This window comes from Brachionichthys hirsutus, chromosome 2, assembly GCF_040956055.1.
Source record: "Brachionichthys hirsutus isolate HB-005 chromosome 2, CSIRO-AGI_Bhir_v1, whole genome shotgun sequence".
NCBI lineage: Eukaryota > Metazoa > Chordata > Actinopteri > Lophiiformes > Brachionichthyidae > Brachionichthys > Brachionichthys hirsutus.
In genome coordinates this window covers 6,339,353-6,482,611 of record NC_090898.1, presented here as the reverse complement: position 1 = coordinate 6,482,611, position 143,259 = coordinate 6,339,353, and the positions used below count along the sequence as shown (strand labels likewise).

Genomic DNA, 143,259 nt, shown 5'->3' with positions numbered 1-143,259 from the left:
TGCACTTAAATTTCTCTGTGGTGTAGTTACATCCAAAGACTGGTGATTATATCTGGATAGTATGAAACTGAATAAAGCTTGTCAGGCTCCAGTTGCTGTGTTATAATGGATGGTTCATTGCTGTGAAGGCCTGCCGATTGAAGGGTGATTCGTTTATTACTGGCTATATGAAGAACGCATATTTCCAAACCTACGCTCAAGAACATCCGACGTAAACAACAAAAATGAAACAAAAGCCACATAATGCCAAGACTACTATACTCGTGGTACATGTATAGCTGAATTATAGGTTAAAATAAAGCTCAGCAAATTAGAATTTGTTGAAATTCTTATTTTTTTGAATTAATAAATGGATACTTTTTTTGGTTTAAAAAAACAACAAAAACAAAATAAAATCATATTTTTTACAACAGAATTTATCATACAACAACCGAAAAAGGATTACGCTGAAGCCCCCAGACTTATTTTCGCCTATCCTATATCATCCTTTTCACCAGCTGTTGGAAAACACTGGTAACAAAATACTTTTCATGCTTTTTCATGTTAAATATCATTTAGTAAATTTAAAATTTCCAAAGCATAACAGGTGCTTGGCAAAGAGGTAATGTTTTTGCCAAAGTTAACAGGATTTATAGGACTTATGTCATGTTACTAACAGATAACGTGATTTGTGTAAAGGAGGCATCACTCAAGGAACGATCAGATTTTGATGGTGATCCGGATCTTCATTCATAACACTATTCCATCTGCATAAGATTTAGCACACATCAAAGTTCGATCTGGATCCAAGTAATGTTCCAGATGTGGTTGATTTGGAATGTTTAAGTTTGTAAGGGATATTTGTGGTAATGTCAGAACATTTTAAATCAGGATCAAATTATAAGTGTCAGGTTTTATTCATCTTAGGGAAATATGATTTTTCTTGAATAACTATCAATCTAATAATTATACGAATGTAATTCTAGAAGTAGATTTTCAGACTCGGACATGAGGAGGGTCACATGATGGGTAACTGAGCTGACTTGGTGGGCCTTTTAAATCTATGACTGTTGTCTAGTTCTCTTGTGAACTATCTGGAATGTGCATGGCCCAACCGAGATGCCTGCCTGGGCTTTTGTTTGTAATACCATATAAACCAGACAGTTTAAGCACAGTTAGTACAACAGACTGACGGTTTAAGTGTAGTGTGTATACTGAAGCATACAAACACTAGTACGAAGTTCAGCCCTATAGGATGACCCGAACAGATGGTGGAGTCTATTTACAGTCACTTTGGAGCTGAGGTTTTGTTGTTATTGTGTTTGCATCATGCTATTCAACCGTTTCCTGCACTCAGCACTTTGCTCTAACTATATACTGTATGTGACTGTTTTGTCAAACTCTTTTTACCTACCTGTTGGGGATCTGTTCATTATCTTATTCTTGTTTGGTTCCTGAAAATATAGAAAATAAAGAATATATTATCCTAATTCTTATAAGGTTATCTCTTATTTGATCATTCAGTTCTAAGTTTAATCTAACTCATTGTATTTTTTTTAATTCTAGAACATCTATGAGTTAATTGATTAAATATATTCCAATTAAAGGACTTTTTTTAGACATTCTAAACACCCAAGTAAAGTCTACGTGTGTGAAACGCTAAAGGCTGCACTGTTCCTGCTCAGGCCCTCATTCATTCCCTACCTGTTGGGAATCTGTCTTTGGGAGTTGGTGGCTCACACTCTCCTCTAAGACTCCCTCAGGCTCATCAGCCTGGTTACAAGTTAATTCAAAGTGCCATATTGCAACGTCAAGAGGATACGATGTGGCTAGCCTTTAGCACTCTTATGTCCAGGGTTGCATGGTTATGGGCAGCAAATCTAAGACCCCTTCAGACCCCTTCTAGCATTATTACATGATAAAAGGCTGCACGACGGTCTTCTTTCCTGGGCCCACCTGGAGTCTCGGGTCGCCACTGGCTATGACACCGTGGATAGTCAACACAACAACAAACCTACATCATTTTATTGAATTCTCGCACATCTCAGATGCAAAAAAAAAAAGAAATAATAAGTGAAGAACCTTGTTGTTGCTTTTTCTGTGAAGGTACTTTATAAATGTATCACTATCGGACTGGTGTGACGACTTTGTTGAAGGTTCGATCAGAGAATTTGAAGCAGCAGAGACAGAAGAAAGCTTGTCTGTTTCATATCAACGACGGTGAGCATAATTGATTAAATGTATTTAAGTATTTTCGATAGCTGATTCAGCCTCTCTGGGATGGTTGATATTGTACTTAGGATGGATATCGCCCGAGGCTATTCATTAGTGGTAAATAATTGAGAAGCTCGAATAGTACTAAGGTAAAATGGCTGTTATTATTTTATGGAGTTTTTGTTCTTAGGGCTCTTCAGTTTAAGAGTATTAAAAATGCACAAGCCTTTCCACAAATTACTCACTAGAAGGAAACACAATGGGCCCTAATGACTAACCATTCATCTCCTTTTGTTTGCACAGCCTGTAGAAATGTTTTGTGCTCCAGTATCAATTCTACTTCTGTTTTTGAAAGTTTGCAGCTGAGATGGTAAAGTGAGGATTTGAATGGGGGGGGGGGGGGGGGGGGGGGGGGGGGTAATAATGGTGCTAGCAACTGGCCAGTATGGAGGTGTATAAATAGTATTATATAATAATAACTTTATCAAATGTGATAAAAAATCACATAAAATGTGATTTTGTGGATGTCTCATATCAAAAGTTAATGAAGGAGTGTGAAATAGCATAAATCTGACTGCACAGAGGATGACCCCTTTGATTAAAGTAAAATGCTAGTACCATCATTAACTACACTTTTTATCTTTTTTTTACATTTTAACTACCGGTACTTAATTTTGAATCTAAAAATGAGCAATGCTCAATGAGCCGTTAGTGTGGCTGTTTATTAAGTACGGTAATGGGATATTGATTTTCCGCGTCACACGTAAGTCCTGCCAGAAACATGAGGAGGGGTTCTGCCCATCCATCCACCACCTTGACAGCTGAGTATTTCTTAGTGAATTTTTTTTCTTTTTTTCTGTTTCCATTGTTGAAATTTAGAGTTGGGTTCATTCTAGCGATTGGTTTAGCTTTAGCAGCTCTTTAAAACTGTTCAATAATTTATTTATGACATGCACATCTATCTTGTGCGGGAGAGGAACCTTTTGACATTCCAGGAACGTTCTCCTTAAAAAATATAATATTTTTGAATGTTTTTTTTTTTTTTACCAAATATGCAAAACATCTTTCTAACCATCTTCCTTCAATTACATACACCTGCGGTGAGGTGTGCTGGGTATTTCACATGTGCTATCAGACACCGGCAGGTCAGCTTACTCTCACTGTGGCTCATAACCCCTAAATCACCATGAGCCGTGTTTAATGTACGGAGACAGTGAGAACCCACCGGTTGTTCCCTGGTACTTCTCTCGTCTCCAGATCCTTGGCTCAGCTCCAACGTTCAGACTGTACTGTCTTGTCAGGGGGGGCTTGTGTATATGCTTGTCAGTTTGTGTAAGAGAGTAGGGAGGTGGGCAACGGGAGGAGGCGTGTTAGGCGGGGATGTCAGCTCATTAACCTCCATTCTTCCCCTGGCATGGCACTAACTAGAGTCGCTGTGGACGCCTCATGTCATTACTCCTCCCCTGTGCTGGGCACAAGGGGAAGAACAGAGCCATGGGAGAATGGGAAGGTTCACGGAAGAGGGAGGGCCCTTGACATGTTCCTTTACAAATGGCCTGCTTGTATCTAGTAAAAACTAAAGCCCCCCCATGTCATTTCCTTCCCCACCTTTATCTCCTCTGTCTCTTCCCTTTCTCTCCCTGCTGTCTCTCTCTAACCACAGGCCCGGTACAGTGTGGGTGAACGAGGCTTTAGGCTCCACACTGCACCCCCACCAGGCATCAATCCAACTAGGAAAAGACTGCCCACAGCCGTGGTGAGAAACAGTAGCCTATAGCCTACGTTTTCTGAAACCTTGCATGTCTGTGCTGAACAATTGATTGAGAAAAGTGCACCTCGAGGTGCTGTCCAGGGCCTGGTGGTGTTTAGCAGGAGCCCAAAACGAAATCATCTCCAGATTGACTGAAACTGTTCTTCAGTTTCATCACATCCCTCATCTTGGAGAGGCATGTAGTGCACATGGGTGTTATGCTTTTTCTTTAAGATACATCCAAATACAGTATGTTGGAAATTAGAAAAGTTTCATTATTTAGTATCGCCACCACACAATGCAGATTTTGCATGTACGTATTTGCATTGAGAAAACTAAAGGCGATCAATTGGAATTCGCAGCTGCAATCAAGATTGCATTTTATTTTATTATTTGCAGCAATGTAAGCATGAGATATTCATCACTGTCACTGTTACAGCCAGGTCACGTAATGTAGCAGCACATTTGCACAATAAAGTCAAATTCTTTTTTAAGTCAATCTTTAGCTGCTTTTATCTTAACTTAATGATGGATACATGAGTCACATGCTAATATTTTATTTTGATTAGAAGAGATAAATGTTTCCCAAAAAATATACACACTGAATACACATTTTTCTTCAAGCACTCTGATATTAGAATATATGTTATAAAGTTACATGCTCTTAATTTCTTACATGCAGTTTTTATGCAGTATTGCTCAATTGAACTGTCTAATGTTGGCAGTTTAGATAAATTCACTGTTAAATAAAACTGGCAAACATTAAACCAGGTTTCTGTTAATATGTTTGCCTTGACTGCTGCAGTGCTTTAAATAATTACGTGCTGATTGTAAGTGAAAACGCAGCAACCTATTTATCAGTAACAGTAATCTAACAAATACAACCCCCCCCCCCCACCACCACCTTCTCAAACTGTAAATTCTGTCTGCATGCTGAAACTGCATCCAGTATGCCTCCCCACAAAAAAGCTACAAATAGTTTGATATGTCTCTTTAATTATGTATTTTAATCGCTTTCAAAAGTCAGTCTTGTGGCTTTTTATTTATTTTTCTCCTTTCGTCTTTCATATTTAATTCTGTGCATCGGTGAGGCAGCAGTAGATTTCTGTATGATAACCGAATGTGTGCCAGAGGAAAGCAAACTTTATTTTCCTCCCCCTGTCGCACCTATCTGATGCGGCGATGAGCAGAGGCAAAGGGCTGGAGTGTTGTGACATTCACTCTGCCCTTTATCATCTTCATCACTCTTTACACCCCAGTCAGTTAAAGTGGCTTCTGCTTTGCATCCTCTCCTGCCGCCAGAGAAACCTCATTGACATACATTCATACAGAGGCCTGCACTGACTGTACAGACACATGCAGATACGCACACGCACCAATGCGGATTGGACAGTGTGAGTACGAGGAAGATGACCTCCGTCCTCTTGAGTAGTGACCACGCTGTGAATGCTCCTGTTGGGCTGGCTGCTAATTCTATTTGATATGCCTGCGGTTGATATTAACAAGGTGTTCCCCAGCATTGGTTAACAGCTGGTCGGATGAAGGCCACCACAAGCAGGATGGGAGAGGTCGTGTTGGTGACATTTTTTTTCTGCCACAATTTTGCTTGTGCACTCACACGTGTCACACGGCCATGTTTTATGGTTCATTTGTACTCTGACGTCGTCACAGGACAGACATTGTCCTGATAATACACCATACAAATATACATTTAGAAGTAACTTGCTTGTTTACACATCTAGCCTAGCATTAACATTTGATTTGAGTCGTGTTTCCGTTTGATTTCGTGTTTGTGAAGTTAAATATTAAATATTTTACTCTTGTTAGCTCTGTTGTGTTCCAATAACGACATGCGAGTCATTAAAATGATCTGTTAGCCACTGGATGCAATGCAATAAGCATTCAACTTAATGGTAAGAGTAAATAAAACTGTAAGGACAAGTGGCTGAAAGGTGTTAAAGTGCTCCTGAATCTCTGTGGGTTCGATGTTCCTGATGACATTTGTCTCTTAAAAGTAGAGATTTTAGCTCTCGCACAAGAACCTTTGATGTGAAATATTTACAGACACATTGGTAAACTTTATCCAACTGTGTCCTTGATACTTTGCCTTAGCCGATGAGGTTATGCGTTCGACGGCGTTGGTTTGTTTGGTTGTCTGGTCTGCTTGACTGTTAGCAACATAACTCAAAAGGTTACAGACGAATCTTAATGACATTTTCATGGAAATATTGGGAATGGTACCAGGAACAGACGAGATTACATTTTGGAGAATATCCAGAAGAGATCCTGGATTCTGGATCACTTTGTAATCTTTGTTAACATTGCAGTCATTGGAGCTTAAAAATGTGTTCCTCAATATCTGGGTTGATTATTGAACAGTGTTTATGGAATGGCACAGTCATGTAGGGTGGGGGCATCTATCTCACCACCGAATTTAATTTGGATCAGATCCAGAATGAGGTCAGGAAAAAATATTACATTTTAACCGCATTTACGGATTCAAAATATAAACATAAACCTTGATTCACTTTAACTTTTCATGGTTGGTGCATAAAGAACAATTTAGAACCTTTTGGTGATGATCCAGATCACTATGTGGATGGTGTAAATCTAATTATAAAGGGAATGAGCTGCAAGGCGGAGGTCTGCTCTCTCTGAGTGCTTTTCTAGTTTTTAATATAGTTTTTGTCGTGACAACAAATATGTCTTTACATTTGTATGTCTACTACATTTGATACAAAAATGATGATTACGGTCATTAGAAAAGTTGTCTTTATGATAATGTTACATTAAATACGTTAAACAAGAGGCAGTTTGCCTGAGAAGTCTTGAAGCCACTGAGTGAGACTGTTGTTCAAACAGTGACAGTTATCTCGCCGAACAATCATTGTTCAGATTTCTATCCTCTTTCGAACTCACTAACTCACAGTGAAACAGAGTTCACAGTGGAAAGAAAACTTTATTTAGCACCAACCCACCTGGCTTCCCTCCACAAACAGACAAACACGCACGCACACACGCACTCACACACTGCCCACGTTGGCTTTTTCCACATTCTCCCCTCACATCTCTGCTGTTGACTGTTGGTGCTGTCTTGTGGTTACTCCACTGCAACATAAAGTGGATGAATGAGAGCTTCAGACTACATTTTTTTTTATTTTTAAACATCACAAGCCATAGGTGGCGCCGGAAGCGGTTGGAACCTGTGTCATATCTTTGGATCTTTTGTGAATTTTTGTTCTTTATTTTTTCATCTCTGGTGGGAAGGGTGTGTGTGTTTGTTACCTCCACTATGGTAGTAATGTTGGTTTGTTTGTCGAGCCGAATGACTTACAATTTCATAAACTGATTTTGGTGAACCCTTTTAGAGAGGTCGTGTATATGGCCGGAGGAGCAAGCCATTAGACTTTGGTGATGATCGGGATCATTGCAGGGCCGCAATGTACTGTTCATGTTTTGCAGTCTGGGAGATGGGAGAAGAAGAGTCAGCCCACCAGTCTCTAATGGGGAGAGGACACCAGGCCTTTGTGGAGGTGAACTCCTTCACAGATGTGTTTAGAAAAATATGTGGGAGACCGAAGTGCAACCATTAATTGCATGAAGAAGGGCCTTGCTCTCTCATTGTCTAATTTGTATTGCTTCAGTGTGGAATGTTTTAGACTTGATCATAACAAAAGAAAACTGATGCTCACTGGATGCCAGACGCTCCCATCATCTCTGACAATAAAACAGCGAAGAAAAACTCAATGTTTTAAATACTTTTGAAACTGTCCTTGGACAATAACACTGCATCAATCCAGGTTTGCAATTCTTCTAAAATACTTTATAGGGTGCCCCAAGGCCAGCAGATTCCAAACAGCATTCCATCAAAAAGCCCTCTGAGAGACGCCACGTGTCTCGCTGATATCCGATCATGTCGTCTGTGAGCTCCCCTGACCTCAGCTCAGTGTCCAGATAAACACAAGTCTGCTGTTTTGCATATTAAAATAAGCTATGCAGCTGATAAAGGTGAGGTGGCATGAGCTGCACGCCATTGGTGGATTTCACCATGTTGTTGTCGCAACTGAGTGTGTGCACATGTGTGTGTTGTGTGTTGTGTGCGTGTAGGACCAAACTCTCACACCCAGGAAGAGGCCCTGCTTCCCTTATCTAACGACAACAGAGCATGTGTCGTCATGGCCACAGGCTGCACTTTTCATGGGCTTTGTGTGTGTGTCTGTGTATATATATGTGTGTGCGTGTGTGTGCGCGCCATGCTTATTGTTTGCTCTTGTTCATTGTTTGCTTAGGGTGTGGTGCAACACCCGAATTGTTACTATAGTCTGTCTGCCCAGTTTCTCTCTCCTCCTACCTCATGACTCTGAAATCTATCTAGCATAGCATTCTTTCCTTCTTCCTTGTGTGCTTGTCTGTCTGTACATTTGCATGCACACAAATCTCTCTCTGTCTATCTGTCTGTCTGCCTGTCTCTCCACCTCCTGTCTTATCTTCTCGCTTGGCTTTGAACCAGCAGTGACAAGTTGAGTACCGTCAAAATTCAGTTGCACATTATCTCAGGTTGAGGCTTGTTAGGTCTGCTCTGCAGCTTAATTGAACAGAGGATGAGGGAAGGAAAAATGCAAAAAAAAAGAGAAATAAAGAGAAGAGGGGGAGGCTGAGGAAGAAGGGTGCTCAAACAGGCATACATATTGCATGAGCCCCCCCCCCCCCCCCTCACCACCTCCCCGACCACCACACCCCTTCCTTCACAGAATGGCTGTGTACTGTTCTGGGCTTATTAATTCCGCTCTGTGAGAGAATTATTTTTAGAGACTTGGTGTACTGGAAAATGCTTTTAAAGTCACAAGTATTACAGTTTCTGCTTATAGATTCCCTTTTGTAAATTGAAAAGTTCTAAAAGTTAACGGCGCTTCAGTCTGATAGTATTTTTCTCTTTGCACTACTTTAATGTGAATTTGGTGAAAGACAGATTCTTATCCTTTTTTTCCCTTGCCTACATGTTATATCATATACCAGTAAAGATTAAATGCAATATAGGTAATATGCAATGAACTAACTAGAATACACTCACAAAAATATAATACTGCCTTTCAAAGTCCCCTTTGAGCGCGTGCATTATTCATTATTTGATTATTAATATTAATGCATGGATTTATAAGCTGCATTTCGATGTTGCAGCTGGTCAAGATAGATTTCAAACCGCTTTATATGTTGTTGTTTTTATATATCATATATCTTTAAGTTGAATATTTATCTGTAGCAAAGAAAACAGCAACCACAGCTGTTAAATGAATGTATTGGAGCAGGGAGTGTCTCTGAATTGTGATGGAAAATAAGACTGCTCAATTCTTCAGGAAATATATTTGAATTTTAGAGTTTTTTATGATGGATAAGAAATAACTAGCTCAGATCATTAAATAAATGTACGCCAGACACCACAAACAGAATAAATGTTTAAATTGGTTGTTTAGCTTTCGAAACGTTTTTTATTTTCATTAGAAGTTATTTTTCTTTCCGGTGATTGGGCAGCTATGCAGGCAGTCATGCAGTCCATCGCTGCCCCCACCCCCTTCACAAACAGATGTCGCCTAGAAGGCTTTATGAAGCTCTTATATGAATTGTCCATCAATCAAAAACAATCCTCATTGGAGCCAGCATGGTTTTTCATACCAACCTGCCCCAGACTGTCACCAATGCATTGCATTGCACCATCAGCACTGTGTAAATATTGCATGTCTCCCTTGGAATATGCTAGTGAGCATTACTTCCACCTTGTGGCTTCATTATTTTGGAAATGCTCAGCTTTGTTGATGATTGCGAGGCGTGACCTAGTTGTGGGACTCCCTCTGTTTGCCCGTCTCTGTCTGTCTTTGTTAACTTTCTCACTTTTCCTCTTCATTTACTCATTCTCTTTTTCATTCTGTCTCTGCCTCCCCACCTCATTTTCCTCTCACGCCGAATCCGTCTACCTGTTTCTTTGTCATTTATTCATTGTCTTTCTCCATTTGCTGCCTTTGCTTCGCCTTCATCCCGTTAGTCTGTCTCTCGCTCACCCTCAATCTCCCTCTCTTTAATGTATGCGTTCTTTATTTCTCAATTTGTCTCCCTTCAGCAACTTATTACGTTTCTCTTTGCTCTCCTCCTTCCAGCCTCTCCCTATTCCTCTTCTCCATGTATTTATTTGTCTCTCCCAGCACCACGTGTGCCACAGAGGGAAACGTCGCGAGCAGTGGTCCCTGCTGAACAATTACCATGCAAAGCAATCCAAATAGAGATGTTTGCCGAAAACAACATGTGTGTAATTACTGCTTAATGAGGCCCTTGTCTCAGGCAGAATGCCCAATTAGACTTCCGATGAGAAAGGGATGCCGGGGCCCACTGAAGAAAGAGAGGGAAGAGGAGGAAGGAGTTGGGAGGGAGATGGAGAAATAAAGGGAGGCTGTAACGTGGAGAGAGGTAGGGATGATGATAACATGGGAAAGAGAACAGAGGACAGCGACAGCAGCAAGGAGGGAAAAAAGATAAGTGAAAGAGACAGTGAAACATAAGGGGGGGGGGGGGGTAGAGTAAAAGGGGGAGGAAAGGAAAATGAAGGATAAGGGAACAACAGAGAAAGATGATTTCTGCTGTGAGTGTGGAGCAGTGGTAGCGCTGATAGCATCGAGCCAAAGATAAATTGGCATAAGTGGGAGAGCGAAGCAGTGCAAAGGAGAGCTATCGAGAAAAGAGCAGGGGGAAAGAACTTTACATTGCAATATACCGGCGGCCATGTTGGAGCACAAAATGGCTGACCTTTTCAAGCTCTGTTTGGCCTTTTTGATGATCATTGCATGTCAGATGCAGTGAGGGAAAATGAGCACAAGTTCAAATACTAGATTGTGTATGTTTGTTTTGTGTTGGAAACTGACTTTGGTTGGGAAGCAGAGTAAACCCTGAATATGTCACCAATATGTCCATTGGATTGCTGCTTATAGAAAGACACTCACAACCAATCACATCCACGCCTCACCTGTATTACGTGCATTTGGATTGGGGGGGGGGGGGGGGGGGGGTAGCGCTGTTGTCCTTCAGCAAGTCTTGGACTCAAATCCTCCCGAGGAATTTTCTGGTTGGAATATTTTAATGTTCTTTCCATGTCTGCATTCAATTTCCTCCAAGTCAGTCCCCCCCCCCCCTGTGCTGCCAAAGTAGACTTAAGTGAAATAGAAATTTCTCAGTTGGGAAGAAGAGACTTTTCCTGAAACTTTATCTTGGATGTGTCAAAAAGATCAACATCGTTTGGCCAGCTTAATGAGCTACAGTCTCTTAATGAGCTGCAGTTTGCTTAATGGAGCATCAAGCAAACTATTGTCTGCGTCTCCAGCATGTACTGGAGAGTTGATCAATTAATCAGCCTTTACTTTTGCTTGATTCTGTTTACCTGGCGGTATAGAATTGTCAGATGTACTGTGGGGGTATAAATTAGTCTTAAGTCGAGGTTTTTGTTGGTCTTGTTTTTTTGCATCTGTGTTAGAATGTAAACGCATCCGTTAGAATAAGTGCATCCTCAGAAGGGCTTCCGTGATATGCATCGTTAGCCAAGCATTGGCCTGAGGCGGCTGCTCGTTCCCTGGCCTTTCTCCTGCAGTACAGTAATTTCTCTTTCTCACCACTCACATGCTCATTTAGCTGCTTCGAATTTTCCCTGTCTGCTAGTGTAAATATCGGATTTCACCCCCCCCCCCCCCAAGGAATTCTGCCCATTTCTATTAGTCTACCTATTTGAGCATTGTTTTTGAGCCCATGCGTTTCATGATCCTCATGTCATGTTTATCATTCAAGCCCTCACTAGTTGTCTCCACAGTCGCAAAGCAGATCACCGCAAATGAAACGCACCAACCCCCATATCTTTACAGCTGATGCTGTCTAGCTTCATCACATTGTCTCCACCCAAGTCTTCTCCACGTTGATTTCAAAGAGGATGACCTCAATGAGCAAACAAAGAGGAGGCTTTATTTGACATGTTAGGTTGATGTGTGTGTGTGTGATATTATCCAGTCCAGTCAAGGTTTGCTCTTTTTGTTTTTTGCTCAAGTGGTGTAACAAAGCTTTGTGTCTTTTGAAGCCAAGGGCATTTCATAGTGCAACTCGTCCTACCATCCTCAGTCACCTTGACACAGCGAAGGTTCAGTTACTGAGCTGTTTGCAGGACAGAATCTCATTTTCTCTGCAGCTAAAAACAGAGTCGCTGTTGTTTTTTCTTCTTCTTCTCCTGTAGCTGTCTCAAAGCTGATCATGGTGAGACATGTTTCAGGGATTTGGGCTTCTGACATGCTGGACGTCACAGCGAGCGTGTTGCATGTTTCACTTAACAGGTGACCGCGTGTCGTTTCCCAGCACGAGGGAAGGGGGTCAAGAGTCATTTGTTGTTCTGTGACTTCTAGCCCCGTGTCAATCAGGGTTCGGTACCTGCAGCAAGGTATCTTTCAATGCCTGATTAACTCAGCCCTGAAGACCCAGACACCCAGGCACACACACACACACACACACACACACACACAGGCTCAAAGAGGCACAAAACCCTCATGCACTCGCTGATTCAGTCACACTCATGCTCTCTCTCTCTCACTCATACACACAGTAGAGCTCACAGGGAAAAGCCCATCTCTCGTCACTGTGATCATGTAGCCTAATTACCGGCCCGCTGATGAACAGTAATTACCCGCACTGCCATGTCACCACGAGGTTTAACCAAAGTGACAAAGTCATTAGTCTCTCAGTTCAGGCCACCCGTAAAGAGCTTTTCACTTTGCACCTCCTCCCTTTTTATTCACACCTTCTCTTGCACATTATGATTATCTCTCCTCTCTTTTTCCATCCACAGTTTGATGGTGACAACATGTACATGAACGACAATAACCAAGAGTTTCGTTCTCCAAACCAGGTAAGACAGCCCACGTTGTTTCAACCCCCCCCCCCCCCCCCGCACACACACACACACTAAATATCTGGTGTTTCTAATGTTAGCGTTGTAGTTGTCGGCATTTCACGAGAAGAGTTTACAGAGTTCTGTGTTTTAATGAGAGCCAGAAAATCTGAAATGTTCACCAGTAATGGCAGCCATCGGTGTGTCAGACACATCCTCGCGCCTCCGCGGTGAACTGATGTCAGTGTAACTGTAAATGCTTAGCTTTGATAAAAATGCTCTCATCTTTACGTCTCACACATTGTTTAAATTATATATTTTTTAATCTGTGAATGCAGGAGGACAAAACTGATTTTTTTTTATTTACCGTCTATTTAATTAGGGCATCTTCAGAAAGATGAAAAAAGAAAAACTCTATTATGTAATTTAAATACAGCACAGGAGAAACTGAGGTAAACGAATCAGCACAGCTTTAAAGTTAGACTTTACTGATCACGTCCTTATTGCAAACTACTTGAACGAACGACTGTGAGGCAAAGAATTCACATAATTCAGGGTTTGTTTTCACAACCTGCGAAACCCTATTATGGTTGTCCACATTCCATCATAGATTCCACCCCGCATGGAACAATAATCAGGATGGGGAAAAAAAAATCTTGCTAGCAGTGCGCTTCAAGAGATGACAATGATTTTTGCATTGGTTAGAAGGTTGGTAAGTCCAACCTTATTGTTCTACAGCAAGAATAAACCAGTGGCAGTAACATCTGGGGTCTTCTGTTTAGCAGTTGGTGTTTCAGTTCTATTTAATTGTGGAGTTATGGTCTGATCATTTTATGCCTCAGTATTTTTTTTTTCCAAAAAAAAGATAAGTCTTCATCAAGATCTCATTTGAAAATTGTTCAATGACGTGGTCATTGTATTATATAAGTGATTGCCAAAGGTAGCCTTTAAACCCTAATCGCATAATCGTTTTAAAAATGGCATCGATTACCTTAAGCCTCTCTTGATGAGTAAAAAAAAAACCCAACATATTTCCGTATAAGTATTCCTCAGACATTTGCTGTTTGACAGATGATTCCATCCAAAGTACATTAATGAACCATGTATCTTTATCATTAGAGATATTAAACTGTCAGTCCCCAAAAGTGTTAGTGTTATTGTAAAGTCAATGCATTAAGATTAGCAGTCCGCTCACAGATAAACCAGAGTGAGCATTGCACCAGTCTGGAGTGGTACGATCCCAGTTTCACTGTCGTTGTGAGGCTCTGGGAGATCGGAGCACATGGCCAGACATATGGCAGAATTTGGAGCTCCAGAGTTTGTTTGTTGATGGAGCAGCGAGGCCTTCATGTTCTGACTAAACACGAAGAGGTAGAGGCTCCTCATCAATTAGTGCCTTGCCAAACACTGTCACAGAGCCACAAGACAAGTCCAGAGGGCTGAGGATGCTGCCCCCCCCCCCTCCACACACACACACACGAATGAATGAATTAATCTCTCTTCTTCTTCGTCTTTGTCTTCTTCGTCTTCTCCTACCTTTCCAACTGAACAAAAAGTAACCATCAAAACTAAGTAATCACGATCCTAACATTAAAGGTTATTTTACAGAAAGGGCTTTGTCACTAAGAGTGCTACATGACAATCCATACAGCTTGGTCTTTGTGTTACATTTTACCTTCCTGCTTTTAAAATAAAACAAGAACAAATATGTTTGAAGAACCCAACAGACACTTAGTATTCCAGGAATTATATTATTTTTTTGGTTACAAACCTTGCTCTAAACTATTTTACCAGAACTGCCTTCTAAGTGACCATTTACATGAAAACTAATTAAATAGTCACCCTTAAATTTTGTCCTTAGTATCAAACAGGCCTTTGAAGAAGCAAAGAAAAAAACCTGACAAAAAGTCCTCACTTTTAAAAAATGTGCTTACAGTCACAGTGTAACCCTTAAATTGGTCCTCGCAAAGAGTAATAAACAAGAACATATGTATGTGCACACACACACACACTAAACCCGCACAGATGCATACACACACACCATCGTTCTATAGGCGGTCTTTCTTTTGATGTTGGCATTGAGTGACTTTAATGAGTGGTCCAGGGGAGCTTTAGCAGCTTATTATCTACTTATAACACACATCACAGACTGTGAGGTTCATTGTTCTTTCCCACTTTTCCCGATCTGCCCTAATTGTGTCACAATGCTTGGGTACATAGGTGTGTGCTAATGGGATAAATGTCCAACTTTGTACCTTCTCTGCTATGGCAGTCATGTGTCAATCATCCACACACACACACGCCAAGTTTGCAGTGTTGTGTCAACAAATACCTTCTTAGCGGATAATGGAATTTGGGCTTTTCAAAACATGTCAGTTTCAGTTGATGCTCTGTTAGTGCCTTCAAGGAGAAGCTTAAAGCGTGGAATAACTTGCTAGTTAAAGGGTTCACTGTTTAGCCAGAGACATTAGCAAATTACATTTAAGAACAGGGAGAATGTGCATTGTTGTTCTTTAGATGAAAGCCTCTGAGCATTTAAGACAAGTCCTAACTTCAGTTTATCAATGAGCTTGAGAAATGTACAACAAAAAAATCCCTTTTTCTTATTATACATATAAATATTAATCAAAAAAATTTGCTTGACTATTATCCAACCATTTGTCCAATGCCTATATTTAAACGTTCTTGAAAGCCAACAGCGGAGCAGAATATGCATTTTCTCTGAATAATCATACAAGATGATTTACTCTGTCTTATTGTTAGACGTGGAAGGGAATCATTTCTTCACTGACGCTTAATTGTATGTATTATTTGTACAGTATTTTGTCATGGAAACCTTGTTTTTAAAGTGAAATCAGACAAATGCAAGGTTCAACTAGGGAATCATCATTCACTATCTATTTGAAATGGACATTCATTTTTAATAACTATGCTTAATGTATGCCTACATTTTGGTGAAAGTATATATTAAATGTGTTTCCCATTTTCATTAACATTTAAACATTCTCCAGCTGTGTTTGTAAAAGAATAGAATAGGAAGAATCCTTTCTGCACTAATTCTTCTGTGAATTCTGCATGAACAATGCAGCAGTAACACTTTTATTATCTGGTTCTATGGAAAGAACGTGGATTCCACTGAACCTTTACCATGTTTATATTGCAGCATAAAGGCCCTGTATCCCTCAATGCAAGTTTTAACACTACCCTGAGATGCCCGCCCAAACCTATGCATGATGTGTGCCTGTGAAAAAGGTGCATGCAGCCAGAACAGAGACTCCTTTGTTTGCATGTCTCCGGGTCTTCTACGGCAGACGCACCAAGGTAGCAGTTCGACACAGCCAGGAGATTGCATTACACATAACATTTCTGAGCCTTTAAAAGGAGAAAACCACTAATCAGAAACAGCTTTAAAGGAGCCGTTTACTGTATGCTTGGACACAATCTGTCCATTCAAACAAGATGTTTTCAAGGCTTTGAATACTGTATGGTTTCTGTACGAGATGTGCATACAAGTTGCACATATGGAGCGCCCACACATTTGATTCTATTGTTGTTTTCCGTGTGGTTCATCAGATGAGGTAGTACTTATGCAAAAGTACAGCCGTGCTATTTTGTTAATTAGCATTTAATTATATCTTCTCATGCAAAAGCTGCTAAGATGGATAGTCTGTCCAATTAAATTAGCTATCTCAATTCTGCTGATTGACTGACAATTGTCTTGTGAGTCATGCAGCTTTTAATCACTCATACATCCTTGTTACAGTAATCTGAAACGTTACCCGCATGTTAGGTAGATCTGGTTTGTTTTTATGCAGTGTGGTTAGTGGATATATAGAATCAAACCTATTACACTCTAAAACGTCCACTGTTGGTTTTTCTCTGTTATCTAGTTAGCAATATAATTACTTTAGGATTTAGCGACCAAAGCCTCAACAACTATCGCTATTACTGCTAAACCTAAAAAGGTATATCAATGTTATTATCAGGCTGCCGTGCATGTTCATGTAAAATGATGCGAAATGCAAAAGATTTTTTTTCAGAAAAAACAAATGTTCTGCTTCCAACTGCACCCATTTGCACTTAAATTATTTTAAAGGACAGTTTGGAGGCATTACAGGCTTAAACTGATGCAGTCATGATGCAAACTCTTACAGTACCAGTCAGAGTCTGGACAAAGTTTTTCTTTGAGTTACAGTAATCCTAAAGTCTATCCAAAACTTTCACTGGTACTTTACCTCAGTGTTTATTTTTGTATTTGGCAGCCTTGTCCTCACCCTATAATCATTCTCTGCATCATAGAGATGCCTATCCATATGTGCATATGATAGATTAGGGGAAATTAGAGACCAAAAAACAGAGCTGGTTATGGAGGAAGCTTAAAAGAGAAAACAAGTTGGGGACAGGAAGCAGAAGGATATTTATTTTGCATCTCTTCCTCTCTTGTACTTGTTGCATTGTGCTCCTTTGCAGGAGAGGAAACTGGGGCCTCTGGTCTTCTGAGAGGCAGCGAGGTTCAGCTTGTTTTTGCCTCTGTGTGTGTTTTTTTCTTCTGTCCAGGTGTCTTGCTGAGCCGTGTGTCTCTATTGATTTGACTGGCTGCCAGAGAGCAGTGGTTAATGGAGATTAGAATAGAAATGATGGGGAGAACACTCTCTTAGTCTCTGTCTTGATGCTTGTTTTTCTGCATTTCTTTTTGGTGTATTTTTTATTTTCCTCACTCCCTAATGCTCATGCGAGTTATGTAAGATTTATTTTGTGGGTTCATTTTTGTTCATTTTTTTAAACATTTTAAAGTTTGATCCATTATGCATTATGCAGTGTATTCACTGCAGCTTTTGTTGTACAGACAGAAACCACAGGACTAACCTCGCTCCAGTCAAAACACAGGAGCAGAAGCGGTCGAGATGAAGATCCAAATTTTTATGACGCTTTTTCATTCATTTTCTAAAAACAGGGTCTCAGCTGACATTGAATGGGCCACATGAAAACAACCAATCACACTAACAGTCATGCCGACAGGCGATTTCATTCATTCATTCATTCATCTTCTTGAAGATGAGACTTTCGAAACAATCTTGTCTTCAGCCGCTTGTCCGACATACGGGTCACAGCTTATGGTGGAGCCCATCCCAACTGACTGTGAGTAGGAGGCGAGGGGCACCCTGGATGAGTCGCCAATCCCTTACAGGGCGACACATAGGCAATTTTGGAGTGAACATTTCACCTAATTTGCATGTTTTTGGTGGTTTGAGGAAGCTGGAAAACCAGGAGAGAACCCACAAAGACATGGGGAGAACATACTAGCTCCTCACAGAAAGGCCCGAAATGGAATCAAACCAAGGACTTACTTGCTGTGAGACAACAGCGCGACCAACTGCGCCACCGTGCTGCCCCAATTAGAGTCACAAATTCATCTAAATAGCATATTTTTAGTAGCAAGAGGTACTATTAAATACTACTGTATTGTTTGTACAGTAAATGTGAAATCAGTTAGAATGGCATAAACACTATCGCTGGTGCAGCATTTTGTATGACTGCCAGAAGTTTCTGGGTTCAAATCCAGGCGGGCTAGTGGTCAAATTATGGAGTAGAGTTTGGACTTGTTTGCTTGTTTACGTGTCAGTGTGGTTTCTGTCCTCTTCCCACAGGCCATAGGCAGACAGACAGAAGGTATTATTGGTGCGAATGGTTGTTTGTCTTTCTCTTGTTGACCCTGAGATGAGCGAGTGACCTGTCCGTGGTGAACCCTCAATCAATGTGAGCTGGGATAGGCTCCAAGCGCCCCGCGACCCTGCAAGGGATCAGTGGTTATAGAGAATAGATGGATGCTTTAGACGGCTATAGACGAGAGTCCTTTGGAGAGAGCTGCTTCCCAACCTGCGGCCAATTGTGCTAAGCAGCGCTAAACTGATTTTATATTTCTGTGCAAACATAAAAGCTGCGTCTTATATAATGATCAACAATGAAACAAAAGTCAGATTGCAAGCACATTGAGAATAACGGATGATGTTGATGGAGACATTTAGGGCACACTGCAGACAGAATGAGAAATACTGAGATAATAAAGATTAAACTAAAAATGAAACTGACTCAGCAACAACTCTAAAGTTTTAAGTGGAGCATTATCACCATCATCTTCCAAACCGCTTTGTCCGTTACCTGGTGGCGGGTCGTGCAGGAGCCTATCCCAGCAGTCAACGGCCGATCGGCGGGGTACACCCTGGACAAGCCGCCAGTTCATTGCGGGGCCACACAATGCAGCGCCACCGTGCTGCCTGAAATCTAAACGTCAAACGTAGAAGACATATTAAAGTTGTGCTGACCTACATAATTCCCATTAAAAAAGTTTAAAAAGTCATAAAAACAATACAAGAATCTGACATGAAATGTTTTGTCGGCCAGTAATAGAAATCCAGGTATCGTTCCGCTTGAGGTTGTAACACTTCATCCTTCTCTCTCTCTCGCTCTCTCTCTCTCTCTCTCTGAGGCACACACCTCAATACATCCTGGCACAGCACACGCAACGTGGGCGATGCTGATGTGAAAAGGCACAGTTACTTAACAGTGACTCATAGCGCACCATCATACCCCACCACAGCTATACTCTCCTTGCTCCGCAGCACTCCCCCCTCCCCACAAACACACCTTCCCTTAAACTTTGGCGAGCGTTTCTCTTTCTGTCCTCCAACCGTGCATCTTTTCTCTGCGAGAAAAATGAGGAGGACATTTGAGAGAAAAGATGAGAAACGAAAATTGAGGGTCTGAAAACGCCAACACACACACATCTCTCTCCCTCTTTGAGGCTGCACAGAGCCTCTGGCAAGGTCGCCAGAATGAAGTAGAGATATGTATTGTACAGTATTTAAATTTCAGCGGGGCCTACAATTTTAGCAGCATGAATTTGGGCTGAAAGCAGTTTTCGGCTCTGAACAACCGACATGGCATCTGTATCTGAAAACTGCACTGGAGGAACAAAAGTGGAGCATCAGCACAACATCCCCACCCATGGTAGCGGTACTGTAAGCTACTGATGCTAGCAGGGATGGGTAGCTCTTTATGTAGGTCAGTCCATGTCAGCCAATAAGTCCAATTACTGTCCGCCTGTAAAGGAGAACAAGCTATTACCTCTGCTTGGCTTTCATTGAGCAAAAATGGATTACATGGGTGGAGCTTCTTACCTAAAATAAGGATTTATAAAATAGAGACACAGACACAGTGAGGTCAGAGTAAATAGCAGAATGAAATGAAAAACCATCAGAGGCTAAGAATCCTTTGTTTATGCGAGGTATTCCTTATTTAGAAGAATAGGATTCGTCTTTTATGGTGTCTGAACATCAAACTGATTCACTGTCCCATTCTTTTATGGTACTCCTTTCTCAAATACATATTGTAGCCCATACCCCCCCAAGAAAGCGACTTATCAGAAGCGAGAGTACACTCGAAGATTCATACACTCTTTTAAGAGAACTTGAAACCTCGGCTATTTCAGTCCCAGCCTCCCTTTGCGTAGCCAATGCTGCTCAATGAGCAGAGGGATTTGGTGGAACTAAGTAGTTTGATATTTCTATTGGTTTTCTGCATGTATTTTCACTCTCTTCTCCTCTCTCTCTCGCTGTCTCTCAGTGATCTTTCTCATCATATGCAGACCAAGGTCATGGCTGATTGAAATATAATAGAAGTGTAGACATCTGGCCTAATACTGTGGGAAGTTAAATCTATTTTAATGGCCCCTGCTGCAGTGGATTCTCTCTGATGCACTCTTGTGCTCCACTGACAGTAAATCACAATGTTCTCTTATTACCCTGACTGGAATGAGGGCATAGAGAAAGAACAATGAGGGATCCACATCATTTGTTTTCACCCCCTCCCTTGTTTTTTCCTCTCCTCTTTGTTGCCTCCTCTCCTCCCCTATCCACTCTGTTTGCGAATCATAAAGCAAAGGGCTTAAAGAGAGTGACATCATGAAAATAAAAATAAAGGGGATTATGAGCGAGCTATTGTGCCATACGTGATTACTGGAGCTTCCATGGTCCCTCGGGGGGGGATGAGTGACTACGAGACGACATGTTTTATTTATTTATATGCTTCTCTGTAATGAATAAGAATAAGAAATGTGGCTAAAACAACAATATTGGCCCCTTGTCCAAAAAAAAAATATATATATATATATATACTTCTGGTCAAAAACTTAAAGATGTTTTCATTTCTTTGTCTTCCGGTGCAAATATTTTTTTCACACTTCCTCTTTTACCTGTAAACTGATGTAAAGGTGCATCGTGTGGACAATTTTCACACCTTTTTAAAAAGCTTCCTTTGCGTCTGTGTTGTCAGAGTTCAATTTACAATCCAACTCAGGTCCTCCTGCATCTGCAATAAAGCCAGGTCCTTTGTACTCACCTAAATGAGATCCATTCTGATGTGACATTTGAGAGAATTGCCAGTGCATGTGTGTGTGTATGTGTGTGTGTGGGGGGGGGGTCAGAGGAGAGGGTAGCTTGCTTATTTGCTATTGGCTGAAGCACACTACAGCCCACCTTTACTGGCGGCCAGTAAAAATGACCCTGAGCTGCTATCGGTTGTGGTGAAACGCCCGCCCCTCCTTGCACACCTCACTTATCCCAGTTCTGTCTTGCTGTCAGTCAGCCCAGTCTGACTCTCCTTCTATTGCCTTGATACAGCAACCAAATGGAGTTCCCTATCGCTTCAAAGTCAGGTCAGACAGCCTTTGTATACCCCACAATGCACAACACGCCACAGTGTTCAACATTGGCTGATCATACATCTGAAATGACTTTCGTCTGCACCGCAAGGTTGATCTTTGAAGGTGAATTTTGAAATTGACTGTAAGAAATGAAAGATTTACTGTTGCTACCCAGCATGCACTGCGCTGACATGAAGACCTTTATGTATGCACGGCCAGCTGTTGCTTGTCAACAAAGTCGTGCTGTTCTGTCATTTTGTTTTTTACAAGCTACCATATGGCTAGATGACGTTCCATAGGCAAATAGTTGTTATCTGCTGATAAGTTGCTCCTTAATCCTTGATTGTTTTATGCGTCAGGAAACACTTAAAGTCTAAAAGTCACTGAAGCTGCAACAAAGTCCATGGAGAGACAAGACAGCTCTTGTCTTTGGACAATTTGCCCCCCGATCAGCCATGACAGGCTCTCTGCTGTTCTGCTCGCTTTTAGAGAACATATGACTGTTCCCAGATGAGCTGTCGCCCACTGAACACCTCATAGGCTGTGAATGACTCCATCACTGGGATAATGACGTCATCTCATCTTCTCAGCAATTGTGTCAAGAACATTTTTATGTTAAAAATAATGAAGGTCACCTGCTTTTTTCAATATTAGCTAAATTTCAATGTAAGAAAACACATTTATTGTCACCTTCTACGCAGCATTAAAGTCTGTCATCCAGGATTGAATGCTTGTTTAAAAGTCCAAGGAAATAAACACGTTTCTCAGTGAAAGCAGTTTTTATTAATGCATATGTGTTTATTTTCTAAAGCGAGTCACACAGAGCATCAGGTTATTCACATTGGGATCTTGATTCAAAACTCTTCCCATGGGCTGAATCATCTCTCCGTCTGCTTTGTATATTGTTATAGTCAATGTGCCTCAGAGCAATATCTCACATCTATGGACTACTGTGTTAAAGCAGCATGGCGTTTTGATGCCAAAGAAAAAGAGGCTCAGTTGTTATCATGTGTAAATTACGAAAAGAAAAAAGGGAAATAAGTAAAGTACTCATGTGTAGATTCTTCAGTCTAAAGTATTTCCCTTGTCCAGCAACAGACTGACTTACATTTCACCCCTGCGAGAGGAGGGGTGGTGAAGGTTAGCAAAAGAAGGCTGAATCAACATTTGGCATTTCTTTCTGACCCCTTTTTCTTATGTCCTCACTTCCCCATGTCCTGACAGACAGTATATTTATGAATTATTTATATATGTTTGAAGATACTAAAATTGTGATGTCCTTGTCCTGTGTCTTATATCCAAGGGCATCATAAGAAGCTGTGCAAATAAAGGTGAAAGACCCGATCTGAAAGCGAGCTTTCCGCTATCTGACATCACAAGTTAGATCAGGAGATTCTCCTCTCGTCAGTTTGAAGGAAAACGCCAAAACTAACAACGTAGTAAATACGTGTGGCTTAAATGTTTGTACTTCTTTTGAGGTTGTTAGTTATCTTTCCAACATTTTTACCCGCTCAAGTTTGAAACTACCAGCGCATTTCACGATCAATCTATCTCCAGATTATTTTTTCCCCCACTGAAATGATTTATCTCTTATTTAACAATATCCCCATTGCAGCTCATTTCAGAGTAAAGCTCATTCCTCTTTGTTCAAAAGCAGGAAAATATTTATTTTATTGTCTCAGATGGCAAAGAAATGGCAGGAAATTTGTGACGCTTATTGCTTAAGAACGACAAAACAATTATTTGATTATTTAGATTTGGTCTTTTTTATGTCTTTTTTCAATGATTTGCTAATCAGTTGGTTGATTAATCATGTCAATCAAGGAACAGCGGCACTCCCTGCTGGACTCCAGGGGCGAACTATTCTTCATACTGTATGATATCGTCAAGAACTGATGCATGAACCTGTCAGATTTATTTTTCTTTTTGTGTCGAAGTAAGGCGACTGCATACCCCATGCCTGTTAACAACAAATGGCTGCAGTAATAAATGTTAGACAACAACAAGCAGATATTTGTAAACCCCTTTATTGTAGGAAAATAAATTGTCAATAATAATATTTTGGAGCAAGCACCAAAACGAGGAGATTGAGTGTCATGGGAAGAGAACATAACACATCAGCCCCTGATAGTAAGCATACTGCCTTTTATTATTATTATTCTTTTTTCCCTAATGATAGTGCACATTATGAGACTCTTATCCTATTTTCCAGCAGCAGTTCTGTTGCGGGGGGTGGGGGGGGGGGCTGTTCCTTGTTGTTTCTTGCTGTTTGTTTGCTCAAAGTATTTGTTTGTAAGATGAATTGCAGCTCTGGCGCAATGACAGCCTACACCAAGATGATATTGAATTGATTTCTGAAATGTTGCAGAACGGACTCGTTGATGTGTACCGCGAGACATGAATAATAAAAATTCTATTAAAAAGCTGTTGAATGGCTGACACTGGAATATTATTTGTGATGATTAATTTTCTTCAGTCATTATAAAGGAGAGTTGGCATCAGATTGCCTCTGACAAAATTGCTTTTCATTCCCTGGTGGAAACCCCTCCGTATGTTTTTTTGGGGAACACAGAGAACCATATTTCTCAGCGCAATATTACGTCAAGCTGGGCCCTGGAAAAGACAACCAGAGGCTGCGATCGTCTGCCACCTTATTAGCAGCATGAAGTCAGCGCTGTTTTACCGGATAAGAGTCGTCTGTACATAAATGAATGCATTTCATGAGGGGAGCCATAATGATCGGTCCAGTTTTTCTGTATCTCAAATGTCTGCTTGTCATTATGAAGTTATAAAATAGCCACAAAAATGAGAGACACTGCCCCCCCCCCCCCCCCCCACACACACACACACACCTAATGAATTTGACTAAGCGTATTTCAAAGCCGTGTAGGCTGACAGAATGCTGCTCCAAAGCTGTCAACACTTGTGAAGCAAATTACTTTGTACAGGAGCTTTTGTCTGACTCTAATTAATTTGCTGTGTGCATTTTTTTTAATTAAATCTTAACACTTTTGTAAGCACAACAATTTGCATTTCTTATTGTCTGTAATTTCATCAGAAACAAAACAGTCTTGACGAATGTGACAGTGTCTGCTGCAAAAACAACAACAAATCAACAGGTTCATTTTGAAGAAGAAGAAGAAGAAAAAAAAAGATAATAAATTGCTCGCTCTCCCAGATTGTTACTAAACCAAAGGTCCATCCATCAATTTCATTTCAATGGCTACTTATCCTTTGTATGGTTGCGGGACTCTGGAGCCAAAACCAATTGACCAAAATTCAAACTCATTCTAGTTTAAAGTCACCAGTTCCCTTATATTTCATATTTATAGACTGTGTCAGGAAGCTTACACAGACACGGGGAGAACAAACTCCAAACAGAAAGGTCCTCTTGGGTTGTCAGGTGGAGATGAAGAGCAGAGCTGTGACCTATCCCAGCGTTTCCTTTGATTTTATCGAAGAAAATATTTGCTTGAAACCCTGAAATTGCACGGAACAATTAAACACTGTTTGATTTTCAGATTTCAACTACAGCCTGTCTAAATATTCAATTCCTTTTGTGGCCTTTGCAGAACTACTCCAGTCAAGCCAGAGGCAACAGTGGTGGAGGAGCAGGTGATGATGACTATGAGATCCCCCCCATCACACCCCCCAACCATGCTGATCCTTCTTTGCTGCACCTCATGGAGCATGAGTCAGGCTACCCCTTCCACGCCCTGCCTCACAACGGCCTGCTCAACACCTACTCTTATCCGGAGCTGCCTGCCCTCATGATGTCCAACATGCTGGGCCAGGACACCCACCTCCTCTCTGGGCCGGTGCATTCAGTAAGCACGACTTTTGTTTCTGTCTCCTTTTAGCCCTTTGGGCTTGTGCAAGTCAAGCACTGTGGTAGGCTATTAGTCTTTGTGGTCAGAAGGCAGCGCTGCACAGTTTCTTTGAATGTTGGGTCTCATGCAGAGTTCAGTCTTCTCATAAATTGCATCCAAAATCTTGTGATGCTCTAAAAACTCATACAAACACCAGCGAATGAACAAAACGACATGTTCTTTTGTGTGCCACTCAATGGTCCCGCATCATTTTTTATTCTAGCAAAACATTCGTCTCTTTGAGCGATAATTAGGCCAGTTAGAGGCCAAGAGAGCTGGGAAAGTGAAGTCTGAGCAAGGCCAGGGCTTATACATGTAATATTTATAAATACAGCGAGCTGCTGCCTCTTAGACCTTTGCAGCAGGGCTCTTTCAAAATCTATCCAGCTGCACAACTCAAAGATTTTGCTTCCCTCAAAGTGTGCTCAGAAAGGGAGCAAGAAACTCAGCGCTGCACTTTTTTTCATTTGTTATGATTGGCAAAGCAAGAAAGGAACAGGGTTGGGTGGGGGTAGAATAGAAACTCTTGTCGGGTGGGGGGGCTATTTCTTGTTAAGGATGCTGAGGGCTCTTGCTCCCTTTAGTAAAGGGACTTTTTCTTGTGTTAAACACGCTTCAGACTGAACATGTAAACACCCCTGGTGAACACATTCAAACGCTTTAATCAAGGATCGAACCAGATGAATTATAGATGCCTTGCCTTGAATTATTCAGCGTGATATACTTTCATCTGACATAAATATTACTTTTTTTCTTTCTGCCCTCCATCATGAATATTTATGCTTTAATGTGAGCATCCATGGCATTTATCCTCCGTTAATCAGGTCTTATGTGATTTTCAGAATCAAACTGCATAAGTTGTAGGGTGCATTCAGATGGGTTGGTTTTAGTTGAAATTCACAAAATTTAGACTGAAACTAAGCTGGCCCTTTTGGCCCGTAGTAGAAACCAGAACGGGAGTGTCTGATTCTTACACTGCTTTTGTTTCACCTTTGCAATTATTTATTCTCAAATAGCCCTTCAGGGTAATGTTCCATTTTCTTATATCACAGCCCCTTTTCTCATAAATGAACCGTCATTGCGATAAATCACCGTGCAAGCAGAGACTTGCGCACACTGTGAAAGGTCCAAAGATTTATGTAACACATTCATGTTTCCCACTTCCACATTTTAGTGCTACTCTAGCAGAGCCTGGCTAATAATAGCCGCTATTAATATTTCTTGTTGCCTAGCAACCCCAGCAAGTAATCGCTTACTCTGGAAAAATAGATGACCGATAAGGAAGAAGGAGGAGGGGGGGTTGGAGAGGTTTGGGGTGGGGGGCGGGGGGATTCAATTCATTTATTATCTCCGGGGACAAGAGGAGCTTATTTCTGAAGCCATGGAATGGGAAAGTAGGATGTATATTGAGAAATATTTTAAAGCAATTGGAGATAATGTTATTTTCATTTTGGTTCCATTAGGGACGTTTCATTTGACGCTTCCCCAACAAAGTCCATCAACCTTAATTTTTTTTAGTGTTGTAGGCATAATATGGAAGATTGAATTTATGCCTGCTGAATGTTTAAGGAATAACAAGGAAGGATGGAAATAGGTGCCCTCCGTAAGGGTCGGAAAGGAATAGCCAAATCTTTGCGTTTGTTGTACTGTAATAACAAAAGCCTCATAGACAAAAAAAATTGGAGGAGATATCTTGAAAACGCTAATCGTTCAACCTTTCACCGTGGCTGAAGGAGCAAATATAAAAGTTTGACATTGTTACCTTAAGGGTAGACTGCGCTTAAATAAAAGCTTTCCATCAGTGCACATACAAACATCCTACAAGTACAAGCTCAGCTGGAGCAACAGATATGCTTCATCTCAAGGGATGTTGTTGCTGGTTTTTGTACAACATTTAGCCTGAGGCTAAAGCTCTGTAAACTTCTCCCTGCTTTGGGATTCTCTTTTTCTGCACACATTGATCCTACAGCAAACACAGTTAAATCATTACAGGATTGAGAGCAGAGAATTGATTGTCATCCCTCTGCATAGGCAAAATAAAAATATTCAACTAGAAGGCTGTAATTTCTGTTAATTTGGGATTGACTGTGAAATCTCAAGACGTTTGTTCTGTAGAACAGGATGTGTCTCTATTTTTTCTGTCTGGCAGTTGTTTTGCAGTTTAATTTGTAATTATTATGGTTCCTCTGGCAACAGAAAAAACCCATGATAGACCAGGTGTGAAATGCATGCATGGTGTCTGAGGATAAGTTCTCAGCTTTACCATTTGAGTGCGTTGAGTTGTGGCATGTGAGCAGTTCAGTTTGCCTGAACTGCCATTTTGAAATTGCACCATTGACAAATATTCCACCAGGCAAAGGCCTCAACGCTGGTGTAACAAAAAGACAAATCTTACACTCCAAAATTCTTTTAGGTTCTTCTAAATCCTCCCCACAGCACTGACCGACTCTGTCAGTGCCTTTAAATCAGATCATATTGCGCCAAGTCTGATGTCTGAATACTACAAACACACCTCTGATTGAATGCTCAAGGCTGAGGGAGAATCCCTGTCTCATCCTTTGCCGTCAGGGTTTCTGCCATCCAAGGTGGCGTCACCCAGAGGTCTCATGTTCAACAAGCCCACCAGGGCGTGTCTGGCGCTCGGGTGTTGGAGGCTATAAACAAGCCCTCGCCCCTCGAAAAAAAGAGAAGATGAACCTTCGCGGATGACTTTGCAGAACAACACCGAGACGGAGCCTTGAGGAACGCCAGCACATTTAAATATTGAAATCGAGCCCCGGCCTCTGTCTCATTACCGGTGTAATGAGGCAGGTTAGGGAGGAGGAAAGCCCCGACTGCCAAAAAAAATAAAAAGTCAGCTGCCAGTTTTACAATTGATATCACATATTCAGACTCCAGATGGAAACTTTGTTAGGTTTTGTTAAACATGTGATGCAGATGAGTGATTTTGGCAGAATAGGCCACCGGCAGCTGATTTTTAGCATCCGTTATTTTTGACAAATTGCTGGTGGTATCAAGGGGTAATTTGTCAGTCGTAGATGATGCTGAGGTAAGTTAGTCTTAAGGCTGCGTTGATTGATTTTTGCTTCAGTGATTGTTGTCGGGTTTTGGGGCTGGTATGTTTGGCCACTTGAGAGTAGAAGAGCTTCGCAACCAGCTGTGTGACGCATGCCTGAAGTTATTAGACCAATTTAAAGAGATGTGCGACAACCTATAAACGGATAAATCTTTGGAGCAATTTTTTTTTCAAGTGAAAACTGTCGAATATTTGTTGTTTTCCTTTGGTTAAGTAGCTCAATTAATTGATGCAAATTCTCTGCCTGTTTGCTCTTCATTCTATAATTGTTTCGATTTTTAAGGGTGGCTATTGTACAAATATTTACTGTCCTCCACCCATGAGAGTGGATAGCTTTGGAGCATCAAATTGATTGATATCAAAGTTATAATGAGGGCAGCTGTGGCTACAATAGTAGTTTACCACCACCAAATATGGAGTGAATGAAAAATGCACAATGTAAAGCGTCTTTGCGTACCTTGAAAAGCACAATATAAAATAAATGCAATATTATTCTAAACAATCAGAGGATTGGTACATGTGTGTAAATTGCTCAGCTCCAGTACAGTATTGGCGTATCTGTGACTTGTATTCCATGTGTGCCTTCATTTTCAGGATCAGTCTTTGTCTGAGTCACTGATCACTACAATGTTACGTGAGCTTGACTTCATTTGATTTCATTTAATTGCTGAAGGGACATTTATTTTGCATCACTTGGCATTTAGGGTAGATGGGAGGGTTCAGGACGTAAGTGTTTTCATGCAACATCATAATCAGTATATTGACAGCTGCGCTTATTGACAACAATGGGACAGTTGGATGGAAGTTAAGTTTAAGTTTAAGGTAAGCTTTTCATCATATTAAATAAATTCATGCTGCAAAACGTCCGAGACCTGCGATATACAGACAGAAATAGAAATGTACACGAAGATAAAGAGTGAATTTAGGGAAAGTCTAATCTTTTGTAAACAGTGAAATCTCAGGGACCTTTCTTACTGTCCTGGTCTCATAGACTGCCTATAATCACAAAGCTGGAGCTGCCTTAAAAATAAACTTAATCTTAAAAATATGGGGCTGAAAATTTCAATTTGACTTGCCTTCTCATGCTCGGTGCGGCTGGATTACTTTTTTTTCTTTTATTAAATTGAAACTGCAATCTTTTTTTTTTTCCCAGTGTAGGTTTCAGACATATCTCATATGACCTGCTTGCTCTGCTGCCTTTCACAGGGATAGATATGACATCTCAGTGACGTTCCCAGATAAATCACTGTTTGTAACAGTAGAAATACTTTCTGTTGTGACTTTTCATTTCAAAACAAGACAGATGCCCTTCTGCACTGCACTCCTCAGCAGGGGTGAACAAATGTGTCTTGTAGTTGTCAGGAGAAATGACAGGTAGATAATTGGGAGGGCACTCCCATTTCATTTAAAAGCAAAAACCAAATAGGCTTCCAAAGACATTGTGCTTTTGAAAAGTAAAGCTTTGTTTTGTGCAGGTTGCCACGCAGGGTTCAGAGTGACGGAATGAAGGGAAGTATTAACAGATTGAGCATTAAAAACAAACACTCATTCCTTGCAACTCATGAATATTCATGGAGTAATTCAAATAACCTTAGGCAGCCGTTCCGACTAATGAATGTTTCAGCTCGGTCACAGAGGTTTGAGCACTGAATTACAGCTGACTGTCTGCCGTCATTGTGTACAAGGGTAAACAATTAGGAATGGCAAAAGCAGATTTCAGTTGTGACCAAAAATACATCCAGAACACAGCGTCTTACATCGTCTCATTAGATACGGGCCTCTGACGCCCCTGATGGCGAATGTGATGGCGAGTAAAAGGACAGCACGGTGATCAATTAACAATTAACAGACAATGTTTCATGGTTTCTTTATAGGACTAATTTATTTCCTAATGATGGTGAATGAGATGTTTTTGTTTTTGTTTAATCCAACTGTTGCTTGGACAACAGATTCACTTTGAAGGGATTTCATCATTCTCTAGGAAATTTTGATCAATCGTTCACGATCACAAAATGATGCTTTTTTTTTTTTTAAATGAAGTTAATTGTTTGTGGCAGCCCGAGATTGACTATCCGACACAAGAGCTTCATTACATTCTAAATATAATTTGTGGGATTCCAGTTGCTGTTTTGACAAAAACAAGACATTTAAAGATGCAACTTTAGCAGTTTCTCATTTATCTCTCTTTACTGTATATGTTGTTGTTTTTCTTACTGATATACCAAAATACTAACTCACAGTTCAATTGAAATAAATAAATTATCTTAAGTTAATCAAATCTACATAATAACATGTAATTCTAAATTTACACCTGTTAAACTTGCTCATCCAGGAAGAGATGAACCAAATGGGGAAAGGCAGAGCACAACTCACCCCCAGATCCATGTTTGCATGTACCACACTGGCTTTAAAAAGCCCAGCGCTCTTACATCGTGCACATCGGAGATTCCCACTGTCCACTGCTTCCTTTGAGGGATCAGCTTGGTGACTTGTCCTCCTCGCCACTGCCGCAATGCTAATTAGGCCCGCCACAAAGCCGGCCTGTGGGGATAATGTCCCATTATTAGAGTCATTTGTTTCAATTAACCGCTCTGTGATTCTACAATAGCACAGCGCGGCTCATGGCAAAGACGCCATTACTCTCACCCAAGGAACCACTGAGGTTTGGGACAGTATTTGTAAGAGCTTTATGGATACCTGATCCCGCCAGAAGTGCATGATGCTGCCAGACTCCACATCCCGTCTGGTCACAGATGAGTTGTTTTGGCACTGAGGGAGAGAAAAAGTCCTTAATTCTACATCTTTTAACTTTTACTGTCGCAAGCATTGTTGTTTCTGGAATATTGTAATTTTTGTGCAAGGATTGAAAACTTATTGAAGCAGACATTATTGATTTAACACACTGCTCTTGTTCCTTTTTACATTCAAAGAGCATTGGAGAGGACTGAATTACTATTCTACTGCTGTATATTTATTATCCAGTTGTCATTTTAGACGGCAATACATTTTCTTTCTGAGATTTTTGCAAAAGTTCCTCTTTTTTTGAATACTAAAATTATTATATTTACATTTAAGAGTTGTCTTGTGTGCTTTGTTGTCCCATTGGCAGGCATAAAAGCAGAGTGCTTTGATAACAATTTCCCGTTTCTATCTTAAACCTGAAATGATTTGCCTACTGCCGTTATGACCACAAACAAGCAACCTTCGGTAATCGTTAGTTCTGCTGTTTGTGTGCACATGCATTCTGCCGGCTGCTGGCTGCAGGTGCATGAGGCAGTGCACGGGCTTTTGACAGTGATTTCTTGTCTGGTGTTAGAGGAATCACATCAATACATTTGTGCACAAGCTTGTGTGTCTGATCACTTTTTCCTGAACATTTGCATGTTGCATTTTCAGTGAGCTTCACTGTAAACAGCATCACTGCTTTGGACACTTAACAGCACTAGTACAAAGACTCTTATCAACTTCAAATGCTGCAAATATTTCAGAGCACTTTTAGGTCCTTTCAACTCTGCATAATGGAAACTTCGATTGTTACCAAGAGGTTGCTGCCCTGTGATGCCTCTGTTGCCAGGCTCTCTCATTGGCTTTCTCCCCCCCTGCTGTGCAGATGTTTACAAAGAGACATCACCAGCTCACATTAACAAGGTTCAAGTTGTCCCCTCAGGCTGTTGCTATGGAAATAACCCAGCTATGGTTGTTCATTCATGTTTGATTAATTGTTTTTTCCCCCCTACCTCCCTTTCTGTGCTATTGCCTCCACAAAGACCTCATCATGGGAGCATTTCATCTTGAAAGCAAACAATAAGAGTAGATGAATATGCCCAAATCAGTTTTATTCACTATTCCTGCTTTTGGGCATTTTGTGGATGTTCTTTGTTGATAAAAAAAAAAAAAAAAACAACCTTTAATAATGCATTAGTATATTAGTATTAATGTTGATAAAGCCTTGCTTCGGAAGCCTTTAAAAAATATATTTTTATATAATTTGCCAGGCGTACCTGGACGGAAGATAAGCACTTTTCTCCCCCCTCCTAAATTGCACTGTGCGCTGCTGAACTACAGCAACCCACTGGGGCCAATTAGGATGCCAGCAGAGCTAGGAAGTGCATAGCAGATGCTTTTGCCACTATTTATTAAAATCCAATCTGCAGGGGCCCCTCCAACAGCTCGTTAAACTACCGTTAATCTAATTAGCTCTCACTTGCCACTGTTTTAACCACATTACCAAATACATGGGCCTCGTCTTTGCAATTTAGGCTGATTAAGCAGGTCCAGTGATGTTAGGCAGCGCTTGCAGGGAGGAGGTCCTCAAAGCTGCCAGTCAATTTCCAGAGTCAAATAAATTAGAAGCTTAGCTGAGTAATGGCTTTGGGCTGAAGTTTGAATTTGGATGTTTGCAAATGAAATATTAATTGAAATCATATCCATCTTGCCAAATCAGGAAAGCAAGCCTGCCACGCCCTAAACACAAGTCATGAAAGCATCAGATCTTAAAGATGGTATTCATGGTATAAGAACTGTGTACAGATTCCATAATGGGCTGTTTGTGGCTCGGGTCCATGCGATCCCCACTCACATCCTTTCATGTCTCTTAGACATCGGTTAGGATTCTCAACTTTTCAGTCGTTATTGTTTTGGCTAGTCTGGATTTGATGAGTGCTGCTTTCTGGCCTGCTTCGACTCAGAGATCTGTGCGCGCTGCGCGGGCTCTGACATGCAGTCCGCTTCATTACTTACAGATGGGCAGTCTGACATGGACATGTGATTCCTTCCAGATGAGGAGGCCTCAGTATATATATTTTAAGCATATTTTCAGCCGTCACGCTTTCATGGTGAGCTCAATGATGAGAACACCCAATGAGCAAGCTAACACAGGGAAATAACCGGCATGTTAAGATGTGGAGAATTTATAGGCGCCTGGGGGTCAAAGTTGACAATCATATGTTGTAATTATCTCGCAGAATGTAAGTATCTATTATAACAGGCGCGATCTATTTTGGATTGTCTTCATGGCACCTGCAGACGATTTTATTTTATTTGACATAAGTTTAATTATTTTCCTCCTGCCTGCCAACATTTTGAGGCCACAATCTTGACAGTGTTTCTTGCAGGGGGGTCTTTGAAATGTTAGGTGTTAGTTAGACAGACGTCTAAATAACAACTTCAAGTATGTAATTCATTCCAAAATGTAAGCCCCACATCGCTCTCGTCCCTAATTACCAAAAACTCTTAAAACACACTCCAGCATCTCTCCTCTTCCACACCAAATGTATCTGAACCGGATAACAACTGGATCATTCCAGTTTGACAGCAGTTGTCTTTCAACCAACTCATGAAAGACATGAGTTCGGGTAATGCATTGTTGTATTTTTTGCTACTCTACGCAGCCCTCAGGAAGCCACTGCGAGTTACAGCATGTGGTGGAAATTGCAGAAAAATTGTATATGGCATCTTGAAATTCCATTATTCTCTCTGCTGCTTCTCTCACCATGACCATTTATCTATTTATAAACCCACAAAGGCTTAGAGTTGCTAACAGCTGCACTAAGCTGCACTTCTCTCAAGCATGCTGGTCTGGAGGGGTCCATGCTTGCACTCTCCAAGAGATGGATTCCACTGAAGCACTTTTTTTATGAATATCATTGGTATAGTGTCTTTATAACATATAAAAAGAATACATACTGGAACATTTTGCTTTTAACCACCTGTGCCGAGTTTTTCCTCGTGCTTAAGGTGCTCAATAGCATGTCAGCCATTGTTCTGTTTTTCTCTTCTGTAACTTTTCAGCGCTGAAACAGCAAAAGCTGTTGAATTAGCAACCAGCTGGTGAACATTCAGAAGCGTAAAAGACAGACGTTTTCCTGAATATTATTTGGAGAACAAACAGAGCTTCAATAACGATGAATATTCATCCTATGTCCTGAGCCGATCAAAAGCGACGGTGTCAGTGGAAGCGATCCAGTGTGCTTCGAAGCCTCATCCTGCTAGTACTAATGCTCTCCTCAATAAAAGCGGCTTTAAAGTGTGACAGTTTTCGTCCATAATAAATTGCATGTCATTTGATTCCTCCAAGCCTCTTAAAAAGAACTCAATAATGTCTGTTCCTCCAACAAAGCTACAATAATTGAGAAATTATCTTTAAAAAGCGTCTTTGTCTTTCTGTATGAACAGATGTATCAAATGGCTTTGCTTGCTACTGAAGTGTTCACTGACCCCTCCGAGCTGCAACTGGTTCTAAAGCCACCCATCCAAACCAGCCAATCACATCGCCCATCAGACGCATTCTGTCGATGCTGTTGTGAGTTCCATCAGATAGGCCCGTTTCACCAGGAGTGTCTGGAGCCGGATGGCATCCTCGTGCAGACACCTCTGGCCACATGCTGTGTTTCAAATCCTATCTGTGCGGCGTTTGTATGTCCTCCCCGTGTCCCCGTGGGTTTTCTCCAGGTCCTCTGGTAGAAGATGAAGATGAAGAAATTAATTGATTTGAGATGAAAATGTAAAAGCAAAATAAAATTACATTTAGCACTGGTTAAGGTTCCTGCTCCTTATTGGACTTTTTTTCAACCTAACTTCTGTTTTATGGGGGATGTTAAGACAATATCAGGTCATTCAGAATACTGTGAAGAGCAACATTAGTAAATGTTGAGCAGCTCTCCTATTAAAACTAATTACTCTGTTGTTGTTTTTCCCAAAGTCTTCTTATTATGACTCATTTTCATCCAGACATCATTTCCCTGCAAAAAAATACATATAAAAATATCCATCTAAAAATAGGTTCCTCGTGAATTCTCCGTTAATGGCTGTCTGCGATCTCCGTCCCACACCGAGAGCTGCAGCAGTGGGTGGCATTCCGATGTGATTTGGTTTTGTGTTTGCCGTCTGCGTCATGCTTTGGTGTAATGACCGTCACTGCGTATCACCTCTGAGCAGGCCCTGTTTGTTTTTATGGCCTTATGAAATGATGCGCCATGCAGCACTTGCTCCACTTTGCTGCTCAGTGTATATAACGATGATACATTTATTCAAGATGCTGTGATTGGACACTTTTATACTCTCCTATACTATTACCTGCTGTTATTGTCTAATGTTCACGTCTCTTACAATCAGCCGGGTCTGAGGCTGCACCTGTCCTTTTTGTTATCTGTGCTCTTCCCTCTCCATCCCTCCGCCCCCCCCCCTTCTCTTTTATCTGCTCTGTCTACATCAACTCTCTCTTTTCCTTTGAATCTCACTCCTCACTCTATTCTCACTCTCTCTCACTTCCTCCTTCCTTCTATCTTTCTGTCTGTCTCTGCTGTTTTGATAGTGACGCAGTTATCAGGCTGTCAATTCTAATCTTGTCTTGCCAGTGCAGAGCTGTCCATTCAGTATTACAGCTGCCCTCTTCTCCCTATCTCTTCCCCCACATCCACCATTAGCCCTTCCACCCCCACCCCCCCCTTCCTTCTCTCAGACAACAGAAACGCTGATGAGCCAATGCTCTCTCTGTACTTCAATCTTTTGCTTGCAAACTGCATATGATGGTCTCCCACGGCAACAGTCATGTTTTTTTAGACAGCATTTATCTTTGATTCACCATCTACATGTTGTTTATAATGTTTATATCGTTGAAGAAAAAACCTTTGCAAACATGTTGAGGATTGCATGTTGTGCAATTAGATTTGTAAATGCTGAACTCTTTGAATGCAAACAGAGATTCATGGCTGTATTTTGCTCTATGAGTTTTAAATAGATAGTCGATGGGGCGATATCCTGTTTTTTGTTACTGATGCTGTCTGATTGGCCGTATAGGTACCAGATAAGATAGGCATTGAATGAGCAGTGAATGCAGATAGATAGGTAGAACCATTGGAAACTCATCAGAGGGTCGGCGGGTTGTTTCCCAGCCTCTGTGATCTACGTACCGGTACATGAAGGAGTGTCTTTGGACAAGGTTCAATTTCCTCCCATTGTCTGTTCCATTAATGTGTGAGGGATGCGCACACATGTTTGTATGAAGGAGTGAGAGCTGGCTTGTGTTGCAAAGCACTTTCAGAGGTCAGTCTGATCGGGCAGGCGATATGTAATTACAGTTCATGAAACATTCTACAGGGAAAGCACAATGAAATCTTTCTTTAGCAACCTTTAGAAATTGAGAAATGTAAACTATTTATATGTGCTACTGACAACTAGTGCTATTTAGACTGCCGATCATTAAAAAAATTAAAAAAATACCTCAACATTTATGTGCATAGACAAAAATGTGTAGAGGCTTTTGTTGTTAAATAATTATGAAAGCATAACTGTTTGTTCAATGATTAGTATTTGTGCTGAAACTGAGGCATTGTATTGACACTAGTATAGTGGCTGCAGAGCTACAATATTTAGTTCTAATGTCAGATATAACATCTCAGTGGTTTGTACTGCCCTGTGCAATACTTCACGTGACACTCAGTGGCGCAATTGAAATAGTCATTACTACATTGCAATCGGAGCCTTTTCCTCAAGAAAAGCTAAAGATCTTTTCAAATTTTTAAATTCTGGTGATTTTGGGCTCAAGAAATCAACTTGTCTAAACTTAATGTAACACATTTTACATCAAATAAAATATACAAAATATTTCAAGCACAACTGCAGCGCTGTTGGACAAGAAAAAAATATACCATCAGACACTAAGAGAGCTACTTTACAGATTTACAATTTTGCAACAGCCAGTATGGGAGAAATCCATCGCAGCAGAGGCGCAGATAGAAATCTCCCCACAACAGTATCAGAAAATAGACCAGAGAGCAGTGAAGCCACAATATGTTGTCTTATGAATAAGGGATGTGACTCTCATCTTCTCAACTGACAGAAACATCAGCTATAATCATCACTGTTGTCTGCACCTGCATAAGAAGAGTCAGGAAAATAAGCCTGATATTGTGTTTAGGATATGTGGCGTGGACAGAAAAAAAAAAAAAAAAACCCAGATTAATGTGTTTTATTACATGAAATTGGAAAAGAAATTAACTCTTGTACCACTGTTTGTGTAATTTTATACACAAATAATTACTCAACAGCTAATATCAAGTCGGAGGTGTATTTTATTCCCTTCCTACAAATAAAGAGGATTTCTGCAAACAAACAAAATATCAATCTTTACACACGTGAAAAATGTGAAATTGGAAGAGACTTCTTGAAACGGTTTTGATTGATATCGGCACATAAACATGTCACACCAGAAAGGAACATGCTCCTTCCTCTCCTGGTCGATTACATCGTCGGTTGATTGACATCAGTCTGTCCTCTGTGAGAATATCTGAAAATATTCCTGGAGATTATTTAACTAGCATTTTTCCATTCCATTGGTCCACCCTGAGTTTATTCTACTTTCACTTCAAAGGCTTAATTGTATCAGATGTAATTTCAAATGCCTGTCTTCTGCTTCCTTGCAAGGGATGATTATTTTTTAATGAAATCATGCATACTGTCACACACAAAATAGAATTACCTGCAAGCAGTGAAATATAAAAGCCATACTTTTTACATTAGCATGAATGAATACATCCATTCATTTCTGCACACCACAGAAGCCATTTTAAAGTTTTCTGTAGCTGCCAAATGTGCTCCCGGACCTTGAATTTTGATTAGTTAATTTCATGCTGGTTGGAATACAGCGTGTTGTTTGGCTGCACATGCTTTGTTGAAACAATGTGATTTTCAAAGGCATTTATTTCCTGTTTCTCAAACGACAGTTAAAGGAGAAAAGAAGCTGTTTTTTTAATCCCATGATAAGCGTGCGTTAGATGGATGTGAGCGTGTTTAAATGTCCTCAAGTTGCTGTTTGATCCTCTCACAGGGACAGATATGTTTCAAGGATTGTTCTTCTGCATTTTAATGCTGCAACCCGGCATCAGTGCATCGTAAAAAAAAAGATTTGACGAAAGAAATATACAACCAGAATAGAAACTCGCCTAAACCGTAAATAGTGCACATAAATATCTTCCCTTTGACATAATACCAACGAGTATCATTATACTTTCAGTTTGTCGTTATATTTTCTATTATATGGATGAATATTGGATTGTTATTTCCTGCCTTTATAGTAACCAAGAAATCAGGTTAACTTATGCTTCACCGATACTAATGGCAACTTCAAGCCATCATTTCTTTCTTGCCATCCTCCCTCAGTTGCACCTCTTCTCTCTCTTTCCCCTTATCTCTCACTCCCCACTCCCTTTCCTCTCTCACCCTCTCCCCCTGCTTGATGTTCTCTGCTCAGAAAAAAAGGAGGCAATTTCCATATAGAATCACAACCAGGATCAGGTGACCTGGATTTGACTCCCCATCAAAGCCCCTGCACAGAAAATGAAAATGTATTCATGTGTATTCGATCGAGTGCATCACACAGATGTGAGCGGGTTTCTTTCCTCCTGAAAATTGCCAGCGAGATTGCAGTATGTTATTGTTGACAAACCAACAGGGTCCATGTTATGAGGAATATAGACGTAATCCTTTTTATGAGTCAGAAAATGGAACTGAATTCTTTGTAATCTACATGAAACAAATGACTTAATGAAAAACAAAAGATATCCACAAAGTCAGCACTTCTCTCCCCCTCACAGAATCTTTATTAAATGTTGTATCTTGCTATTTCATTTATGCTCTGTGGCTACTGTTCATTCTTTACGTGTTATTCTCTCTAGCCGCTTTACCCATAAATGCAGCACACATTGAAGCTCAAGCTTCTTCCCACAGTAGCTGCAGCAACACAATTATTTTTGATTGATTGATTTATGACCTGCATCCTCTCTTCTCTCCATCCCTTTTCCTGCCTCCAGCTAAGTAGTGAGAAACGGGCTTCAGCAGAGATGATGAAGCCCAAGCCCAAACCTCAAAAGAAGAAGAAGAAGAAGGACCCCAATGAGCCGCAGAAACCCGTGTCGGCCTACGCGCTCTTCTTCAGAGACACCCAGGCGGCCATCAAGGGCCAAAACCCCAATGCCACCTTTGGAGACGTATCCAAGATTGTGGCCTCCATGTGGGACAGTCTAGGAGAAGAACAGAAGCAGGTAAAAAAAATAATATTGAAGGTGAAGGGTTTTGGAAACACGCTGGCATCTCTGATATACGAAAAGGTTCAAGGACGCATGCATGCACATAAATCAAACCAAACACATACACAATGTGTTGCAGCCAGAAAAAGGCATGCATGCTGCAGCAGGCGAATCACCTTTCCTTGGTATTATGTGCTGTGTAATTACAAAAAAACATTGCTGTGAGATACACTCACCTTAATGAGCTACTTCTTCTCTTCCTAAAGATGATCCACCTGTATATCCCCAGTCCCCTGGCTCTCATATAAGTGCTTTTCTTTCTAAATTTAATTCAACACAGGGAAGGAGGACAGGGGAGTGCTCTGTGCAGCAGCAGCTCATAAAGCAGTCGGAGACTACAGAAGTGGGACATTTCACAGAAAGGAAATGGTCAAAAAGGGAAAAATATAAATGCACCGGGGGGAGATTTCAGGAGTCGAGGACCGATTTGTCATGCAGTGTGCAAATAGTGTCGCACCCGTGTGCTAGTGCACCCCAGCAAGAGCAAACAATCACACAGCCACACGCAAATGCAGCTGTCACAATGCAATGGCGTCTTCGGAGGTTTTCTTAGCTGAGCTGCATCCATCAAAAATACGTTGAAAAAGTGAAAATCATATTGCTGAACCGAAACTCTCACAAAAGTGGCACGCTTATAGGGACACTTCCTTCCCTCAAACCACCATGGCTGCCGCCTCCACACCACACATCGTCATTGGTCCTCTGAGAGGCAGGAGTTGAATCGTGAAGTTCTCATTTCCACTATCTTTATTTATATCCCTCAACCCCTATTTAAGATCCTGCCGACAATACAGAATTTGTGCCTGCCAACAGTGTCGTCTCATCCTTGGATTTAGCTGAAAGGCATCTGTCCAAGAAGAGGAGTGCATTGTTGTTCAATTTTATATCATGTCAAGCTCAATGGCAAGAGGTAGCAAAAGCTAACTGTTGTTAGTTTATTTCTCTATTGGCATATTAACACACTATTTTCAAAATTAATTTATCTTGGTGCATCAACTCATTGAAAACTGTCCACCTCCATTATGCCATACAGCAGGAAGGTACTGGGTTCTAATCCCATCTGTGCGGAGTTTGAATGTTCACACCCGTGTCTGCGTAGGTTCCCCCACCCCAAAGCGGAAAAGCAACTGGAGATGAGACGATCAAGAAAATGAAAAGATGGATCAAAAATTCTTGACTAACGAAATTTGTGTTTCCATATCAATTTCTCAGATAGTTAATGAATTAAAATAGATTTTTGCTAATTCCACGTTTGTCTAGCGTGGCAGCTGAGACTATTTTGACATTTAAGGAACTTGGCTTTGCTTGATGAAAAAGGTACATGGCATCATAGCCCTGGCTCTCAGAGTTGGGTGTTGATTAGATCATCTATTCTGGTATCAGCACCTTTGATTATAATGGAACTGGTATGAAATGATATCATGAGAAAAAAGCACACTGAAAAACCTTCCTCCTCCCTTATCTGTTTTGTATAAAATATGTGAATTCTCCTATAGCACTTATAGCTTTCTATAGACAACCTACATCCTACACAGACAGTAAGATACACACACACACACACACACACACACACACACACACATATATGCCCTCAGAAACCTTGATTTACATGCAAACACTCCAGGTTCATTCCAATGCATCAGCAGCATTTAGCTGCATGCCAACAGAAGTCTATACAGCACTGGAACAATATGAAAGGCAGCTTCAAACAAAAGTCATGCAAAGGTAGGATCGTGTCCGAATGTTTCAAACGACGACATGCAATGTGGTGTATCAGTAATGTCACTATGCTATGAGGGGAGAGAGAGAGAGAGAGAGAGAGAGAGGTTCCAGTTCATTTCGCTAGGTGGATTGAAATGGAAATGAAGTGTTGCTACGATAGAGGGAGACACATTGAGATGAGGGAGTTTTAGTGCCCTGATGAGGAAATAGAGATGTTCTGTCCCATTGACTCTGATAGAAAGAGAGACATTAAGCATATGTGTGTGTGTGTGCGTGGAGGCTATTGTGTGTATTTTAGGATGATGTGTTTAAAGACGTGTATATAGTGTGTGTTTGAGCATTCAGAGACAGACATCTGTGTCTTCACATTTATGAGCGTGTCAACCTCTCCTCTCACCCGAAGCCTCTTGTTTTGATTTTTTCTTTCTTTCTTCTTCACAGGCGTACAAGAGAAAAACAGAGGCAGCTAAGAAGGAGTACCTGAAAGCTTTGGCCACATATCGAGCCAGTCTGGTTTCCAAGGTAACGCTTATGACACACTGGCCATAGCTAAGACTTATGATGGATTGGATGGAAAGTCCCTGCTAATGGCTGGGCGGGACTTCCTCGGAATGAGTTGGTCGGTGGGAACATCTATAGCTAAGAGAGCAGGCCATATATGGAACAATACCTGATTTCCATAAGGCACACATGTTGGGGGTGGAGATTATATGTTATATGGTGATATGGTTGGGGGAGGGGTCGGGCAATCAAAGTAGCATAGGGCTATAACACCTAGTGGGGGTTGAGGGCAGAAATGGTTGCTTTCTTGTGGGGCTGTACATGATCTCAGGTTTAAGGTTGTGCTATATGTCAGTATCAATATAGAAAATACATGCTCTAAAGTCTAAACGTATCCTCTTGCATTAGAGCATTGGTTTTCTCCACGTCATCGTCTGCAACAGGAAGTAAACGAAATCAGCGTGAGCAATCATACGTTTTCCTGCCTTTCCCACCTCCTGACACCTTCCTGCATTTTCACGTCCCTTTGGTCCAATGAATGATGGCATCTTGCGGGTGCCAGTATAGTAGGGGGAGAATAAAGAAAGGCAAGGGGGGGCTGTGGGTTGCATTGTATAGTGACATCTTGTATTAACAAAACACAATGCGGTGTGGGGAAGATTCCTTTTGTCATTCCATTTGTTCTGCAGGCAAACAGTCTCATTTCTCCATCTGGGCTCCTGCAAGTGTGTGTGTGTGTGTGTGCGTGTGCGTGTGTGCCTGCGTGCGTGTATGTGTCCCTCTCCTTTTCCCATCTATCTGTCAAGGTGCCTATTGATCATTACCTCGGCCCCAACTCATTCATACAAATGGGCTCCATTACCAACTAATCAGCGCTGATGGGTGGAGATGAGTAATCTGACAGCTCATCAAAGGGGTCTGGAGTGGGGGGGGGGGGGTGTTTTTGTGGGTGCTGCACCTGCCCTGAGTGGTACTGTCTAAAGTGAGAAAATGTGACATTTGGGCAATTGTGGAGGATTTATGTTTGTCCTCCGCTGCATCCCGTTTCCTGCCTGTGTGTGTGTGGGGGGGGGGGGGGGGGTGATGATGGAAAAAGTAAATGGATTTTAATAAAATATATAAAGTTTTATTAACTGAAACCAACTTGCTGTGAGAAACATAACTGTCCTGATAAAACGATGTTGGGTGTTTAGAAGCAGCTGATCGATCGAGGCAGTGGAGAGAATCGACCAGCACTGATCAGGATTTATGGAAATCTGGAGAGGGCAAACTGTATTTGTCAACCCACGTGTTATTCTGAAATATTTGGTAATTACAATAACATGATACTATAACCTCAGCTATCCTAGAAGAAAAAGCATTTATTAATCATAGAGGCATGGAATATCTTGGAAAATACGGTGATTCAGTTTCTCACAGGAAAATGGTACCTATCTTAGCTAAGAATATAAATAGCAAACAACTAAAGAGACTAAGCAGTTGGTCAGTCAAAAAAAAAAAAAGGAAGTACAGACTGGCATCCTTGGAATTCAGACAAACCTTTTAACACAACATTCTAACCGGCAGTTTAATAAAATCCAGGTTGATAATATCTTCATTTTGTATTTAAGATTCAAGGTCTGCAGTTTTTTTTTTGTTTGTAAGATCAAAGGATGCTGCAATAAAATACAAGGAGGAGAGAAGCGAGAAGAATGACTGATGAGTTACTGTGTTTTGGGTTCCACAGACTTACAATGACCCTGAACCAAAAAGTGCCCAGCAGACCAGCCAGTCCTCCCACCTGCTGCCCCCGAAGCAGCCCCTGTACACGGTGCCCACCCAGCCCTCTTCACCCTACCTTGGTCCGCCGGGCTCCTTCCCCTTGTCGGACCTCCAGAGCTATGCCGGGCCTCCCCGCCACACCCTGGCCCAAGCCCAGATGTTGCCACCCAGCATGAGTGCCTCTCCCCCGTCTCCCTTTCAGATCAGCCCACCTCTGCACCCCCACGCCCAGCTCTCCCTGCATCAGAGCTCCCTGCTCAACCAGCCAATCCGTATGCAGCAGTCACAGCCAATCATCTCACACCAAATGGGGCTCCAGGCTTCTCTGCATTCCCCTCCTCTCAGCCAGCAGGTTTGTCTGTCCGTGCTTAAAGATCTGTCTCATACGAATATGATGATGCAAATATTAAGCAATCCTTTTCTGGCCATGAGTAGAATAGAATTTTCATCAATGTTTCTGTCAGTTGCTCAATTCATGCTCATTATATCACAGGCATCACTCGTACTTTTAACAAGTCAATGTTAATATAATAGTATCATAATAAAATACATATATTAGTACAAATTAACATAAATCAACAAGCGTCTCAAAGTATTTACCCTCTCCTCTCCTCCAATCTTCAGGGATTCTCCCATATCCAGGCTGATTACCAGAATAGCGTCAGGGGCTCACAGTCTCCCGGGGCTCCGAACCCAGTGCACGGCCAGAACCCTGAATGGGACAGCGAATACTGCAACAGGGACTGCGGACCCAACCACTGTGGGTGAGTCCGTCACACACCAGTTGCCAGCATTGTGGTGGTAAATGTGTCAAGGACATCACAAGAAGAGGAAATCATTTTCAATTAGCCTCCAAAATAAAAAAAATGCCTTTTTGCCTCTGTGCATCCAGTCCCTGGCGTCGAGAACATTAGGCAGTTCCCTGACAGGTACTCGTTTTCCAAATGAGCTGCGCTAAACTGCTTCACTTTTTACTCTCAGAGACTCAGAGATTATTAATCATAAACTGCAATTTCCCAGCTCAAGCGGAGCATCTCCTTGAAATTGAAATGAGTAATGCAGCAAGAGAAACAATGCTATTACCAAGCTGAGGAAAAGGGTGACATCCAATTAAGTTTCCCTGCGTTTCGCTTAGTACACATTGCCTTATTGAATCAAGCTATCGAGGCAGGTACAAGAGGAACGCTGTTTTGCCTCGTGCCTGAATCTTGGCACTGCTCTTGCGAGAGGCAGCGGAGCTTGAAGTCGGTATCTATCTCTTGTATTTAGAGCTGATTCATCTGTATGTGAAATGGGATCACTGCTGGGCCAAATGATTTGGATTTGATGCTCCTTGAAGGAGATTGAGTCTGTGCTGAAATTGCTTGTCCCTTAGGACCATGTCATTGTAGTTTGTCATATTGGATGCCGTTGTATTATTAGTCTGTCTGTAAAAATAACGCGGGGCACATTTCATTTTTTGTGTGCAAATCTGGACTTTCTGTATTGATCATTAGCTACTGTTTCTTAACAGGGCTTATGCTCATTCTGGATCTGTGAAGCTGTAATCAAGTCAAAACCATATTTTTATATTTTATCAGACCTCATGGACTTTTGTCGAACCTTGTTTGTCATCCGACTTCAGCAGGTATACAAATTTCTGTCGTCGAGCTCCTGATATACACAAGCAGCTACAGGAAGCTTGTCCTTGTTGACGTCTGGAGAATCTTTTCATGACATGCCGATTTATTGCCCAAGGCATTTGTCAACCTTTTTTTTTGATTTGCCCCACATCAGTTGCCCAATGCAACTTTGCATATGTATTGCATTTTGTGTAATCCACCCCACAAAGACTTCCCGTCCATAAAACGTGAACGCACCATGAGATTTCCTGAAGACGTATTGGCCAATGTGCAGACATGCATTGATGTTATTTCTCTCTCCCCAGCAGTGGTATGGGAGCTCGGGACAAGCCTCTCTACCTCACTTGAAGTTGAAAGACCTCCAAATGTCAGACTCCAGGGAGCTTTTCATCACAGTGTCATCGATGTATCAGCTTCCACACCGTTTGGTTTTTCTTTTTTTGTGATGGATTTTGAAAATCCCAAAGACTGCTACAGTAACGTCACCTATTTGCCAAGCACTTAGATCGGCCAGAACCCCGAGGCAATTGTCTTGTTGGGTTTTTTTTCCTTTACCAGGAAAAAAGTAATTTTTCCAATTTATTTGCAAGGGCAACGAGCTTTAAGCTCATGCCAACATACTGGAATGAAGAAAAATGTCTTCTCATTTTGAGAATCTTTTAAAGATGCTTTCTCTATTCCTCTCTCAATTACTCTGTGCTTGCAATGGACCCCCCCTCCCCAACCCACCCACTGCTCAAAGCAAGTAGAGAAGTAAAAGCAGGAAGGTAGAATATACAGAAGTCATTTCAGAAGCAGTGAGTGTGCTAGAGGTCTGACTGAAATAACCCAAACGAGTGAAAGTAAAGCAACATTTTACTAAAGATGGTCACAAACACAATAATACGTTTGTAAATCAGTTCTGCCCATGATGCAGGACTCCCTTGATTCCCTGCATTCTCACAGAGTGATTGTAAATACCACCAACATGGATCCCATGTGTATTTAGCTGCAGTCCCCTGCTTTTTTCTTTAAACATTCTTTTCATTTTTGGTTATGTGATTTTAAGCAGATTCAGAGAATACACGCTAAAAGTTGTGCTTGTCCACTGGTCATGGTTCTCTCCAAACAAGAGAAGAGACTGAAAAGCGCTTCATCTCCTGCGTCGGTGGCGGAGCCCTGCCGGAGAGTGTCACTTTCTTCTTCATATGGCCTCAGGACATTACGGAACTACAGAGGTCAAAGGGTGATACCTCTCCTTCTAGCTCCTCCTCCTCTTGGTCAGTACCCTACCCACTTGTAACCCCGCCCACTTGCCCTTAGTCCCAACACCACTTGTACAGGTGATTAAAAAAATAAGTTGCTAAATGTGAAATGTTACTAAAGAAAAAAAAATAACAGTGGCTTTAAAAGTTTTTGACTAGTTTTATTAGGTGTTTTAGAATTGTGTTGAACTCATCTTTATCATTTTCTGTGAAGAAAAAAAATTCTGATGCTATTTTTGTTTTTTGTTTTTTTTCACTGTAGCAGGATTGCATTTCAATGGAAAAGTCATTGGGGGGTAGATATTTTAATTTGTGTGTAAACCTGCCAAATGTACTTCTTTAATTTGTAAAGCCAGTGACGAGAGAACACATTTTGTTTTGTTGAATATCATGTTTTACAATATGGTTATTCTATTTAATTTGGTTGCAGGTTTCACATCTATTTATAAATGAAATGAAGTAACATTTTGGCTTATTTTTATCAGGGTGCATTATTATTATAATTATTATTATTGATTAAACATCATGATTATTAGAATATATAGAAACATTTTTCGGAGGTTGTTGTTGGTATAGCACTGGTGTACCAACCTTACATTCATTTTGTGTCACAAATACTTATTTTGCTTTATTTTGTCTGTAATAAAATGTTTAAAGTGGAGAAAGAGCTGTATATGTGTAATGCTTCTGACAGCCTTTTAACACATTTGTTGCTAATGTGACGAAGAGTAGCACCTGAGAAACGCATTGGCATTCCCTTGGACATGCCTGGCACTAATTAGGAGAATCCTGGATGTTGTGAATGTCAGTGTGGCACACGGCTCATTATGTGGCGTGTTTCGGCTACCCAGTTTACTTTTTGTTGGTTTGTTCAATCACCTATAGTTTATCAGTGTATCAGCAAAATATTTTTTGCTCAGTGGTCATGTTTTTCCAGCGAAGACTTCAAAATGTAGTTGAGGTAGCAGTAAATGATCTGTCAGAGAAATGCCTGAAAAAAAAACAGCATTTATTACTTTGCTTTGAATTTCACCGTTGGATTAAAGGTAGAATAAGACATGGAATCTATCCTCTCGCTCTCTGTCTCTCTCTCTGTCTCTCTGTCTCTCGATGTGATGATGCAGTGCCCCCTACAGGTCATTCAGAAAACGTCCCACATTGTTTTTAAGTCCTTTCGCAATAGACGTACGTCACAATTCAGTATCTTCATTTTAGACCATCGGATACAATGAAAGTCTCCAGCTTCCCTCACTATCATTACAACCACCGAGGTGCCGCTGAGCAAGGCTTCAAAGACTTGTGAGACTGTAAACAGAGCAGAATAATCAGTAGAATAATCTTTAAATCCCAGCAAATGTAGGAGAAATAAAACTGTCACACTTCACACACTGCTTTGAATGCAGATAATATTTTATATACTGTTTCTATTGAGACTGACCAAATAACACACTGGACTGGACCCTGGTGCGCGTCCAGCATTAATGTTCCTGTACCCCCCTCTGTTGGTCACATGCTGCTGGTTCAGGTTTCTCATTCCATCAATAACGATTAAATCCCAACATTTAAAAAATGCTAAATACATTTATTTAGAAAAGCCCAAACAACTAAATACATTAGTATTCATAATAATCACAGTAAATATAGTAGTAACAATAATACTAAGATCAAGCTGATCAGTCAGAGATTGCAGACCCTCGCCTCCAAGTGCCCGATCTCGCAATGTTAAAGAATCCTCCCATCATGCCATTCGTGTCCCTCCCTCTTAAAGTGACACTCCCATGTTACAGCACAGGCACAATACCAGATGTAAAAAAAATAATTCTAGAATCTGGATCCAGATCCGGATCAACGCCATTCTCGGGGAGGACCGAGCCATGGACAGAACCTTGCTTGTGTAAAAATTTCAAGTCAATTGGGTTACTAGTTTTTGAGTTATGCACGCGGACAGACAAACAAACAGACAAACAAACCCAATTGCAATACCCTCGCCTCCGCTTCGGCAAGGGTAAATATGCCGGTTTTTATCATCAGAGCAAATTAGAGAAGACAGTATCTGACAATAAGATTGCACTGGAGATGTGATCTCTGACAGGCATAGAATGTCAGTGCAAGATTTTACATTTACATCTGCAAAAAAAATGCTGCACACCAAGGATGAATGGTTTCAATTGTATCTGGTGCACTGATGCTGTGTGGAATTGCCTTTCACGTCCGTTTGCTTGTGTACTTAAGACATCTGTAGAATATTAGATTTGACTCCACTGGACCAGAGTTATACCGAATGAATGAAATGAAGAACCTGTTTGGATAGCTTCAAATCATGCCGGTTTCAAAATACTCTGTGTGCTATGTGATACAGGCTCCTTGCCTTTCCAATCTCGCATCACTAATATTGTCTCCAGCAGGACTGATGCTGGTTTCATTAGTTCGCATTCAGAGCCTTTCATATCCTCTTTGGACGGATATGAACTCTCCTGACAAGACAGGTAGCAGCAGCAGCCAGTCAAACAAGGAAGGACAGACCATCCCATGCATGTCTCTGAACAAACACACCCGATGGCTGAGACGATAACACCCCATGCACGACATTTTACTTGGGCGATATCATCATGAGGATAGAAGCGATCTGGTGTTTTGTCATTGTCTGGGGCTTTCTGTTATAGGTGTGATGATGAAACTCATAGATAATGATCATTCTTTTATTGGTGACTGCTTTAAATAACACAAAATACCAGGCAAAGTTTGAACAAAAATATTTTATTGTTACATGTTCCTGCCATGATGTATAACAGTTACAATAACTCATAAAGATCCTCTCAATTTTAAAGATCAAAAATAGACTCCCGGGTTTTTTGGGGGGGTTCTCGTGAGCATTTCCTTAAGCAATCATCAATCAATTATATTATCCAATCATACAGCAATGCTATTCCCTATGTAATACAGTATGTTATGCAAAAGATTAAATATATGATGGGCCATGTAGAAATCATTTATCCTCATGGTCACACTCGGTGATACAGGCCTTCTGTGTTTCTTTGATACCGTTAATTAATATTTAAAAAGTGTGCAAAAATATTTGATCTCAGGAATTAAAATCAAGACTCAAACTGATTAATAATTTTAACTTTCGGATTAACTTTCATATCTAGTTTTTAATCGAAGAATGAAATGTCAGCTATTTTTATTGATTGGCTGTTAATTAAAGCCGTAGATCTAATTCACACATGGTGTGGATCAGAACTTTAATAAAGAGTTTAGTGTGTTGCATCCAATTTTCATCGGTAATAAGTGCATCCTCTACAACGATATTCCGATAAATAAACATGTTGGAGGTAATTGTTTCTTCCACTGTGGAGAGTTCTCAATTCTTTGGCTCATTTTCCACCATCTGAAACAAGCAATCACCCACATTGCAGTTTCTCCCACCAAACCTTATATGTAAATTGAAGGAGTAGATACTGGAAACCCAGTGAGCAATAGTTCATATTTAAGGGGCCTCTTCTCTGTTTGGTGTAAAACAAAGTAAAATGCCTAACCAAACCACCGGACATCCTCCTTCCATTTTCATCCGAGTCGTTTCCTCTCGCATATCGTTTGGGTTGCCAAGGTGCTTGCATTTATTAGGAAGTCACAGATATTTAGTAAAATTATATATTTAAAGTTACACTTCCTAAATAATAATAACTATAATTATAAAATCAAAACTGGCCACTCTGGTCTAACAGTAGCTATAAACACAAAAGGAGGAAGATCATAACATCTGGCACAGTTTAAAGACACACGCAATACAGACCATTAATATTACAGTGACATTTACTGAACACATGAATGACATCTATACAGCTTTAGCTTCTGATAATATTTCCTAACAGACATATTCTACTACGCACTGACATGTGGAACATCGTCACATGGGTCGACTCTGGCGTCGTGTCATGTGACAACAACATGAGAAACAGAACTTGCACAGTGACGCATCTTAAGGAAACAATATAACATACACTGCTTGATTTCACTTCAGTTTGTGCTCTAGGAGAATGCTATTGGCTCATTTTACAAAGACAAAAAATAAATACAAATCATTTGTTATGTAACATAAATATTAGTAACATATGAGTATGATGTCATCAGTGTCCGCTCGCTAAAGAGTTCCCAACTGTGAGCTTAATTCATTTCTACACTCTTTATTCTGTTATTGTTTATTTGTGAGGTAATTTGCCTCCTAATTAGTAAATAAACTGTTCACAATAGTCTATAAAACTATGATAAATGAGATGATCTGGTAGAGTTAAAACATGTTTTATATCTACTCATTTCAGGCAAAGAAAAAATATTTGCAGTTTAAGATGAAACATAGAAGCATGTTCTGCTGTGGACAAACATCCATCCATTGTCTGTATTTGCTTTATCTTTTTGTCTTTTGGGTGTTTTCAGACTGTGGGAGGAAGTCAGAGCACCGGGGGGCACGTAAACACATGGAGAACATACAAACGCCACACTGAAAGGCCCCAGGTTGGAATTTTTGGGATTTGATTCGTCTTGGTTGAGGCGACAGTTCTACATGACTCCCTACTTAGCAAACATATTTAGAATACAACCTTCAAAATATTTTGAGGTCATAGCTGACCCTTAAAATCGGAACAATTTTGGAGCATTTGTAATATACGCCTGGGTTCATACATACATTCACTGTACTCTCATTTAACAGGTTGCCAATCCGTATTTGTAAATACCAACCTGCTCCACTTGCCTGCTTGTTTAAATCATTCTTTTTAAAAGGCCAAATGACAAGTGAATTCGTCTAAACCTATCAAGTCTGTCCAGGCCAGGTCTGTGCAGCATTATTCAGCCACAGGACGTTCCCCCTTGTCTTCAGGAACAGACAAGAAGATCTTCTGACAGAACGTGGTGAAGATTTCTGAGGACAAATGACACATTGCGTTAGCATAGCCATCATGATATATGAGATATTTTCCCTAAATGAACCCTTTATTATAATGTAGCATATTTGATGCACATGGCCTTTTAGGATTTTGAGACTCCTACTTCAGAAGTTTGATTTCCCCCCCCCCCCCCGAAAAAGCTGATAGATACAAGCCGACACATGCATCTGCATTTTCCATGAAAATATGTCTGATTTTGCAAAAATAAATTAGAGCACTTATATAAAATGTTTTTTTTGGATAACATTTGTCAGAAGGATCCATTAAGAACTTATTTTCCAAAAATTAGAGTGTTCTGACGATTACTTCATGGTGCAGGCTTTAAAGCAGGAGCGCTTGTCTCTAACCCCCCAGGTAGAACTGACTCTCTCTCTCTCTCTCTCTCTCTAATAGAATAATTAAGTAAAAGTAAATATTATTGTTGTGGTGATTGATAAGTGATTTAAAAGACATCGCTGATTCTTACTTTTAACAGGGCATGGTTTATATTGATCAGATACTCTGATTAATTTTCAAGACAATCTAAATGATGAATGGGCCGTATCTCCCTCTGGAGAAAATTATTCAAGTGATTTCTGTTCTCGGAAACTATAAAAGGAAGGCAAACAGTATTGACTTATGTAATTAAAAGGCCCGCCCAAAATTACTCGGCCCACCCAATACTGAAATCCTGACACCACACCTGCTACATCAATACACTCCAGCAGACATTCCCACGTGAATTTCATAACAATCTGTAATGTATGCTTCTCCCACCTCGCCTGAGAAAATAAAGAGGGTAGCTATAAAAAAAAAAAGTCTCCCACTCACCCAGCATCTTCTGGACCGCATGGGGTTTCTTCCACTTGTAGCCCAGTAGGTATGCAGGGATGCCTGTCAAAATAATGCTGGCACCTATCAGAGACTCGAATGGGGCTGCCCAGAATGACACAACGATCATGAAGACGCAGCCCAAAACAAAACCCGCAGGGATGACGATGGGTAACTGCAGAGGGAAAATACATGAGATGAAGCAGCGTATCGTCAGGAATGAGCAGAAAGAGAGAGATACCATGATTATACAATGCAACTTACAATAGGATTGTGATGTTAAAAATCACACCCCAAAAAAAGCAGCTGTAATTCAGTACAGTTTTAAGGGCTAATGAAGCAGCATGAACGTTTGCCCTGTCAGAAGGTCTGATTTTAGAGCTGAGAAATAGATATTTTCATTCATGAATGCTTTTCTTGTGAAAAGATCATTGTAGAAAATAAATTAGTGGAGAGCCCGCGGGAATCAAAGGAAAGATGAAAGCGTCTGGTCGGTCAAAGCAATGTTACCATGATGAAACGGAGACAAAGCGACAACTCTTCCTCATCCTGAAAAGCCAGTGTGGCTCCATTTCCAAGTAACAATATAACAATAAGAGCAGCGACACAATGGTGCTTTCTTTCAAAATAAATAAATAAATAACATAGAAAACACTGGACATTCTATGAAACTCAGAGACGTATTCACATTTTGTGCAGACCCTGGCGGAAGTCCCAGTAAAACAAAGCGCTTACATCACTTGTGTACCTTTTTAGTAAGAAATAGAGTCTTCAGGGATGGAACGAACAATTAATCCAACCTTTCAGATATTACTCCACCTTAATGGGCCTCCTGAGATCGGGCTTGGTAAAACGCAGCCAGAGCAAACCAGCAATGGCCAGACCAACACACAGCCAGGTGAAGAAGCTGAAGAGATTGATGACAGAGAAGATGTCCTGAGAGATGGCGTACATCATGGACAGGAGGCACTGAAGCAAAGGGAAAGGACAATGGGAAAATGTTGCACTCCTCTCAAAAAAACATTTGGGAGACATGCTTCAACTACATTGGTAAAAATGGAAGCTTTCGTCATAATAAACATTCACTCATACTGATGCCTGGTTGTAATTTTAACCTCAGCACTCGATACCAGCGGCTGCAACGGCTGCTGCTTTACTTGATGAAAATATGACAAAGAGTGAGGAGGGAGAGGAAAGGGTGTGGTAATCGTTCTAGTTTGATACTATAGTTAACATAAATTTAATACACCCAAGTAAATATAACTAGGCTCGCTCTCTCTCTCTCTCTCTCTCTCTCTGACACACACTCACACACACACACACCCCTAGGAATGAATACATGATTCAAGCACACAGGATGGTGGAATTATACTGTGGATGAAACCGACTTTTAAAGTTTGCCAATCAATACTAGAATAACAAATATACTCTCTGGCAGTTCCTTCATAGGAACTATGGTTTAAAAGTGACGGACGCTGTCCTGCGGCATCTGTTTGCTATTTTCACCAAAGACTGTCACAGATATTTCATATACGGTAAGTGTCTGGGAACTGCGTTAACTTGTGGAAAAAGAGCATAATATGTGACCTTTAAGGTTCATCTATGATTCTATGATTAAGTAAGTACTGACTGAGCTCCCTGCATTCTCCAAACTATCGATCAGATTACTGCTGCATGTCTTACTGTGAAGATGAGGGATGGAACCGGCGTGAAGAAGTCGGTGTGGACCAGTCCCAGAGCAGCGGGGAGCTGACCCTCTCGAGCTCCAGCATAGAACAAGCTGGAAGAGACAGAGCTCTCCAGTGAGTGTAAAGAAATACATCACCCAAAAGCTTGTGCCCAGATGCACAGCCACCTTAGAATAAATATCAGGCTCGAAAAGGGGAAAGGAAAAGGGGTTTGAGTCCTTGCTATAAAAGCATCTATCAAACAACCCCTGCATCCCAAAATGTCCCAACCACCACTTGTCTGATTTAAAAAGAAATGAAACCGGTGGTTTTTGTGGGGTTTTTAGCAGCAAATGCAATAAATCTGAAATGTTCTTCTCTGTTTGCAAACACACACCGCGCTGAGGTGAACAAGGATCCGTTGACGGCTCCGAAGCAAGATAGTCCCACGAAAACAGGAATTATCCAGGCCATCACGCCGAGATGATACTCCCCAAAACTCTGCCGAACAGCGAAGATAAAGTCAGCTCACATTGTGACAAAGAAACATGTCAACATGAAATGCACTCGTAAATCACAGCGTGCTCACCACAGCAACGGCTTCGGAGTCGACCATGACCTGTGGAGAGATGGTGGTGAAGTAGGCCAGGTTGGTCAGGATGTAAACCACCGTCACTATAGGCATGGAGATGATGATGGACAATGGCAGGTTTCTGTGATGAGAAGATATGATCATCCACGATAATCAAACATGGATCAATCTCGTCACCGCTGTCTGTGCAAGCCCCTCAAAAAATAAAATAAAATAAAACCCTACTGTATTTAAGTCACCTCTCTGGATTGATCATCTCCTCTGTTACATAATTCAGGTAATTCCTAGAAGAAGAAGAAGAAAAAAAAACAGTGCTAATTCAGAGACTGGAGAATTGGTGTGCTGCTAACAGTTAGCCGCTAAGCTTTGAATGATTCATTCCAAAAAAATGGATCACAGATGCCTCACCAGCCTCCAAAAGCAAAGAGGCCACTGTACAGAGCCAAGACTATGCTGTCCACTCCATATTTGCTGCCTTCAAACGACTTCTCCAGTCTCAGGTATGGGATGTCGCCTGCACATAAACAGGAAGAAGGGGAAACCAGTGAATATGGATGGGAAATATTCCACCACAGAACTGTGGCTCAGTGGCGTCTCATTCAGGTCACCCAACCCCCCCCTCCAAATGTGACCATTTTTTAATGGTTAATGTACAAAAAATAAAAAAAACATAAGAAGAATTATAATGCCACTCCTTTACCCGAAGCTCTCAGATGGTAATGGCTTTCTGTCAGGGCTGTCACGTGCACATCATTTTCTCATTTTGTCCTTTTTTTGCCTCACATTCTGAAAGCCCACAGTGTGACAGCCGGCCGGCTAGTTTCCATGGAAACAGTGTAGAGAGAGTGTAGAGCACAATGGTGGCAGCCGTGGAGGAGGAGCAGATGTAGCAGGGAGCAAGCGAGAGTCTTCCCGCGCTATTTTATTTTGAATGGTGGAGTTTGTTCCATTTCAAAGAGCGTCTGTGCCCGTCCGACACGCCGTCGAGTGTGACTCGCATCCACAGAGGTTTCTCCGTGCTTAAGGTTTATTAAAAAGACGATAAATTGCTGGCTGATAAATTACTCTTTCAGTGGACATTAATGTTTCTATATTTCTTTCATTGTTGCTCCTTTATAACTGGGTCAGTTTGACTGTTCTTTTTAGATGCATGCTGTGAAGATACGTAATGTATGAAGGCAATTATGCTCCGCGGGCTCAAATTTGTTCTGATTCGTTCTCATGGCTGACAGACAAGCCTTGTATTCAGGCAGCAACTGTGTGAGCTGAAAGGAGGGCAGTCTGCTTGGTTAAGCTCATTAGTGTCAGTCAATAGTTTGTTGATCATTAGAGACGCATGAAGTAAATCTCTGTTTTTGATGTGTCTCAAGTGCTGACAAATAAAGATGAGACAATAATAGCATTAGCTTGATTATTAATTTATGCTTCATTAATTCCATAAACTTAAACAATTTGGTTTGACACACTGTATAAAACGTCGTTCTCAGAAATACAAGGGAGGTGATTAAAGAGTTTAATATCAAAAATGCGCTGCTCATTTAGATTCACTTCAACATTATCAGTCTTGGAAACTGAATGTTTACAATTGACATATTCCTCCTTCGACACACAGACGTCAAACAAGAACTTCACTTGTGACCTTCCAAGTTTTTGTTTTTTTTCAACAATTATCTTAGAAAGGCACACAAAGTTTGTGAACTTTCAGTTGCGTTCCTGCAAAAAGACACTTTACCTGTGGAAATCTGGATGAAGCCAAAGATGATGATGATGATCAGGGCCAGCAGTTTGGAGGCTGTGAACAAGTCCTGGACTTTGGTGGCTGCTCTCACGCTGATGCAGTTGACAAATGTCAAAGAGGCTGCAGGGGGGACACAAGACAGAGCAGAACCAGGGGGAATGAGGACAGGACGTTTCCAAAGTTAGGTAACCAGAGTCGACCGTCCGGAACACACCGAGGCAGACGCAGGCGATGAGCTTTGCAGCGCTGTCGGGCACATTGCAGTGTGGGTAGAGCGGCTTCAGGAGGTAGGTGGCAAAAACCAGCGACACCACGTACTGCGACGATGGCCGGATGATGAGCATTTCCACCCACAGCTTCAGGAAGGCCACCAGCTCGCCGTACACCTCCAGGATGTACGTGTAGTCTCCGCCCGACTTTGTGATGGTCGTGCCCAGCTCCGCGTAGCACAGGGCGCCCATGGTGGAAATCACGCCGCACACAGACCACACGATCAGGGAGAGTCCCGCTGAGCCGGCCTCTTTCACCACGCCGGTCGGAGTGACAAAAATGCCAGAGCCGATGATGGTGCCGATGATCATTCCCACGCCGTTGAGGAGGGTGAGGCTGCGTTTGAGTACAATCTTCTCCCCGTTGGCGGGGGGGTCGTTGCCAGCGGGACCAGGGACCATTTTGGTAGTTGGAGACGAAGACTGCTTTACAATCAGACCCTCTTGCTCTTGGTTTGCTTCAGCTAAAGGGGGGAGAGAGCGAGAAAGAGAGAGAGAGAGAGAGAGAGCTTTACGTCTGAGGGATAACCATGCATCATCGTTAGTGCATGCACAAAAGAGAACGCCACCCATCTGACAGGTTTTAATAGGAGGCGTTAGGCAGCGGTTCATTTAACGGCATGCTTGTGTAATTCGACGAGACAGAGAATGAAGCGTGTGTGTGTGGCGTGCTCTGCTGGTTCCTGAGGAAGAGCGCCGCACCTGTTTAAACACGCTAAAAGGGTTTATGAGCCAAAATATTTCTTCACCATGCAAACCTGATTCTCTCTCTCTTTCTCTCACACACACACACACACACACACACATACGCACTGAAGCCATAGCCATTTGCATCAGAACACATGGGTGAACAATGCAGACCTGCGCCATGTGGTATCTACAGTAGTGTGAGCATGCACAGCACCTACCCTCCATCTTCTCCTGGCTCGCCGCCTTGGCAACGCTCTCACGACTGCTCCGGGATTTCAACTCAGGCTCAGCCATATTGTCTCCTACTTCTTTCTTTTTTTTCTGTCCTCTTCCTTCGTCCCTTTATGCCCTCTTCTTGCTTCAATCTTGATTTCCTCGCTAACGCCTCGCTCTCACACACTCACACGCGCTCTCTCTCACACACACACACACACACGTGCACACACTCACACGTTCACAACACCCAACACCTCAACTCTCTTTCTCTCTAAGCCTTCCTGATTTGTCCTTCCTCACACACGCTCACACGCACTCTACTGCAAATAGGTCCTCCGTCCCTCAGTCTGAAATTGATCTGACCCTGATCTCCTCCCTCCCTCTTTCTCCAGGATATAGGGGAGGAGCTGAATCTTTGTGATGCTGCCGGCCTCAGCCTACGCCCTCGCCGTAGGAACAATGTGATAGCTCAGAGGAGGGGAACTAGGTTACTAGGAGGCATCATGTGGCAGCGTAATCCTTGTTTGTGCAGCCTAATCTACTAGCAGACAGCATGCGTGCCTGCATAACCTGTCAGAGTGCATTAGAAGGGATGTGAGCCTGGTGCTGCACCCAGTGGTGTCATCATGGGGGGGGGGATGTCTTTGTTATCCATCTCTCACGCAGAAACGTGACATCATAGAGACATATTACTGAGCTATAGACATGACATACTGAAATGGAAATGACCTCGGTCCTCTGTCAGAATATTTGCTAGGATTCGGCAGTGCTATCTGGCCAGGGAGGCGTCGCGGTGAAATAGGAGCCCTACTCCAAAGTAGGTTGACATAAAATACAATCATGAAATAATTATACCGCCAGCTAAGGTTTGTTTTTATACAGCAAATAACGAACTTACTTGGTGATGTGAAATCAACGAGTTACTCCTGTTTGATGCGGTTCTTGTTAATTGGTTAAAAAGGATGGATGAATGAAAGTCAGAAATAAAATGTCCAAGAACCTCAGTTAATCTGAGATAAATCCGACCCAAGGAATGAGCCAAAGTCCAATTTGAAACAATGGAAATGAAAAGAAAAAAAAACCCACAAACGATAATCTTAACAGGCACCACCCTTCAGTCCTTAGTTTTGTGTAGGATGTGGGAAAATATTGAATAGCCGGTGGAAAGGGAAATAAAAGCCCGATTAGAATTCCACCTGCTTCGTTTTGGTGTTCAACCAGAATCCAAACAAACATTTTGCAGCGTTATAAACCACAGATGTACATACAGAATGTACTGACTCATATTGGTTAATATGATAACAGATAACAGATAAAATCAACAAGCAAAGGATGTGTGTACTGTGGTCCCAAGAGAGTCCTGGAACTCCGATCACAATGGCGTCTATTAGATGCGTAAAAACATGTGAATCTCATCGTTAGCCGGAGCAGCCAGTCACCGGCCACTCACGGACTCAGTGGAAAATAGCACAGAATGAGTTTTTACGTGTTTGTGTTATTTTCAATTTAGGTTGGATTTCTTTTGTGCGCAACGTAGATTTTCGCGCGAAGACCGTATCAGCTGTGCGTAATTACGCACGAGCGCACCTTAGAGGGAACGTTGATTACGAACCTGCAGAAATTAAAATAAATGCCTGAAAACTGTGTGATTAAAAATACAGCAAAAATGACTTGAAGGGAATTTAAACCATTAACTGCTAATTATTTGAAAACAATTTTAACTAGTAAAAAATAAGGAATGGCTTATTATGTTTAATAAATTAGCAAAAGCATAATTGACTACATCATATCTCAGGCGTTTGAGCCTGCTGTTGCGTGTCTCGTTTTCCACCACTAGGTGGGGACCTAGAGTCGTCTTATTGTGCGGGTAGAGCGGGGAAAAAGGGCATTCGGAGAATGAGCCCCGTTCTGTTCGTTGCGCACTTGCATTACTATCTGCGCTGACAAAGTCGAACCACGATCCACGAGCTCCGTTCGGGGAGCATCTTGGCTCGGGCGATGGAGCGTGGCTCGACGGTGGATTTACCCAGGGCACTCTCTGCCGCGTGTCCGGGGACTTTCCCCTGGGTATGGCGAGAAATCTGATTCTCAGTGTGTAACCCAGAGTGCAAGTTTTCCGAATACCCGGATGGAACTACGTTGCGCGACGCCTTTAAAAGAGTAATAAGACACGGGTACTTCTTATCATGGTGTAAAAACATATTTTAATTGGTATACCGGCGTGTACCAACTTCGCCGTAATACAATAATATTAACCACAGATGGTTTATCAAGAACATCGCCTTTTGTCTACTGTCAACTTTGGTTCCTGAATTTAAGAGTTTCTAAACCGAAAGTGCTCATGGGAAAATTTAAAGTCGCAGTCACCACACACTTGTGTGTAATTACGCACAGCTGATACAGTCTTCGCGCAATCCAACCTAAATTGAAAATAACATAAACACCTTCGCTTGTTGATTTTATCTGTTTTATTTGTTGATTTTATGTGTATTTTATAATGTTAAATAATAATATTTCTTTGAAAGGAATTTTTTATTTTTTTTGCAAATTGTTCTATTCCTTCTACTAATATTTAACATCTTGAGATTATAATAATAAACACGAGAAAGGCACTAATGCAGTGGTTAAAAAAAAGGAATCATTCCTTGTTTTATCTGTTTTATTTGTTGATTTTATGTGTATTTTATAATGTTAAATAATAATATTTCTTTGAAAGGAATTTTTTATTTTTTTTTGCAAATTGTTCTATTCCTTCTACTAATATTTAACATCTTGAGATTATAATAATAAACACGAGAAAGGCACTAATGCAGTGGTTAAAAAAAAGGAATCATTCCTTTCATCTGATAAACTCATGAGCTTTATTTCATGCCAGAAAACAAAAATATAATCCACATGACAACTTGTAAATTCATTGTAAAGAAAATAATAAAATAATAAACACCTGAAAGAACGAGTAAACATTAATTTATTCCACCTCAGAGTGTGCAAAGCTCAATATTCTGTACATTTACGCATGCCACACAATTATTCCTTCCATCCTTCACCTTTACAACTGTATCCATTCTTACACTACTTTATCACTCAATGCATCACACTAAACCGTTTCTGCTTCATTTATTTACTCAAAGTATAAACTTCCATTTGTGTGCGTTGCACTGTAGGTAGCTCCACTGCCAATGCAATAGGATGGCTTTTTATTTCATTTCTAGAGTAACAGTACACGAAAGCTGCAGAATCATTGGGTTGATTGATATGGTCTGATAATGTTTTTTGCAGCTATTGGCTTGTTAATTCTACATTTTCAACACATCTACAATAAATATCCACTCTGAACAATCAGGTCCGTGGTTTTTCTAAAGTGCAGGAGTTGCACAGGGATGGTACAAGTTTAGACCGTCATTCTTTAACTACGATCTGTCTAACGATTTTCTAACCCCATCAACAAAAATACATCATGGTAGCAAAGCTTTGAAGAAGACAACAAAGCACAAAACCACAGACGGAACGAGGGCAACGCCGGTTTCCCGGCAATACCGATGTCATCGGTGTTGCCTTTACTGAAGGACGAGGACAGATACATCAGTTGTGTTTCTATTTTTGTAGCTTCACTGACATTGTATCATTTTTACACAGTTTTGTACATGAGAAATAAGAAATCATGCAAATCTCATCTATTAAATCTAATTACAGAAATGTGCCAATACAATGCAATACAAAATAAACATTGGCACACAACCTGATCACACAATACAATATTGCATTGCCTCAAATCCTTCTCTCCAAGTTTGACTGATTTAGCACAGTCTTCTTTTAATAACCTTGGTGCTTTTCAAATGCATTTCTATTCATGCCATGTTGGGGGGGGGGGGATACATAAAACAATTCTACAATGAACTCTTCAACCCGCTTTGATTGTGCTGAACGGCAGCAGCAGCAGCTTCAGCATGTCAGTTGTTGTTCATAATCCACCAAGAAGCTGTTAAAAGAAAATAATCAGTTTCTCTGCTCCGGCTTGAACTACACAAATGTGAAACGGCAACAGGAAAATAAGCAGACTATGTTTTTCTATATATATACTCACAAAGAGCAGTAACTAACACTCTAGAGATGGTTTATCAGCTTTTCAAAGTACAGCAAGCTAATTACAGAAGCTTTAACATGAAATGATTCCTATAAACCCTTTGAAAGATATTGACTTCCACAATTTATAATCCCAGAAAGACTTTATGTAAGAGTTCATCAACTGATTATCATAATGACTTACACCTCATAAAAACATAGATGGAACCATAAACCAGATTGAAGTGAACAGCCTGAGTTTGCACACGGTAGTAATGATGTTACAATCTTTATAGTCTTTGGCTATAAATCTGTTTATTTGTCTTTATTTGTTTTCTCATTTTGACAGCTTTGCTTATTTTAATTCAGAAATGCGTAACCCTTTCATCACACACCAGAGAAAATGAGTGGATCATTTGTGAGGCATTTTCAATCACGTTTTTCCTTTTAATTTTTATATACTTGTATTACAACTGAGAATTCAATCATCAAATCATGATGCCGTCACCTAAATAAATCAAACTGGACTCATGCAAAATGAATGAGATAATAAAAGCTGAGGAGTCCGGTTTCTACCTGGGAGGAGCATGGTGGATACCATCTCTGGCTCCTCCAGTGACTCAACAATGCAGCGCTGGAAGGTCTTACTGATGGAGGACTGCAGGTAGCTGGGAGGAAAGAGGGATGCAATGGATCAGACTTGAATTTGCCTCCTGCAAATTTGAAGCTCTTCCTGATCCTACCTCATCCAGGAGAGACGGTCCTGCCAGAACTCATACATGATGAAGCAAGATCTGTTTTGCAGGTTCTGGACTGAAATGCTAAAAACAATATGAAGAGACAGCGACAGAAAGAGAGAGGGATCACAAAGGAGGGCAGTTACTTCTATATTGTGTTGGGGGGGGGGGGGGGGGGATGAAACAATTTAAAGAGTCTCCATGAAATCAGAGATACTGAGGCAAACAAAGGCAACGTACTGCACGTTGTTTAGTTCGCTGCAGGTGGCATCTGTGTAGATTTTAAGAGCTTGCTGGAAGTGCTCCACATCACGCTCCTTGACAGACATTTGTCTTTGGACCAGAAGTATGTTCTAGATAGACAGTAAGAAAGACAAAAACAACAAGCGTATGAGGTTCCTTTAGGAATATGAGACTTTTTCCGGCTGTTCAAAAACCCTCATGAATAAATAAATACAGTGCAATAATCTGACAATCCTTCATGCTACTGCTACTGCAGTATATTTGGCACACATTGAACCTACCGATTTATATGTCCCTGCCAATGTGTCTTCTTTAAGAGGTTCCAGATGTGGGCTCTGAGAATGGGTCATAAATATTTCATTTAGGGGTGTGCTTGGATCAGCACAAAATAGGATTTCATTAAGCATTGAGTAAGAAAGACATCACCATATGCCTCCTATGGCATCACAGCATCCCTGGAAATGTTTGCCGTACTACGTTCTTGTAGGCGCGGCCAAGATAAGAAAATGTCATTACCGGTGTTATTAACAGACTAGCGTAATATCTAACTCAGAGAAAGTACCTGTAATACTATGTTCTATGCAGTTCGATGCTGCCTTTTAAAATGACTTATTAAATATTAAATAGGTAACATGTAGGTTTTTAAATATAAAGCATTGTTTCAAAATTCCCATAACTTAATAACTGTTCAGCTTTTTGACAGCAATTCAATGGATAAAATACTTCATATTCCCAAAACCTAAAAAAAAACACACCTCCCCATGTACATGAAGAATATTTTAAGATGTTTTTGACTTCTGCTCAACTGTGATACATCTCTCTCACACAGAGCTTAAATTTAATTTACAGCCACAAAAATATAAAAATACTAATAAAAAGTCAAATAATAAAAAATGTAAAACATCTGTACTTGACTTTCTGTCCACATTTGAAGAACATAGAAAGTTTTACTGATATTGATATGAATATTGAATAGCATTTGGGAATTCCTCCAGATACGAAAGCAACCACCTGAATAAATTCCAACTCTTATAACCATGGAAATTAAAAAAAAATAAAACAAAATCTGAATACCAAAAGGCAACATCAACAGATGGACGGAACCCATTCCTATATTCCCTTCCACACTTCATTTATTGGGGGGGGGGGGGGGGGGGGTTAAATCAAGGTATAGACCAGTACTTTGGATAATCAATTTTAAGTTTGATGCACTCATGCCTGTCCACTAAATATCAAGGAGGCAGCAAAATACAAAAACAGATTTCATACGAACCTCACACTCCATTTTGTCGATGAGCTGCTCTGGTTGGTTGATCTGAGAGACCCAGTGGTTGTCTGGCTCCACGCTGACCCCTGAACACAACACATCCTGACACGGTTTGTTTTGAATGACCAACTGAACCGTCCTTCTGAGATCGGCCGTTGGGAATATGCCAGCGATGCCCCTGAAACATACCTGTGGTGAGCATGCCAGAGTAGGGGTCAGTCGGGGAGAGACACATGTTCTTCTGGATGCGCCTGCCGGAGCGCTTGGCCACCCTCTGCAGAGACAGATCCTCGGGCTTCTGCAGCGTCCTCCTTCCTGTGCAGCCCTGCTCATGGACAGCCTCCATAGCGCAGTCCAGTGATGACTGAAGGGACTGCAGCTGGGTGGAGGTCTCTCTCAGCAGGAAGCGTGTCACAAACTGACCCAGCACTGATGAGCCCTGATACTCCTGAATAAATGAGGAAGGATAAAACAATATGTTTGTAAAAGAGATAGCCCTGTTTTTTTTTTTGTTTTTTTTTGCAGATGACGTGATTGTTGATTTGCTGGTCCCTTACAACAAAGGTTTATGTCCTCACTCCTCTGCGCAGAAATAAGACCGTCTTATATCAGGTAACCGCAGACACATTCATGGTGTGAATGTGTTTTTCAATTAGCCTAAATGAATAAAGGCAAAGCAGTTTGGGTGATAATAGCCTGTTCACAAAGCTGGAAGGTGATATAGTGTTAATGTCTGCGAGCGTATTGATTCCTGCAGTGATGAACTGCATCATTTTAACCAGCTCTCTGTGTTGTAGCAAACTATAGCTCAGAAAGAAAGACGGATTATTTAAAAGAAAAACAAAGAAGCTTGTCGGAAAATTATTTATTCTGTGTGATCTGTTTTGGTGGCAAAAGGGACGGTGGACTACATAATTAATGAATGTTGACATTTTTCTCATTTTCTCATTTTTTTAAAAATCTCTGGGCAATACAGCAACTCCAGGGATGTGATTATGCCGCCGTTTATATGTTTGTCTGTCTGTCTGTCTGTCTGTCTGTCTGTTAGCAACATAACTCAAAACGTTGCAGACGGATCTTGATTACATTTTCAGCAGCTACACAGCAACAAAAACCTAAAAGGTTTAAAGTCATTTATCAAGTAATGATAAATGTATCGACGTAGAATTGTTTCCTTTTGTGGAAATTTAATAAATTTATGCCATGATGATCAACATTTCCAATAAAAACAACACCCATGCTGATGAGCAAACAACAATGGCTTCGTTTTCTGCCCCCCCCCCCCCCCCAGCTGATAGTGGGTCCCTGCACCTGACGACTGTTGACACAATCTGGTCGACGGACGTCTTGTCCTTATCCTTGCATCACAATATCACAATGGCCTGAACCTGTTGCCTGGCAACACCTACGGCTGGTAAAAGCTGTGTGGTAAAAGTAGCACTAATAGTAGTAGTAATGGTACTCAAATAAACAAATCTGCAGGACTAGTACTAACGGTAAGAGGAACTTTAAGTGAATACATTTTTTTTAGTGAAGCCTGTAATTAAGAGAATGAAATCCTTCGGCTTCACTCCACAGCTGCTGAGGGGTGGGATTGGTGCGTTACGAGTGAACGGATAGGATGAGCTCATGTTTGAGAGAGCGAGCACAGAGTATACGTAGCAGGTAGTCGAACTGGAAGATTTCATCTGTGCTTCTGCACCAAAGAGAGGAGAGTTCCCAACTGACAGCTGGGACACGACCAAAAGAAGCTGTCCGACGGCTTGAACGCATGCAGGACTCTTAAAGCTGTTGAGAGGGACAACAGCTGCTGTCTTTTCCCAATTAAAGCGTTGTAAAAGGTAACCCACCTCTTTTGTTTTATCCATGGCCTTCAAAATGGCCACATTCAGCTTCTCCAGAGCCGAGAGAACGTTGACATATTCTCCCAGGTGTGGGGTGAAGTATCCTGGTGGGCAAACAGACGAGACATTTTTGATGCTCTCTGTGTTTATTCAGCATGTGCTTGTAAGTGGTGCTTCTCTCAAGAGCATCATGAATCAATATGACGCTGATTAATCAGATCGTGAAGACACGGCATGTTCAAATGATGCCGTTACAGATCTAGAGCATTCTTCAGGCTCAATTAATGCATGAAGGTGATGTCATCAGCTGCATAAGGAATAAGTGATGAAGCAGAAGCTCATAATTACCTGACAGTTTGTCTATGTCCAAGTTGCTGTGGAGATATGGGAACAAGAGAAAACAGAAACGTCAGTGATATTAACATGTTTGGCTGTTTAATTGATGGACAGACACTTTGTCTTTTAAGCCACGCCAAGTCTGTGCACCCCCCCACGTTGGTCCATACACGCTGGTGCACTGGCCTCAGAGCTTATACGGATACTCATGTTCCCCATGGAAGATAAATTCTAAAGACTCTGGACCCTTATGTGTCGTCTAGCGACATCCTCAGGTCGCTAGATATTGATATCTAGCGATATTGATATCTAGCGATATTGATATCTAGCGATATTGTAAAACATTATCCACCAAAAAGTATATTCCAACTTTAGGAATTTTGGTGCAAATTAATAAATGTATTGCAGCTTTAAACATCATCATGTTAAACTGTTGTTATGACAACGTCACCCTTTTCCTCACCAGCATATTTTTGACACAGAGAGACACTAATTTTCCTACAAAAAAAACCCCAGGCATCCTCCATGTACACCACATGAAGTATACAGAGCAGAGCAATGTACTGTATTCAAATATTCATGCAGCACAATATCATGTCAAGTAAAGTAAGTGTTCTCGAGACATGGCTGTGCTTTGATCAATCATGCATGTAATTTAGAGACATGAGAGGCTAATCTTCCCTGTGATTGGTCGGTACTGGTTGCTTGGCATTGCATTATCTCATTACTGTTTTGGTCAGTGTTGTGCTCGCAAACATAGTACAAGTATTTCTGGCAATACTATAAAATAACAGGATCAGCCTTTTCATCAAGTGTTTCTATGCATGCAATGAATTTAAGAAATCTGACTTTAAGGAGGTGGCACCGGACAATATTTCCATATTTTACGAGCTCATTTGAGCTCATCATTGTGCAAAAAAACGGTGTCTCAAATCGCGGGAATTTTCAGGACAGGAGGAGGATGACAAAGGCGTTCTTACTCTGTTCGTTTTCTGTCGATGGAGTAATACAGCTCCTGCATCTGCTCGTCAGTAAGGACGCCATCTGTGAAGTACGACTGGAACTCCTCCAAGGACAGCTTCCCATCATCTGAAAGCACACAAACCAGTGAGAAATAAAACCTCCTCAGTCTGTCCGGCGCATACACCGAATTAATCCAAATGACGGGTTCGGAGCACGACATTCCAAATGATCCTAAAATGTGTTTTTAATACATTTTGAAACCTTTGTCAAGGAAAAACTACAATAAATATGAATCATTTTTTTTATTAATTTCCCCTTATCCATTTCAAAACCTTTGGCCAGTGATTATTTATGTATCTAAACTGATCATTTCAAAATGAAACTATACTTCTGCTGTTTTTTTTCTTGACAACTAAAATGTCTGACCATGCATCGAAGTGACAAACACACAATCCCACTAAAATTCATAGAGATGGGCAATTTCCAATCGCTAATTTATGGATCCATATCGTGTTTTGTGACTGTAATAACGGCACCGCCATCCAGTCCCACCTGAAACGTGAATGAACCAATGTCCTAGCAGTCATTAATGGCAGCTCAGAGGAGAAACACAAAGACACGAGTGTGTGCGCTAAAGGTAAGCAAAAGGCAGCAAAGAATGTGGACTAGTTTTAGCGGTTGGAGCAAAGTTTAATAAGGTGCTCTGTTCCATAATTAAAAAAAAAAAAAATACAATGAGGAGATAATACCTCCATCAGCTTTACTCGGTAAGCACTGAACCCTTTTGGGAATCAGCTCTGAGACAGGAAAGCAAGCTGGTATCATCTGTTGGTTGGTTAAGAATACTTTTACATGGCAGATGCTACTGCCTTATCACTAACCATTGCATGAGGATCACAACCTTCAGAAGCAGATCTGTAACTGCTGAACGGTGATGATGAATAATCCTTTTCTCAAACTTTTTAATGACATTTTCATTCCACGGGCTGGAGTAGAAAACACAACCTCCTCCATCACACCTGCTTACGTGCTGATTTACAACCAATTAAAGCGTTGAAATAGTGTAATGTACATATTTTCCCCATTTCTCTGAGTTGCAGTGGCAGAATTCTTCGGTTTCAGACTAGACTGTTTCAGTTTTCTTGACTTCTGTGACTATTTGAAATAGAGAGGTTTTTATTTTCCTCCTGGAAGCAAACCTGAAGTAGAGCAATGCTTTTACCTGCTTAAATTTTATTAAATGTATCAAAACCATAACCATAACATTACAATGAAACCACATTGGAATGGAATACAGTACATACAGCAACGGATCCAGAGACCTTGTATGGCATCTCTGCAGGGAAATTAAAATCTTGTTTATATTGGATGATAAATCAGTTGCTCACAACAGACGTGGGTTTGTTTACCAGCTTTAATTATCTTGCTTCAAACTGATTAAAAGTGCACCTGAAGAGCGTAACCTCTGCTTGATCGCGTTTCCTTCCAGGAAACACTTTCTCCAAGTCCTGAAGCTCAAAGTTATAAGAGCTGAGCTGCACCAATAATTCATGGAGTCCAATAGAACCTTTCAAGACTCACTGAAAATATATAACTACAGCTGCAGATCCAGATATTTTCCAGTCTTATTCAGTATCCATCAGTTTCTGCATGTGTATGTGGACCCGGTGTCAAACCTTTAACAGATTAATTCATGTTAATATAATAGCCACTGGATGAATTACTGCTTCTCACAGCCTGCTGAGAGCCTGACTCTCCTTTTGTGGATCACTGCACTCCTGTGAGTATTTAGCGATGGTCCTCCCTACTGCAGCACTGAAGTGAGGTAATTAATGTACAGGGCAGAAACCTCACAATGACTTTCATATGGAGACAAAGAGCAAGACTACATCATCTACTCTACATTTGAAACATTTTCTGAAATATAAAACAGGAAATAATCCTCAGAATCAGTAAAATTGTCCTGCAGGATGCCATTACGATGACACGTCATTATTCAGCCTCTCCTTGCAACGACAATTCAACAAGTCAGCTCACCTGAAACTAAACCCAATGGCTGTCTTCTGTAGTCGAATATCATTGATCACAAACAGGGCCAGACTGATGTGCTTTCTCTATTCACTTATATTCTTGCACTGATATAAAGCCTGTTTGCTATTCAAATATTGAATCCCTCATTATAATAGTGAAAAAGGAAAGAGCGTAGCGAGTCGATCGCCAGCCTTTATTGTGTGATGAATCCGCGGTGCCGAAGGAGCGTCATCCCACTCGGTGCTGATTGGTCGGATGTGATTTCCTGTCTGTTGCAAAACTCGGTGAGTTTGTGAAGATGAGAAGAGGAGCTGCAAATTGAGGCTAGCTGCGATGAACATGAGAGAGAGTGAGAGTTTTCTCCACTTGTTTAGACTTCCTGGAGGAGGGAAGGTGAGAAGTGCAACGAAAATGCAATATAAATCATTTCTGGTAGAAACAAGCAACATACCTATATGTTGCATTGTGAGACACTACTTTAAAAAGTAGCTACTCACCATGATGCATCACTAAATGAAACTCTCATCATCATCATCATCATCATCATAATCAGTGCAAGGCAGCCATTTCTCACAGCGGCACATTTTCAAGTTATGTAACATCCTCCTGAGTAAACAGGAGGAAGTTCCAATACGCCACATGCATTAATCACTTGCCCCTTTTGCAATTTAGATGTTATGCAACTGAGATGTGGGGCATGAATAAAAATAAAAAAAAAGAAAGCAGGAGAAACGTTTTTCTTGTTTGTCAGCACAGTTTTTCACAAACGGCTGAACGCCTCGTGTTTTCCCAAGACACTAGAGGAACGACTTCCTTTGAGGTAAACAGTGCATTTAAATGTAGCATTTGAACGCATTCATGAAATGATAAATGTACATGTACACAGGTAGACTTTATACAGTACATGAAATGATAAATGTACATGTACACAGGTAGACTTTATACAGTACATGGGATATCATATCACTGATATGAGCTTTGCATGTTTAAAAGGGTTCAACTGGTCAAAATCACCTCATAAAAAGCTAAATGACGCCGACAATCTGAACTCTCCAGAGTCCCCTCAGACCACCTACCTGAACAGACATGACAAAATATTACTTTTTTACAGCGCATTTGTGTTTTGCTGCAACCCCCACTGATATTTAATGGGTTTTAATCAGCTGTGTAACAAAATTGGCTGCTCATTTTTCTCACTCACCATTTTTGTCTGCCCGACGGAATATCTGCAAACAAGAGGAGACGATCGTATTTTAGGAACAGGCACAAATAACACAAGACAATGCAAATAAAGAAGAACACACTTCAGAAATATTAACAAGCTTTGAGCAACCAAGAGAGAGAACAATATTTATTTATATAATTTATTAGTATAATAATCTCAGACCGAATGGAACCCAATAAGATTTGTGCCCTTTTGGTGAGTGCATAAAGAGACTTAAAGCATCTTATGCCATGTTTATGTGCCCATGTGGAGCTTGGAAACAAGAGATATTCCAGGCATTAAGATCAGTTAAGCTGTGTTAAGATAGTTCTCCATTCATGCAAAACCTGCTAGCAGGAAGCAACATCCTTTATGCTCATTCATCGATGCTGTGAGCATCGGAGAGAGTTAAAGTGAATGGAGCACAAATCTATCTGTCACCAATGGAGCACATAGGACATAATCTGGTCACATTCTATTTTTAACAACCCCTCCACCCTCGAGTCAGGATATATCTCCTGAGTCTCATTATTGATTGCAAGAAAAGTAATTTGACACCTCCCTATTTGCAAAGCATGTACTTGACATTCCCTGCAAATCTATCGGCTGCATGGATTCACAGCAAGTCCAGGAACTCCCCTCGTTCCTGTATGGTATCTAATCATTTTTGCATCGTATCTGTTTCACGGTTAATTGAGGTGTGAAGTCTGCACTGTCCTTTTTTAAAAAACAATAAAGTTACACTGGCAAAAATCAAATATAAAGACCTTTACGTCTCCTTTATGCTGTTGAGTGGGCGGTTGGTGCAGTCAGCGGAGTCGCTGCCATCCCAGAGATAACAGCGATCACACACCGTTACACGGATGCTGCTCAGCTGTAAGATCTATCTCAGCCGGTCCCTGGGGGCCTGATCATATCCCACAATGAGTCCTCATGAGCACAATAAAACTAAAGCAGGGGGAGTAACTGGCACTCCCTGAACAGCTACAGCATCAATTGCTTTTTATGAAATGCTTCCTATCAGCCTTTAATGCAAATAGCTAATAAAAAAAGAACTGAAGACACTTCTCAGGGATATTTAGCTGTGCTTTTTAAATCAATAGTCCTTCAGCTTGTGTATTTATATCAATACGCTTCGTAGAGAGATAGAACAAAATGTAATAGAATCAAGGGTAAGTGAGCCGTCAGTTGCCATACGGCAAGAAAAGCACAAAATCTTCTCAGTGTTATCCTCCAAGTAAGGATGTGAATATTATCGTCGTGATTTAGTTTAGGACGTTCAGATGAAAGGTTCAGAGAAGGATCAGTGCGAGGAGGTTCCTTCACGGTATTGTATAGTCTTTATTTATGCAGCAGAATAAATGGCCATCCTACAGCTACGGTAATAGCTTGACCGAGGAAATGCCTGTTTGGAGTTTACGCAGTGGTTTGGCTGCAGAGAATGGATGCTAAACTTGATTTAAAGCAAATGCATCCATGCTGCAGTTGAACGCTCCCCTCCCCCCTGGCCAATAATCAGCTTCAAGGAAACAGGAGAATTTTATGAACAGCTTGTTTCAGGGAGCTTTATAAGGCTCGCAAATGATGCTGGGGGGGTCACAGAAGCTGCAAAGCCATCAGAAATAGATTTAATGAAAGACTACATGCATGCAGAGCAATAAGGAGCAATCACAATGCAGAGGAGACATTTCAGTCCTGTGTCATATGGAAGCAGAAATAATTCACATTCCATTCCTCTGCTTTCATGTGTCTGATCAGAGCCGCGTGATTGGCTGGCTGCTCATTTAAAACGCTCAGCAGGTCACGATTTACACAAATACAAATGACTCATCAATACAGTCCATGTCACGACGCTCTTTATCACGAGGAGAAGAAGAAGAAGAAGCAACAAACGCAGGTTAGATTGAACTAAAACGTTGCGCCCATCAGCTTTGATATTCACGCTCCGGTAGAGCTCGCCTTTCTTATATAACAGGGCTGCTGTAAATCAAGGATTCGTGTGAATGAGAGGCGGAGAAGCACTCCCCCCCCCCCCCCATATATGAACCATTCACAAAGAGCAGAGCAAAGGACGCTGTTTTTGGACAGATAATGATGCGCAATGAAAATGAATTTCAAAAGGCGTGTTGATGAGAAGTGTCCGAGTTACATAATGAAAGTACAATAAATACTTCATGGGGGGGTCAGCGTATATACTCACATCCTGGACCAGAGGGATGCCTTGATTCTGGATGCGGTCGAGCTCCTCCAGCTTTCTCCAGTGTTCGTGCTTGGCAGACTGAAGACACATTGTTATCATTTCTGTGCACGCCAGCATCCTGCAAGCTCTAGATGCGATGTCTACTCGTCAGATAAATGGAAACCTGTCCGGTTGTCTTTGCCCGGCTGGATGGAGGAGGAGGAGGAGGAGGATGCTGTGATCCTGGTTGGATGGCGACAGACTCCGCTGCTTGCGCGTCGACACGACGTCATCTGAGTGAAGCCCCGCCTGCACTCAACGTGCAGCATCCTCGTTGCAAACCGAGGACTGCGCCCTCTGCTGGCGGCCACGCTGCTGGATCGTGCTGGAGCACAGAGATCAGGCTCATCCAGGAGAAGAAAGGACAGGGCCAAGCCAGCTTGTCAAAGCGACAGGCTGCATTGGTTTTACGTGCAGATTTGCTCTGTAATCCATTCAAGTGGTTGGTTTGGTTTCAACATTGGTGGGGGCTCCCCAAGTAAAGGGTGTTAGGGTATATTTCTGCAAAATGTTGAGCTCCAAGCACTTTATATTCTGCATTTTGATTAATTTAATACCATCATCTCTGTGTAGCTGTCCATTGTATTCACCAACTTCATGTTTTGAGTCCCAGCAGGGTCATCAGCCGCCACCATCTTGCTACTGCTGCAGGAGGAAGCCCTTCAGTCACACGACTCCCTGAAGAATCTCAATGTCAACGACTCTGTTAGAATTATTATGGTACACCGCTTTAATATTCAGATATTTCACATGAGAACATCAACAATTGGTATTTCTTTTTTCTCTCTCTTTTCAATATCGATCACTGCATATGCTCAGAATCAAAGTACTAATACTCTTTTGGCAGCCGTAGTTCTTTGTTCTATTTTAGCGCACGTTGAAACAAAATTGTGTTTTTGAATAGTTTTTGAATTGACAGTTAAGTGTGACACAAATAAAATGAAACCATGTCAGAATCTTTGTGGCACTGTCTCACACACACACACATGCACACACATGCACACACATGCACACACACGCACACACACACTCACACACACTGGGTGCCCCCCTGAGCTGAGGGGTGGGAGCTGAGCTGAGGTCATAATGCGTTTCATCACCCGACCACTAACTGGTGACACTTCCTGACCGGCCGTCTATTTGCTGTTTTGAAGTTCGTCCTCAGTGCAGGTCAACCGGTGAGTTCACCGACTTCTAGACCGTTTCATTGTTGTTGTTATCATTACAATATGTACTACTGTATTATATTTTTCCTGCTGTTAGAGTGTTGTTATTTTCAACCAGTATAAATATTCCAAATATTTATTTTGTCCAGTAGTTACATGTTCATACCGCTACTGTCATGAATATCTAGTGTAACAATAGAGCACTCTGGTAAATTACAGTATTTTTGTTGACTACTTTATAATATAAATAAATACACGACTCATACATTTGTCAGAATGACGCATGTCTACTTCATACATTGTCACAACGGAAAACCCTACCACATTAGTGAATATTTATTTAGGTTTATGCTTCAACATTTTTTGGTCATTGAAAACAATCGTGTAGATGTAAACATGTAGATACTAAAGTTTGAACAGAATAAGAATAATTGGCTTTTTTTTTACATGATCAATAGTTTTAACATCAACAAGAATACTTAATTAAAAGAGAAGAAATAAGCTTTGCAGTTTTTTCAAGACCAGGGTTTACAAACATTATTTCTAACCACAAGAAAAGACCGCCAATCCCAAGAACTGCCTTATCTGCTGACCACAGGAGATTTTAGGGAGGCGATAATGTTAACCTCTGTTTGCAAATTAAACTACACATGTCGGACATTGTCATAGACTTGATCACTTATTGCATTGTTTCGATCATTTGACCCAACATAATTTTCTTTCATTCTGGGTCTGAGAGAGTCTAAAGGCAGGAAGCAGCAGTTATTTATCCAAAGAATTAGATCCCTTCCTGTCATGTTTTATAGAGGATTCATTCTTAGATACTGCAGCGATCAGCTGATGACGTCTGTTAGTGCTGCAATGAACGCCTGCAGGCGGACGATAAGCAGCAGCGACCTGCCGCACCCTGGAGGAGGCGCTGCCTGAGCTATCCAGGCTGAACCTCAGACATATCTCCACCCTCTGAACACAAGACTTGTCATATTCACTTCACAATTTGTTCCCCTGACTTTATGCATGAAGGATGAGGTTATAGTTTTCGTTTTACATTTGGAAATGTATTTCTTTACGTGTCCTGACTGTTAAAATCCACATTCTTTATACAAATCTCAAAGTGAGTCCTTGGATATTTTATGGATTGAATGGATTTCCAATCCTCTGTCTTAAATCAGAATAAGGACAGCTGCGGTGCAATGGCTGCTTTCCTTCATCAATGTCCCTTCCTGAAGTCTGTCCCAAAGCCAGCTTTGAGGAAAACAGGTGCCACCTTGATGAATCTGGCCTATCAATGCCCCATCATCACTCGCCAGATCAGTGTGAGCCGATCGGCCTCCCTGGATGCCAAACTGAGCATCTCGCCGAATCAAGCAGCCGTCAAGACTAACAAACTTCCCACAACTCACCAAAGGAGGTTTGCGCAGACAGCTGCAATGGTGGCCGTGTCTGTTTCGAAGGACTGCCCCTTTGTCACCAATCAGATCGGGATGGTCCGAGCCAGCCCCGAAGTACAGGAGGATGTCCAAGAAGGTGAGGGAATTAAAGAATTCAACAAAAAAATGAAAGGGAAGATGGGCCTCCAGGAATTATATATATATTTGCACTCTTATTTCACAGGTTTGATGAATTCCCTGTTGAAGGATTTTAAGAATTCTATCCTCCCAAGATCCCCACAAACCAATGTGGTCACCCACCTCCTCAAAGACAGCATGGGTATAATGTACAGTGTGAACAAGTCTAGTACAGTTTGAATTCTTGCTTCATTATTTGCCTGATTAGAGCTGGTCATTACGTGCTTCACGTTATTTAAAGCCTGTTTATCCCGCAGTTGGGCCCAGCTATGACTATGATCGCTTCTTCAATGAGAAGATTGCTGGGAAAAAGAAGGACCACACATACAGAGTTTTTAAGACCGTAAACAGGAACGCTGAGGCTTTCCCTTTTGCTGAGGATTACTCCGTTTTGGGGCGTGAAGGGTCCCAGGTGTCCGTCTGGTGCAGCAATGACTACCTGGGGATGAGTCAGCACCCAAGGGTCCTAAGTGCAATCAGGTGAACAGCTTTCCGTTGCCTTTTTCTTCCAATAAGTGTGCCCATCAAATGTAAATACAAACCTGTTGATGGGGGCATATTTCATGGAATGGGATCTGTAATATTTCATCATTTGTTGTGGATGATCTTAGAGACGGCCTGGACAGACATGGTGCAGGAGCAGGTGGGACCAGGAACATCTCAGGCACCAGCAACATCCATGTGTCTCTGGAGAAGGAGCTGGCCATGTTGCACCAGAAAGATGCAGCTCTGGTCTTCTCCTCCTGCTTTGTGGCAAATGACTCCACCCTGTTCACTTTGGCTAAAAGGCTTCCAGGTAAACGCTGACCTCTGACCTCTGAGCCATAGGTCATATTCATAGAGCATAGTTCAGAAGGCCGCTGCTCATTAATTACATTCTTCAGATCGGTGAGCAGAATTTCGAGATTGAGATTGTTGCGATGGCTTCATTTTGCGCTCACTGATGTCTACAGGGTGCGAGATCTACTCGGATGCAGGGAACCACGCATCAATGATTCAGGGCATCAGGAACAGCGGAGCCAAGCGCTTCATCTTTCGCCACAATGACAGCCAGCACCTGGAAGAGCTGCTGAAGCGCTCTGAACCCATGACACCCAAAATCGTGGCATTTGAGACCGTGCACTCAATGGATGGTGTGTACAGTGACATGTTCATATAAAGTGGTAGAGGAAGTCCTTTATGTTTATCCCAAGTGTATCCTTGCATGTGTATGCAAGACAATAGACGTGAATCAATTATGACAGCAGAGAAGAAATGAAAATATTGTCAATCTTTATTATACTCAGACTCATCTGAGTATAATAAAGATTTTGTTCACAGAAAGAAATGCATGGATGGATTAATTTTTTTATATATATGAAAATTCCAATACACAATTTGACCAGGAAATATTGATAGTCTAAAGTATAAAATGGAACAAAAACTAAAGAAGGAGAAATTGACACATGAGCAAAGAAATCTGCATTTAATTATCATTTGTATTATAAATTAAATCCAACAGTGATCATCTTCAAATAAATCATCTTCAAATAGATCACAGGTTATATTCCTATAATCTATAATTGTTCATTCAGCATAATCTTTAGTCAGACATTGATCGCTGGAATACCACTGATGAATCCATGAAGCACAAGCCGATAACTGAATGTCTCTATCCAGTGGACTTTGGAGCTTAGTTTGATGTAAAAGTCCTACTATTTCAAGTTAATGTTTAGAAATATGAAACTAAGTATCTGCTTAAATGTCTGCTACATTTCTACATTTTAAAATGCGATGGGTGTTTCCAGGTGCCATATGTCCTCTGGAGGAGCTGTGTGACGTGGCTCACCGTTACGGAGCTCTGACTTTTGTTGATGAAGTTCACGCTGTGGGCCTGTATGGAGCCCATGGAGCTGGGGTGGGAGAGAGGGACAACGTTATGCACAAGATTGACATTGTGTCCGGAACTTTGGGTAAGTAGAAGAAAAACTTAACTCGTCTCACTGATACTAAAAGGGCCGGGCAAACGGTGTAAAGCCATCAGAGATAACGTTGCATGTCTCCTTGCTGCAGCTCCCATTTAGAGCCTAATATTGGCAAAACAGCAGTAAGAGCGCTTAACAAGCACAAAACGCCTCCGATGCTGCTGAAATGAGGACGGCCAGGGAGTCAGTTCTCATCAGTGGAGCAGCTGGGCGCCAGCGCCACTCCCTCTCTGGTCGTAATGATAACGGCATCATCAGGGAGGTCATGTTGTGGGTCGATCTATCACAGCTGCATGGTGTTAGGGAGATTTTAGTCCAAGTTGCTCAACTTACTGCAAGAACAATAAATGACTTTATTAGCCCTGTAAGTGCATGTTCAGGAGTCAAGCTATGAACCGATGTTAGAACAGAGCTGATTTTAGCAATTAAAAAATAATGTGTCAAAAAGCACAGCAGCACATTTTCACCGCATTCATTATATGAGAATTTAATTTAAACCCCCACAATTAATATGCAATTAAATTATCATTAATGATGCTATATATCACACATAAGAGTTTTAATTGTGCATTTCTCTAGCCCAGTTTTTATATCAATTAAATATGCTGCCCAATCAATGAAACAGAATTTGTCCTCTTTGAAATTAAATGGTGTAGAAAAAAAAAGTAAAATCATAATAAAACTCAGTCAATCCTCACACTTTATTTATTTATGTGGCACCTCAAAGTTCCTCTGTTCCCCTCCCATTCACCTCTCCCTGCTGCCGATCCAGGCAAAGCCTACGGCTGTGTCGGAGGCTACATCGCCAGCAGCGCTGCCCTCGTGGACACAGTGCGCTCCTTCGCAGCCGGCTTCATCTTCACCACCTCTCTGCCGCCGATGGTCCTGGCCGGAGCCCTAGAGTCCGTCCAAATCCTGAAGAGCTCTGAGGGCCAGGCGCTCCGCAGAGCCCACCAGAGGAACGTCAAGCACATGAGGCAGCTGCTCATGGACAAGGGTCTGCCGGTGGTCAACTGTCCCAGCCACATCATTCCCATTCATGTGTGTTGGCTTAGCAGTGCTGCCTGCCTCCATTACAATGCATCGATTCGTAAAGAATACAATGAATGTTGGCAGTAAAATGTGTGCTAAGCGTCCGCATCATCTCACGTGATCCATTTCCTAGGTGGGCAACGCTGAGCTGAACACCAAGGTGTGCGACGCCCTGCTGGAGAGACACAACATCTACGTCCAGGCCATCAACTACCCGACAGTTCCTCGTGGTGAGGAGCTGCTGCGTCTTGCTCCTTCTCCTCATCACGACCCCACCATGATGGAGTACTTTGCGGGTGAGTGTAGACAGTCTTCTCAGTATTTCTGCAGTCTTCTAGTAAAATGAAGTGGGGACAATGGGCATTCAATCGTTTATCCCAATCCATGGCTGTTTCATTTCCAGATAAACTGGTGGAAGTGTGGCAGGAGGCGGGTCTCCTGCTCAACAGCCCGGCCACGGCCTCCTGCGCTTTCTGTGACCGTCCACTTCACTTTGACCTCATGAGTGAGTGGGAGAAATCCTACTTCGGCAACATGGAACCACAATATATCACCGTGTCAGCCTAACACTAAAGCATGGGTCGGGCCTCTGCATTAATTACGCCACATTCATAAATGTAATGCCATATTTAATATCCTTTCATGTTATGAAGATCAATGTCATGTTCAGTGAAGAGTATTCTTTATCGCCAGTGATTTGGACCAAGTATTGGTTTGCTTTCCTGTAGTAATGCTATTACTAAATTGTGTTTTGCCATCATGGATGTGTCTCAATAAAGTTGTGCATCCTCAATTTAAAACATATAAAACCTGCACAATGGGCACTTTATTAAATCTTATCTAAGTGTCATTATTTGGATTGAACTAACGGACTTCATTTCACGCTGCATGATTTCCTACACCGAATCATCATGTTTCATCGTGTTTTCTATCCATTACCGTTAAAATTCAATTGCAAACGCACAAAAGACCAAAAATAATGGGTCCATTAAATCAGAGATAATAAAAGAAAATAACTTTGTGGTATTCAAAAGATTCCCATCAGTTACACGGCTCCTTTAAAGCGCGGGATTCTCCGTTGTAGGCATCGGTACGGCTACGTTACTGGAGCTCGACTGGAGCTCCTTTGTGATTCTGAATCGATCCTAGTTGACATTGCAAGGGCTGGAAACTTCTCGTTTGACTCTTGCCCTCAGTCTGCGGAGCTCTGTGTTCTCACAGTCCACGATGAGGCCACATTCAATCAACGCCCAGCTTTTACTAAGCTGTTGCTCCCCATAAAGCAGCAGCGCCACTCGCAGGAAGCACTCAGCCAAACGTTGCCTCCCCAGGCCGGCCTCCACGCACTGCACTGCCCGGTCCTTGTCAAGCTCCAGTGCCTGCCTGAAATCCTCCAGAGCTGCTACTTCTCTGGAACAGAACACCAGGCTCCGGCCTCGGCGGCACAGATCCTCCACACGGGCCCGTGGATCATCGGCGCTGATGGAGTCAGATCGACCGTGTCCCTGGATAACTATGTCCAGGTCAGCTATGGCCCGCTCATGCAAGCCCAGCTGAGCAAGGCAGGCAGCCCGCCGGCGTAGATACTGCGGTTTGTGATTGCCCACTGCTTGTATGGCCACAGTCAGGAGTGTGACGGCCTGGTCCCACTGGCCACTTGATGACACGCTGCTGGCCTCCTGTGCTGCTGCCTGTTGCAATACGAAAGAAGCAGAGTTTCAGTTTTGCACAACTCTGTGAAGATTAAATCAAAATTCCATATAGGTGAAATAAGAAATTATCTTGAGAAGACATATTCTCCTTATGAGAAAGTAGATACCAATATCTATAAAGGATATAATATAATGTATAAGATTGTAATCTGACAATAATGGTATAACCTCGTCAGAGAGTGACGTTATTCTTCAGAGTAATAAATGCATATGAACCAGTAACCAGTAACCCTGGTCTGTTCGATCTGACGAGGTATAAACCTCTAGCTACATGTCATAGCTTTGCATCTTGGATAGCTCTATGTGTGCTGCCAAAATAAATACGATTGCAGCCTTGCTATTTTAATCCTTGATATAGAATAATATCAGTTTAAATAAAGCGTGCCACGACACTACAGCCTGTGCATACAGCTTTCCTGCAGTTATGCAGGAGATCCCTGCGCTTGGCGGGGCTTACCTGCGCCAAATGTTTGCGCTGGTTGAATGGGATCAGGCACAGCAGGAAGCTCAGACTGGATGAATCCTTCTCCGTCATTTTGCTGAGCCTACAAGCTGCACTGTGGTAGTTCTGCTGCCAGGCCTCCACGACGCCCACCCTGGCCTGGGCCACAGCGTCTCTTGGGTCCTGACCAAACACCTGGCACAGATGAGCCGCCGCCGATTCAACGTCACCTGGAGCAGATGAATAATGACACCAGGAGTAAGGATTGCTGCAAACGAGGCGCACCATTCAATGGCTAAAATGTATTTAAGTGGAAATGCCGGAAACCCTTAAAAATAAAATCATCTTTTAGCTGGACCATTTCCAGCAACACCAAAGAATTCTAGAAAGAGTGCGTCTTGCCATTTGCTAACAGGATGTCCACATACAGAAGATGCCATCTGGGGTCTCTGCAGTCTGTCTTCATCAGAGCTCCACTAATTATAAACGCCTCCCTGAGCCGCTCTTCAGAGCAGGGGACGGCATAACCAGCCAGGATGTCTGACAGATTGCTCCGACAGACCTGGTGCAGCCAATCACAGACCAGCCTCCGTGCCTTGTCCTTAAGTGATAGGATGTCGTTTGTGACTACGCCGGTGTTTAATTGAAGTGCTGCCAGGATATCATGAATGCACTCCTAAGGCGAGAAAGCAATTAGAATTTTGCATTTAAATTTATTGTATCCAAGAAAACAACATTCAACCCCGAGAGATCCTAATCATCGTCAGCATATTTTATTTAGTTAGTCAAAAGAATCATCATACTGGTTATACTGGTTACTTCCCAGTGCCTTGGAGACAAGGAACAGACTGATTCAATTAGTGGATACAACTTGTTGTGACCGTGTTTGAAGCCACGAGTACCTTTTGTTGGTTCAACATGAGATACGTAAAGCCTCGTCCACAGAGAGCGGCAACGTGTTTTGGATGCTCCCTCAGAATGGCACTGAAATCAAAGATGGCTGTCTTCCGTTGGCCAAGTAGGACATAACACTTTCCTCTCTCCATCAACGATTCTGCTGCCTCGCCACCTTTAGAAATACAAGGTTTGATTGGTTTCACAACATCTGCAACATTAATATTAAACAACACCACTCTGCCTGCTCTGTGGTCGCTGCTCCAGGCAGAACCAAAGCTTCTTCTCTTTAATCTTCCCCTATAGATTTAACAACAACCCAAATGAGAAATGAACAAAACATCTTAAAATTGAGAAATCAATTAATGTCACAGCTTCACTATAATTACTTTTTGGAGGCCTCACTGTTAGTTGAGATTGAGCTTTGCCTAAACTACAAAGACAGACAGGAACTAAAATAATTGAATCAGTGTCAGTATCATGATTAAATCTGTTCTTACACCTCAGTAAACTTAAACACAGGAGTATGGATATGGACTTGGAACATGGTATCTATTTCAAAATTATGCTTTTATTTATTTAATAATGAATCTTTTGGGTTTCCATACAGGAGAAATTATATATTTCTATTCTTGCCTGATCTAAATAGTCTATAAAATCATTATAATAATAATAATCCCATAGACAACATTCACAGACTGAGCAGGTCCTTAAAAGAAACTGCTCGGAATGATTGTAGTCACCCGACGCCATGATTGCGATGGAGAGATACGCCACTGCCTCCCTGACGACCCTCTCCTCTCGTGTGCCCTCGAGGATGCGTTTTGCAGCACAGTGACAGTGCGCCTGCAGCAGGGCGCGATCCTTCTCTTGTGCTATTGCCAACAGGGGGCGCAAGCAACTTGTATCGCTGCATTGTATGAGCTTTTTCAGCAGCTGTGAGGAAATCAAATAACTTTGATTAGGTGAGAACACTGCCGAGATACTTTAAGAATGGTGGCATTGTTGGCCTCAAACCGTACAAACCTGATTGGTGTCATAAAGAAAGCCTCTGTGCAGCTGCAGCAGGGCGAGACGGGCCAGCACTGGTGCCCGAGGACTGGTAGATCCAATAGAAAGTAACAACCGGTAGGCCTCCTCCACACGACCAAGCTGATACAGAGCGTCTGCTGCCAGAATCTGAGGCCCATCGGCACCGGCCTGGAGCTCCATGAGAAGCATAGCCAGAGACTGAACCCCGGCAGGAGTCCTAAATCAGGGAGCAGAGAAATGAGCAACAAGAAGAAAAAGATCCATTCAACAGCTAAACCAAAATAAAGGCCAGAGATCAGAAACTGAACTGTGTAAATGACTGCCTTGAGCTTCAACCAAACGTTTAAATCAATAAGCTAAAAACCGGCATTCTTCTGATTTTAATGTGTATTATTAAAAAAATACGAGTTTATCACCTCAAATGTTTGACCTACTGATATGTAGATGTTATAAACTATAGCAATGAGTCAGTATTCCCAATACCAACCCTACTGTGCAAAAATTGCCTTCCACAAGAGGCCAGTTGAGTAAACTGCAGATGAAAATCCTACCCCGATCTGTGGCTGTGTCTTTTGGATGGGACCTCCGGCTTATTCCCTTTCTGGGGCTGCTCAGGGTCTCCAGTGGAATTGGACTTGGATTCATGCTCTCCAGTCCCCTCAAGCATGACCCGCCCCTGCTCCAGCAAAACAGTCATCAGCAGCCCCCGGTAGTTCCACGGCACCAAGCAGCGAACGGTCAGGGCCGTCTCCTGCGGCTGCAGCGCGCTGGCCGTCGCGTAGTCTAGAGCCGAGAGGTAGCTTGAGCCATTCAGCATTCGCAGAAGTCCTCTGCCACAAAGCGCCCGCACACAGCTGGATGGGTGGGGGGCCTCGTGCTCAATTACAGCCTGGAAGTCTTCTAAAGAGCCCTGGTGGTCATTAGTGAAAAGTCTAGCATATCCACGAAGAACCTGTACGGTGTTTTGGTAGCTTTGCTGAGCTCTGGCAGCGGCTAACTGGCTACAGATTGAGAGGGCCTCTTTGTGTTCCCCTCTGAGGAGAAGACAGTCAGCCAGCCTCACACGCAACCCCCTGTCCCCCCCGTTAGACTCTAAATGGCACAAAGCACGTAACTGGGCGATCACTGGGTCCAGGAGTTCAACTCCTTCATCGGAGCGCAGGTCTGGACGGGTGAGGGCCCGTTCTCTGTAGCCGGCCAGGCCCCCCTCTGCCTGCTGACGGAGGTGGTTACGAGCAGCCGACCCCGTTCCGTGATCCGTGAATAGCCTTTGGAAATAAAGGCGGGCAGTTGCCGGGTGAATCTTAAATGCCTCTCCAAGATCCCTGCACGCCTCTGTCGTCTGTCCACCTGCTGACAAGGCGGCAGCTGCTCTTCCAATTAAGAGTCCAGCGCTCCTCTCGGGGGAGTCCTGGAAGGACATCTCTGTAGTACTCGCTGGTATTTTCTGACAGTCACTGTGAGGTAGGAGAGCAGAGTACGCCTCCACACTGTCTCGAAACCTGCCTGTCAAAAACAAATAGCCTGCCCGAAGCGCCCGAACCTCTCTATTACCAGGTGAGATGTCTGACAAAAACTCTAGAACTGCAGAAGAAGCCTCTTCATGCAGCGCGTCCTTGTCTTTTGTGGCCTCTGCACAAATGCTGTCAAACATTAGAGAAGGATGCATAAGCAATATTTGGTCTGTAAAGGCCTTCACTATTCTGGGGAGGTGCTGAGCTTGTCTGCTCTTAACCAGTGTGATGGTTTCAGCATTGTTTCTCTGGTAGGCCTTGAGGTAAAGCTTCAGACCCTTGATGCCGTGAGGGTCCGTGATCAAGCAGGCCAGGGCCCGAGTTATCTCCAGCAACATGACGGCTGCTCCTTGTGGATGAGGATACTGCTTGCGATCAAGCAGAGCATTGCAGCGAGCAAATATCTCCTCGCAGCCTTGTCCACCATTCTGCAGAAGAGACTCCATCTTGAAAATTGTTGCTGACAGATTGTTGGGGCAGAGAGTGGACAGGAACACTGCAGCGAGACCCTTATTAATGCTCGCATTGGGTTGGCTCTCGCAATGACCATCAAGCCAGCCTTCCAGAGTAGCGATCACCCCACCAAGGTTGGACTTTTTTATCCGCATGTGGGACACGGTGGCTGCAGCATGACACCGGAAGCCAGACATGTAGAGGGAGGTGGCCCGTTCACGTTCTCCAGCATCAAGTAACTTGTCTCCTTGCCGACAGAGCTCTAAAACATCGATGTCGGGTCGGACAACAGCAGTCATTATCTCTGGTGGATGTTCTCGTTTCAACTGTTCACAGTGGCATCGCCTTCAGTGACCTGTAAAAACAGAAAAGCAGTTTCTGGTTCCAGGTTTTTTTTAAACTTTAAATTAAGTTATATGGCACAATTATCAATAAGAGGCATATTGCATCAAAAATAGGCATTTCTCAAAACATGAAATATGTATGGCACAACCTAGTTAGAAAATTGTGATAACACACATAATCAGATAGATAGATAATATATGAGTGTGTGCATATTTATAAATATTATATATAATATGTATTATATACACACACATGCACCCCCACCCCCCAACACACACACACACACAAACACACATTTTGCGACCACATGTGAAAAAACTGCACTTTAATTTTTGAAGTTGTCCAGAAAAAGGACTCACCGATGCGGCCAGTTCATTTCCTGTAATGCAACTGAACCAAACCAAACCGGGGCCCTAATTTAGCAATTCAATAGCTCTGTCTAGTCTCTCGGTTTCCAGGGCAACACTGTTTGGCTGGTCGTAAAAAAAAAAAACCCCACACATTTTAAAAGTCTGTGTCAAATGGAACAACTTCCCGTGGAAATATCCTTTAGTCTCTGGCGTCCTCGGGACAATCCCCACACAGCTGCTGTTCTTGTGCGCGCGGGTCCGGTTGCCAATGGAAACCACAAACGCTCGTGCTCATGGGAAAGTTCACAGAACCAGCGACACCATGCGGTCATGCCAGCAGCCATCAAACATTTACTTCGAAAGGACTAAGTCCGACTTTCAAAACAAGAGTCATTTTGTTGTTCTTCTTCTTTTTGGACAGAAATCAACAATCTGTCAGTCGGTGATTGCAGGGGAACGATCTGGAAGACAGAAGTTAGTGTGTGGAAAAATACAGGCCTGCCTCAAGCTGTGACACATTATGAAATATACTTCTTGGGTTCATTTTGCAATAATAACACATTACTATTGTAATGTAACTATTCAGGGATACTGTGGGTGTGGCACAGGGCTGTGGTTCTCTCATACAGGTCCATGGCAAATGCATCTGTGCGTTTGCCATTGAGTAACACAAATAACACATTAAATATAAATCATATATGTGCAGTGTACATATGTATTGAGGTTCAAACCCAAAAAGTTCAGATTCATAGTAAAACATTCAACAATATGTAGAAAGTCCAACTCAATAAGAGCTAATGCGTAAAAAAAAAAAGTCTTCACAAAAGGAAAGTATAACTTTAGATGGAAAAAGTGTGGTCAGGGAAAACCCAGCCAACCACACATTGACATCATTTATTTGCAGGAACCTGAAAATGTGACATCCTGTGGGGATTTCATTTTTCTTTTCTTGCAAGAGTGCTCAACAAAAATCTACAGGACAAATTATATATATATACACACAATACTTTTTTTCTCAATATGGAAACAGTGAAATGCTCTCCAGCAGTGCCGTTCTCACATTATAAATGTGCACATCCATGTTAACACAGTTAATACTATACACTCAGACTGAAGCAGTCTCCACTCTGAAATACAACACCGACAAGCCAAGCACCAACTCTGTTAGAATTCAAATGAGGAAGCTTTTCTTCACCACTTCCTGTGGAGTCTTCACTCACATGCACATTAATGGACTTGTGTACATCTACATTTTCAGTAAGCTGTGATTAAAGGGCATTGGATCAATGCATTTAAAGGGAGGGGATTTTCCCTAATATTTTTTTTTATACCTTCTTTCTCCTAAATTACTACAGTCCCGTCTGAGTATTAACAGGTCATGATGTCCTCAAACAGAAGCTTGTGTTACCGTGGCCACATGCATTTGAAGTGTTCATGCAATAATCCACGCTTCAGTTCTGTGAGTGACTCCACACCACGAGCAGTCCATTCATTTGTTAACGCGCATTCTGTATTTCACGTGCGTAAAATAAAATTATGTTAAATTAAAACTAAAGAATGGACATGCAATATTATATAAATGTCATGAGTGCATTAATTAAATTATATTTAACATATAAAAGTAGTAGGTAAAGAGAAAATACTCCAGTTGTTGGGCCCGTCCAGATCTCCACTGACCCCATGACTCCGTTTAACTATTAGCCAGACATATAGATATGTGTCATTTCATTTGTGATATTAACACATCTGTTCTAGTTCCTCGTCTTATTCACTGTTATCCCGGGCTTAAGTGTGACTGTCTCTCATTGGGATGTCAGCGCAGCATCTTCCTGTCGAGCCTCAGGAGTCCTGAATTCCACCGCTAAAAACATGGTCAGTAAATCCTCGCTGCTGCTCCCATCTCCAATGCAGCTTCTCCAAGCTGTCCTGCAGCTGCTGAGCACAACCTGATAAATCCATGGAGTGCAAGGCAGAGAAAATCGCATCCATGCTTGCAGAGGAGCTCTGGCTCCAGAACTTCAGCATCTGGTACTGCCTTTCCATGGAGCCCACTCCTAAACCGGCCTCCAGCTCAAAGCGCTCCAGCTGTTGATCCGCCACGGCGAGCAGACGCAAGAACTCCTTCCACCTACGTAAGGGCACCTCCTTGATGATGGCGTAAAGGACGGTGGCCGGCCAGCGCTCTGGCTGCTTGTCTGGTCTGGCAGCTGGATGGAGGAAGGAGAAGAAGCAGGTGTTGTATGAGTAAAACTGAAAACTTGCCACGTTAATGGTCAGCTGCTGCCAGTCCATCGGCTGCCGATCCACTGCATCAAATCAAAAGAAGCATTCTTTTGAAACAGTAAACGCCTGTTTTCAAGTCCAATGTAAGACCAGACACATTCAGATAAAGGTCATAAAGATATAGCATGCTGCAGAGGCACTCTATACAAAACAAATTACACTTTATTAATTGCAAATAAAAGAGAAATTCACAAATAAAAGAGAATAATTTGAACTGATTTCCATGCCGCTTCAGCATGATGCACTAGGATGCACATTGTGGACAGATTAGTGACACACTTTCACAATCTGATTTTCCATTTCCCCTAATGCTGCAGTAAAGGCTGATGAGAGCAAGTGAGAACGTCCTGTTTCCCCGCTTCCACCTCCACACTGTCGGCCACAGAGCCGATCAGTGATAATAGCTTGCTGAAAAGGCAGAGATGAAAAGATCGTTCCTCTCAATATGAAAACAAGGATGATGATGATGATGATGATGTACTGCATTTAGTAATCACATGGCACAAAGTCATGTTTCCTCCATGAGACATTTAGTGCAGCTAGTACTATATTGAAGTACTCTTGACAAAGACACTAAATCTTTTGCTGTTGCTGGTTTGAGAGTTCTTCTAAATCTTTCAAACACAATGCAGGGATTTCAGGTTTGTTTGAGTTTGGTCTGTATCATTCTAAATAAAGATCCTGTTTGACGCCATCGAATTGACCAACTCGTTTTTCTCTTTCCTTCACTGCTCCCAAGTTTGAGCGGTATTGATAGTCATGTAAATTTCAGTTTATACAGTAATACATTTATCTATTTGTTTTTTATTGTAAAATCTAAATTGGCAACATGAAGTAATGCTCTCTGTCTCCTCTGTCATAAACTTTATGTTTTACTTTCACTTTTTGACCTAATTTAAATTTTCCGGGATGACACATTTTTTGAGGTCAAAGAGTGCGTCATTTCAGAGAGCTGATCATTTCTCAGAACAAACCAGGTATATTACATCCATTTATAATTGATTCCTAATTTGCTTCAACTCACTTCTGAATTTGCAAAAAATAATCTGCGACTCCACTTTTTTCTTCAAATCGGCTTTTGATGTAGTTTTTCCGATCCTTAAACAGACCAGTTTCTCTCACCCACCTAAAACATGAAGTATCTATATTGCTCACAAAGAAGTCTTGATTCCACAACAACTTCAAGGTGTTTTTCTACTTACACTTTCTGACTTTGCAGAGGCACCCTTAATAGTTTGCTTTAAACTCCAAAATATTTTTTATTTGACGAATGAATGTAAACTTTATAAATCCACAATCCTTGCCACAATATTTAATGTGTGCATTGTATCTCTGATATTTAAGTAAAATTAAAATGCATGCTTTATTTACTACTGAAATTACAAAATATCAGCAATTAATTATAACTACCGGTAATTCTGAATAATTATTGGAGAAAACACTGCTGCATTGACTAGTCACCAGGGCAACGAGTGCTGACTCTTACCCTCAGGAACTGGCAGGAGATGAGTGATGTAAGCCGGATGCTCGGGTGTACCTGGATGCTGACTGACGTCCATCGCAAGGCTTTCCTCTGACATTTTAAATGTCTTGATGGGGATAAAAGACAGTGAAAACAGTTTGTCCGTGTTGTATGTTTCACTGTGGCGTGCACAAGCCCTCTACGGCGGAAAGCAGGAAATAAAACGAATAAAATATAAATAAGGCTAGTCTGCCAGCAGGTGACGGTCACAATCACAATAAAAATAAAATTGCATAGAACTCTAACAGTGACTGACATTGTGTAAAGCAGGAAAAAAAGCAACAAAAAACATCTGTAGCAGCAAACTGTTTACCGAGCAGAGCATTGAGAACAATCCACCAGCATTGAGCATTCACCTTTATAATTTGTATTATTTCATTTTGGTTACCGTCTGTGATCTACGTTTGACCTTTGCTTGAGTGGCTCTTTAGGGATCCTGTCTGACATGTTTGTGACAGGAACTCTCCACCTACAGTCCATCGCTATCTTTATCTCGACAAAACGCAAACGTTATGAAACTGAACACATACCAGTGTGGTTAGATCGTTGCCTCCTTGACTGCATTGGACTGTTCAGAGGAAAGAGGATATTGTCAGTGAGCTTCCTGCTTGAATATGTTCACAAAGTGCAATTTCAGAAAATAAGTGCTTTTATTTTGATACATAAATGTAAATGTGCTGATGAAAGTCTGTTAATCTTGCATGCTATATGCACACTTCAACAGGAAACAATGCGATTTTAAATCTTGCATTATAGCACATACCCTTCATCTAAAAACAACCTCAATAAAAAAGAGTTGTAGTACTGGCTTCCGTAATTTTATATATTAAGTTAATTCCATCATGGTTACCATGGAAATCGGGGTCCTCATTTGGGGACTGCAGGTGTCTTTTCGCACTCCAGCAGGGACAACATGGACATGTGATGGCTTTTCTATTGAAGAATAACAGGAGCCATAAGAGCCCCAGAAATATCACCAGCGCCCCAGAGAGGCAGAACCAGGCGGTTTGGTTCACTGCTGCAGAAACAAGGAAACACCGACGTTATTTCACCGCTCTACCAACAGTAGGAAAACACGAATGATCCCAAAGATAACCTGATTTAAAGCTAAAACAGACATTCAGCCGGTATCATAGCGGCGTATGGCGGGCGCATGAGGCCTGTTTACAGCACCCCGAGGACTAACAGTAACCTGGAACTGGATCCACAACCGGATTCAGCATGTTGGTTGCCGCTCCAGTCGTAGGCACGGATGTTGATGTTGTAGAAATGGAGGAGCGCAACACTGTTAATCTGCACGTCCTCCGACAAGAAGAATTCTCCAAACATCTGAAAAACAGAGTGTTTTATTTATGTACAGTATTTATAAATTGATCGGGTTTAACACCTGCGTCCTTCACAAGTTAATCGTTACTGGTTACCAGAAGCTTGTGGTGTATTTGCTCCTGTCAGTGCCTCTTTTAAAGCTCCAGGTCAACATTGTCATGCGTGTCGTTTCAGCTTGAAGTTCCTTATTGCCCCCCCCCCCCCCCCCATTTGTTCCCATGGCCATGCTCACAACACCTGGGATTCCCATCCAAGTGCTAACCAGATCCTTGCCTGCAGCTTGCAAACCAAGATCTGCCAGGATTGGGCATTTTCAGGCAGGTGTGGCCTCGAGCTCCATTACGTACATTAACAGCATATTAGAAAAATGTATTTCAATGACCTGCATCATCAGAGATGGATTATTACAGCAAACTTTCCTGCTGCACTATGAGTCTGTCAAAGCAATAAATCCGTAAAGGCTAGCAATATTGATAACACTGCCTTTGTGCCGAAACTTGAACATCCGCTCCCATTGTCAGCACAGGTGCAAGACCTCTCGAAAACCACAGGAAATGTCAAAGACATTTGTGTGTGTTTGTGTGTGTGTGTGTGTGTGTGTGTGCGGGGGGGGGGGGGGGGGGGGGGGACAACAACCAAGGCAGCATACCTCCTGACTTCATCCTGCAAGACGTTTACCACATAGTCTATTAAATTGTATAATTTTGTTCCAAAACGGTTAAAAATCCGAAATTGTTCAATGTAAAATATTTGACAAAATAAAAGATCCCACTGTTAATATTCTAGAAGCAGATGTCAGCCAATCGCTGAATTATCTACTCAGACATTCAATTGTCAGAATTATTGCAGATTAATTAAACGACTAACAGATTTAATGATTGATGCTGAAGTTCTTTCTGCATTCTCCACTCTGTCACAAAAACCTACAGATCTAAACATGGCTGAGTTCTCATCTGTCATATTGGAAGATCTCCCACCTTTGATAATTCTTGTTCTCCATTTCGCTGTCAAGCCCTGAAAGAACATGCGAGGGTGATTTTGAGAATTTCACAAATTCTACATGCTTGTATTCCCTTATATTAACTAAGGCAGGGATCAATCAATCAATCAATCAATTGATATGGTAGATGTAAATATCAACTTCAGCCATTTTCCTCCACTTGTCTTCACTTACCGTAAGTTTTACTGGGGCATTGTCGACAAAGTGCATTTGCGTCGTAGTAGTATCCTTCTCTGCATTCACAAACCACCTCACTTTGGGATGTGCAAGGTCTTTTCACCACCTCATAATCTGGGAGAAAATCACAACACATCTAAATCACAGCAGGAACTCACAGCCAATCACAACACATCTAAATCACAGCAGGAACTCACAGCCAATCACAACACATCTAAATCACAACAAGAACTCACAGCCAATCACAACACATCTAAATCACAGCAGGAACTCACAGCCAATCACAACACATCTAAATCACAACAAGAACTCACAGCCAAACACAACACATCTAAATCACAGCAGGAACTCAGCCCTGGAAAGAACCACTATTACTTATAGATTGTAACGATCCCTTTACAGCTCCTTTAAAATCATAGTTCAATCCGGGGGGGGGGGGGGGGGTGTTTATGCACTCACATGTTGCTAAGCGTGGCATTGGGAATATGGGGCCGAACGGTCCGACCTTTGCCGACAACGCCACTTTAGGACTTGCAACCTAAAGATCTATTTAATTCGCTCCGTTGGTCCCCAGCACGTTTCAGCGGGTTTCCCCACCCACAGGTCCGCTCACAGTGATGACCAGCACGGCATTAGGAACTCAAAATATTTATTTAACGCTCTAAAAACTTCCTTAAAAACACTCTATGAACAAAACTAGCAAAAGAAAAAGGAAAGACAAAGCTAACAAATGAGAAGGAGAGACAAGCAGTGACGGTCTACGACCAACCTGCCTTCGAGACGGGGAAAACACAAATGAGGAACCTGGAAAGAGGGAGGGGAAGCACCTATATACGCCCCCCCAATCAGTGGTAAATGGCCCACAGGTGCTCCCTCCCACACCTGCCTGCCCAATTAACCACAATCACCCGGTTACATTAGCAACATTGTAACCTGGATCTCCTTAATTAAATAATGACCAACATGCTCATTATTATCTACATAACATTTTGACTACAAAAAGATGTATATTCTTTTCAAAGTGACATCACATTAAAATGTATCTCATGAACAGAAGCTAATGGTGATTGTTACCCATCACATTCTTTCAAGTACCGTAGGCAGAAAATATCCGTTTCACTTACGACGACAGTGACCACACAATCGGCATTTGTCCACCGTGTTATTTACGGCCGTGAACGTTTCACCATTGCTACATTTTTCACATCTGTATTTCCCTGCTGGAGTTGTGCATCGCTCCGCTGCATAATATCCTAGGAAAATGGTGGATAAAAGGAGAGGAGTGAGTGGCTGTAATGCAACACCGTGCATACGGTTCCTCGTTACGACTTACCCCTCGGGCACGATGGATGGCACACCGCACTGGCCACTTCAGGGTAACTTTGTGCATTGGAAAGGAAGACGAGAACCAACTGGAAAACCTATGGGTGAGAATAGGTTTGATGATCATATATGGAAAGGAGGATGAACATCTGGGTTGGTATTTTTGTACACTAAATACAATGATTTTATTTTTTTGGCATCTTTGCTTTCACATTTTCTATATACCTCTGACATCAAACAGATCTTCAGATGTTCACATATTCTTTTGACAATTCTAATTCAGCACAAGAAACTGTATCATCAGACAACATTGGTCATAAACCTAAAAACATACTGTAGTAAAAAAGAAAAGAAAAAGGGAGCCAAGAAAGTTTGGTTAGTGTCAACTTATCTTCCATACATTGATGATGAGGATGATGATTTTAATAACCAGAGACTGGTGCTCTTACTAGCTAAGCTAAAGCAGCCCTAATAATATTATTATTATTTTTTACCTTTATTTAACCAGGTAAGATAATTAATTCTCTTTTTCAATAAGGACCTAAGTTGCATGTTTTTTGGTGGTGGGAGGAAGCTGGAGAACCCAGAGAGAACCCATGCAGACACGGGGAGAACGTGGAAACTCCACACAGAAAAGCTGCACGTTGGATTTGAACCTGCAACCTCCTTGCCGCGAGGCAACAGTGCTTACCACTGTGCCAACATGCTGCCACTGGCTTTAGATTTATCACTTGATTTCAAAAACTCCTAGCGGTTGAAATCCTGGTAAACAAAACCAGAGTCGCTCTTGGAATGACCAGAGAAGATAAAAATAAAAAAGTGAAGGAGAAGCCAATGCATGGTTTACTGATCGTGTTTCCTTGAAGCAGGGATGACCCTAGCAGCTGATTTCTGAACAAGTTTAAGAGAAGGTAGGGAAGGTCGCAGATTGATGGGGGTAGAGGGACTTACAGCAATCAACAAACAAACCCAAAGCAAAGTGAGAAGAAGATGCCAAGTTGCAACACAATGACTGATTTTTAACCGATAGACAATAAGTCTGTGAAGATTCTCAGTCATCCAGATCATGGTTGACCTTTTGAATGAAGTCGACTGGAAAAGCTTGAAGACATTTTTGCCTTTTATGCAGGAGACTTCGTCCATTTGGCTTTATTCAACGCAGTTTTTATATACATTATAACCCTCCCCAAAAAGTGGCTTCCATTTCTTCCCTTGGAGTCGCCAACGGTGTCCAAACCAACGAATCCGAACAAGAGCACACAAAACTGAAAAGGCATGCTCACTTGCACACTTCTGAGATAAGACGATAAATACTTCATTGATCCCGAAGCACTTCCTTTAACAAGTGTGTGTGTGTGATGAGTCCACTCACAGAAACACCTTAACATCTACGATGACCCGACCGAAAAACATTTGAAATTAAACTCACCCAGAGAGAGTCCATGTCAGAAGGAAATGAGACGCCTAACTTGATGCGGGAATGCGCTTGATAACCGTTTTCTCACCTCACCCCGTGAAGTCATCACTGAATTCACCGACAGGATGAGGCTTTCTGACGCAAAGCATCTGTAGATTTCCTTTAAAGATATGTCAAATAAAAGAAGCCTCTCTCTCTCTCTCTCTCTCTCTCTCTCTCTGTGCGTGTGTGTGTGAATTTCTGAGTCACAATTGTCAGTTACTTCTACAGAAAAATCTAGAGAAGTGATGCAAGGAGCAGGAGACACAGTGAGGTCACACACACACACACGCACACACACACGCACACACTCGTCACTTCTGGTTTCCAAAAACTCCAATGTGGCTCGGACCAGTGTGACGTGTGAGACAAACACGAGAGCCGTTCTGGGCTTGTAAAGCACGTTGTCCTTAGTGCAGCTTTATTTAGACGCAGGTACCAAGACGAGAGGCGGCAAATCCAACCCCTGATCTCAGGGGCTGAAACGCCAAATAAAAACAAACCTCACCCCCCCCCACCCAGCCATCACCACACATGATCATAGTGACATCATGTCAATGTGCTGATCCAAAAGAAGACCAATCCAGCTGCCCCAGATGTAGATATTGAGCCCACTAACATCACATTATGGTTGCAGCAGCGATGCCGGTTTCATTGTGGACCGGAGGAACGAGCTCCGACTTTATTGATCCTGCTACAGTGTTTTTATGTTGCAGCTGCACTTCCTTGTTTCCGTGCCATGATGTGTCAACAACTACATCCAGCCATCCAGCCATCCAGCCATCCAGCCGTCCAGCCGTCCAGCCATCCAGCCATCCACCCCCTGCCTGCAGTCTCCTTGGCTAAATCCAGCCCCAAACGCGCACGCTGAAATGCCTCTTTAGATTCTCATAAACGTGAACTAAGTAGGTCATCGTGCAAAAAAAAAAGAAAGAAAGAAAGAAAGAAGAAGAAAAAAAAAACCCCATAGCAACATTAACAGAGTGTGCCCCCCCCCCCCCCGCTGTGTGCACGAATCCTGCAGCAGCACCCAGAAGTGAACAAAGCGACCCGGAAGCGGTGGCGCGACTAGAGGCAGGCAGAAAGAACATCAACGTTTTATATGATAGCTGTGCTCAAGAGAGAATCTGCAACCAGGACGCAAGGTAATGTGTGCGCGTCTTCCCCGGAGGGCGCGTTGTTGGAGATTATTGCGTCCTAAACGTGTGTTGCATCGTGCGCAAAATACAATCGCTGTCATTTGATTCGTCCAAAAGTTGCAGAATATGAAAAAAAAAACCAAAAACAGCAGCAGAGGAAAAAGTGAGATTTGATGAAGGCGGCGCAGCGTGTTTGTGGAGAGGTTGCGCGCAGCGCAGCGCACATTTTGGACCGGTTCTGCGCGACGTGGAGCCGGAGTCTGCGCCTCGTTTCCACGCTGGCTTTGCTGGGCTGGTGGAGGAAGTGGCAGCTTTTTTTTCAGAGCTGGGGAGGCCGGGCTATTCAAACCTCCAATTCGCCGTAAACAATCCTTCATGCCTTTGACGCGATAAACACACCTTTGTGTTCGTGTCGGCCGCGTCTCATCCACGGCGACGTGACGTTCAGGCTCCTAAAAAATGTGGGGTCTGCAAGAATATGGCGTCCCGCCTTATAAAAATAAGGCTGCCATTTTTGTTTCTCTTTTGTCTGGAAATGTTTAAAGAAAACTGTCTGAGAATGTCTGAGTCGCGCCGGGGAGGGTCGATGCGTGGAAACCACGGGGCTCCACGGGGCTCCACGGGGCCGGGCGACGCGTCCGAGAAGTCAAAGAACGGAAAGTTATATTTGCGTTTGTCTGGAAATCTTATAGCGACGTCCATTTATTTTCATGAATTCGGTGTCAGACAAAAGGAATGGGGGGCTAAATGTCCACGCTAGGCGGCTAATGCGCGGTCAGGCTGGCGTGCGTAAAGGTGCCTTTAGTCCGGCTGAACGGTTGATTTAATGGTGACACTGAACGCATCATTTAGGTGAGCTTGAATGCAACACGGGTTTAAAAAAATGAGCCTTGTTGCATGCCTTTATTTATCTTTATCCAATAATTGTAATTGTCTTGAAGGTAAGCTCAGGTAAAAGAAAGAAAGAAAATAATTGAATATAATAAATAAATATTTTCGACATAATTTAACTGGATTGCGTTTTTGACTGCTGTTGACAAGAGTTATAATCGTGTTGTTTAAATGTTTCGTATTTAAAATCTTTCTCTTCAGCCTTTGGGTGAAGCTTTATACATGTGTGGGCTTACGTTTGTCTTGTTATACTTATCCAACTTTTTTATTACTCATATGTCATAACAATGCTAAATATCATTGGGATTTTATATTTATTATTGATCTATAAAAGTTGTGAATTGTCAAAGGCATATTGGATTTCTCAGCAACCTCATTCCTCACTGGATTCATCCTTTTGATACTTAAAATTGTAGAGGCTCCTGCAAAGCAAGATTAGATGTTACTGCTTTTTATTATTTTATTTTTTATTGCATGCCGTATTTTGTGGCCAAAGAAAATCTCAGTGAAGAGTTCAGTGTCATCCTGTGTGTCGCTTTAACTCTCTGCCCAGTGTGCCCCCCCCCCCCCAACATTTGTTTCATGTTGAAACTCTTTGCGTTCCGAGATCATGTGCTGTTTGAGATCCATCGCCTTTAACTCTAGTCCCACTGTGACCAATGTGGAGTAAGTTAGCAGCTCAATAAAGTTTAACTTGACTTTTGATTGTGTCTCAGGATGGCAGAGCCTCGATTTAACAACCCGTATTTCTGGCCACCCCCTCCGTCCATGCCGGGGCAGGTAAGTCCACTTGTGGGGTGTAATTACCGTGTTGGATGTCTTTTCTGCCATTCAGCACCAAGGATGTGTCACAGTAGACAAAGCCAAAATGCATCCTGTACTGTGTGCACTGGTCTTTTTTTTTAGGGGGGGGGGGGGGCGTGAATGACATTCACACGGTGTCTGTTTTCTGTTGAGCATGACCCGTTAACCCTTTCAGCTGGATAACCTGGTGCTCATTAACAAGATCAAGGAGCAGCTGATGGCGGAGAAGATCAGACCCCTGCACCTGCCACCGACCTCCACTCCTTCCCAGCAGCCTCTGCTGGTGCCCGCATCGTCGCCGGACGGCAGCGCTCAGCACGGCATGTCGGTGCCAAAGCCCCAGCAGGTGCCGGGCCACCACCCGCAGCCACAGGGATCTGGGCAACCGGACGTCGCGCTGCACGCCCGCCCCGCCTCCAGCTCTGGACCGGGTACGGTCTGTTTGTAGGCCAGTCTCCGGATAGTTTCGCTTCGCATTGTGTGATGATCGTTAACGTGATCAGAGCAAGTTTAAAGTCTGTCTGTGTAAAGACTGGTTTAACTGTCCGCTTATTAAAACGCCAACTTCCAGATGGAAATATGGACGACAAGTCGGCAGTGAAGGCCAAAGGACTGTGGGAAGACTGGCACATGAGACAGCTCAGCGAGCAGCCTGGCCGGATGAACCATCGCTCAGGTGCTGCAGCAGTCTATGGTCTGTTGACGGGGGAATAGCAGCGACAACGTTTTCACACCATTTGTTTAAAGTGGCAGCACTCGCTGTCTGCGTCGTATTCCTCCTGGGTGTCGGCTACATTTACCACTGAGATATTTACACGCCCATTAGTTGGCTGATTGAGGAGGAGGTGACGCTTCAAATATGACACTTTACTAAACGCCTCCTGGGGCTTAGAGCAGGGAAACAAACATAGACTGTTTTATGCAAGGGGAGCAGTCCCAAACAGCGGCGTGGCGACACTGGGAGAAGCACCAGTTGGGTTTCTGGGATCGGTACGAGCATCTGGTAACCCGGCAACAGCCAGCGCCGTGCGATCTGACTCCAGCATCTCAAGCCTCGATTGCTGTTCATGAAGGATCGGTTCTTCTGAATGTTCTGTTTGCTGCCTGCAGAGCTCTGCTAACTTGTGTGGACTGTTAATGTGAATTAATGCACTGTTAAAACTGTTGTTTTTCTTTTTTTCTTCAATGAAACCAGAATGTGCCCAAACGATGGACATGGCTTTCTTTTTAGGTATTACCCCCCCCCCCCCCCCCCCTCCGGCTGAGATCTGTGTGTCTGTGTTGTGTTGACTGTACTTTTGGGGCTCTTTGTATTAGTTTGATGGAGGAGGCACATGGCGGATCATTGTAAAGTTAGATAACACAAAAGCATTGAGGCGGTGTTCGGCTTTTGTCCGCATCGCTAGATCTTTGCTCATTTCCCCCAGCCCTGCCTCGAAGGCTGTGGCCCCGCCCTGGCAGCGCGTTTGGGAAAGCAAATATTCGGTCACAGCTAACCCGTTCCACAACATCTGCATGTCGGCTGTGAATGATATTTGCTACTTTTCCCAAGCAACGACAATGATAATAACTTTATTTATATTGCACCTTTTTTAAAACAAAGTAGCAACTGTAAGCAAGCTAAAGTATTTTAAACAAAGAAAACAAACTCCATCAGTTTAGACCAGGGGTGGGCAATTATTTTTTCCATGGGGCCACATGAGAAACAGAAAATATTCTGGAGGGCTGGGCCAAGAGGCTGAACTCAATTCTGCATAATATTAATTGTATTTCTTTATTTTAAAAAAAGCAGTAAATTGCATTGTTTTGACAAGCTTGTAAGAGTATATGTTATAATTAAGCAATGAAAAATTGAGGTTGCCTTACAAAAAATGTAATTTATTCAATAACATTTCTCAAAACAATGGTAAAATAAACGTGAGTCGTATTAGTGAACATTTTCACACATTCACAAACACATTTTGAGTTTAACATACTGTTGGAAAGTTGTGTGACGGTTCTTAGCATCCTAAATACATCACAACATTGTCTTTGTGCTCATTAAGACAGACACATCATAGTGAACTGTCACTGAATGCAGTTTTAGTCCATGCATGAGGTAGAATTAGAAAGTGTGTTTATTTTGTAATTTCTAAATAGCCTTACGCGGGCCGGTCAGTCACCCAAAGGGCCGTAAGCGGCCCTGGGGCCGTACTATGCCCAGGTCTGCTTTAGACGCTGCTGTGTGATTTTAAAAGCCTGTTTTAATTCTAACTTTACATTCAGGATTGTTACCTCTAACTGTGACACATTTATTTAAACGTTGTCATGGGGATCCATGCAGTCCTGCGTAGCGCTGTTCTAGATGCTGGTGCTGATATGTTTGTTTGTTTGTTTTCTTCATCGGCAGGTTTGGCTCCTTCATCCCGACCCGACAGCCACAACACCTCAGAGGCTCTGACCCCCACGACTCCGACCTCCAGCAGCCACAACCGCCTGGGCGGGGCCCCCTCTGTGAACATCATCTCTGGGCTGGCCAGTGGCCCCGGCATGGACCACATGAAAGCTGGAGGCCTGGCTGGACTCCTGGGCCCTCCACCTAAAACACCCCGAGGACGTAAGAAGATCAAAGCTGAAAACTCGTCCGGTCCCCTGCTGGTGGTGCCGTACCCCATCCTAGCCGACCAAGGCTGCGTTACTGTCGCACCCAAAGAGGGCAAAACCTACAGGTTGGGCAAGAGAAGCTGTTGCTGCCATATCTGAGTGTTTACACAGAGACAGATAGAGGGGGGGCATTTCCTTTTTTGCTGCTGACCATACAAAGTCCCGCCACAGATTAAATTGTGGCCTAAAAACAGATTGATGGCTCCTCACTGGAGAACGGTGATTGAAGCGTGCTCCTCCTGGCTGACATCGGTTTGACACACTCCGTATGATGAGATGAGTGTTTCACTTGGTGGACTGCCGATCGATGTTTGCCTCCAGGACTAACTGGAACATTTCTTCTATTCCGATTCAGTTTTGGCTTTTCATTTGGATCGAGCGACTTCAGAGTCAGCGAGTCTCGCTATCTATTGCCCGAATAGTCATACTTAATCGATTCTCTGCTTTTGTTTTGAGTATGAAAACATTCATCAACACTGACGCTTGCAAAAAACTAATTGAATGAAACAGGATAAAAATAAGACTTGCACTTCTTTAACACTGGCTTGGATATTGGATTATGATTCATAATTGTTATTTTTCTTTGCTGTAAATGATATATTTGAACTTGATCCTGACCTGTATAAGCCCAATCTGATCATATTACTGAACCCATATGTCCTCTTTCTGTCATAAAGATGCAAAGTGTGTCCGCTCACCTTTTTAACCAAGTCGGAGATGCAGATTCACTCCAAGTCCCACACGGAGGCCAAACCACACAAGTGTCCCCACTGCTCCAAGACGTTTGCCAACGCCTCCTACCTGGCCCAGCACCTGCGCATCCACCTGGGGATCAAACCCTACCACTGCTCCTACTGTGAGAACTCGTTCCGTCAGCTTTCACACCTGCAGCAGCACACCAGGTACAACACGTGCAGGAAAAGTCTCGTTTGTGCACGGAAAACAAAAAAAAAGAAGCTGCTGATATTGAACACTAAAAATATTGATTTGCTTTCATGCCTGGTTTCATCTTTAGTGGCCGAAAGTCAAGTCATTTAAAGTCACTAATCTGCTTCATTCGCTCTAGAATCCACACTGGTGACAGGCCTTATAAATGTGCTCACCCTGGATGTGAAAAGGCTTTTACCCAGCTGTCTAACCTCCAGGTCAGTACGTGGCCGCGCCCTTCATAGCGGTCGATGGAGGTTCGCGGTTTTGTTGTGCTATAACAAATGGATCTACTTCTGTCTGTTTCTCCTCTCGCAGTCGCACCAGAGGCAGCACAATAAAGACAAGCCCTATAAATGTCCTAACTGCTACCGTGCCTACTCGGACTCCGCATCATTGCAGATCCACTTGTCGGTGCACGCCATCAAAAACGCCAAGGCCTATTGCTGTAGCATGTGCGGCCGTGCATACACCTCAGTGAGTAAACCATAGCTTTTTGCCAGCCGTCTGTCGTTATGCACGTTTCCCCTGTCGATTTGATGGTATAATAGGGTATGATGATGCTCGGGTTCAGATGGCTTGAAAACCAGCCTGGTTTCCAATTTGTGATCTTTTTTTTTTTTTAAATGCAAAGATAAGTTGAACAATATGAAATGGTAAACAATCCTTTTTTTTTTTTAATCCGGTGTGTCTCCATGTCTTTGTAGGAGACCTACCTTATGAAGCACATGTCCAAACACACAGTGGTGGAGCACCTAGTGAGCCACCAGTCGCCTCAGAGGACAGAGTCCCCCAGCATCCCCATACGCATCTCCCTCATCTAAAGCGGTCGGCAGCAGGTCGGATTCAGAGCCTTGCAGCTGGACATCGAGGCCCCCGCACACCCACACCCATCTACATTAAAGCTTACATGAGCATTATGACAGCTGACATTAGCATTCAGTGAAGTTAGCTGCCGCCGTCCGTCTCGACACAGTCAAAAATGAGCACAGCGTTATTTTGTGAATGTAACAATGCTAGATGCTTTCCGGATGATCGCGAAGCAAAGAATGTCTTGCGTCAGATTTAATAAGCACTTTCGTAAGCGTCGTATAAACTGGGGGGGGGGGGGGGGGGTGCATTGACCATCAGAAATGTCATTATTTTTTATTTTTCTCTCTCTTCCATTAAATGGGTTTAACAAAAATATGCCAGAGGATATTTGCCCCCTATAAAGAATAGAGAAAGTAGGAGAAACTGTTTGCTGGGTGTATGGACGCATCCAAAGATGATCTTAAAGCACTTTTAGGCCTTGTGGTTTTTGGCTCAAATTGTTTCAATCTTGTTGGATGGGAAATGAAAATGCCGAAAGGCGTTACTCGTGGCAGCTAAGAGTACCGACTGTGTAGAAATGAGTCTTTTTCTGTTACCTTCTGTGTTTTTTAACTCATACGAACAGGGTCATCTAAATGGAAAAAAAGGCAATCGATAGATGACAATTTTAATGATTGTATCAAGGAGTTGTATTACTGACTTCGGGGGGTAGAGGAAAAGAGTAAGGGAAGAAACATGAATGTTTTTATGCTTTTCTTTATTTTTTTTGGAATTACAATATATTTCACTCCATGTTTGATCCATCTTTTATGGTACCTTTCTGATCATGGCATGTGATAAAACAAACACTGCATTTCACAGGACCTTTCTCCTGACGTCCCATTAACTTAGTGCCATATATGAACTTTGCTGGGGTTTGAAGAAAGCTCAAATCACGCTCGGGAGACTGTCTGCTGCTTCTACTTGGCTTGGCTTCTTGACTCTTGTTCTTGTATTCGTGAATAAATTGCACATGAATCAGTGCCAGCTCTATGCTACTCAGCCCTTATTTTGAAATACATCTGATAGTAAATTTTACACCATTTTAAACCTAAACATTGGACCAAAATGTGAAGTTACTGTACAGCTACTCTGACCCAGTTGAGTACTTTCTTTTTGAAATTATTGATAAGCTTTACCCGTTTGTAATAAACTGCAGTATGAATCATATTCCATAGGACTATATTATGAGTTTTTGTGGGGATGACGCTTCTCCTTTTTGATTTCCTTTTCCTCTTTAATACTCCTTTTATTGTACACAGTATTGTTTGTTGTATTTTTTACTGTAACTCTAACCTCTGTATGGTACTAATAGAGTACTCTGTATTCTTCAGGGGACATCAGAAAAGGTGCTACGGCTATATGGTGTGTTGGAGATGGAACTGAGAATAATGTAAAATACATATACAGTATATAGTATGTTTTCAAAAGAATAAAAACTTATTACTCAAGCCACTGGCCTGAAAACATTTACACCGACAACAGACCCTGCCTCTTCAACTTGCTCTCCTTTGAGATAATTGGAAAACGTCCATGTTTCTGTAAACATGTTACTCATTTATAGTATCTAACCATTGAGTTTGCATAAACATGTTTCGGTTTTCGTAAAAGTTTCCGTACGAGCTGAGCGTGATTATTTTAGTCTACCCGTATGTTATTCATATTCATGTTTTCTATCATTTATTTACATGTAAGCCTTAACCTGTTTTATCATCCCTTTTCCATTACTCTGTATTGTTCTGCAGTATTCAGTCGTGCTGACTTTTTCTTTTTTTGCTTCCGCATGGAGTTCCTGAGCTGTAATCTGTATGATAACTGTTTAACCCATGTTGTCGATGAAAAGATATTGCGTAGATTTGTTACACTTTTTTCCTGTCTTGCATTGTGGTTTCATATACAGTTTCTAGACAACTACTTATGCACAGCCAACATTGAGAAATTAAACTAAGGTTATCAACGTTTAAAAAAAAAAAAAGGAAAGAAAAGTCTTTGTATCTTTACCTTGTTTAATAAACAGACTGTTAAAAATGCATCACTGACTGATTGTACAGCTGATCCAGCCACCAAAAGAGCGCAAGATGGAGGGAGGAAAACAAAATATACATTTATTGATGAAAAAAATAAGAGTACCTGTAAGAATCAGTGCGTGTGTATTTTCTCCCCACATCTGTCTGAGTATCAACAATTTGAAAAACAAACCGTTCAGGATGCTTGAAACAGACAAAACGCCCCTGGAATACTGTGCTTGGATGCTTTTGAACTACGAGTTGATGTGTTTGTTGTAAATGCTGTCGTGGTCAGAGTGATGGGTCTCAGAAAGGACCCCAACATGTGGACTCCCATTCATCAGACACGAAGACGCGCTGTACTATAAGTGCTACATTTTATACGGTAAATGACTTTGTAAACTTGTGTAAAAAAAAAAAGTGCTTTGTTTGACACCAACTTACAGGTACATTTTAACTGTAGTAAAATACGTACCATAGACAGTGTCAGAGCCACTGTAACGGTCCACGTCTGCGTTTGACCAAAAATGTAAACAGTCTTATAAAGTGCTCCGTTTAAACCACTCTCACTCTAATATTCCTCCTGTTTGACAGCCACATGCTTATTTACACCATTAAATTAAATAAAAATAACATTTCCCATAAACCAACACACAACATGCAAATAAGATTATGTCTATAAAATATTTGACACAGCCATTTCCTCCATTTCCCTCCCCTTTGTTCTGAACCCGATGAAAAACAAATATTGCTTGCATGCTAAACAAGAACCTGCTTGCTTTTCAATACGAAAGAGAAACAGAACTGGAGTGGAAGCTCCCTTTCGACTTAAACTTTTCGTCTTCAGAGGGCGTGGCCAGATGCCGCGGGGCTATCCGTCGACACCCGTCCTCTTGGTGGACGTCTACCTCTCATTCCTGGTTGCTGTTATTAGAGCTGTTCTCTATACATTTGGTGCCTTCAGGACCCGATGGGGAGGTGAGGTTTAGGTAGCTCTGCTCGCAGGGTTGGTGCGTGGAGACAGACGGCCGGGTGTTGTCCAGGCGCTCGACAATCTTCACGCGGCAGATCTCATCCAGGATGTCCAGTTTCCTGCATGAACCTGGGGTCAGGCTGGGGACGAATAAACATTGGAAAATGGCATGCAAGAAAATGAATAAATGCAAATAAAATGTAAACAACAAACAGTTAGCAGCCTTGTTTTCTCAGAACAGTCGTACCTGAGCGAAGATGTCTGCAGGATGCGATCACAGAGACTTTCAGCGGGAAGCACCGTCTTGCTATTCTGTTGAGAATTTGAACCACTATTATGAAAAGACACATCACCCAGTGTACGTTTGGCCAAGCTACTCCTGTTACCTTTAAAGCATCCTAAGGCAAGACAGACTCACCAACACTGTGGGAGCAGTTTCATAAAACTTTGAATGGCATGCCAGATTAAGGCTTGATTGTTCTGTGGGGTTTTACCTCCAGGTTATAGACTGACTTGGCGTTCCTCAGGGCCAGTTCAGAGGCAAAGACTTGATTGGAGAGCTTCAGGATTCGATCCTGAAGTTGTCTGTTCTCCATTTCTAAGACACTGGCCCTTGAACACAAGCAGCAATGAGACGCTGAAGTCATTTTAAAATACATTCATTTACACTAAAAACTCAAAGTGACAGGCGTCAACCAGATTGAATAAAGCACTTAAAGAGTGTCATTCATTCAGACACCTGTGTTGGACAGTCGATGCAGTCCTCATGCTTTTGCTGGCCATTTCCTCGCTCTCACTCATCTTCGTAAGCAGCTCCCTCTTCTCCCTTAAAAGCTTCTCGTTTTCCTCCGTCACCATGTGGATTCTCTCTTTCTCCTGAAATCCACCAGGGAGGAGATGAGACGCAGAGAGAAAACAAAAACAAGTGTTCTGGAACTAACATCTATTATTTAATCTCCATTATGTGTAAGACCATGTGAGAGAGGCTGGACGCCAGCATCAGGTCGTTCTGCAGCTTCTGGACGATGTCGTCCTTCTGTGCCGTCGTCTTGAGAAAAACTTGCTTGGCCTGACACAGCTTCATCTTGTAGTGACTTTGCTTTTCGTTGTACTTCCTAATTAGAGGTCCAGATTAGCATCAGGAAGAGCATATTCTCCACATCTTAAGTGCTGATTATACTATGACTTTTTTTTATTTTTACAGTCTTGTCACACCTGACATTTGCGTCAAGCTGGAGGAGAAGCTCTTGCAACTCCTCCTTCAGCCCATCACACTCCTGCTGACTGGCTGCCAAGTCCTCCTGCAATTTGTGACTTGACTTCTGGGTCTCGCTCATCTGCAGGACAAATAAAAACCATGAATCTACATTTTAGTTCATGTTGTATTAAAGACATTTTCAGAATAAAATATTTATGGCCAGCAGTTACGTAATATAATGTAAAGATGTACACCGAAGCGACTCTGCCAAAAGTCAAGGTTTTTGAGAAAAAACACGCGATAACAAAGGACTGTAGTAAAACTCGTCCGTTTTGAACAGTTGTAACTTTCCAGGTGTGTCAGGCATCCAACACACTGCATCACCAACTAGAAAAGCACTCAGAGCACAGTCCTCCGCCAAGAAGCTCATTCCCCTTGTAGTTTGGATCTACACCGTCCACATGGTGATCTGGATCATTCTTCGAAAGGTTCTAAATCATTCTTGATATCTTTATACACCAACCATGAAAAGTAAAAGTGAATCAGAGTTGATATTTGAATCCGGAAAAGAGGTTTACAATGTTAAATGTTTTTCTGGCCTCATTCTGGATCAGATCCAGAAGGCAATTTCCATAACAATGCACACAGGACACTTTTATGACTGTGACTTTTTGGTGAGTGAATTTAATCAGTTTCAACATCTAATGGGATCTAAATTAGACCAAACCCATCTTCAGATTATGTTTTCATCAAGGTCCATCCAGCATCTTTTCTGTAATCCTGCTGACAGACAGACAGACAGACAGACGCCTTCGAAAACACAACCTCCTTGGTGGAGGCTACAACATCTGATGAGCTCCGTACTTCCTCTCTGGACTTGCTGAGTTCAGCTTCCATGACGGCCAGACGAGTGTCAAGCTGCTGCTTGCGCTGGCTGAGCTCTGCGTTGGTCCTGGTCATGGAGGCCTCATTCAGCCTCAGGGAGCGTAGCTGCTGCTGCAGCCCCTCCTCGCGCTGCTCCAGCAGCTTCCTGACAAACGGAGGAAAACGTCTGTAACTTCTGGCATTACTACAACAAAGGAAGTCAAAACTTGAGCTGACTTCAGGAGGCGAGACCTGGTGAGGTGCTCCTCCTGCTGCTTGGCTCTCAGGGCTGATAAGGCATCAGAAAGATCTCTGCTTTCCCTCTTTATGCGGCCGCACTCCGTGGTGCGCGCTTCCTCCACCCGCAGCTGGTGCTGGGCACTCTTTAACTGCTGCTGCAGCTCCGATACCTGCCGTCACAACGCAGATGCAAATTTCACTCAGCAACACATACAGAAAAAAATCAGCAGCACCAAATGTGTTGAAAGGATCCCATGATTTGCTTAATGCATCTGTCTGTTGGATACTAACCTGGAAAAAGATCTGCACTTCTTTTACAACAGCTCTAAAGATGCAACAACCAAAGAGGAGACCTTTGCCTGAATGCAAGGTCACGGTTTTAGCCCTGTATTCTCTGAACTGGCTACACTCAAACCCCCCACAGTTGCAATTTTAATCCAATAATTTGATTGCTGAACTGGGAAATAAAACCGGAGGTAACATTACTCCCTGAGGAGAAACTGTGCAACAGAATGAACACTGACCTTCTTGTCTGCAGCAATCAGCTGCAACCGCTCTGCCCGCAGGTCCTCCTGCAGACTGACGGTGGCACTGTGGTTTGCTGAGTGGCGTGCCAGTTCTAACTCCAGCTCTCTGATCTTCTGCTTCTGACGTTCACACTCGGCCTCCTGAGAGTGGACGCTCTGCTCTACCTGCAGCAGCTTGGCCTGGACCTGCTTCAGCTCGGCACATAGCTGAAGGAAGCGCGTGGAATTAAACAGAAGCAGAAACAGAGGTGTAATACATATTTTGTCAGTCCGATCTTTATGTACAGCACATTTCTTCCCCGTTACGGTTCAGCATGTGGATGAACTGACAGCTTCAACAAGCTCAGATTTGTTGTATAATTCGAGACCTTGAGTTTTTCCTGTTCCAGCAGGGCGTTGTGTCGCTTCAGGTCGGTGCACTTCTCCTTCTCGTAGCGCAGCTCTCGTTCTGCTGAGGAGAAAAGGCTCTGGGCCCTCTGCAAGTCCTGCTTCATCTGTTTAGCATCGTCTGCCTTCTGGCTCAACATCAAGTCCTGGGACTGAACATGGACACGTATAAACCGTGAAGCCAATCTCGCATGCGATCATTTTAATCAAGAGAGTCAAATTAAATAAGAAGGATGAAATTGGGAGACTAATGGTGCTGATGGTCATTATAAAAGATAAATATAAAAGACAGGTTGACTGCAACATATGCTACAAGCTAAGCTACCAAAATGTTGAAAAGAATGTGTTGCTGCAGATTGTCGGTTACACAAATGAAATTAAGTGTAAAAGGTCAATTAACTGTTGTAACATTTAAGACAAAAAAAACAAAACTAGTATGTGGTCAGATAAAACGCACAAACACAGAGATCAGAGATGATCCAATGAAACAGCAAAGAGGCGTTTGAGGCTCACACACCCTGATGTGTGCCTGGGCCTCATTGGCCTGAGCCTGCAGGGCCAGTTGGTGCTGAGAGGCCAGCTGCTGCTCCTTCACCAGTTTAGTCTGCAGAAGATTCAGCTCTTGCTTCAAACAAGGAAGCTAGAAACCCAACACACATTTGCACTTCCGGATTAGGATATCACCTTCATTCACCTGTATGAACATGTAAATACAACTCAACATTCAGGAGGATTTCACACAAATCAGTGGACATGTGATCCAGTTACCTGATCCGGGCTCCCATCCTCGCTCCTCTCATCCGGACTGAGTCTGCACTCTATATGAGCTCTGTTCGCTTCAGGCGCCTGGCTGCTAATGAGGGCTTCCTTTGTGGATGAGAGCTGCTCTTGATGCCACTTGAGCAGCTCTTTGAGGCTTTGTACCTCCATCTGGAATCTCTCCCTCTCCCCATCAGCTGTCAGTTTCTCGTGTCTGCTGGAGTTCAGCTGAGCCCGGAGCTCTGCAGTCTGCTGTCGCTCAGAAGCCATGTCAGACCTGGGAAAGATGCACATTTATGGAAGTAAGCTCCGCGTTCTCCAGCCCTACCTCGAGGCTGGCTGTGATACCAGGTAGCACCAGTTTTATCACTCATCCTCCAACACCGATCTGTTTCAACAAAGGCCTCTAAAATATGACCCCACGAGAAAATGCAATTCACACTGTGACCTCTGGGACGGTAACAACCTCAAGGCACTGTGTGCTGTCTGGAGGATGCCGAGTTCAGCAGTTAGCCCGTTGGCCTGCTCCTGGAGCTTTTCGACTTGAAGCCTGTTTTCCCGGACGTCCTCCTGGGTCCGGTTACCGCTCTTGTAGGAATCCAGCTCTTTCTGGATCCGGTTGTGGGCACGCTCCGCCTGGGCCAACTGGCACAGAGGCAAAGACGGAAAGATCAAGAGAAGCTCATAATGTGTTTTATAAATTCAACATTCTGATATGTTAACATTGAATAAACATTCACCTCTGTATATTCAAATTTAAATATTCATATTTATGTGAATCAAATATTTTCCTATTGTGCTCAACCTCTTCCTTGTTAACACTCTGTCAATAGTTGCAGTAAACACACATTTTACTTCTAGATGTTCAGCTTTACTGGGATGTTCTGTACGCCGTGGACTCATCTTTACTTTAAACTGCTAATGCAATATTCAATCATTATGTATCCCTATAGCAAGAACATTTTCTCAGGTGCATCATGTTTAAAAGCACCATGTCACATAAAAAAGGCCATTAAAACGTAATGAACAAACCTTTTCTTCGAGCACTGCTTTTTCCCCCTTGACTTGGGTAAGGCTTTTGATGAGTGTCTTCCCTTGTTGACATTCAGTCTGAAGGCTGTTCACCTCAAGCCTCAGCTTCTTCAGCTCTCGCTCACCGATCTGCAAGGCCTGTAGTGTGGAGAATCAGGAATTTATAGTATCTGTGCTATCCGCTTGTAAATGTATGAATAATGTCTTTTTTTTTTTTTATTCAAAAGTAGTTACTTTTGTTTCTGAATAAAATCTCGAACAGAAAATTCGATTGTGTAGCGGTCGTTCAGTATTGCTGTCTGTCGGAAGAAGTACACAGTAGTGTATGTGTGCAGTTGTGACCTCTTTGTCTTTTTTGAGGGCAGTCTGGGCAGCACTGAGGTCCACCTCCAGCTGCTTCCTCCAGTCCTTCTCCTCAGTCAGACGAGCCTCAAGCAGAGCCATTCTCTCCTGGCTGCTGTCCCTTAGATGCTTCATGCATGATCAGAGCGAGCCAGGAAATGCAAAGAACATAAATCATTATTTCATCTTCACAGGATGACAGTCAAGGTTTATGTTCTTTATTTTAATTTAGTTTCATAATTAGTGCCAACACGTGGGAACAGTATAGCAATGCCAGAGAAGAGTGTAGAGGAGTGAGTGAGCGTGTGAATGGGTGAATTAGAGGCCAAAACTGTAAAGCGCTTTGGGCACTGCAAAGTGTGGAAAAGCACTGCACAGGTATAAATGCAGTCCATTTACAACTTACACATTAGTGACTTTCAAAATAAAGGACCTCTCACCAGCTGCAAGGAGGACTCAGTGGGTTTGGCCTCTTCTCCATTAATCTGCTTCTTCAGCTCTGCCTCCAGGTTTTTTATCTGCATTGACCAGTTCAGATTATAATTCAGAGAAGCAATTGCGCAAATTAATTCATGAAAGTGTGAGAAACTAACTTCTCATGTAAAATATTTCTGAACCACAACAATTATCCATCACACCTTTATCCAATCAGACGGATTCTGAGCAGAAACTTCCTCATTACCTTTCTGCGGAGTCCCTCCATTTCTGCCTCATGGTGATGCCTCTCCTCCTTGCTGGCATTCTGAGTCTCACCCAACAGAGCCTCCAGCTCCTCGTTCCTCTCCTCCAGCTCTTCCTGGGCTTTACGCAGCCTCTGTTGTTGACGTTGCATCTCCCTCACTTGTACAAGCCTGTCCTCCATTGCTTCACGACACCTGAAGGAGATTGAAGCTTAAAATCAGCGAGACCAGATTTTATTTTGCTATATTTCCATGAATCGCAGCAACCTATATTTGTCATAATAACCATGATGCAGTTGTTGCGAGGTGACGACTTTACCCTTTGTGGACGGAATCGTTTTCATGTGCAGAGAGAATGTTTTGTGGTTCAGCGTCAGTGTTCTTTTCTTTTTGATCTTTTTGGTCTGTATTACTGAGAACCACCTGAACAAACACAAGACCAAACGATGCCAAGCTGCTGCAACATTTGATTTTAATCCTACAGTGATTGATTAAAATACCAACCTGGTTCAGGACATTTTTCTTTTCAGACTCTAGACTGTGGACTTTCTCCCTCAGCGCTCGGTTCTCAGCGTCTAGTCTGTTATTGTGCTCTGTGGCTTGTTGTAGCTTTATCATATCTGTGAAAAAAACGAAATTAGGACCATATATATATTAGACATAAAACGTTATTTTCCTTGTCTCTTGCTTTGCCCGTTTAAACCTTATAATTGTGCAACATTATACAGTATTTCTAATTCAGGGGAAGGCAGTCTGTGTTCCAGAATGGTGGGTTTGTTAAGTTGTAAATGTTAAATGTGTTTGCTGGAAACATTTTAAAACTTGCTTCAAATTTCCTTACTTAGTTTAATCGTAATCTCAACACTGTGTCACACACGGAAAGCTGGTTTCTAAATTAACACTAAAAGTCAGTCTCACCACAGTGTTTCAGTTTGTCCACTTCCTTCCTCAGGTTCTCTACTTCTTGGACCGTTACCTCAAGATCAGACCCTGAGATTAAAGGAATATTTAAATTCGGAATCTCTGTAAATATGATTCCTGCTGCATCGAACATTTCACAGCATTTCTTTCCATGTGTTAATAACTTCCTGTCATTGGCTGAAAACAAGTGACACTGACATTCACTGTATGTCACATTCCTTCGGGTCAGAAGAGTGATTGGGGCTGCATCTGTCAAACCGAGCATCCATGTGTACCGTACGTTAAAATCTAACAAGGACGCAACACACCAGTTGTGTCTAGACTGTTCCTATTAGCAGCATCCAGCTCATTGGTGAGTCTGCGGATATCCTGATGAGCCATCGCAAGCCTCCTAGACGCCTCTTCCAGGTCCCGCTCCAACCGCTGGCGCTCATTCCTCTCCCGGGAAATCTCCTCAATGTGGGCCTGAGGTGAAAGAAAGGAAATGCAGATCGTTTGAGAGGAAAGGGTGTGGCTAAAAATAGACCACTATGCGTGGCTGAAAATGTAAGTAGCCCAGCATGCTGTGGTAAGAAACATGCATCCAGATTGAGATTCACCATCACTGCAGTCCTGGAAAGGGTTGAGGGAAATGAGTTGTGATCGTATATGTCTGTATTCACCTGTGCAAGGAGACAAGTAAGACAAAACGTACACGTGCTGTTACCTGCGGCATGCTCGTCCCCCCAATTCAAGCACTCCTCCGTTGTTAGGCAATCACATTCACAGAAGTGTTACTCTGCGAGAGAAGTCCTCTGCATCAATGCGTTCATGCAGATTTCGTGGCATATCGCAGTCCCACTCTGAGACAAGCGAGTGCTTCATGTAACGCGGCACGTCAGCGTTAGTCGGTTAGTTTATATACGCTGCAAGAAGCAAACCTACGGGGGCAATATTGTGTTTGCTCTGACCCAACCTGCGCAGGCCAAACAGCTTCTTCAATCGACTCTGGGAGGAGCACTGGTGAGAGGAAAAACCTGCGTGATTACCTGTACTTTGGGAATCGTGTCTTCCCCCTATTCAACCAAGCCACAATGTCAGTCCCTCCACCTCTGCCATGATGTCTGTGGCTTCCTACATGCCCCCCCTCCACCACTGTGTAACAAATGTGCTCCTTTATTACTGAGACTCACTGGACATGTCCAGAGGGGAGACGGGGACTATATCGGTAGAAGGATGCTGAGGATGGAACTGCCAGGGAGGGAACAGGGCTAGAGGAAGACCCAGGAGAAGATACATGGACGTAGTGAGGGAGGACATGAGAGTGGCTGGTGTTGGGGAGGACGATGCAAAGGGCAGGGTGAAGTGTGGCGACCCCTCACGGGACAAGCCGAAAGTACAGTAGTAGTAGATTGCCAAGACTCACTGGTCTCGATATTTGCCTGAGTATTTGATAATCATACATTCAGTTTTGAAGATGGTGCAGGCGGGAACCCTCAGATTTAGAGTCCGAATGGTGACAGTGAACTACGTGACAGTAACGCCACACAACCAGTGTGCAGATGAGATCTTCACCTGGTGCTGCACCTCCTTCAACTTGTCAGTGAGGCTCTGACTTTCCAGGGTCCTCTCAGCCACCCCCAGCCTCTCCAGCAGGGTGGCCCGCTCCACCAGCAAGTAAGCAACCTGTTCACTGGGAGTGCTCAAGTCCATCTCCCCGAGGCCCTCCTGAGCCAACATCTCCGCCACCTCCCTGCTCTGACTCTCTAGCAGAAAGAGTTCCACGACATACGAAACAGAGAATTATTGCACAGTCACAGATTAAAGATGAACATGAGAAACCAGAGAAGCGCACGCGGACGCGGGGAGAACATACAAACTCTGCAGATAGGATTCAAACCCGGTACCTTCTTACTGTGAGGCGACAGCGCTAACCACTACGTCACCGTGCCACCACTTCTTGTTATGTTTTTCCCGTATCATATTATTGTTTTTTTTAAAGTACTGCTATGCCAGTCGGCTCCTAAAGGGTATGCCAGCGTGGCAGAACATTTGCAATGCCTCACCTTGTTGCTGGCTGATCTGCTGGAGCTCTCGTCGACTCTGTTCATTGTCTCTCTCACAGTCTGCAGTCAGAGACTCGCGCTCTTCCAGAAGTCCACGGATATGTGCGACATAGCTCTCCACCTAGCAAGCACACAGACCAAAAGTCTAAATGTAATTCAGCGGGGACCGACAAGCCTTTTTGAAGCAAATGTTATTTTCCTGTACCTGTTTCAGAAAGGGACGTAACTCAACGTGGTTTGAGTAAAACAGCCGAACGTACGACGTAATTACTCAAATTCATTCGATCATCGCTGACATTTCAGACAGTTGTTGAACTAAAAACTCCCAACGAATCCGATGTGTTCACCTCCTCCATTTCATTGGCCTGCTGGGTACGCAAGGTCTGCAGCTCCGCATTCGCTGACTGGAGCTCCGCCTCGCTGTTGAGCAGCTGCTGCCACAGGTGGCGCTGTCGCTCCTCAACACTGGCCTCTGCAGACAATCCATCCTCCCGAAGCCTCGCAGAAATCTGGTCCAACTCTGTCCGAACCTGAAAACCCAGGACAAGAATTTAGATGTTCCTCGACCAAACACATTATTCATCGTTGAAGTATTCACTTCTCTTGTTAACTGAAGCTTTTACGTTTGTTTGTTTTATGGCGAGATACTTTTTCGCTCTGTCCAATACCTTTTGAGTAGCATTGACCATAAATAATTACTCATCATAGCAGCATTCAGACTCAACCTAGAACTTGATGCAATTCATACACTCAAATTCACTCAACTATTTAGCACTTTATTATATTCTAGGCTACAGTTTTAGGCTAAGTTCAAGGTTAGGGTGACTCATCCCTGGTGGGGGGGGGGGGGGGGGGGGGAGAATTAAAGCCCTGCAGCAGCACAACTCCACAACAAACGTCACACAAAGATGCACAAACCAATAGAGTAAAGCTATGGCACCCGTGAGAAATGTCTTCTTACTAGGAAGACACATCAGACTACTGGACAATCCCCAACATAAAGAAATCTATTCAAGATCAAGGCTGCTGGTCTCATTTAACGCGAATCCAATTGTGTGACACGAGAGGACAGCACAGCAACATGAGTTGTGCATGCCAGCACTAACACCTGTTGCTGAATTCAATACTTTACATTGTAGGTCTGGTAACACAAGCAGACCCCCCCCCCCCCCCCTGAAGCATGCACCATACTGTCACAAGCTCGCTATCAGGTCTCACGTGGCTGTCGTTCTTCCACATTACAACAGCTGCTCTTTGCTCTTGCCATTGTGAAGTAAAATTATTCGACATCAACCACCAACTTTACTGCTGATGAATCTCAGTTCTCCGACAGCCACTTCCTCTTGTATTTTATTTTTATGAAATATTCTGCTGGTGGCAACAAAAGCAGGCAAAAGGGGGAATCCAAGTTTCAAATAGTTTTTACACAGTTAGTTGAAATATTTCCAGCGTCTCAACAGCGGAACTCTCTTATCTGTGATGCAAATGATCAGGTGTGCCCGTTACCTCATCACGATCCATGGTCGCACATCAAGTTTGGTGAAGCTGCATCTGTGAGTGTTGGACTTTCTCCTCAGTGGGGGGTGCAGTGATCCCAGTCATCAGCTGAGCCGAAACGGTGTCCACAGGAGAACGCAGCTCAGTTGGCAATGCTGTGGCAAAGATCAGATCATCACGCTTAAAACGCATTCCTCTTGTTGCCGCGCTTCATCCTCTTGTCCTGGAGCTCACCTGTAGAACATGAAACTTTTTTTTTTTTTTAGACAATCCGGGCTGCTGTGCCTCAGCTGGAACAGGCAGAGGCAGAAGTTAAGGATATGCAAAGCATCTATCTGATAACTGCGTTTGCTCATACGGGTAACCTGCATCTGAGAGAGTTTCACTCGGAACCGAAAATCTATTTATATATCCTCCGCAATGGGTGCTGTTATTCCCAAAAAGTAACGTAAACATCTTTTTCTAAAACAGCTAACTATTCTCCCCAAAATGTCTGACGAGGAGGAGCAAATGAGCGGTTCTGTGGGACAACAGCGACTTGCATTCCTTTCGGGCCACGCAAACCCGCTAGTCTGAAAGATGCAGCGAACGGTCACACAGATCAGCCTTGAGAGCGACACGCGTGATGATCTGCAGCGCGCATTTGTAGCTAATTAGCAAAGTTCGTTTAGAAAGTTAGCGTAGTATTAGTTCGCCTCAAGCTGGCGCTAGCTCGCTAGTTAGCCTTAGCTCTCTCCGGTGGGCTCGACGCAGAGGCGGTGCAGGACTGCTGCTTATATGCGTACTTGTTCCGTGCTGAAGCTGAGTTTTACTCACCCTTTAAACTGTTAAAGGAACAAGCTACCAAAGTATGCTAAGTACAGGCGTGAAGGAGGAGTGACTTGGCTTCTACTAACACCTAGGCAACGGACCGTACCATTCTACTGATGCAGGGATTATTCGATTTGTAACGCTGGAACAAACCAACTGTTTGTGTTTGATTTTAGTCTACCAAATCAATCACAAACATTAATATATTTGCATGCCATCTCCACGAGTAATATGCTTTGTTCATTATTATCGGTAGTATTTAATGAATATTGCTTTCTAATCAATAATTCATTACATGAATGTAAACACTGGGAGGCGACAAACCATCATCGACATTTCAGCATTTAGAAATGCCCGCACATCCCATACTACTTGAAATTATGTCCACTGGTTAATTATTGTTGCATATAGATATTAATACAAACTTTTGTTTTGCTATTTTTTAAAAATGTAAGTATAACATTGGTCTTTTTTAAACTTCCTTTGCTGTGCACCTCCACTGACCTCTGAGTCTTGTTTACATGGAGTATCAGCCAGATGTTTTCTGACTGACCAGTGCACCCTAAATTCTCTTTATATTTTGTTGTAGTTGTGCTATAACGGTGTGTTTATCTTTCATATCTTTCCCATAAAGACTCGCAAACGGATGAGGAATGATTGTGTAGTAATTATGCTAAAGAGCATTCCAACTGGAATGTTTTCAGAGGAGGCCTTCTCATGTGGCTTTATGAGTATTTACTGCCCATGGGTGGGTCTCAGTTGAGTCTTTCTTGGATGATGATGTTGTACTAAGGGACTAAAAGGCCAGAGCAAAAAGGGAGCTCTGTTCTGCTCACAGGAAATGGGCGTTTTCCTTGGAAAGTTTGAGATGAAATTACAAAAAAAAAAATAAAGGGGTGTGGCAAAGCTACTAAAGGAGAGGACTACAAATAAGGGCACACTATTACAGACTGGTGGTGACGGTGCTGCTAAACTGCTCCCGAGATTTGATTCAGAGGAAAAGGATAAAAGTCACACGTAAGTAAACACTTTCATTACTTTTTATGGAACTTACCGATATATATTTGGTATAGCCTATAACCTTTTATTAAAATAAGCACATCATCGCACTGAAAAAATAAAATAGCATGCCATCAAAATATAATTTTTTGGAGAGTTTTTGTCTCCCATGTCAAGGCAGCTTATTTTAACACTCCTGTAACATATAAATCTATTTAACATATTTGTAACAGTGTTTCTTTGTCTTACTATCTTCTGACTTTCCAGTAATGGATCAGATCGAGTGTAAGGATATAATTTGGTCGTGAACACAGCCTCACTACACACACAAATGGGTCGCTCCACAGATATAGATCTCCAAAGACAATTTCATCCTGTCTCACATTTCCTCGTCTCACCATGCATTTCCTGACTGCGTGGATTTGGCTGCACTCCTGCAGTGGCGGTGTCAGATAGCTTTGTAAAATCAAAGGCTTTCCCTCAGACTTTAATTTCCTCCGTTTTAAGTAGAGCAGCCTTAATGAAATCCAACCAAACATACTCTGAATAACTGACTTGAGTTCTGCAATGGACAAAGCAACTACTCAGAAGGGCAGAGATTAATTGGGTAAATATTTTGGCACCATCTAGATTTCAGTCGATCCGCCCAGGTTTTTGCAGATGTGTTGTATGATGGCAACACACAGGCCAGTCATAGAGAAGTCTTAGCTCACTGCTCTCGGTTTTGGAGCGCGGTCTGAGGCAACGTCACAGCGCCTCAGATTTTCCATTTTCTGTTTCAATGTAAAACAGGAACGTTCAACTGGCAAAGCTGCTAAACTGCTCACACTCTATTGCAGCCGTAGTACCTTGTAAACTAAACCAATGGGTGTATGTCGTTGCTCAGGAAGCTTAAATGTAAATGTGTTGTTTTATTTCTTCTTTACTCGTTTTCCCCAGGGAATTGAAAATGGCATACTTACTCGTGTTTGTGACCTTGATGCATCTCATCACACTGGCAATGCTGCTCATTGCAACCATGGAGAAGGTATAGTGGCCATATTTAGAACAAGACAATGGTTCTGAACTGGAACATATACAGCCGTGTAACTCATGACTAAACTCTTTTTTTTTTTTAGTCCTGGTGGGAGTGGGATGGCATGGAGAACTCCGATCTATGGTACAACTGTAGGCTTGACAACTTCACAGGCACCTGGTTGTGTGCATCTTCCAAAGAAAGTGGTAAGCAACTATTTAAGTTTGTATACTTCCATTAGTGGGCCTTAATCCTGATTACTATGATGCTGCAATGTTTTCCTTTCTCAGAGTGGCTTCAGGCAGTGCAGGTCCTGATGGTCCTTTCAGTGGTCTTCTCCGCAGTCTCCTTCTTGGTGTTTCTGGGCCAACTCTTCACCATGTCCAAAGGTGGACTCTTCTACTTTACAGGCCTGTGCCAAGTCTTTTCAGGTAACGGAGGATTGAAACAACATGCAAATGATGACACCCTTTGGAAAAGTTAAATATTGCTTTGCTGAGGGAGAACTCACATCTCTAATGTTGTGTTAATATGCAACATCTTGACTGGGATTGGGTCTTTTATGTGTTTAACAAAGCAGATATATTGCAAAGATTTTCTTATATCACTCTCTAAAAATAAGAATAATGTTTGTTTGTTTTTTTTAGGCCTCACCGCCTTCTCTGCAGCGCTCATCTACACTTTGCACAATAATGAAATCCTCCAGGACTCAAGAGAACTGACTTCAGGACACTTTGGCTACTGCTTCATCCTGGCCTGGGTGTGTGTCCCTTTGTTGCTGTGTAGTGGCATCATATACATCCACTTGCGTAAGAAAGAGTGATCAGAAAAAGAGACACAATGGCTATGTTTCACTGCGGTTGAAAGTGACCTCTCTTTCATTATTTACCCCAATCAGGTGGTTATTTTGACTCATCTAGGAATGTGACTCACATCTTATATCATTGTGAACAGATTTAAATCAACAACTCATTTACAACCATCAAGCTGCTGAGCGAGTTGAACACCGGCATTACAAAAAGTTGATTAGCATTCATTTCTCAAATTGTTGTTGGTGGCAGTAGTGTGTTTTTATATTGAAAGAAAGAAAATAAAAAAAAGGGGGGGGGGGGGGGGGGGGGGGGCTTGGACTGAAGCATCTTACAATTTATTTGCTTTCATTTCTACCTTCACTCGGCCATCATTGCAATTCTCCCTATTTGCCAAAGTCCATTGTTGCTGATAATTGATGAATAATGATTTAACATCAATGTCAGCGTGCTCAGCAGAAGATGAAAAAACCTTGTGACTTATCTCACTGTTCACAGTGCATTTAGATCATCAAAAAGCCAACAAAATGTGATGATCATATGAAAGTCCCCTAAATCAGAATTGAGGAGACCAGGTGCTTTGTGATTTATGTTATACTCACTTCCTGGGGGAAAAAAGCAGACGTGTCACATTTAGCCAAATACATTTTCCTGTCCTGCGTCCTGCGTTATTATTGTTGGGTCAGTCCTCGGTTAATGTGATTATGTTTTTAAAATGTTGATACATGTATGTTAGAAAAATTTGTTATATTTCAATATATTATATGATGCTCACTTTCTGTTTACAACATGTTTACATTTGGATATTTTTTTTTAATCCACTATCTGTATCACAGTATGAAGTTTTGAAGGAAGTTTTTTAAAAGTATCTGAATAGCTTTCTCTCTCTCTTTATATATATATTGTATCTAGGCTGCCTGAAGTTCATATGCAATTAGTAGCTGTTCATTAAACATTCCACAAAGAAACAACGTGTGTATAAATTCATTGCTGTTAACCTAAAATAGATATTTTTACCCCCCTCCAGCAGTTTTTGCATTTTCCTTGGAAACTTGGAGGTGACACAGAAGGTTCTCTGTAGCAAACTGCATTTAAAAACAAACCTAGTAATATAATACTACACACACAAAAACACTAACTCACCAGAGCAATTGAGGATACTATGCATGTGCTGTATTTTAGTACTGAAGCATTTCTTGTATGGATAGGATAAATATAAGACTCTGCCTGCGTGGGGGGGGGGGGGGGTGTCGTTGCCATAGTGAGCGTAAAATTTCTCCAATGCTGCGTCATTATCAGCTCTTTCTTGCTGCAGGAGTTGGATAATATCCACCGTGTGTTTAACTCTGCCTCTCTCACACGGACCTTTTTTGATATAATGGCAGCGAAACCCCATTTTCTCGGGTCAAGAGCCAAAATAACTCCTCACGGGTTACTAAGAGGAAAAGAAAAGTTGTGTGAACTTTGTCAAGCAAGAGCCCAGCTGCAATGCACCAAGTGTCGGGTCACGTTTTACTGGTAAGTTCACGTCCAACGAGACCGCTGTTTGCGTCCCATATTTTCAAACACACTGTGTGAACATTGGGTGGCAGTGTTTGCTAGTCTTTAGACAAGAACGAGCATGAGGACCGTTCATGCTGTGACTGTATCCCCTGGTATTTAGAAGTATTTTTTTCCCATATGTAACACAACTTCATAATTTTTACCAACGACCGCAAGCTCATAACTTAGTCGTTTAGGACCTGGATTGGGGTTGCCGGTTAAAGCCCCGACCCAGACTAACATATAGAATGTAGACTGGTGACTGGACAGGGGCAGCTATAGTAAAGTGTGATTAGCGTGCCTAATGACTTCAGAATTTCCAGTGTTTTAGTGTACCCTTTAACTGTCATGATCTGCTGTGAATGTGATTAGTAACAGGATGTAAGTTTCTGCCACTATTCCAGAGGAATCTTATCCCGTTCCTCATTTATATGTGCAGAGACTCTCTGTGATTCAAGTCGGGCATATGTTGGGCCGGTATGTTGAACGCTTGACTTTATATTTCGACCAAGTTCGACTGAAAACTGAATTAAAGATGAATTAAAACTGTATATAAATCAGTGTATTCTTTTTTGTTGTTGTAACAAAACGCATGCTCTTACATTTCCTCAGTAATGCAGAGCACCAGCAGGCGGACTGGGTGGGGATCCACCAGAGAATCTGTGAGTTGCTTGTTCCCATTCGCACTTCGTTCGCGTATCTTCGGTTCACCTCGGCTCCACTCATGTGTTCGAACTCCGAAAATCTGTTCAACTTCCGAGGCAATTTAAATTACATTTTTGTTGTTCGACTACTGTCGTTCTGAGAACTGAGGTTCCACTGTAGATAGGAAGTGAAAGGATGTTTTAGTTGATGCTGAGGAAGAAGAGAGGAAGTCATGCCATGAATGTTGCTCCAGTGATTATGGAAGAGGTTATTTATTAATCCTGCGTTTACTGTCAATAAATAGATTGAATAGTGATTGGTTCCTTCCTCAGACAGAGCTTATTGAGTTTTGTAGGCTGGTGGCTCAGAGTAAGCTCTCTGAGGGGAAACACCGGGAGGCCCTGCCCGCTGCCCAGTTCTGCCTGTGTTGCTCCTTAGACGTCCACGGTCCCGGTTGTGTTCAAATAGTCCCAGCATACCTGCTGCTGGCCGAAGCCAACATAGGTGAGGACGGAGCTGTCTTTCAGCTCAGCTTCTCTCTTTTCTCCTGCATAGATGTGTGTGTGTGCATGTGCATTTTCATCTAATAGTGTTTATTTGTTGTTCTAGGTTTGAGTAATCTATCCATGGCAGCAGATCTCACGTTCCAGGCGGAGTGGGCGGCGTTTAAGAGTCCAGAATGTAGTCACGCTGTCCGTCACCAGCTTCACAGGAGTCTGGGCCGCCTCCACACGGCAACAGGAAATCTTGAAGCTTCACTGTTTAACTTTGCAAATTATGTATGTGATATGTAGGTAATATGATTTATCACAATTGCAACACTCACCATACATGCTTCAGTGCATGAATTTAGCTGTTAAATAACTTTTGTGAGGAGAAAACTTCAAAGCCACAACTATGGTTCTGTGCTTTTCCTACAAACACGCATATGTGGTGCACGCCATTCATTTCTGTTGTTCCTTTCACCTCATCTGAACACTCCCAACAGTGGAAACCTTCAGCATGTATGACTATACCCTGTAAAAAGTTAATGTCTCTCATGTTTTCCCAGGTATACTTTTCCAGTGAGGAGTATGGTCTGGATAGCACAGTCACCTGCGGTGGCTACTTCCTCATGGCCGAAGTCTTTGCCAAACAGGGGAAGATGCTCATTTCTCATTCCTTGTACTCTGAGGTGAAATAAAATACTTGTGACGCAATAACGACATGACAGGTAACTATTTATTTGTTTTAATGGCTTAACCATTACTGCGTTTACTTTAGGTTGCATGTATTTGGCACTGTCATTTGGCAGAACTCGTCAAGACCCACAACCAAAATGTGCAGGATCCTAATGTGTTATTAGAGCCCTCTATTGGTGCGTCACTCATCAACCACACAAGAGCACTTTAAAACAATATTAAATCATACATTTCAACGCTTCAGCCAATCATCTGTATTTTAGCGCACTATTTAAAGTCAACACACAATCACAAAATGTCACTAATCCATTGTTTGCTCCACCCACTAAACAGAAGAGAGGTCTTCTAAAGCATCACTGAAGAAATAAGGTCAACGGTACTATATTTAAGTTAGCCGTATTGCTGTGCTATCCATACACCGCCGTCCTTAGGACAGTGCTAACACATGGCTGTGCAGCATCCACACCACTACCCTCGATGACAGCTGTTGGTTTTCTGAACTGTTTATGATGGAAAAGGGCGTATGTAGGGCACGGAGCACACAGAAGATATATAGAGACCTATATTTTTTGTTGACTTCTGTTTAATACAGAATTACTGTTTTTGAATGCAGTGTACTTACATCCCTAATAAGATACCGTTAAAGCTGATTTGTTCAGGTGTATGTTTGTCTCCATCAACTTTAAAACAGACAGAGCCCAGCAAGTTCAAGTGGACAGGATGCTAAGAACCATGTTGGAGTTTGAACAAAAAGACTCAGTCCACGTTGCACTAGTGGCCTACTGCTTGGCCATGCTCTGGTTTCTGGGAAAAGACTCCCTAAAGGTGAGGTGAACTGGTGCCAAATATGTTTGACACAGTGACACATTTCTCCACTATCCGCTTAAGACAGCAGTCTGAAGATTGACTTGTCTGTACTTGGTAAAGTCTTAGAGAGGAAGTTAAGTTAGCCAATTAGACTTCCACCTTGGTTTCCAATCTCTGTGTGATACCACTGAAGGCTATTTGTGTGTTTAAACTGCACCTCTTTAGATCTCTGGTGTGTCTTGCCAGCTGAAGGGATGGGGCACCAATGGCTTCGTGAAATATGTCTGTTCCACTGGCTGCACAGGAAGTTCAGTAACACAGAGGCTACTGCAGCAGACTTAATGCCTTGTTGTTGAGATTATATGTGTAAACACAAGTAGCCTCGTTTCATTGAACACAATACGAGCAAGTTGTTGAATTGTTTCTGCTGGTTTCATGGGTTGTTGGGGATGGATTCCTCTTCCGGTAAACAAAGTGATCCGGTTTTTGGATGACTCACTGTCTCCTTAGCTGTGCCCCAGTTCAGTGTTTGCACCCCTCCCATGACCCAGGTCACGCTGAACACTTCAGCAGCTCTTCCTGCTTTCACCTTTGTGTCTGTCTGTCTCCTAGCAGCATTGCCATCTGAAGAGGATAAGTTATTAATAATTTGTGTTAGTTATTTTAATGAAAGCTCTGTGGGGTAGTAGTAATAGAAAATATTCAGATGGTTGTATGTAGTGGTATAGTAGTTATAATAACAATTTGTCACAATTAAAGCTGTACTGGAATAGGTATGTGCAGTGTGAAGATGCAATGAATCATGGGATATGGTGGTGTGCATTGATGAAACGCTGAGTAACACATACGTCACAAATTCCCAGATAACGAAAATCTGAAGAAACTGAAGGTGTTTGGTGGAAACAGGAAGGAGTTCCAGAGGCCACCAGTACTTTAAAATCTTAATTTAGAACTACAAATCACTGTGTACCTGATCAAACTGTCAAAAGTGACACAATTTAAGGCAGATAGGGTTGCAGTCCAGTTTCCAGTGACGTTATGAAACTCAGCTTTCTTTCCATCTAACAGATGTAGATGTGTTTTTTTCAAATGTGTTTTTTCAAATGGTGCCAGGCACGGGGATTTTGCAACATGGCCCTCCAAGCCACCCAGCTGATTCCAAACCACGACCTGACTGAGCGCATCCGTGGCCTGCTGCAGCTGGTGCAGGGTCCGCTGACAGAACCACACTCCCTGTTCCCTGTCCCTGTTCCAGCCCGGCCCATCCCACTGCCTGTAGATGTGCTAACGTAGAAGTAACTGGAACGGTAAGAACGAAAGCAACTCAAGCACTGAGACCGTCAAGAGTCTGCATATCATGAGATCTACATCCAAACAGAAATCACAAAAATGAAACTTCATTTTCATGATGAAAGCAGAAAAAGTGTTTGGAAACAGATTTTTGTTGGTTTTGAATGAATTGTCTTTATTTTATTTTAATCTAAAAAAAAAAAGACGAAATTATATTTACATCATTTTGGACATATCTGTTACATAATGGGACAGATGGATGGCGAGGGCATTTGCTAAAAAATAAGATGACATTTTTTTGCTCAGAAGTCCAGACCTTCCATGTCAGTTCCCCATATGCAGATAAAAATCAAAAATATCTGTGTTTCAACAGAGAGCTGTACTGTTCCATTATCGCCAAGCGTAAACATTGCATTCTCCTTCTGCATGTAAAAGTCAGACTTTAAGTGAACTTGGGGTCACCTCCAAACACTGACAGAAAATGTACTCATTGATTCCTGTGAAATCCTACATATTATATACAATTCTAAAACATTTATTCATCACATCAGAACAAAGAATCATTTTTAAACATGTCTCGTTGTGTTGCGTTGTTAGTTCTGAATTCTACAACAAAATGTGTCTTTTTTGGCATTCAGATTCACTTTTATATGACAGGCAGCAAAACATGGAAACATATTATCGTTCCACATATTCCCTTTTTATTTAAGAGCCAAATACTGTATACATTATTAGCAGCTTGAAATGAAACCGCATCCTTGTGCTCTTTTGTTTACACAGTGACTCGTACCTATTTCATTGAGTAGCTTCCATGTCTTCTGATGTTCATCTATAAAGACCAATCAAGAAGAAATCAACCTGAACCGGGACATAGATAATTGCTCCAATCAATGCTCACAAAGTAAACCAGAGAATGAAAAGACATTTGTGAAAGCCATTGGGTCACAGTCAAACCAGCCTTGGTCAGATTTGTTGTTGGATGTAGCTGATACACACCATAAATGATTTACTGACAGGAGCTGTACCAGATAAATGTCATTCTCCATCATATCGGTGGTTTGTGAAAGGATATGTGATTTTTTGATTTACATTAATGTACAATGATATACAATGTATCATGAGACCAGATTCAATTAAAAGACAAATACTTCAAAATTAGGGGGCAACAACAACTGAAGATAGTTCACCTTTACGTTTTGAATGCTGGCATGTTGCTTAGCTGACAATCAGCCCACCGTACAACTCAGGAAAGCGGACTCCGGCAGATTTCACAGTTTACTCGTCAGATACTTTGATTATGGTACAGTACAGATACCAGACAACATCACTGTTATTATCTCAGTGGAGCCACTGTGATCACTTGGGAGCAGAATTTAAAATTGTTCCTGTTGTCTGGTAGGTTTAATTTGGCACCCTAAAGCAGGACTCTTCAAATCCAGACAGTGAAATAGGCCATAATAAGATTACAATTCATGGCAGTTTCACTTTATCAAGACAATATTAGTGCAGATAAAACACTTTTTTCCCCCCTTAGAAATACCATAAATTAGAAAAAAAACAAAACAAGGGACAACGTGAAGCAGGAAAGGACAGAATGCATTGTGTCCACCACATTGTCTTAGTGTACACCATTTTATACATTGTTGCTTGTGTATATTTTTATCTGTTAGTGGAAAAATGATCTATTTTTGACATGTATGTAGCTGAGATCGATATATCATATGCCTAATCTGAGTGAGGGGTGAGATCCAGGCTGCTTCCCTGTGGTGTGCACAACAAAAAGGGTTATGAGCCTAAAGCATGGACTTTTGTGCTTTTGATCAGTGCTGTAAACTATTTCTTTACTCCAAGCATACTCTACTTACTCAGAAGACTTACAGGAGGTATATCAACAGTAACAAAAGAAGTACCGGTAGATGGATTTCCATAAAGGAAAGAAAATGTAACATTGTATTCAAAGAGACTGCAAAAATATAGATTCCATTTGTCTTTGTACACATTGCAACATCGTTGCGGGTTGTTGTCAATGTTGTAGATATTTCATGTATATGCAAAAAACCAGATGCAAATAATGAACTTAATAACTACTATATGACTGAGAAATCACATCTATCCAAATCCAGACATGTTAGCACCACATCTCAGTTTTTACTTTTCACCATTACAAACTATACAAACAGGTTTTTTCACAATATTTTGTGAAAAGTTCAACGTCGGCAGTTATTTGAGCCTGTCCCATTTCATCAGGTGGATATTAATACGCACTGATGCTAATCCACTACCTCAATATTTACAACAAAGGCTAAGAAAGAAATAGAAAACACTATTTAACTACATTTTAAGATATAAAGGGAAGGAACAACAGGTATATCCAGGGCCACTTGAAAATACACAGAGATCATAGCTGATATGTATTGCATGTTGGGATATTTATGTCATCCTATGGCAGGAAATAGTCACTGTTTTGAGGTATACTTTGTTCACGCGCTCATTTTTCCAAAATAATTCATCTGTGAGAAAAAGAAAAATGCATCTGTTCATAAAGTGCTATACAACTGAAAGTGAAAAGGCAGTAGACTGCTGCCAGCAGTAAGGCTAACCCAACGAGTTATCAAGGAATGTACAATTGAATAACAAATAATGGCATCAGGCTGTGACTAAACTGGACTGCTGTTGGTCACTTCTACCGTCCTTTTACTTATTTTTAGGTTTACCTGCTTCATTGAATGAACAGAGACATTTTATGTGCTACGGTCATGTAAACACTGACTATCAGTCTCACTGCTGTCACTTCTGCAGCTCCAACCACATTTTAATATTAGGCGTCCGATTGTATTTTTTATTTCATAAAAGATCAAATCAGACCACTAATTATATGCATTTAAAATGCAATTGTATGTTTTATGGAGTTAATGAATCACCTATGAACTATGAATAGAAGTGGATGAGGTGTAATTCCTCCTTCTCCAGTTGCTGCTATCTCTGTTCTTCATAGGTGTCCTACATTGGAACTGACTGAGTTTAATGTTCCGAGCATGGCGTAGACTTTTCCCAATGATCACTTGAACAAAAAAAACAATAATTAAGTTCACCTCCAATCTTCCAGCAGGAGACCCCGTCTCATGAAGAAAATACTGTAGATTGTTCTCTGAATTCGAATGTTTTGTGAAGATAAAAACGTGGCAGGTGTAGATCTAACCTCCACCCTCAGTGTTGTCAAAGAGAAACAACAGATGCTAGTATGTGTGAACTATATCCTACTCTCGTCACCTTGCTGCAGTGTAAGCTAAGTTGGGGTAGTGGGGTTTTGGAGTTGAGGTGCAAAGCAAGGAGATTCAGGGGAGCAGCCTCAGATCTGTTTTTAAATTGAATGTGTGTGTATTCGTGTCTCTCCTCTTGTTTTGCATTAAGCATCCTTAATTTCAGTAGTTTTTGAGTTTATACAGTATGTGTGGAAGTCAGTGTTTGGTGCTGTGCATACAGTTGTGTGCACGTATGCATTTGATGCGTTTGCGGGGTGTGAAACAGCTCAAATGTCATTCACTCAGTAACTTCATCTCATTGGCGAGGAGAGTGTTAAAGTTGTAGGCTGGATCAGGGAAGTCAGGTAGATCGGGGGCTGTGGATTGACGGGGTGAGGACTGGGAGGCCTCGGCCAGCTCTGGTTCACTCTCGCTGGAAGTAGAACCGACACTCATGTTGCAGACAGCCTCCTGTAAGGAGCCGTTGCCGCTGGGCACAGAGCACACCTCGGGCTCACTGCTGGTCTCGCTGGTGCTCGACACGACGGACAGAAGCGACATCTTTCGGGTGAGGCGGCTGGGGAGCAATGATAGGGCGTAGTCGGCGACGATGCCCGCAACGTCAATGCCACAGGCCTGGTCGAAGGCGATGAAACCCACGTTGGCATTGGCCTCGCAGACCACGAATGAGCCGTCGTTGAGCTGCAGGAGGTCAATGCCACACACATCCATGCCAAGGATGTTGGACACTTCAATGGCCAGCTGCTTGCCCTGCTCACTCAGTGGGCACATCTTGCCTACACCACCTATCAATCAGAGAGACAGCAACCTGATTAACAAAGATTTTAGCTCTTTATAAAAAACTGAATCCGTTCATGCTACGCTATGAATATCAGTCTCATTGGCACAGAGTTTGCGTCCAAGGACAAAGACCCACAGACCATATGTGCTATTAAACCTGTTCTGTAGCGATGGACAAGTCTAACCGTCTTCGCCCCGTTTAAATACATCGTTTAGTCATGAGAAAATCGAGGATCTGCCCCTTTATCTGGATCGACTCCAAGACTCAACGGGTGCTTGCTCAAAAAGGTGGAATAAATAGCATGGAAAGATTCAAGGTAGCTGTAGTGGCTTCATTAGCAGCTCTAATGAGGACGACGGTGATCGAGATCAGAGATCAGTAATGTAATAATGTGTGTGTGATGTTTCTGCATACCCAGGGAACAGTTGCTTTGCATGCGGCCATCAGTGGAGCAGCGTAGCATTGAGCCAATAATGCGGCCGCCCACCAAGACCACACGCACATCACGGCCATGCGAATCCTTGATGTACTCTTGAAATAGGTAGGGGGTTTCATGGCGGATCAAGTGGCACAGATCTGTCACGTGGTGCTTGTCCCGTGCCAGAAAAACGGCCTTTCCTGCGACAGGGAAGAAGGCAAAGATGAGCTGCACTTCAGGATGTCTGCCTGCGTTACCATAGCAATAAGATGATTGCATTGTCTAATATTAGATTTTGAGTTTGGATAACTTCCTCAATGTCTTCTGGCAAGTAGCTGCTTCTGCAGTTCTCAGGTCTTATTTCTCGATGAATAGGCTGGACTTGTCTCTTAGTAGTCACGGAATGTTTTAATTAGCACCTTGCTGGCTCTGTCTTCTGTTTGTCAAACCCTCCAACCCCAGTTCTAAACATGTGCTTCCTGTATGAGTGCGTGCACATTGTGTCTACGTGACAATCGGCATAAGGTGACAGTCTGAAGTCTCAAGACAAGCATGACATTGTGCTCCGGTCAAGTGTGAGAACATGACATTGACTGGAAGTCATCTGAACTTGTTGGAAGAGCTCCAATGAAAATGTATTCGGGGTCTAGTACAAATCTGTTGATACAAGTGATTCTCAATACTTTAGCACTTTCTAATTGTTCGCATGGCTCGCTTGCTCATGAGAAAGGAAGCAGGCTGCACTTCAGCCAGTGTGCAGGGAAAGGAGGAAAAGAAACTCCAGAAAAAGGGTCAAGTTATCGGTTGACCAACGGCTGCTTCCCCTAACAGCGCGCGGTGACGGGACAGCCGAGGCCCATTGTTGTTTCTTTAAACAATGGCAGAGCCAGTCAAGTGTTGATAACCATGAATGGCAAAGGATTAAAGGGTCAGCAGACACAGGCTTGTCTCTTGGAAGTACGACATTAATGCAAATGCTGAAAGCACAAAGCTTCTCTGTGAGTTCATGTAAAATAAGGGTCAGTCCTTTTTTTAACAAAGCCTGCTGTGCACCAAAGCCACAAGAGCAGCTAGCAGCTAAATCAAGGAAAAGGAACATGTGATCAAGTTGGGGAAGCAATGAAAGGTTCAGGATGAACTCACACTCCAAAATCAGCAACCACAAGGCAGGGCCATTGTTTACAATGTTGCCAATATGATAATATGAAAAACAAAACCCATTATTTATATATATCAATCTGGTGTTACGCAAGCAAAAACAAATTATGTGCAGCATTAGCATCGACTGAAACATTTCACATAGCCATCATTGCAAAATCTCATCTCTCTCTCCTTGAAGACATTTTTGATTGATTTTCCTCTTCAAGTTAGCTGCCGGCTACTGCGAGCTGCTTTTGAAACATTCAAGCTGTGGGTCGTGTGTACGGCAAACCAAAAGGTCACATCCCTGTCCCGTCCTCGCCTTCACACCCCTTTGATTAACAAATCCCTCAACATGTGAATCAGCTAAGAGGAAAACGAGACTATCCTGTCTTCATGAGAAGAGATTATGTAATAAAAAAAAGACATCAACATTTTGGATTAAACATGAATTAAAACAATTAATTTCATCCCAATTCTGATACGCATTTGGCTATATATTAATTATGAATGCAAGATAGCTCACAGATTATGCAAATATTAGCCGTGCATTAATTTACATCTCAGTCACAATATCAGCTTTTCACAGTTGCTTTGAGGCTTTTGAAATGATTGACGTCACTCATTTATCCATGAACCCATCTTGAACACAGTTCAGGGATTTACATCGTCGACATTCACCTTGAGGGTGCTTGCAAGCGAGTCGGTAACAAAAGGTAAAACTCGTAATAAAACCACATTTTATATTACAGTAATACGGTACATCATTTCTTATATCATTTTGGGTGTGTGTCTACATATCAATTTAAAACGTTTCTCCATCGTTATTAGTGTTGATTTAAGTGTTTTTAGACGGGTATTCAGCTGTCAATCAGCAGGGGTTCCGTTTAAGGACATTTAGCGATCATTTAGCGACGGGGTCTTCTGAACGTAACGTCGCCGTTAAGTGAGGACGTAAAGAGTTCGCCACGTCAGCTTTTATTCAGATTCAGCGATTTCACTACTGCACTTCTGCTGCCAGCGCACAGATGGAACAACAATGGGCTCAATACCACACCCCATTCTCCATTCACAACTTTTATGATAAACACACAGGCGCCATAAAGACGCGGCCGTCTCTCTGCATAAAAGAGGCTTTTTATTTGTTGCAGCACCAGAGTCTTAATAACACTTCTGATCTGAGGCGTCATTTGCTGCCTGCAGTGTGCAGGCTGCTCAGAATCGATCGGATGACAGGAGGAAATAGACCGACGGTCTTACCTCTGTGGCCACGTGCATTCTTCACCACCACGGGGTAGCCCAGTGGTTCAGCCTCGTCAATCATCTTACGGAAGTTGTCGTGCCCGCCTGAGAAAATGCCCATGCACACACACACACACACACAAGTATAAAGTACATAAAAGATTAGACCTCCTTGATTTGACAGAACAGTTTGAATATCATAGGCGACGAGTAGGGCGGGGGAGGGAACAATCACGTCGCTATGGCAACAAAAGTGACTCAAGACAGCAGGGAGTGTTGTCTTCAGCTTCTGCTGCTTGATTTATGGGATTGGAACAGAGCAGACACCGAAGGATGCATTTATGTGAAGCAGGCGATCGCATGAGATTCAGGATGGCAGTTCGTATTAAATGCAAAGCTTCCGTTTTCTCAGTTTGGATTGAGAAGTGATAAAAGAGTGAATTTCTTTCTCCTTGGTCTGTGTGCCTCAACTTATCTCCCCTCCCCTCTGATCTCCATGCCCATGTGCCTGTCTGGTCCCATGCGGATGAATACGACCCCGCCACATGGCTTTTTACCCAAACGCATGCATTCAGTCATTTTCCAGTGAAGAGGAGAAGGAACAGAGGGAGCCGAGGAGGGGAGACAGCAGACAGCAACGGCGGGTCCAACCACATAGCGAGCTGCCGTGGTGGCATCTTTTATTTTGATAAATCATGAGGCGGGTACTGGGTGGGGTGTTACAGGGGGCGTTACATAAGCGCTTCAGCCACTCTGTATGCATCGCCTGGCCAACTGTGCGCAGAGATGAATGGAATGTAGGCCAAAAATCATATCCTCTTTCTTTCTTTGTTCTCACAAAAACACTCTCCCACAGCTGTGTGAATTTTTGGAAAACAGAAATAAATGTGTAGTGTTTTTGTTTGTTTGTTTGTTGCCTTTTTTGGGCTTTTAAAAGCAACCAACCACAGCAAACACAGCCGTTTGGAAGGTGTATGTATGTAGACAGCAAGGAGGATTCAACCCGGTATGAAAACAGGATTTTCTCTGCAGTTTGAGTAATTGCAGGGGACTAATGATCATCTGACTGATGGCTTATTAATCTGTGATAAACACATGTGGGCTAAAGCTGGTGATGCAACTAATGCGATTGAAATGCATAAAAAAGTACAAAAACATTCAGTACTTGACACAATGATGCTGCCGTTTACATTAAATATCCATTTATACAGGACTTACAAGAATATTCTCATGTTTATACAAACTTGGTGAAAATATTAAAAAGGAATCTGTTCCCCATAATTGGTCATATATTTAATGTAGTCAAAAAATAATAATAGTTATATCGCTGACCTAAACAGCAAGATGCCAGTATTACTTATTAAACACCGATCAGAAATAAGGTATTGATATAGTTGTAGGTTTGTGAGACTTGATTGTATTCTTTTGTGCATCAAGCATTGACCAGGAGATGTGATAGTCATGTTACAATGGCTCAGTGGTAGCACTGTGAAAGAGATAAACACGAGGAATTGATTTACCGTAGGAGTAGGTGTCAGGAAGAGGAATTCCATGACCCGCCAGCTCCTGGAAGGTCCAGAACTTGTTGACGCAGTTTAGTATGGCCTGGGGGCGGTTGATCAGCCGACAGCCCATCTTCTCCAGGTGGCGCAGCACAGTGATGTCGCTGTCTGACTGCACCCAGGGTGTGGGCACACGCACCACCACGACCTGTGGGTAAGATGTCACCAGCTCCTGATCCACTCGCAGGCCTGATGGTTGTTTGAGAAACAAACAAAAAAAAAAAGCTCATTTATTTATTAACCATAAATTTGCTTTGCAGCCTGTGGGTGGAAATGAGGACGTCTTTAGACCTGAACCACAATGCATTTAATCAATTCTTCATAGTAACTCCAAACAAGACAGTATTTACAGGAGCTGGAAACCTTGTGACGGTGGGTGAGATGTTAATCCCTTCATTTAGAACCCGTCTCCAGATGATGTGAAATTACTCGCTGCTTGTATCCATCTACAGCAGCCTGCAGTGCTGTGCTGCCCCTCCTTTAGCTCTCTCCTCCTCACCCTCGCTGATGTAGGGCAGTGGGGTATGGAGAGATGCTGAAACCCCAGGGGTGCATATCTGAATTTAATCACATGAACACACATCAGGGAGGAAAGCACGATGACACACACTGTTTTGTGCCAACGATTTGTTAAATTCAGGATTTTAGAGACTGAGGGGATAGGGAGTGAAAGTAATAATAATACTTTGGGACCCTGTCATGATGTTACTTTTTTGGCGACTGCTATCTGGAATTGATGGAACTCTATTTCACTGAAAATCAGAGACACTGCTTTTCAATGTCACAGTCAGTGAGCTAACTGAACGTATCTATTAGCTCACTGCTGGATAGAAAGCAGCTTGCAGTGTGTGTTGGTGGGAATAAAGCTGGTGTGACTTTAAATACATTAACTTTTCACAAATCTCAAAATTTGGAAGATGCCACCAGTCACTCGCCATCACCGGTCTACAACAGCTCTGGATACACAGAACAGAATAAGACGGGACAACCGGAGATTGGCTTGAGATTTGCCAAACACAGATGGTACTCTCATCAGCCAAAGATCTGGCAGCATTTACAAGTGAATGGTGTCACTTCATCACCACGGTTGAGAGGAGGAAACACAAATAGCCTGTTCGACCATTGAGCAGGCCATGCAAACCATGAATAAGGAGCGATGGAAACACGTCGCCTCACCGTACTGGTGTGTCGGCAGATACACTGTCCTGAACACGCAAAATGGGTGGGGCCAACATTTAGGTAGGTTGAGTGATCAAGAAAGGCAGCAGCCAGAAAAGGTCAGAGATGCCTGATAGCCTCACCGCAGGGGAGGGTAAATATTAGTGCATGCAATAGGAAGACTGCTGCCGTTGCCTTTCTTTTGCATCCTGCTCACAATGGAGGTGGGAGGATTCACTGTCTCGGCGGCCCCATTGAGCATTCTCACACACTGGTCTGATTGTGCAGGCAGAGAGAACTGCGGGTGGTGATACAGTGGGAAGTGTCCGGGGATGTGGGCCCATGCTGTTCACTGTTCATGGTGCTTGTGTCCATCTCTAGGGGAACCAAACTCCGGCTAACTCGGCGTCCAAATGACTCTGTCCTTATTCATGAGCGAGTGTTTGTGTGCCCTACACTGTCATGTCATGTGACCATTTCTAAAACACAAGCCCTGCCAACCATTTTGGTGAACAACAAAGGCAATATAGTTTACTGGATTACAATGTCCACATTCATGATCGATGCAGCCTCACCAAAAAGGCAACACCGACAAATGCCGTTTGGCTGCTGGATCCTGTCCCACCGGAATGTAGCCTAAACCTGGGTTTGTTAGCTAATTAGCTCGGGCAGGTTCTCATGGTTTGGTTTACGCTAACGGTGGGCTCCTTGCATATCTGGCTCGCCAGTAACACACATCAGATTGCAGGCCTGCTATAACTGCTATACGCTACGCTCGCCCATGAGCGGCCTCCATCGCAAATCAACGTTCTCCACTTCTCGCTTTGCTTTGCATCGTCCTCCCCAACACCAGGTGGCGTGCTCCCTCACTATGTCCACGTATCTTCTCCTAGGTGGACCTCCAGCCCTGTGTTTTTTGTTATGAACCTGCATTTTGCTCATGTTTGTTCTGTGCCTTCGATTACATTCTCTCCTCTCATGCCACTCAGGTGAGGCTGAAGACGAATCAGCAAGATGCACCTGAAAGCTCTTCCCAGCCATCGGCAGCCACTCTTTAAAACCCGACTCTCCCCTCTGTTCCCTGCTGGATGATTATTTCTCCAGCACGCATGCAGTCCTGTACTTCTCCCTCCCGTGTTGCTCCTTCCATCGTTGATTTCACGCTGGTACGTATTTATTGATCACTTGTCGGCAAAATACCACATATAAATCCAATGAATAAAAAAATACGGATGCTAAACATTCACAGACGTCTAGGTCAGCGTATATGCATATATGATGCCTTATTTAAATGGATGAACTCGGTAGAAGGATGCTGAGGATGGAGCTGCCAGGGAACAGGGCTAGAGGTCGACCCAGGAGAAGATACATGGACGTAGTGAGGGAGGACATGAGAGTGGCTGGTGTTGGGGAGGACGATGCAAAGGGCAGGGTGAAGTGGAGAGAGTTGATTTGCTGTGGCGACCCCTCACGGGACAAGCTGAAGGTACAGTAGTAGTAGTATTTAAATGACTGAACTACTATAATTTTCTTATTGTATCTCTGTAATTTCAACTATATATTGATCAAGACATTCAGATCAGCGTGTATTTCATAAAAACTCCATAAAATCTACATTTTTAACTTTACGCGTCCTGTGTGATAGGTCTAAAGGGCGCTAAATCGGTTCACTGGTTGTTAATCTGTCATGTCAAGTCAAGGCTCAGAGGACCTTTGCTGTAACGGGGCTGAAATGGATTACATGTGGTAATAACTGTCTGGTTTAGCTGCATGTGTCTCGACAGTCATCTCCATACTTAACTTCATTCTGTTACAGTCTTTAGATCTGCCTACATTTTGGTGGAATTATCTTGCCAGGTTATAGCAAAACTGTTCATACATTGTTCCAGTGTGTATCAATGGCAAAGTAAGCTGTACTTTGTTGTAAGAAACACTTGCATTTTTTTAAAATTAGCATACCTTCCAATTATACTCCATTTTTGGTATTTGAATTTCAAATTATTCCACCTCTGTCAATGCCATTTACCATTTATTCCTATTTATTTTGAGACCTACACGCCTCTCAGCTGGTGGCACTGGCCCCACTTCACACTGATTGGATGAATTCCATGTGTCTGTTTTTGTTGAGAGGCGCTCCTGTTATTACAATACAACTTTATTTGTATTGTTAAATTTGTATTGTTAATTGTGGATGATTTATGTAGGAAGGACTTTCAACGGAAACAAGACCGCAAGGGCTTTTTTGAAATGCTCCTCTTAGACAGGATGTTTGACTTTATTTGTACTGTAATACATGCTACTGTGTGACTGTACTTGTACTCTAACATTCTATCTAATAAATATATTCATCATCATCATCATCACTTCAAGGAGTCCAGAGTCTTTAATACTGACAAAATATTCAGGACCAAACAACATCAAAGTAAAAAAAAAAAACCCAAGATAGTGCATCAGGACATATGAGCAAAAAATTACTATTATAACTTAGCACAGTATGAAAATGATGTATCATTACCAGCTTTTAGGATTAAAATCAATCACATATTAATTATAGCTATTTATTTATTAATAATAACATGACGCACGTGGTTATGATTCAACAGGTTTAAGATTTGTTGTTTTCTTTTGTTTAGGCTAAATTATTTGGGGGGGGGGGTAATTGGAAGTAATCACTTACTTCCTATGAACATGAATTTGCCAAGTCAGGTACAGTTTTAACAAATGAATGCGAGAGATTAAAGTCTTTCATCGGGCTGATATGTGGACAGAAATTCCCCTTCTGCTCGAAACTCGGTAAGAATCTGATCCATGGAATATTATGTTTGCATATTGAGCTAAATTAAATCACCCCCCCCCCCCCGGCCTGGAGTCGGTCGATGTGGGGAGTGGGTTCGGCGGTCACGGATGTGGCAACACTCTGCTACATGCTAGCAGGCTAGCTCTGCACCCAATTCATCCATTTACATTTACATTGCGCATTTCGCACTGCTAAGATGAACGACTTACCCAATTGCCCCTCTGTGATGGTAACCACGATCTGATCCATGAGGAGCGAGCGGAACTCCACCTCCTCGTCGGCGCTGCGCTCCTTCAGCGCCCGGAGGATCTGAAGTTGGGGGTATTCCTGGCTGATACGCCGGTCGGTCACGAACCAAACCCGGGAGCACATTTTAGGAAAAAGCTGTCCAGTGAAAACACTCCGTAGTCGTAGCCGTGGGAGGCTGCAGGTGTATCAGCGGTGAAGCGGGTCCGTGGGTCCGTGGGGCGGGAGGCAGTGCAACAACAGAAAGATGGTCACACAATGGACACCCTTGGTGGCGAGCAAGGCTCCGTTGTGGCTAAAAAAACACGCGTCAGCCCGTTATCTGCACCTGAAGAGCTCAGATGAGCGACCACCTTTGTTCCCCTTCATTCGCAGCCATTAAGTCCCCGCGACGCGCAGTTGGTAGATCGTCCGAAATCGATGCAAAACGTCAAAAATAGCGGAATATTTTAACGCAAAAATAGGTCGCTTTTTTTTTTTTATACCTAAAATGCAGCCAAAACGGCACTATTGCCCAACGGGGGCAAACAAAGCTCGAGTGGTGTCTACCCTTATATCTATAAACTACAACAATAAAGTTTTCCCTCTGGCTCAGCGGTTAGCAGCGGAGCTAACCAACCGAGTCGACGTATGATGAGCCACACATCAGCTAGCCCGGAGCTACGTCTGGCTGCTATCCACAAGATGCTGGTGCTGAAAAGTGCACGCATTCCGTTTACAACTCCGCTTCTCCGTCACCCCGTGCGCGATAAAAGAAAACGGGATTGGTTGGGCGTCAACCAATCACAAGGCGTAGATTGTGTCCCTGTCCAAACAGCGTGCGGGGGGAGGGGTTGAGGGTGAGTCGCGACCATCCCAGCCAATAAGAGAGATGGATTACATGATGGTCCCGCCCACCTTTCAATGCTATAAGTCATTTAGGTTCCAGGACTTCGTCCAGTCCAGGTGCGGAATGGCGTGGTTCGATAAATTATTTGGGCGGGGAGAAGCCAGCTTCAAAGAAGCTACTAAAAAACTCCACATAACGGAGAAAATGCTGAAGAAAGAGATGAAGATGATCGGAAAAAAGATCAAGCAGGGAGAGGGAAAAATGATGATCGGTTAAAACAGAACGGGTGGGGAATGTCGTCGTTCCGGAAGGTATTTGGGAAAGGAGAAGCCAACTTTAAAAAACTCCACAAAAAGGAGAAAGTACTGAAGACAGAAATCAAGATGACTGAAAAAAAGATCAAGCAGGAAGAGGAAAAAATGACCAGGAAAAACAGAATGGGTGAGCTACGGGGTTGAACTATCAAACTTTCTACTTTTAAATCATAATTCTGAATAAAGGATTTTAATAACCTATATTCGGAGCTTGCTTATTCTCCGTGTACAGACCTATCGTCATGGCAACCACGTTGTCCCACGTACAAGTTGGTAGCTTTACCAACTTGTTAATTTACAGCTAAAATAGATTAAAGCCTCCGAATGTTCCAACCTCAAAAGTTTGGCTTGTGAATAGCATTAATAATGGAGCATCTGTTGCAGGGGCATTTTATTCTGAAAAGTCAGAGCGGAAGCCCGCCGCGAGGGCCTGAGCCTGGGCGGCGACCTTAAAAGTAGGCCGTCATCCGGCAATCAGAAATGTTTGGTCCGACCCTTTTTCCGGACGGTTGGAGATCGTAATGGATCTTTATCTGGAACCTCTGCGACGATCGAATAAACGTGTGGAAAGGACAGAGTTTGTTCACGCGTTTATTTCAAGAGGGCAACACGTCCCAAATGCTGTTCATAGTCATCTTAGTCAACTTCAAGACATACATGTCGACACATCGGAACTATTGTTTAGCTCTACGGCTGTTTTAGAGCCGAGCACGCGGCCACAAACCACTCAGGCATCATCTTTATAGCACAGATGGGGCACGCAGTAATTAAGCGGAGCACTCTTTCCTCTGACATTTGCCTTTTCTGCAAAGCAGCAAATACTTTCTGCAAATGTCAAATGAATCATTTAAAATCCAGGCTGAAATGATTGAGAATAAAAAAAATTCAATTCACAAAATTAAGGACCCCATAACAAACGAGTCATCTGATAAGCTGGAGGGAATCCATAAGGCATTTGGAAAATATTATCTATTTCTATACACACAACCAGATAAGGCAGATGATTCAGCAATGTTTAACTTCATTAGATGAATGTTCTCCCTAGACTGTTATATTTATTCACAGCTCTTCCTATACAGCTTACCGTTACTTGGCCTAACATCAAACAAATAAGAAATACTTTGTGGTATATAAAATATACCTTATATTCTAGAAACACATGCAGAGATCACTTATATTTATATCACTTAAATATGTTCAAACTCAAGGCATAGGCCTTTAACCTTGTGACAGATGAAATCACCAACACATTATATTTGCTCCCAGATATACAGGTCTGTGTAACCCATCTTTGTTCTGGACTTGAGCATTGCTCCATAACAGTCTGTTGTTATTGCGTTTCGTCTCTTTGTCTGGCTTTGTGTTGGTCCTCTTGGATCACCGTTAATTCGTTACTCGTTACTCACGGTGCTCCCGTCGTCTCTCCTACCGGTGCTGAGCGGGCGAGTTTTCACTGGAGCTCTTTCCATGAAACACAGACACAGGCTGCTTCTCTGAAACGGGCGTTTATTGCGCTTCTCTCTCTCCTTACGTCATACGCCGTGAAAACTACATTAAATGTACACAACAAAGAAATATTAATACATTGCACGATACATAACATAAACAATATTGAGTGCCAAACGCTAGCTAAACAAGGCTACAATTTTGGACAAATACTTGGTTGGCCGCTTGTCCTGAAAAGAGGAAAAATAGAGTTCTCTGGGTGTTCTGCGGTCTACTTAGACCCCGGACGATGAATCCAAAAATACGAACAAAAAGGGATGTCTCCGATAAAGTACCAACTCCATTCCATCGTCTATCAGCCACAGCACAAGCAGTTTAGTGTCGTGCTTCACCGAACTCCGTCGTAGCAACACATGCGACAGCAAACATTAGTTCCGGTCTCAATAGCAGTTACAAGCGTGATTGGGACATGCGCGTCCCCCCTAGAGAGTTGTATAGAATAAATAAAGCCTTTTGATCTCAGAAATGCCGAGCTTTGACAAGGACTAAAATACTGCGAGACACTTTTGATTTAACATACCTAATGTGAGGTTTCCAGCAAATGTAAGATACAGATGAGTCTGTGATTTGCAAAATCATTAAAGTTTTTTTTGGTTATTTTACTGCAGTGGAAGCTTTCCTGTCGTGATAGCAGTAGCATGACTTTGACACACATTATTTTATGTTAGAGAGCCCTCTAGTGGTAAATCTGCACAATACAACCGTTGGATAAAGCTAAATTCCAAGATATATTTCTATTTTATATCAATGTCTGCAAAAAATATAACTCTGAGCTGTTAGCCATTTTTCATAGCTATCAGAAAATGTGCTGCTTTGAATAGATAATGTCAAACATTTAATTCATGGCTGGGACACGTACCGGCACCTCCGCCATCCAGACAAGTGTAGCTCTGAGTAGTTTCTAAGATTAACGCAAAAAAAAAAATACAGTATGTATATGTGACATATGCATGGCAACAGAAACACGTAATTCACTACTGGGTTTTAAAGCTTTGGAAAGTAATTATACAGGGTACTTTATTGTTAATTAATATATATATTAACTTGTAAAGGAATTACGTTTAAATCACATATTTTGTTTGTATGTAACATATAATTTCACACGCTATGCTTAACCATTTGTGTTTTACCTGATTATATAAAGACTAAAGGGCTTTAAAATGTTCTTATCACATTAATAATTTAGGTAAACAAAGATTTTATGTGAACACAGATAATAATGGTCGATCCGCCCTCGAGGACAAGATGTCACTGTCTTATCCTGCTCAATGTGTGCTGCCATCGTCAATGTTGACGAGTAATATATACAGTATATATATATTATTTAGCTTGTTGTTTGTTTTTAGAATTATGCATACCTATTCAGCACACGTCCCCGAGATTGTCTGTGTTTAATGCTACATAACGAGTTATTCATTGTTTCCCTCTGTGTGAAAATTCTTCAAAGAGTTCGACTGATGTCCGTCCAGGTGGGTGCGCTGTGTCCACGTTAGCGTTTAACCGCGAAATGACGGGGGACACTCTATCTATCTATCTATCTATCTATCTATCTATCTATCTATCATCTATCTATCTATCTATCTATCTATCTATCTATCATCTATCTATCTATCTATCAATCTATCTATCTATCATCATGTCTACACACACGCACACACACCAAATGAGTGCGCGCGTGTGTGTGCGGACAGACATAGAGCAGACATTGACATATGCATATATTACACGTAGCGCACATGATATATTTTACACATTATTTACACATATTAATAATAACTAATACAATAATAATTCATAATCATTACTTATAATTAATTTAACATACAGTTATGGTGGGTCGAGCTTACGTCCTTGCAGGAGGGTCTCGTTAACATTTCAATTGGGAACTAGTTATATGGATGTGATTTCATCTTTCCTATTGTGGTGCATGAATTTGTCTTCAACGTGCTCCGGCTGGCGTTGGAAGTAGTTCCGGTGGTTTAGCAGCGCAGCGCAGCGCGCAGACCCGGGATCTTCGTGCGGGGCTGAGCGCAAACGCGACCGAGCAGCACTGCTGTCATGACTGCGCACAGTGCGCAGTGACCGCAGGAGCGCTCAGCTTGACGCCCGCAGAGGACCGGCGTGCAGCCCGAGTGACGGCGGGCCGGCAACCTTCTGGGGCTTCTGTCGTCGGAGGGAATTTCAAAGCGGCGTCTGGAGCTTCAGAGGCAGACAGAGGCTTTTCTGAAGGTGAGTTCGTGCGCGTGCAGAAGAATTTAGGAATGTCTGGCGTGAAGGTTTGAAAGAAGAGAAATGCTTCTGCAGGGAAAGAAAGACGCGTCATTCAAAGCCAGTGGGTTGAAAGTCCACTTAACGGCAGTTTGTTTGCTGTCGGTCTGTCTGTCTGTCTGTCTGTCCACGCACGATGCATCCGATGCATGGCCCGAGGAGCCCGCTGGTAAAGTCCGCGCTAAGTTGAACGCGTTCTGCTCAGAGCGCGGAGCGCGGAGCTCCAGCTGCAGGGAGACGGGATGGAATGAAACTCACGATGAGCAGAGAGGACCAGTGGAAGCTCAGAGTCGAGCGGCACCATCCTGGAGTCCTCTTGGTGCAGTGTGAAAGCACCCTAAAGAGAACAGGGAACAGCGTTCCCGAACTGGACTCTTGTACTATCAGCTCCTCTGAATTTAAACACTTTTGTTGTGGTTAATTTGACTGTTAAAGTAGGCAATGGAAATAAGGTCGCTTAAACAAAGAGATTCATTAGATTTTAGTAACTTTTGTTTCATAGCATAAAAAGAGTTTGATATTTTATGCCGGTTTAAGAACGTATCTCTCCTCTCAGGTTTTCATGACAGCTATTCTGAGAGGTGACTTTTTTCTGTCTGTTCCTTTGCCTGTATTGTGAAGTGTATTTTTGCATGCAGGTTTGGACCTGACCAGTACAGGATGTGACCAATGTTCCCTCTAAGGTGCGCTCGTGCGTAATTACGCACAGCTGATACGGTCTTCGCGCAGCTCTGTTGCGCTAAAAAAAAAAACGAGAAAAAAAAACATGCTTATGATACGAAGTGCTGCTTATGTCGACCCTTTATAACAATGACAAATCATCTCACCAAGCCAGAGCAAAAAGGAAATGCGATTCTCTTAAGATGGAATGGATGTCTGAGCGCAAACAGGAAAAAACGGTGCAACTTGGTGTGATTTTTACTTTTTCAATCGACGCTCGTTTTCCATTGTGAAAGAAACAGACAGGAGTTTTCTACCGGGACAAAGTGCGCAACCACCGGAGAAGTGAGACGGACGCAGGAGAAACGAGGTTATAAACTGTGTTTTGCAGACGAGGAGTTCCAGGACTCTCGCGAGACCACAGTACACACATCCTTTGCTTGTTGATTTTTATCTCTTGTTTTTATGTTATTTATTTTTATACTATTATGCACTTTGATATTTGCTTTCAAATGTAAAGTGCATTTAAAATAATATTATTATGGTGTTGTCCAAGGGACTGCTCAGGGAGTTTGTGTGTTTGCTCAGACACATGAACAATTAGAGGGAACATTGGATGTGACTGACCCATATCTGGTTTGTACTTAAATAACCAAGTCACTTTGACTCGGGTGGGATTGCTTGTTGGTTTGTTTGTTATTTGTCTGTTTTTGTGTCTATTAGTAGAATTTCACACAAAAAGTACATAGTAGGTCTTTGTGAAACTTGGTATAGGAATGTTGGGCATTCGACAGGAAGAATCCAATAAATTCTGGAGTGTATCCTGAAAATGTTTAGTTCCAGGAATAAAACAAAAATATGTTTTTGAACATTGTGAAAAAATAGAGTAAAAAAAAAAGAAATAAATCTGTTTTCATAATTAAAATACTTTAAGGTATTTTCCCAGAGCGCTACCATTTGGACGTGTTTTGACTGACGACTTAGTTGAAAAATTCATGTAAAGGTTTGACACTAGTTGGTGCTGAGCTGGGTGAGTCATCGTCACCGCTGATGCAGAGATGGTGATGATGAATATATTTATTAGATAGAATGTCTGGTCTCTGCCTCTACTGCCTGTGAGAGTCGGTTTCTCTATGCAGATCATGTTTATGTGCTGCTTTGTGTTCAACTTCTGTCGATTTGGATGCAACACCCTTACCGTGAGGGGTGGGGGGGGTGGTGGTGGGGGTGTCTTGTGCTGCAGGAGTCGGTATCTTTAATCATGCTGTAGTTTGGAGAGCCAGCCAATAATATACAATTTCATCTTTCCAAACCCAGACAGGAGAGTGTGTGTGTGTGTGTGTGTGCGCGTGTTTTGTGGACCAAAGGCTGAGAAACCGTTGAGCGAGTACCCTTCTTCTGATTTGGATGCG

At 42.3% G+C, this 143,259-nt stretch overlaps 9 protein-coding genes across 9 annotated transcripts in view; 5 read left to right on the top strand and 4 right to left on the bottom strand.

Annotated features, from left to right (window-relative positions):
• LOC137906742 (TOX high mobility group box family member 2-like) overlaps window positions 1–45,532 on the top strand; it is a 67,293-nt gene extending 21,761 nt beyond the window's left edge. Inside the window, exons 2-9 of the mRNA XM_068751034.1 lie at window positions 3,857–3,949; window positions 12,807–12,866; window positions 25,122–25,376; window positions 39,303–39,533; window positions 41,742–41,822; window positions 43,528–43,914; window positions 44,187–44,326; window positions 45,490–45,532. Coding sequence (XP_068607135.1) covers window positions 3,857–3,949; window positions 12,807–12,866; window positions 25,122–25,376; window positions 39,303–39,533; window positions 41,742–41,822; window positions 43,528–43,914; window positions 44,187–44,326; window positions 45,490–45,532 — 1,290 coding nt within the window. The remainder of the gene's footprint in view (window positions 1–3,856; window positions 3,950–12,806; window positions 12,867–25,121; window positions 25,377–39,302; window positions 39,534–41,741; window positions 41,823–43,527; window positions 43,915–44,186; window positions 44,327–45,489) is intronic.
• Window positions 45,533–51,269: 5,737 nt separating this feature from the next.
• Window positions 51,270–57,647, bottom strand: LOC137905903 (large neutral amino acids transporter small subunit 1-like). The gene is made up of 11 exons (XM_068750191.1): window positions 57,347–57,647; window positions 56,393–56,905; window positions 56,173–56,298; window positions 54,849–54,954; window positions 54,680–54,724; window positions 54,438–54,561; window positions 54,246–54,349; window positions 53,865–53,961; window positions 53,001–53,150; window positions 52,182–52,356; window positions 51,270–51,346 (listed from the first exon to the last, which is right to left on the bottom strand). Exons 1-11 carry the CDS (start codon window positions 57,429–57,431, stop codon window positions 51,270–51,272), a joined length of 1,602 nt encoding a protein of 533 aa, XP_068606292.1. The 5' UTR covers window positions 57,432–57,647.
• Window positions 57,648–61,303: 3,656 nt separating this feature from the next.
• Window positions 61,304–72,357, bottom strand: LOC137905914 (N-terminal EF-hand calcium-binding protein 1-like). The gene is made up of 12 exons (XM_068750202.1): window positions 72,241–72,357; window positions 70,038–70,062; window positions 66,823–66,931; window positions 65,855–65,880; window positions 65,513–65,610; window positions 63,852–64,110; window positions 63,669–63,748; window positions 62,677–62,730; window positions 62,393–62,505; window positions 62,159–62,236; window positions 61,992–62,083; window positions 61,304–61,332 (listed from the first exon to the last, which is right to left on the bottom strand). Exons 1-12 carry the CDS (start codon window positions 72,355–72,357, stop codon window positions 61,304–61,306), a joined length of 1,080 nt encoding a protein of 359 aa, XP_068606303.1.
• A 1,029-nt stretch (window positions 72,358–73,386) lies between these two features.
• On the top strand, window positions 73,387–78,589 carry alas2 (aminolevulinate, delta-, synthase 2). Its single transcript, XM_068746830.1, has 10 exons — window positions 73,387–73,457; window positions 74,618–74,972; window positions 75,060–75,155; window positions 75,271–75,493; window positions 75,625–75,809; window positions 75,967–76,146; window positions 76,801–76,965; window positions 77,750–78,018; window positions 78,143–78,305; window positions 78,413–78,589. The coding sequence occupies exons 2-10, from the start codon at window positions 74,639–74,641 to the stop codon at window positions 78,574–78,576; spliced, it is 1,779 nt and encodes a 592-aa protein (XP_068602931.1). The 5' UTR covers window positions 73,387–73,457; window positions 74,618–74,638; the 3' UTR covers window positions 78,577–78,589.
• Window positions 78,590–86,529: 7,940 nt separating this feature from the next.
• On the bottom strand, window positions 86,530–93,826 carry si:ch211-112c15.8 (tumor necrosis factor receptor superfamily member 1A). The gene is made up of 10 exons (XM_068751952.1): window positions 93,812–93,826; window positions 92,393–92,480; window positions 92,184–92,312; window positions 91,053–91,173; window positions 90,860–90,886; window positions 89,749–89,885; window positions 89,407–89,574; window positions 89,087–89,124; window positions 88,521–88,623; window positions 86,530–86,958 (listed from the first exon to the last, which is right to left on the bottom strand). Exons 1-10 carry the CDS (start codon window positions 93,824–93,826, stop codon window positions 86,591–86,593), a joined length of 1,194 nt encoding a protein of 397 aa, XP_068608053.1. The 3' UTR covers window positions 86,530–86,590.
• Window positions 93,827–96,585: 2,759 nt separating this feature from the next.
• On the top strand, window positions 96,586–101,066 carry LOC137907102 (zinc finger protein 362-like). Its single transcript, XM_068751414.1, has 8 exons — window positions 96,586–96,648; window positions 96,848–97,103; window positions 97,244–97,348; window positions 99,062–99,380; window positions 99,993–100,217; window positions 100,382–100,460; window positions 100,561–100,719; window positions 100,950–101,066. The coding sequence occupies exons 1-8, from the start codon at window positions 96,586–96,588 to the stop codon at window positions 101,064–101,066; spliced, it is 1,323 nt and encodes a 440-aa protein (XP_068607515.1).
• A 16,257-nt stretch (window positions 101,067–117,323) lies between these two features.
• emp3b (epithelial membrane protein 3b (MAM blood group)) lies at window positions 117,324–118,212 on the top strand. Its single transcript, XM_068750484.1, has 4 exons — window positions 117,324–117,401; window positions 117,493–117,595; window positions 117,680–117,820; window positions 118,037–118,212. Exons 1-4 carry the CDS (start codon window positions 117,324–117,326, stop codon window positions 118,210–118,212), a joined length of 498 nt encoding a protein of 165 aa, XP_068606585.1.
• A 1,364-nt stretch (window positions 118,213–119,576) lies between these two features.
• zmynd12 (zinc finger, MYND-type containing 12) lies at window positions 119,577–123,666 on the top strand. Its single transcript, XM_068751872.1, has 8 exons — window positions 119,577–119,716; window positions 120,353–120,430; window positions 120,690–120,889; window positions 120,995–121,164; window positions 121,437–121,559; window positions 121,649–121,742; window positions 122,258–122,391; window positions 123,487–123,666. The coding sequence occupies exons 1-8, from the start codon at window positions 119,577–119,579 to the stop codon at window positions 123,664–123,666; spliced, it is 1,119 nt and encodes a 372-aa protein (XP_068607973.1).
• Window positions 123,667–127,199: 3,533 nt separating this feature from the next.
• rimkla (ribosomal modification protein rimK-like family member A) lies at window positions 127,200–136,396 on the bottom strand. Its single transcript, XM_068752772.1, has 5 exons — window positions 136,234–136,396; window positions 132,028–132,258; window positions 130,526–130,612; window positions 128,122–128,325; window positions 127,200–127,711 (listed from the first exon to the last, which is right to left on the bottom strand). Exons 1-5 carry the CDS (start codon window positions 136,394–136,396, stop codon window positions 127,200–127,202), a joined length of 1,197 nt encoding a protein of 398 aa, XP_068608873.1.
• Between the last annotated feature and the right edge of the window lie 6,863 nt (window positions 136,397–143,259).

Excerpts from the sequence above, each read along its gene's own strand:
- LOC137905903 (XM_068750191.1), bottom strand. The coding sequence starts at position 57,431 with ATGGCTGAGCCTGAGTTGAAATCCCGGAGCAGTCGTGAGAGCGTTGCC. Across the intron at positions 56,299-56,392 it reads CATCGCCTGCGTCTGCCTCG|CCTCTTTGACATTTGTCAAC; the intron begins GTGTGTTCCGGA and ends TCCCCCCTGCAG. Across the intron at positions 53,151-53,864 it reads TTCCATCCCTCATCTTCACA|TGCCTCCTGTCCATGATGTA; the intron begins GTAAGACATGCA and ends CCTTTGCTTCAG.
- LOC137905914 (XM_068750202.1), bottom strand. The coding sequence starts at position 72,357 with ATGCTGGCGTGCACAGAAATGATAACAATGTGTCTTCAGTCTGCCAAG. Across the intron at positions 62,506-62,676 it reads TGGCAGGGACATATAAATCG|AACATACTTCTGGTCCAAAG; the intron begins GTAGGTTCAATG and ends CTGTCTATCTAG. Across the intron at positions 62,084-62,158 it reads GACCGTCTCTCCTGGATGAG|CTACCTGCAGTCCTCCATCA; the intron begins GTAGGATCAGGA and ends CTTTCCTCCCAG.
- alas2 (XM_068746830.1), top strand. The coding sequence starts at position 74,639 with ATGGCTGCTTTCCTTCATCAATGTCCCTTCCTGAAGTCTGTCCCAAAG. Across the intron at positions 75,156-75,270 it reads CCTCCTCAAAGACAGCATGG|TTGGGCCCAGCTATGACTAT; the intron begins GTATAATGTACA and ends TTTATCCCGCAG. Across the intron at positions 78,019-78,142 it reads GCCACATCATTCCCATTCAT|GTGGGCAACGCTGAGCTGAA; the intron begins GTGTGTTGGCTT and ends TCCATTTCCTAG.
- si:ch211-112c15.8 (XM_068751952.1), bottom strand. Across the intron at positions 90,887-91,052 it reads CCCAGTAAAACTTACGGTAA|CGAAATGGAGAACAAGAATT; the intron begins GTGAAGACAAGT and ends AGGGCTTGACAG. Across the intron at positions 89,125-89,406 it reads TGAGGACCCCGATTTCCATG|TCCAATGCAGTCAAGGAGGC; the intron begins GTAACCATGATG and ends TCCTCTGAACAG.
- LOC137907102 (XM_068751414.1), top strand. The coding sequence starts at position 96,586 with ATGGCAGAGCCTCGATTTAACAACCCGTATTTCTGGCCACCCCCTCCG. Across the intron at positions 97,104-97,243 it reads CGCCTCCAGCTCTGGACCGG|ATGGAAATATGGACGACAAG; the intron begins GTACGGTCTGTT and ends GCCAACTTCCAG. Across the intron at positions 97,349-99,061 it reads CCGGATGAACCATCGCTCAG|GTTTGGCTCCTTCATCCCGA; the intron begins GTGCTGCAGCAG and ends CTTCATCGGCAG.
- emp3b (XM_068750484.1), top strand. The coding sequence starts at position 117,324 with ATGGCATACTTACTCGTGTTTGTGACCTTGATGCATCTCATCACACTG. Across the intron at positions 117,402-117,492 it reads TCATTGCAACCATGGAGAAG|TCCTGGTGGGAGTGGGATGG; the intron begins GTATAGTGGCCA and ends TTTTTTTTTTAG. Across the intron at positions 117,596-117,679 it reads TGCATCTTCCAAAGAAAGTG|AGTGGCTTCAGGCAGTGCAG; the intron begins GTAAGCAACTAT and ends TTCCTTTCTCAG.
- zmynd12 (XM_068751872.1), top strand. The coding sequence starts at position 119,577 with ATGGCAGCGAAACCCCATTTTCTCGGGTCAAGAGCCAAAATAACTCCT. Across the intron at positions 121,560-121,648 it reads CTCATTCCTTGTACTCTGAG|GTTGCATGTATTTGGCACTG; the intron begins GTGAAATAAAAT and ends CGTTTACTTTAG. Across the intron at positions 121,743-122,257 it reads GTTATTAGAGCCCTCTATTG|ACAGAGCCCAGCAAGTTCAA; the intron begins GTGCGTCACTCA and ends ACTTTAAAACAG.
- rimkla (XM_068752772.1), bottom strand. The coding sequence starts at position 136,396 with ATGTGCTCCCGGGTTTGGTTCGTGACCGACCGGCGTATCAGCCAGGAA. Across the intron at positions 132,259-136,233 it reads CATCACAGAGGGGCAATTGG|GCCTGCGAGTGGATCAGGAG; the intron begins GTAAGTCGTTCA and ends AACAACCATCAG. Across the intron at positions 128,326-130,525 it reads GAATGCACGTGGCCACAGAG|GAAAGGCCGTTTTTCTGGCA; the intron begins GTAAGACCGTCG and ends TCCCTGTCGCAG.